Source organism: Camelus bactrianus, chromosome 32 (assembly GCF_048773025.1).
Source record: "Camelus bactrianus isolate YW-2024 breed Bactrian camel chromosome 32, ASM4877302v1, whole genome shotgun sequence".
Lineage (NCBI taxonomy): Eukaryota > Metazoa > Chordata > Mammalia > Artiodactyla > Camelidae > Camelus > Camelus bactrianus.
This window is the reverse complement of record NC_133570.1, coordinates 6,046,837-6,165,903: the sequence shown is the minus strand read 5'-3', so window position 1 is coordinate 6,165,903 and position 119,067 is coordinate 6,046,837. Positions and strand designations below refer to the sequence as shown.

Here is a 119,067-nt window from a genome sequence, read left to right as displayed (position 1 = left end):
TGGAAATCTTAAATTATAGCAACCAGAAAGTCCTGCGTTCTGCTCTTCTGGTTTGTCAGCTAAAATCTACAAAAGTGGCTAGGGGCTGAGGGACGGACCCTTGAGTGACTTGTCTGTTTAGCGCTTCTAGGAGACTGAGGCGACATGGTATTTCACACAAGTTCTTTCCGACGTGGGATACAAGTAAAATGTTACCTCTTGAGTTGCGAGGATAAAAGATGTCATTTACATCGTGTGACTTATGTAAAAGGCTTAATATTTAATAATTTGCTCAATAAATAACATTAGCAAGGTATGTGGGTTTCAGTACTTTGAGGTGGAAATGGATATTTGGGACCAGGTGAAAGAGGCTTTAAAATGTTTGGTCTTCGAGTGCCTGGCTCCCTTCAATCCTTGTCCTTTGTGAAGAAGGGACTTGCTAAGCAATTACCATGGAGTGTGTGTAAGCAAAGAGCGGGATTTGGAGATGAAGCAGTGACCAATCACATATACATACTTGCATTCTTAATTTCATGGCTCTATTAGACATTTAGATTTGAAAATAACTCCTTTCCACACATGCTGACTGTTCCATGCCCTAGTTCTCAACTCGATTTTCACTGTGGTTCTCAGCGTGTATCACAAACTCTTCTCACATGTGCAGTTTCTTTGCTCAACTGAGAATATTTTAGCACCATCTGCGAGAATAAATGTTGAGCTCAGCAAGCCTCGTCATGGACTGTTAAGCGAGGGCACGACTATGTAAGAAGTAAAATTGCCCACAGTCACTAAAATCTCAAGCGTGCATGGGTGCAAATAAGCAAGGCTAGGATAATAAAGGATCCTCCTCAAACAGGATCAGGATGCTAGATGATCAACAGAGGTGTTTTGTGTAGAGATTCAATGTTTGGAGACATTGCTATACTACTGAGTTGCCCTATAAATATCACAGACTTGTTTATAGTTTGAGGCTTTTTTTTTCTTTTCAAAATGTACTTTTTATTGAGATATAACTGACATATATTAGTTTGAGGTGTACAATGATGACTTGATATATGTATATATCATGAAATGATTACCATAGTAAGTGTACTTACTAGTTCAAGGCTTTTCCAGTCTCTTCAGCAAATGGTGTTGGAAAAACTGGACAGCTGCATGTAAGTAAGTTAGAATACCCCATCACACCATACAGAAAAATAAACTCAAAATGGCTTAAAGACTTAAACATAAGGCAAGACACTATAAACCTCTCAGAAGAAAACATAGGCAAAACATTCTCTGACATAAATCTTAGCAATGTTCTCCTAGGGCAGTCTACCCAGGCAATATAGAAATAAAAGCAAAAATTAACAAATGGGACCTAATTAAACTTATAACCTATTGCACAGCAAAGGAAACCATAAGCAAAACAAAATGACAACCTACGGAATGGGAGAAAATATTTGCAAAACATGAGACTGATGAGGGCTTAATTTCCAGAAAATATAAACAGCTCATACAATAACAAAAACAAACAACCCAATCCAAAAATGGGCAGAAGACCTAACAAGCAATTCTCCAAAGACATACAAATGGCCAAAAGGCACATGAAAAAAATGCTCAATATCACTAATTATCAGAGAAATGCAAATCAAAACTACAGTGAGGTATCACCTCACACCAGTCAGAATGGCCATCATTCAAAAGTCCACAAATGATAAATGCTGGAGAGGATGTGGAGAAAGGGGACCCCTCCTACAGGAATGATAGGAATGTAGTTTGGTGCAGCCATCATGGAAAACAGTATGGAGATTCCTCAAAAGACTAAAAATAGACTTACCATATGATCCAGCAATCCCATTCCTGGGCATATATCCAGAGGGAACCTTAATTCAAAGATACATGCACCCCAATGTTCATAGCAGCACTATTTACAATAGCCAAGACATGAAAGCAACCAAAATGTCCATCAGCAGATGACTGGATAAAGAAGCTGTGGTATATTTATACAATGGAATACTATTCAGCTATAAAAAAGAATAAAATAATGCCATTTGCAGGAGCATGAATGGACCTGGAGATTGTCATTCTAACTGAAGTAAGCCAGAAAGAGAAAAAAAAATACCATATGATATCACTTATATGTGAAATCTAAAAAAAAAAAAAAAGACAAACTTATTTACAAAACAGAAACAGACTCACATAGAAAACAAACTTATGGTTACTGGAGGGGGAGTGGGAAGGGAAAAATTGGGAGTTCAAGATTTGCAGATACTAATATATATAAAATAGATAAACAAATTCATACTGTATAGCACGGGGAACTATATTCAATATCTTGTAGTAACTTATGGTGAAAAAGAGTATGAAAATGAATATGTGTATGTTCATGTATGACTGAAGCATTATGCTATGCACCAGAAACTGACACATTGTAAACTGACTATACCTCAATTAAAAAAAAATATATATATATATACACACACACACACACAAAATAAATGAGTCTTTTCATCAATTCAGTTGATTCTGAAGTCAAGGACTACTGTAAGTGTATTTTTTAGGTAAAAGTAATGTTCAGCTAGTAAATGTGCTTTGGAAATATCTCCCTGTAGGGTAGTCAGAGCTCATGAAACAGATGCTCGGTTGTCATCATTTTGGTAAACATGATAGCTTTCAGTTTCTTTCCCAAACTTCTTCATGCATTAATAGTTGGTACTACATGGTGCCATTTACATTTGTCAGGTAATATAGTAATGGGGTATTTATTTTATGCTAAGTGGGTCATAGAATGCTTTGAGATAATTTCTTAAAAGCTGTTTATCAACAAGACTGCAGTAGAAATTGCTATTTGGATCTGTACTGCTTGCTCATTTGCAGAAAAACCATTATGACAAATAAACCTGAGAATAATTCCAGTTTACTACCACTGGCAAAAAAGAATAACCGTTTATTAAAGTAGATACAGAACACTTGTTTGCTCAAATTTTAATACTGCTTTACATACTGTGTTTGTGAAACAGTTCCTATTATGTTTATAACCAAAAATTTCAACTGATTACAGATTTGTCACTTGTCAAACACATAGCTGATAATCTTGAGGGGAAAATACATCAAAGGCATATATACAATTATAGAAGTTTCTTATTATACATGTCACATGGAAGATACATTTATTTATTCCTTTTTACATATTCTAGAAGACATTCAAATGAAGATAAATAGATTCAAAGTGGTTGATAAACTTCTGATGGTTGAGGTCCTTCATTTTTTTTTTTGTGATAAGAAAATCCAAAATTATTAATGTTGAATTTCTCATCGTACATTCATCTAAACACAGTAAAAAAAAAAAAAAAAACTTGTAGAGTTTGTAGATTGGCTAATTTAGGTGTTTCATAGTGGCTTATTATCCAATTAATTGACTGCTGGGGATATCCATTGGAGAACGAAAAAAAAATCTGGAGAAAATGCTCCCAGTGACTTATATCTGATAAACAAAATGAAAACAAAAAAGAAGGAGCTGCAAAGCCACATGGTGCCATTTCTGGCCTAGTCTGTTATGTCCTGATGAACATTTTAAGTGTTTTCTTTTTCATAAAGGTAAATACCTGAAAAGACAGACACACTGTGTATGTTTCTTCCCAAAATATAGATTTTTAAAAAATATATACATATCGTATTATAGAAGCTGAAATTATGCAAAACCAATAAACAAAACACCACAGTAGAGTAAGTGGGTGCAGCATAGAGATTATAAAATGTCCCCACAGCAGCTTGGGGGCTCCCCCCGCTTTACCTGTTTCATGATTTTATAATCACACCTAAGTATTATCAAGCCTGAAATAAAGGCACTACTGACTTCAGGTAGTGCAAAGAGCTCAGCTATTTCTTTGATTAAGAATAAAATACTTTAAATGAATAGATGAAAATGCAAAATGGCACATTTTTTTCAACTCATTCCAGTGTCAAAGCTTAACCAAAACATCTAAATATACAAATGCAGCCTGCAAATATTTTAGTGCAAATGTGAAAAGTAATGGCATAATTTAAAATTACTTAAATAAGGTATTGTAAGGGTAGGAATTGTTCTAAGAGGTCTCCCTAGGGACAACAAACGTAATGGCCTCTGGTGCAATGTCTTGTTAAAACTTTCAAAAATCAAGAAGACAAAATTAGAGGTGAAAACTCACCCAAGTATTTATTATTCTAACTTATAAACTTAGAAGGGGAGGCTAAAAGGGCGATTTGTTGAAGATCAAAATACTTCCTTAGATTTGTCGATGGGGTTCAAAAATAACGTGAGTTCTCCTGAAGTCTGCTCACACGATGCTGGTGGTCAGTTGCCGACATGCTAGCGCGTCTGAGGAAGCCTGGGCCTCGCGGGAGGCTTCATCAGAAGGTCTCGTCGTCATTGCAGTTGGTGGCCCAGTGCCCGAACATCTCGCAGATTTCACAGTAGGGGCGCTCCTCGCTCCGACTGCCGTGGTGTGTGGAGTGGGGGGGGTCCTCGGACATCTGTGTCTGGGTAGGACAATCCTCTGTGTCATGGAGATCAAAGCAGTCACATATGTCACAGAAGAGGCGAGGTTTCTTCTTGGACTGTTTCTCCTGGTCATCACTACAAATGTTAATGTGTATAGTCAGAAACTCATTTCATCAGAAGAAATTTAAGTGACAGTATCACTTGTAATGAATAAAAAATAAGGAAGAAGTGGTAGAGCACGTGCTTAGCATGCACAAGGTCCTGGGTTCAATCCTCAGTACCTCCGTTAAAAAATAAAGTAAAAAACAAACAAGAACTATGGCCAAGTCTAGGAGCCTCAAGTGTAAAGACTATGTCCACATTTCAGATTTTCACCCCATTGGTAGTGTACCGCTCTCCCGCCAGATTTATGGAAATCGACTGATGGCCAAGTAATCACAAATCAATGGCTTCTCCCACCCATTGGAGAACCTAACTTTACAAACACAACATTAGACAGACCTCAGGGCGCAATCAGCGCTGCTTAGCATGGAGTACCTGTCATAATTGTTCAGGTCGTCCCCATTCCCGTTAAGGGCTGCTTCTGACATCATCTCCACCTTCATCTTGAGGTCCTGATTCTTCCTTTGAAGGTCCACTATTACTGAATTTAGGAAATCAATCTGATTTGTTTGGGGGAAAAAAAAAAAGATGTGAAAGATGTGTGAAACGTGTCCGCTGGAGCGTCAAGCAGGCAGGAAGCACACTCGCACTACGGCTACAGAGTGTGCGGGGCGGCATCAAGGGGCCGACAGAGCCATTAGGGACCCCGGGTTTACACATGTTTATATGCAAACACACACACACACACACGCAAAATTTTACAAAACGCATAACCAGTTATTTGTTCCATTAAACTGCAGAACTAATCCAGGACTTTTATGTTCTATAGATTTGAAAAAGCTCATGGAAATTCTGCTCAGATCATCATTTAACATTTAGTTATTAGTCACTATGAGATGGTAAATGTGTCTTCAGAGTAAAATGAAGGAATTTTAAAGAGAAGGCTGAAGCTCCCTTTTAACTGAGGAGACACTGGTGCACACTGAGGGGCGGCATCCAGGGCCCCCAGGCAGTGAGGTGACCAAGTGACATCGGGAGCAAACACTCTTAATGTTTCCTTTCAAACTGGGGTACTTTTAATTAAAAACAGTGAGTTTCTTCCCTCTTCTACAGACAATAAAAAGGTCTCATTTCTCTAAAAGTCCATTGAAAAAAAAATCCCATTTTGCAATATTAAAAAAAAGTGTGTGTGTATATCCACATATATACATATTTCACTTTTTAAAAGAAATGTTTGGCCTTTTCCTCCCACTGTGGCAATTATGAAACAAAGCATCACTAGCTTTGTGATTCCTGGCAGAACAGCCCTTCTGACACTGACGGCAGCCCCTCTGAATCTAATCTCATTTCTCAAACTGCATTTTCTAAGACATTATCCTCTTAGAAGCTACATATCAGGAAGAAATAGCCACAAAATGGATGTAAGTACAGCGGGAAGCCACACGCTCACGCACAAACACACACGTGCTCACAAATTAGGAAACATAAAACAAACCATTTGCTGATTGGAAGATAAGTGTTGGCAGTGGCAGACGAAACAAACGGAAGCGGAAAGGAAAGGGGGAAGAGAAAACATTGTTAGTTAAGTCTATGCTCCTTAGACACACACGCTAAGCAGACAATGCTGTCAGGTAGGTCAGGACGTTTCCTGACTCCTTACAAGCTTTTCAAAGGAGATGTCAGATAACTAAAATCACAAACTCACTCAGTTTTTCTTTCATTTGAAAGAGAAAGATGGCTTTTACACCTTTGAATTTTGAATGGGATAAGTATGTTCAAAATATGTTATTAAAATTGAAGATAGTGGGGAGGGTATAGCTCAAGTGGTAGAGCACATGCTTAGCATGCAGGAGGTCCTGGGTTCTATCCCCAGTACCCCCTCAAAAAATAAACCTAATTATCTCCCCACCCAAAATAAAATAAACAAACAAAACAGTAATAAACAAAGTAAAAAAAAGTATTCTCATAAAATTGAAGATAGATGTTCATTGCTTATGGGCTATACATTTCCAAAAACAATAATTTGCCTCCGTATAATTCCATTTTTTAAACTAAAGCTATTCTGATAATTTCAGCTTTAGGAAATAGTTTTCAAGAACCCATCTTTTTAAGGTAAAGATGAGCAAGGAAACTTTTGACAGAGTAATTCTACTTCTAGAAATTTATCCTAAAGAAAAATTAGTATATCTGCAAAATGATAGACACCCAAGATAGTTCATTATAGCATTATGTATAATACACTTAAAAGATCAGAAACATGCAACTGTCATGTCAACCAATAGGGAACTGACTGAATTATGATATGTCCATACAGTGGAATACTATACAGCTATAAAAAAGATCAGTGCAGCTCCATTTACGTGACATGCTCCATTTGTGTAAAAAAGGAGAGAAAAGACTGTATTAATCTTGGCTTGTATATACTTTTTTTTCAATGCTGAAAAGATTTTTAAAAAAGACACTGATAATACTGATTATCTATTTGGTGGCTGGGAACTGAGCAGGAGAGAGATGGTGTTTGGAGGGAGACTTTTTTACTGTACGTATTTTTAATGTTGTTTAATGATCAGACCATATGAATATATTACCTATGCAAAAGAGTAAATGATTTTTCTTAAATAGCAGGTAAGCAAAGCAAAAGGAAAGATTGTTACCTGACTCTCCTGGGCTCTTTCATCATCTTCTGCCTGAGTATCAGTATTACCTTATATTAAAAACAAAAAACAACAGCAGAGGGGGGATTTTTTTTTTAATTGCCATTTTTTCGTTGTTATTGCAACGGAAGGGCCAGTGTTAGAAACTCATTCTCACGTGGAATTCCCAGAGGCGCCTCTTTGAGGAGACATCCGAAGCTCCTGTCCCGCCTCTGGACCGCTAAGGGGCCCGCACGGACGCGGCCCAGCCCCTCAGGTGTCCTGTCTCAGGCTGGCCCACTGCGGGGTAGGGACGCCTGCCACACCCATCTGAGTGTAGAGACGTGAGCCCTCACTTTCTCCCAAAGAGACTGTCCCTCTCTCCTCCCCTGCAGTGCACCTGCCGGACCCACAGCTGCTCCCGGGCGGCTGCCTATCAAAGCTGTCTCATGCAGACTTCTGCCAACACTCAAGACCACGCGCAGGTCCAGAGGTGGGGGGTGCGGGGAGCCCGGGCGGGGTCCCCGGTGAAGGGCATGGCCTCGCGCAGCAGCCCGGCTGCCGGAGCGCCGGCGTCGCGGAGAAGCGCAAAGTGGTCATCCTTTTACCTGAGGAGCTGCTGAGCTGCCTCTTGTTCTCTTTGAGTTGAAGCTCCAAGTTCTTTACCTTGAGCTCAAGCTTCACCTTATCAGACTCTAGAGACTGAACGACTGAATGCAGGGACTTGGCGGAGGCGTTCTCTCCCCTGAGCACCGTGACCTGGAACACACGGGCTGGCTCAGGCTGGGGATCGGGACACAGAGAGGCAGCATGAACGGTCCCCGAGATGGCACCCTACCTCATTTCTCAGTTTTTCCAGCTCTGCATCCTTTTCTGTGAGTAAGGCACTAGTGATACTGATGGATTTCTGCAAGGAAGCTTTTTCTTCATCTGCGTCTTTTATTAACTTGGATTCTCTAAAAGACCAAAGAGTTAAAAATTCCAGAAATCAACCGAGAGAGTGATCAGTGTACAACTGTCCTAGAACAAACATGTAATTAACTTTAGCTAATGTAAAGGCACAAAGTATCACAGGGAAGTGTTAGAGGGGGTGGAGACTATTACGCTTGCAAAATTTTACTTGAAATTTTACTTACTGTGAGGGGAGAAAAAGTTTACCTATGCACAGACATGCCAGAATCTGCATATCATTGTATCCATTTGAATTTAAAGAAACAAGTTAATAACTTTGGAAGACGTGGAATTAAAAAACAAAACAAGACTGTTGCACCCCACCCCAAAGAGTTATTTTTAAAAAATCTAACCTCCCCCCCGAGATGAATTCCGTTACTTCTTGAATAAATTGTTACCAAGCAATAACAACATTTAAAATACACACATGCAAAGCGGTTATACAGATGTCATGCAGAGCAGTTTTATGCTGGAAGTATCGATTGGTTCTCACTAATTTCGGTAACTTTTAGCAAGTTCCAAGAATGTGTTTTGGAGAGCTCGTGGGCCAAAACGGTAGCGGAGATTATTACTACTATTCCAACTGAAAGATTATGACTTTTCGTCCATAGTCTCTGAAGAGGGGATTAAGTTGCTCGTAGAAATGAAAGGTAATTACATAAAGGCTAGAACAGAAACGTGAAAACAGACTTCCAGGGTAGGATGGAAGCAGAGTGGCATCTGGAAGGAGGTGAGCGCACCTGAGTTTAGGCTGCCCCAGCGTTTGGTTCTCACCAGAGCAGCAGGGACCAGGCTTTTCCTGAGAGGGACACAGTGACCTTGGAGTCAAGGAGTGGGGAGAAAAGGGGGAAAGATGAAAGGATGACAGGGAAGGAGGGCAAGACACACTAGAGACGACCCCAAAGGGCAGGCTACTACATGTTTATCAATGTGTGTGTGTGTTTACATCTTTGTGGTCAAAATTCAAAAGTGCCAAGGTCATCTAAGCCAAGGAGAGGCTGAGGAACTGCCGCAGACTGGAGGGGACTGAGGGGATGTGACAACAAAAGGCAATGGGGTCTCCTAGACGGGATCCTGGAAGAGAAAAAAGACGTGAGGGGCAAACGGGGCAGAGCTGCCCCGCGTCTGGGGCCTAGCTGGGAGTGCCGCACCACGCTGCTCTCTCAGTTTCATGAAAGGACCAGGGAAGGCAGGATATGCGCACGCGGGGAAGCGGGTGAAGGGCAGGCGGGGAATCCCTGGACTGCCTCTGCAACTCTTCTGGAAACCTCAAATTTTAAAATAAGAAGTTTTTAAAAATTACAAGCGGTGTGAAACAAGAGGAAAAAAAGCTCGTGGCACAAAATTATGTGGGGAAAACAAAACTGGAGAAAAAATTCCTAGCTAGCCCTCAGGTCACACAACCATCGGCCCTGCGTGAACGTAATCATCACTGGGAGCTCACGGCTTAAACCACAACAAACCAAGTCCCTCCTGGTTCTGTTAGAAGTCACCGGGTGAATGCAGAGCATGACATGGTTCAGCCTGGCTTTAGAACCCCTTGAAGGGTCGGAAACTGAGGCCCAAGTTAGAAATGGCAGAATGTATGTCTGGTTAGTGAGACCCAAGATATCCGGCACACGAATTACAGAATTCTCATGATTTATGGTAAATCGAAATTCTATACAAAGATGAAAATATAAGTGTTGTATTTTTCTCATTGTGTGGCTTACGCTTACACTCCAGCATAAGTAGTAAGAAAAGAATCTGAGACTAACAGAAATTTCTTGAATTCAACACCTAAGCGTTACATGTACACTTGGTGCTGTGAAATAACTGAGTGACACCTCGCCCGGAAACAGGATCTTGTTTAAGTGGAAACAAAACAAAGATTTTTGTGAAAGGAATGTACAGGCACTTTTTCCACCTGGAAAGTAAATATCTGATTTTATACCAAGAGTCAATAAATTTTGGGCTCCATATATTTCTACTAAACTTATTTGGTAGTTGATCCTACTGTAAAAACGATTTCAAGAGATTTACTTGTAAATCCAACTCAAATTTGAGAAATGTGATTTTAAGTGTTTTTACTGAAAAATACCAGGATTTGGAGGCTAACAGATTTAGATTCTTCTATAGTCAGGACTCTACTTAGTCAAGATTTGACGGGTGTTTTGTGGGGGAGGGAGGGATAAAGACAGCATCAAGCTGGCAGAAGGAAAAAGGAGCAGGTATCTTTGCTTATCAGCACATACGTATAACCTCTGAGGCTGCTTTCTAAGAAGATGGCAAGGAGATGTTTCTTGTACAAGTTATCAAGATGCCTGGTTAGGAAAGGGATCTGACTTGTGATTTATACGCCAGATGACGGGACAGACAGACCTCGTCAGCTCATCTTTGCGACAGATCTTCATTGCCAGCATCTTAGTCGATTTCTAAGCCCAAATCCCACCGTGCAAACCAAGAGGGGCTAAATTAAACCACTTACACCAATATTACTGACACCTGAGTCACAACTCACATTGACAGGAAGGCCTGGGTGACTTTTAAGCCAGGGTGGCTAGGATGAGTTGGCATTACTACAAATATCAAGAAGGGAAGACAAATATAACATGAAAGAAGGGCTACAGGGGCCGGAAATCTTCCCCCGAGGGAACATCTTACCCAGATTCTTTTCTTACTACTTACATGAGAAATAAACTCCAGTAATGAAGCAAATACCTTAAAGTGTTACTGGGCAAGCTTTAAAAATGCAAGATAACAAGAACCAAATATTAGAAACATGAAGAGGAATGCAAATACAGTAAGGAGAACTCAATTTGCACGGCAGTTCTGTGCTGTATACAGATATAAAAAAAGACGTGTGTGTGTGTGCGCGCGTGTGTGTGTGTACTGCTGAGGATATTTTACAAAACAAAAGCAAGACACAGAGGGACAAAGGCAGCCAAAAAATATATACAACAATTTGGTTTACTGAAAATATATGAAATTTATTTATTAGAACGTGGATAGACTTTCTTTAGTCTTACCATTAAAGACACACAGATAGAGCAAGGGAAGCGAGAGTGGAAAGGGAAAAGAGAGGGGTGAGATGAGCATCGGTCAGCAGCGCAAGCTCGGAGACAGTCAGACAGTCAGCACCCGCAGTGAGCCGAACGAGCCGAGCGGCGCGTGGCCTCGTCAGCCGCTGCTCCTCCCTGAGTACAGAAATCTTGCATTGCCGCTAACACCATCAGTTCTGACTCTGCAAACCCACGTCTAAGATTCTGGCTCTGGAGAACCTTCTTTGACATCAAAAAGCCTAGAGAAGGGAGGGAAGCCAAACAGGTTCCCAGATCTGCTGTAGGCTTTCTCAGCCAGAGGAACGCACTTCTCCGCATCTGCCCGTGACAGCAATTCAGCGTGGCTCTGCTTTACCTACTAGACATCTCGGAACCTGGTTTGCCTGACTTGAAGGCCAGTTTTGCAAAGAAATGATTACACTTTTAAGCTTAGAGGAAAATTTTTACTACATATTGTTTGCAACTCAATGTTTAGGTAGCAAAGAAAAAAACCACAGCAAATACAAGGTGATACTAATTTCTTAATGATCAGTAGTTTACTCCGACATCAGGAGTAAGTACTGCACTTCACTATAATGAACAATATAGTTTGAAGGAAGCAATTACATACTATTTTGGCTACATATGTTCAGTTATCACTAAACTGCTGCCTAAGATCTCAGTTCTTGCACAAACACTTCAAATATCTATGACTTAAGTACTTTTGAGACTTTCAATTAAGAACGTACCAAATTCTGTCTAGTAATCTATGCTAAAATTTACTTAACGATTACACACACGGACCTACATTGGAATCCATCACCAAACGGACTTTTCGAATGCATTTAAGGGCCCACAATATTAGCTAAAATATACTTGCATTCATATTTCTGAAATAGACATAACTTTCTATGAGGGTTAATTAACAATTTGAAAAAAAAAAGTCCTAAATATAAGAAACTAGGTTTAAAACTTTTTTCACTCCCAGAAAAAAATATCATCTTTATCTCATTTAGTGATTAAAAGAGTAATTTTCTGGAGACACTCTTCTACGCATACCCAGGACCTAAAACGGGAGCAGGGTGAAACCAGCACAGAGGAATGGACAAGCCTCCAAATTTGCTCCAACTTTTTAAGCCATGAAAAAAGTCACACACCAATCACATCTTGAAAGGCATGTGATTCAGTCCAAGTCATGTGGTAATAAGGACTAACAAAGCAGAGCACTGTTCTTTTTTAAAAAAAAAAAAAAGATTAAAGAGTAAAAATAAATACATAAATAATAAACGAATGTACGGTGAGAAAAAAAACCAGCATAGAAATCTGAAGACCTGGGTCTTATGCCTGCACCTGACTTCTTGGCCAGGTTGTCTAACTTTGGGGGCTTCAGTTTCACCGTTTTCAGATGCAAGCCCCACCACATATTTCACAGGGTTGTTTTGAGATTCAATACGTGTGTGAATTAAGAAGTGCTACTTAAATGCAAAGGGGTTACATCAGTACTCACACCAGCCCAATGCCTCAGGAAAAAGCACTATTAATTTTTTCACATGCCCCTGCTAGCGGCATACATGGGTTCTTTTTTTTTTTTTTTTTTTTTTAAGAAATCAAGTCTTCTCTATGTAAAACAACTATCCCAAGGCTCACATGAGCGGAGCTGTGCTTGGACACGGGGACCAGGCTGAGGCATGGCAGCCACCACAGCTCGTGGTCACATGGAGAACAGCTGGCCGGACAACGGGCGAGGCAGGGATGAGACACACATGCATTCTGATGTGAAACTTTAAAGCAGAATGAGTCTAAGGATTTCCTAAAAAAGAAAGGAGGAAGGTACCTCTGGGCTGAGGCCTAATTCCCTTCAGAATGTGGCTTAGGGAACGCAGATATCTTTGTGGGCCAAATAAAGCCCCTAATTCTGAAGCAATCGCCATGCTGGCAGGAGGGGACACCGACAGTGTGAAACACATGCGTCAGTGGTCAGTGAGGGAAACTTCCTGCCCTGACAAGGAAGAATAAAGTGTTCTGCAAGATTATGAATGAATTCTTTTCTTCTATTACTATTTTTTAATTGAGGTATGGAAGAATTCTTGACTGTACTATTCCTAAAGTTTATTTTTATTTTTGTATTTAGTAAGACAAAAAAGTGTGGCACTGTTGTGAGGCACTGTACAGCAAACCACTGCACGGGCTGCGGGTCTCGGCAGCAGTACTCACTAATCTGCTCAGCATGCGGGGTAAGCACAGAATTTCTCAAGACACAAACCGCACATCTTAAAAGAGCGGACAGAGACCATCAGAATGCATAAGCATTAGGCTTCTGAATGATTATTCCTGGGGGTCCTTTATCCTCACCCATTTGATTATCATGAAAGAATAATGAAGTTCTTTTTTAGAAAATAAATAGGAACATTGAAAGTGGTGTCTCCCAAGGTTGGGGGAGTGTGGTACAGCTCAGTGGTAGAGGGCATGCTTAGCATGCACAAGGTCCTGGGTTCAATCCCCAGTATGTCCACTTAAAAAAAAAGTTTCCCATTATTACTAATTAACATTTTCATAAAACTGAAACCAGTATTTATAGGCAGATCAATTACTCTAGGAAAACTATTGTTTCTTTAGTTACTGAAACTAGGAAGGAACAGCGGCATAATATGAGACAATCTGATTTTAGAACACTTCCGAAAAAACACAGCTGAACATGGCTTAAAAATCAAACTGTTCTGTGTTTTAGTAATACTGACACTCTTGCAAATGGATTTCCATAATTTGTCAATTATGAACACCAAACTATCACAATGCAATTTTCTGAACAGGTCGTATGTTTTCCACAAGTCACTGTGTGCATCATGTTCTAACATTTTCCTTATTAAACACTCACATACACACACAAACACACACAAGACAATAAACACAAAAAGAAAGCCTACCTCTTTTTCATTTCTAACAACTGATTATTGAGCACAGATCTCTCTTCTTCCAGCTGGAAAAAAAAACACACATACAAAAGAAGTTTAGTTCGTAACAAGTCCACAGAGGGGCCCCATTTCTCACCTTCAGGTCCCATTCCCACGCTCCAGTTAAAGCAACTGGCTTTCCTCAGAGGTGATGAAAAAAGAGCAAGCGTATCTCAGATATTAATTCACAAATTGTTTATGACCCGAATGATGCCCCCTCCTCAGGGACCTGAGAGTTAACATATTAAATAATACCACCTTGAACAGTACACATTGCATCTCAGACATTCAGTAAATGTCTCCTGCATCTGATAAATGCATGAGTGAAGACTTTGCTATTAACATTCTGGTTCCTTTACTGAAACAAGAGGTCAGGTGTCACCAACGTGTAGGGCGAGGAACAGGTAAGTTCCTCTACACGGGCCTCATCTTACGCCTACTATATTCCAGGCACTTGCTCCTGACATACAAAAAAAGAAATTCTACAAAAGAACTTTAAGAGGTCCTTTAGTTCTAAAATTGTTATTCTATTAAGGATTAAAACAAAAAAAGAATCAGCTAGTCCATCTTGTGAGAGGAGACCCACCACGACCTTCCGTCTGCACCACGCAGTTTATTTAGCCAAATACAGCACCGATGTTAACTCATACTTTTAAACAAAAAGACAAAAAAGCTCTTCCGTGTGTGTGTTTTTTTAATCAAAGGACAACACCAAAGACTATGTAATGGTTTCCAACCATGGGAGTGGCCCAGAATTTAAGCCACTGGCTCACTGTAAGTAGTTATTGTCTTGTTTCCGATTATGTATCAGTTATGCACACGCTTCGCTATAAAGGTCCTCATACTTTAAAAGTTCTTAAACATAAACATGTATGGTTTAAACATAAATTTATCAAGAAATCTACACAGGTTAACATACAGGTTTTTTTTTTCACTACAGACTCCCCTTTCCTGGTGCATTAAGATATATGCATTTGCTGCATAAGTAATTTTAAAGAGTCAAAGGAAGGAAAAAGTGGGGGAGGCAAACTTTAAAAACTAAAATGAGAGCGAACATCTGGAGAGTGGGATGTGGAGATGAGAGGGGCTCTCATTTTTTCCTTTGTGCCCTTTTATATGGTTTATATTTATTTTTTAAACAAGGAAGCCGTTTCACTTTTATAGTTAAAAAAAAATTAAAACAGGGGGAAGAAAATCAATAAACAAACTTAAGACTGAGAAATGACTACAATGAAGATATAAATGGATACAGGACATGGCAGATAATTCACAACAGAGAAAATACGAATGATTAATAAACACCTGAAAAATCATTCAACACTGCAAACAACAAGTATGTAGAGATTCTCCCCGTTTCTCGAGGGACGCACTGTGCCCGAATTTCCAAAGAACAGAAATTCAGGCTGCTCATTGTACTGATTCTTTACAGGGAAACAATGTTTTTCCCTTCTTCTGGTCCAGGACCCAATCCAGGATAACAAGTTTCATTTAGCAGTCATATTTTTTTAGTCTAACTGGCTCCTCATTTTTCCTTGTCTTTTGTGACCTTGACAGTTTCGAAGAGCACAGGCCAGTAGAATGTCCATCAATTTGGATTCATCTGATGTTTCCACGTGGGTGGAGTCAGATCAGATTTTTTTGGCAGGAACACCACAGAAGTGATCCCATGTCCTTCTCAGTACGTGACAGTAAGAGGCACACAATGTTGATTGTTGCTGAGGGTAACACTGATCACTTGGTTAAGGAGGCATCTTCCACGTTTCTCCACTGTAAATGCACTATTAATTTGTGGAGAGATATTTTGGAACTCTGTAAACATCCTGTTCCTCAACAAAATCTCACTCACTGGTTTTAGCAACAATTGATGACTCTTGCCTAAATAAATTATTACCATGATGGCTACAAAATGGTGATTTTTCTATCATTTTACCTATCTTCCGGCTGGCATTTTACTGTAAGGAAAGGCTTTCATTTTTCTTTCATTCATTTATTTATACCTATCTGTTTCCATGACATATTTATATCATGGTTTCTTATTTTTTCAGTAGGCTATAAACCATTACAAACATTATTTCTTTTGATGCTCAGATTATCTCAGACTTGGCCAGTGGAAGCCCCTTCAACGTGGTTCTGATCTGGTTTTGACTAATCCCCAATATTCTTTAAGTACCTCCTTGCTTTTTGGTGCACAAGATATTCCAGGTTCATCCTGTATTCTTTCTGACTCAGCCCTGGAATCAGTCATTTCTCAAAGGACCTTTTAGTGGAGAAGAGCATTTAGAACCCAAAATCTAGGTAGCTAGGTATTCTTATTGATATTGGAGTGTTATTACTTCTAAGTTCTGTTAGTGGACTTGATCAACACTTGAAACTTCTGCTCTTCAAAAGACTGTTAAGAAAGTGTAAAGACAAGACACAGACTGAGAAAAAACACTTGCAAAACATAACCTGATGAAGAACGTGAATCCAGAATGTATTAAGAACTCTCAGAACTCAATAATAATCCAGACAACTAAGCAAATTTTAAAACATGCAAAAGATCTGAACAGACACTTGACTAAAGAAGAGATGAAGGCGGCCAATAAGCAGATGAAAAGAAATTCCCTCATTAGTCACCAGGGAAATGCAAATTAAAACTACACTTGAGACACTTGTTATCATTTCTAGTTTCACTCCGTTGTGACTAGATAACATACTTCGCGTGATTTGAATCCTTTTAAGTTCAGAGACTCGTTTTATGGACCAGCACACGGTCTACCCTGGAGAACGCTCCGTGTGCACTTGAGAAGAATGTGTCTCCAGCTACTGCTGAGTGGAGTGCGCCACAGATGACTGTCATGTCTCGCCGACATACAGTGTTGTCCAAGTCTTCTATTTCCTTGTTGATCTTCCCCCACTATCAACATCCCACAGCAGAGCGGCACATTCATGACCACCCACGAACCTACACTGGCACAGCATTATCACCACAAGCCCATAGCTTACATGAGATTCACTCCTGGTGTTGCACATTCCATGACTTTTGACAAATGTATAAAGACGTGGATCCACTGTTGCAGTACTGTACCGAACGGAGTCACTGCCCTAAAGACCCTTGGTGCCCTCCCTGTTCATCACTCCCACCCTCCTCTACCCTTCACAGCCACCATATTTTTGTCTGTATAGTTCTGCCTTTTCCAGAATGTCTTATCTTTGAAATCATACAGTATGCAGCCTTCCCTAAATTGGCTTCTTTTACTTTGCAATATGCATTTAAGGTTCCTCCATGTATTTTCACGAGCTGATAGGTCATTTCATGTTGCTGCTCAATAATATTCCATCATCTGGATGTACTTTAATTTATTTATCCACTCACCTACTGAAGGACATCTTGGCTGCTTCCAAGTTTTGGCAATCGTGAATCAATCTGCTATAAACATCCACGCGCAGCATTCTGTGTGGACGTAAGTTCCCAGTTCATTTGAATAGATACCAAGGAGCACGACCGCTGGATCACACAGGAAGAGTATCTTTAGTTTTGTAAGAAACTGCTGAGCTGTCTCCCAAGGTAACAAGAGTTCCTGTTGCTCCGTACCTTTGTCAGCGTTTGGTGTCATCAGCGTTCTGGGTTCCGTCCATTCTGACAGGTGTGAAGTCGTACCTCACTGCTAGTTCCCAAATGACACATGATATTGCGCACCTTTTCGTATGCTTACTTGCCATCGACGCATCTTCTTTGGCGAGGTGTCTGTTCAGGACTTTTGTCCACTTTTCAACTGGGATGTTCATCTTCTTATCAAATTTTACAACTTCTTTGTGTATTTCAGTAACAGTCCTTCATTCGATGTGTGTTTTGTAAAAACTGTCTCCCAGTCAGTGGTTGTCTCAATTCTCTTTTCACGTTATCTTTCACAGAGAAAAAGTTTTTAATTTGAGTATCGTCCAGCTTATCAATTCTTTCTTTCATGGATCATGCCTTTGAGGTTGTATCTAAAAAGTCATCTCCATACCCAAAGTCAGCTAGGTTTCCCCCTATTTTATTTTCTAGAAGTTTTATAGTTGTACATTTAACATTTAGGACTATGACCCATTTCAGCTTAGTTTTCATGAACAGGGTTAATATGCGTCTAGATTCACTTTTTTACATGTGGATGTCCACTTGCTCCCACACCATTTGTTGAAAAAAAGATCTTTGCTCCATTGTATTGCCTTTCCACCTTTGTCAAAGATCAGTTGTCTATATTTATGTGGGTCTATTACTGAGCTCTCTATTCTGTCCCATTGATCCACTTGTCTATCCTTTCACCAATAACATGCTGTGTCTGATTACTGTAGCTTTATACTAAGTCTGAAGTTGGATAGTTGTCAGTCCTTCAACTTTGTTCTTCAATACTGAGTTGGTTATTTGGGGACTATCTGCCTCTATGTATAAATGGAGACTGTGTTAAATCTATAAATCATGTTAGGAAGAACCAGTAACTTAACAATACTGAGTCTCTCTATCCATGAACATAGACTATCTCTCCATTTATTTAGATCTTCGATTTTGAATCAGTCTTTCTTTCTTCCTTCCTTTTTTTCCTTTCTTTTCTTTCTCTCTCTCTCTCTCTCTTTCTTTCTGTGGGAGGAGGTAACTAGGTTTACTTATTTATTCTTAGAGGAGGTGCTGGGGACTGAACCCAGAACCTCAGGCATGCTAAGCATGTGCTCTACCGCTTGAGCTACACCCTCCCCCAGCTCTTCTTTGATTTTGTTCATCAAAATTTTGTAGTTTTCCTCAGATGGATCTGGTACATATTTTGTTATATTTATACCTAAGTATTTCATTTTGGGGGGTGCTTATGTAAAATGGTATTATGTTTTCAATTTCAAATTCCACTTGTTCATTGCTTGTATATAAGAAACCAACTGACTCTTGCATATTAAACCTAGTATCCTGCAACTTTGCTATAATCACTTATTAGTTCCAGGAGTTTGCCGTTCTTTTGGATTTTCCGTACTGTGTGATCTGTAACAAAGTTTTATTTCTTCCTCCCCAATATGTATACCTTTCAAATCCTTTTCTTATCTTATTGCATTAGCAAGGAATAGCAGTATGAGGTTGAAAAGCTGTGGTGAGAGGGGACATCCTTGCCCCGTTTCTCAGAGGGAAAGCCGTGAGTTTCTCACCACTAAGTATGTTAGCTATAGAGTTTCTGTAGCTACTCTTTATCAAGTTGAGGAAGTTCCCTTCTATTCCCAGTTTGCTGAGAGTTTTATCATAATGGATGCCGGATTTTTCAAGTGTCTTTTTTGCATCTATAGATATGATCATGTGGTTTTCTTCTTTAGTCTGTTGATATGACAGGTTACACTCTTATTTTCAAGTGTTGAACCGGCCTTGCATCTCTGAGATAAATCCCACTTCGTTGTGGCATCTAATTCCTTTTAAACATTGTTGGGTTCAATTTGCTAACATTTTGTTGTTTTATACTATTTTGATTCCATTTATGTTACTTACTAGAAAAGGCAAAACTATAGCATCATAAAAGAAATGAATGGTTTTTAGGGATTGGGAAATGATTGACTATAAAAGGAGTATGAGAACAGTTTGGGGTGAAGAAAACCTTGATTGTGGAGTAAATTGTATGACTGTATATATATGTTAAAACTCACCAAGCTATATACCTATGAAGGATGAATTTTATGTAAATTATACCTTAATAAATACAAATTTCACGGGGAAGCAAGTTTGAGCTATTTATACAATACAGCTTTTGTAAGAAACAAAACCCTATGTACATGCTGTTACACATGTGAAGAACGGCATGAAAAGATACACCCAACCATTTATAATGGTGCCTCAATGAAATGAGAGGAGTAATGACTTTGAGATATGTGTTTGTATGGTTTCATGTTACAAACATGTATGATTATTTCTAAACTTGAAATAACATTATAATTTAAAAGGAATAAATAATTCCTATTTTTTAGAGGCACAAAAATATTTGCAGAAAAAATGATAGTATATCTAGGATTTGCTTCAAATTAATCCACAACAGGGTGGAGGGTAAGTGGCAGTAACCAAGAGTTGACTGCCTTTTGGATTGAACACACGGGGATTCACTATATCGCTCACTCTGCTTCTATGTGTGCTTGAAATTTTTCACAATAAAAGGCTGAATGAAAGAGAGGGTTACTTTACCCCAAAATATTAAGAAAATAATATTACAGTGAAAATGGTACAAGAATGATCATGGTTTGGGGAATACTAAACCAAAAAATCTCAAATAGCTCATCCATCCACAAATAGCTCATCTGTCCACAAAACTGCTTAATATGTAAACATGGTGGGTAACTTGCTTTAAATCTATCACTTAAGAAAAATGCTAGCTTGCGTCCAGTGAAGGATGTGCTGAAGTTCAAAATCATTACATACACTACTCCTGCTTTTGTAGGCTCAGTAAAAACACTTGAATACAAATCTTCAGAAAGGAGTGGCAATTTTCTGTTTTGCTCACCACTCTCCTCCATTTCTGGAACACTGGTAGGCATGCAGCAGGCGCCCAATAACTACGTGCTGAGTGAACAACGGTGGCAGATCATCAGTAAGCTGGTGCTCTGCATGGGTATGAGTTGGCAGTGGCCATTGGAAGCCAGGGTTCTCAAGAATGACCTCTCTCTGCTCAACTAGTCTAAGCAAGCCAGTGCTAAGCCGATTCTTTTCTCGCCGACTTCCCCAGTGAAGTGGTTCACATTTGGGCTATTTCAGTCTCTTCTCTAACCAAGTGTTCTGAGGTCCAAAATAGCAGCTCTACCTTGACAGCACAAAACACATTCACATTCCCTGTGTCTGAGGATTTCTAGTCTCGCCTCCCACACACACACAGACAGACTCCTGCTCTTAGAAGTGGAGAAGCTAATGGGGGAAAAAAGGAAGAGGAGGATTTAGTCATTTCCGTGGACAAACCCTTCCAGAGAAGAAAGGAGGGTGGGATGGACACGGGGAAGTGCTGCCCACACCCCGCTTTCCAGCCTGGCCTTGTCGCCAGCCTCTGGGAGAGCTGTCAGCAGAGAGCCCCCGGTTGTCGACCCTCAGGGATCACTGCAGCAGAGCCACCTCTGCTGGGGTCACAGCCCCTTCCTGGGATGGACCACCTCCAACGACTGATCCATAGGAGATTATAAAAAGACTGGACATCTGGTCCCAACTGGGGACAAAGTACGAGGGCCACTCCAGCTCCAGAGCTTCCTGTGGGGGTGGTCAAGGCTGTCGCTGGGCCTGCATCATGGCTCAGCTCGCTCTGCCCTGTCCTGCCTCCTTCCTTTCTTTTCTACAGGTGCTGCCCCAAGAACACACCTTAATAAGCATCATGCCCACTGAACACTCTCCCAGCCTGCTTTCCGGGGAACCCGACCTCCAACAGTAAGCATTCAGGTACCACCCTAAGATTTTAGAAGAGGCACAGGATGATGGCAGGCCTGGGAGACTGGTCTGACTTTATATAACGTATGTAAGTAAATATACATATGAATATATTTATATCTTCAAATACACGCACACACAGGTATCACTGGCCTTTAACAAGAAAGCTACTGATGGTGCGGTTGCACAGTGGGGGGACTGTGACTGAGTGAGGCCAGTCCACAGGACGTAGTTCTTCACACAGAGCACACCCATCAACCTAGTCTTTAGTTTTTGCTCCTGGTTGCTGGAAAGACGGCTGCTAACATCTTCGGTGTAGTTCAGGTGCGTCCTCTGCAGGGCTGCAAGCATCCTTAACTAAACAGAAGCAAACTGGAGGAGACCCATGCTCTTCGGTCTAGACATTCCGGCAGTCATTTACAGACAGGGTGGAATCTCAGGGCTAGGAAATGCTTTCCTACAAATCCCCTCAAGAGCTAGGGTGCTTATGAGAGCCGTGCAGAATCTAGAGAGCTGCCTCGAACAAGAAACTTAGAATATGCAGAAACGGAGTATGCGTAATAAAAAAACACTTCTGCAACTGAACACACCCCCGGCCCATTTCTTCAGTGTAATGTTTGAATACGCTTAACTGGGTGAAGGGGAGATGCCCTCAGAACCCAAACAAACCACAGGTTTCAGCTTTAGCCAATTTCTAAGTTGTAGATAAACTTGGTATTTTTTTTTTAAAGAATACTTTATTACTTTGGTTAAAACCATATATGATCTTTTTAAGATAATTCAGCAATACAGAAAAAGAAAAAAAGAAAGGACAAAATTTCTCCCGTTTTACCACTGGGAAATAATTCTAAGTGAATGGGATACTTCATGTGGAACTTCATGGTGAAATAATTCTACCAGAATTAACATTAGCTGGATGGCATGCCAGCTGTCCCCAACTATACAGAGCAATAAGGACAGTTAAGGGGGAAAAAAGCAAATTTAATTTTACTTGAATTTAATAGAAGGAAAAACTGAAGCAAACAAAATATAGTTGAGGGTAGAAAAATATTCTTCACCAAATTCTTTACCACCATACTCCATTCTAAGAGCTCCCACTAGGTTTATACTACACATTTATTTTATAAAATAAATTTTAAGTAGAATTTTTTTTAAATGAGGTTAATATTTTCTTGAGTGTAAATTAATTATAATTTTAAACAACATCAAACATCATCCTGATATAAAAGACAAGGAAGTTTTCACGCTTCCACTTTGTTTCAGTCCTATAACCTCAAATTCTGTTAATCATAGTCTCTCTGTATATTTTTCTCTTTTTTTCTCCTGTTTCTGTCTGTCTTTTTTTTTTTCTTTCATTTTTTTCGCTTTTATCTTGCAAATGCTTTAAGCTTAAATTCACTAAGTGATCAAAACCAACATCAATAATGAGATAAAGAAACACAACCTGCCTCCTGGCGGGTACAGTGTCACTCACAGAGCCTTTCGGCTAAAAATGTGTAACCAACCTAAACACTGCCACGATGAGACACCGACAAACCCAAAATGAAGGGTTTTATACAGAATAACTGGCCTGTTCTTTGCAAAAAAAAAAAAAAAAAAGTCAAGTTGTAAGAGGCAAGGAAGGCAGAAGAACTGTTCCAGATAAAGACTATAAAGAGACTTGACTCAAAGAGTGGAACACATGATCCTGGATTGGATCCTGAATCAGACCAAAAAAAAAAAAAAATCACACAAAAACTGTATCGAACATTTCTGGGACAGAAGCCTAAATATGGAACTTGGCCTGTACACTAGACAGTAGTGCTCAACTTCCTGAGTTTGACACCTGCACTGTAGTTTGGTAACAATGAGTCCTTAGCTTCCACGAACACTCTTTTATTTTCACAACTTTTCACCAGACTTCGTCTGCACCTGTGACCTTTCTGAACTGTTAGCTGAGTTGTCTGTTCACCTGGAGTCAGCGCTCCTCTCCAGTCCTTCTGCCCCAGCTTCTCTCGAGCTGAGCCCTGTATTTTGATTCATGTCTTGCTTGGCCAGATTTTATCAGTAAGTAGCTACTTTCCAGAAGGGCTCGTAGATGCTACAGCTTCTACGATCTTTCATGTCTGAAAACATCTGTCTTCTTCCCTGGATAATAACTGCCTGGACACGATGCTCTTCTTCCTATTTCCTGTCCCTTTTCTTCTGTTGTCCCACAACTTTGGAAACCGTGAACTATGGTTTCCTGGCATTGAATGCGGCTGCATTGGGCTGCTTTTTCTCCTTTTTGTAAGAAATCTGCTCTTACTGCCTGGGGACCACAAGAATTCTCTCTGTATTTTTAGAAACGCTCATTAGGCTCCTTTCTGTTTCTGACGCGTGTAGTGGTTCTGATACGCTGTGGGTTTGGTCTTCGATTTGTCCCCTTAACTCTTTGCTGTCTGTTCAGCTTGTATCACCGCATCACCTTCTCTTTGAACAGCTGTTTTATTTACATCACCGAAGTTTCTATATAACACAGAGCAGTATTTCACTCTGGGCAGTATCTTCTCATGGCCTGAATTTCTCCTCTCTCTGTGGACCCCTAGGTTCCCTTCTCTTTTTCCCTCCATGGGTACAGTAGGTATTCAGTTGTTCATCTTACCCTGGGCAGCTCCACCTACATCTTGCTGGATTGGCTCACATGTAATGTAAATGACTTTTCCTTTATATCCCTCCCACTTTATCTGAGACCTTCAATCCTCATCTCCAAGCCACAACTGAAAAACTGGGCACTGCAGTCTACACACCTCTGCAGCCAGAGGACCCGGGGCAAGGATGGGTGTTGCAGTGCAGTGCAGAGGTACAACAGCCACTGAGATGAGAGGATGAAAACTATGGTAAGAACAGCAGCCACGCAGAGAGGAAGAGCAGGGTTCCCTGAGGACGCTCCTGAGCGGCTGGGCCCACCTGGACAACCGGTCTGTGCACTTATCAACATTTGAGAAAGAAAAACCCACCTGCTCCCACCCACCCATTTACTTAAACCACTCCGTTGGCCAGACTAGCCATGGAAAATGACAACTCGCAGTTTTTCCTGCTCTGGTACATCCTGAGTGGTAGAAGAGGGCTTCTAGCTTCAAAGGCTTTTCCTCGACTGTCCCCCAGGCTGCCTGCTCACTTCTTCAGTCTAATTTTCTCCAAACTAGGCTGGGCATGGGAATGGGAAGATGATTTTAGAGTAAAAATTTTCAGGATTTTGTTATTTGCTTTCCTTTCTCTTACCACCATGAACACAGCGTCAAATGGAGTCAAACCACAATTTTGTTTCTTTCCTTGGTTGTCAATTTCAACATGTACAACATGAAGTTGATGGGCTTTTCCTGGAGACATTTTTCATAGTCAAAAATGTGTTCATTCCACTAGGTATTGAGGGAGGTTCTGTGATCCTGCTCCCCTCAGACCTACTTGCCCAGAAGTCTTCCCAGCCCAGACTGAAATTTGACGACTGACGATCACTGTTCCAAAATAAAACATGACATACTAAAAACAGCGTCCCCCTTCTAAACATTCACACCTGGGAATTCAAGCTTATTTAAAAGGCGGGCGATTATTCATGGATCAATTGAGATAAGCCCAGGGGTTTTTTTGTAAACTGCACCTGTTACAACCTCTGTCAGGAAGAAATGTTGATGACATACAGTTATTGACTCATCCGCTATCTGTCCAGTTTCCACGAGCCAACTGTAACCTCATTTTGCAAATAACCAGGGCGAAAATCAGCCCTGTTCCCATAGTGACAGTTCAGTGTAAGTGTAGCCCTCACAGGGGGGAATGATAAAGCAGACATTTCTAAAGAGTCTCCCCTAAGGTGACTGTTTCTACAGAAGGCTCATATTATTCTGATTATTTTTAGTATTCTCTATGAAAAGAAATAATGCTCTGTATGGCTTCCATTAATCTCAAAACCACGAGACCCTGCCCGAATTCACACTGTACACACTACCACCCACGCAGAGCAAATGCCCCGCTCGTGTGGCAACAGGCTTTTGGCAACCACAACTCTCTGCAACAAAGCCACGAAACTGGAAGTAAGTAGACTTGTGCAACAGAGTAGAAAGAGTGGTCAAAAGGCTCTGCATCCCATTCCGTAAAACAGGACCTGAGGCCTGGCCAAAGAGACACTCACTTCACCCCCCGTTCCTTTTTACTCACTAAACCTGTACACCACGTTCCAGGAGGCCCCTCTCCCACCACCTGTGCGGGGAGGGCCTCGGACGACCACGGACAGTGTTCCCTGAACCAAGGAAGAAAGCATCTCCCCGGGAGACCAGCGGTGATGGCACTTAGGGTGGGCCCCCAACAGTGAGGACAAGTTCACCAGCGGAGGAAGGGAGAAGAAGACATGTAAAAGCTGACACGCGAATGGCAAGCGGCTGGGGAGTGGCGGCAGATGCAGGAGAAACACAAGCAAGTGGTGCAGAGAAGCCAAAGGAGGAGAGCCGGGGATGCGGGTGGCGGTGCCAATGTCCACGGACGGTAGAAGGAAGCCCTGCGCGTGCGCAGTCATAGGGCAAGTGACAACTCGAGCAAGAGTCATTTCTGGAGTGTACCAGTGGTGGCAAAAAGCGGACTGCAGGGGACTGGGAAGAAAATGGGAGGTGAAACAAACTTTGGAAGTAAAAAGTTTGGAAGTGAAGATACGGAGAAGATAGGGTTGTGATTGTGGACAGTGTGGCAAGATTGCCAGAACTGCTTTTAAGGAACTGAGGAGGATTTCCCAACCCACAGAAGACCCAGAGGCACAATCAGAGGTGGTGGCTACAGGCAGGGATGCAGACTTCAGGAGGAATAGGGGGCGGTCTGAATGCAGAGAGAAGACGTGAAGCCCCTGAAGCAAATGGATAAACAAAACGCAGTAGGTCCCTTCAACAAAATACTGTTCAGCCAGGAAAAGAAAGAAGTGCTGATACGCTACGAAATGGATGGACCTCGAAAACATGCTGAGTGAAAGAAGCCAGACACAAACAGACACGTATTTTGTGGTGCCACTTATATAAAAAAATCCAGAATAAGCAAATTTATAGAGATAAACATAGGTTAATCCTTGGCAGGGGCTGGGGTGGGGGAGACTGGGGAGCTCACGTGGGCATGGGGTCTCTAGGGTGATGAAGATGTTCTGGAGCTAGACAGAGGTGACGGCTGCACAGCATTATGAATGTACCAAATGCCACTGAACTGTAAAATGGTTAAAACGGTATACTTTATGTTATGTGTATTAGAACACACACATACACAAACCTGACCCAAAGCAGCATGAAACCAGTCAGGCTATCAAGCCGGAAACATGTGAGTGTGAACAGTCAATGGCAATTATGATGACAATCTCCAAAATCGTCAGTCATCAAGAAAAGAAAAATTAGGGACACTGGCTATTAGGACAAACCACAGGGAACCATGGGACAACAGTAGTTTCATATGGTTCAATCTAAGACAGTCTCTTTTAAAAGACAAGGCGCTCTATGTGACATTTCACAAGGATTTCTGTCACTGTTGATGCTGGAGAGATCCAACACTTCTGTCTTGACTTTGGAAAGGGGACCTACAGAAATCACTGTCGCTGGAAAGGAGACGTCTGACAGAGCGGACAACTGAGCGCACACTCGTGGGCTGCTCCCCTCTGGCTCGGCCGGCTCCGTTCTAGAGGGCGATGGGCCTTTCAGTGGTTAACATGCTTCTTCACAGGGGTGCACGGGGCCCAGCTGTCAATCACGTCCAACGAGGGCTTCTCATGAAGCACAGAACCTAGTATCACTATCTTTGGCCAACCAGCCCTGCTCACTATTAGCCCTCTTACTTCAGAATCTCCCACAATCCCCTTTTAAGGTGATAAAGAGAGAGGATGCTCTACAAAACCACTGTCACGGGGAGGCACGGATTGTTTTATTTCAACCAGTAACCTCACTTCCAAATGACAAACAGGAAGTGAAGCAGCCCTCTCCTAACGGGGGCTTCTCAAGGAAATCAAAGGCCTCAGCCAGTATTCCTAGCGGAGCCTCCAGATGAGGAACAGATTCTGGGATCCCCTGGGCTTTCTAAGCAAAATAAATACTGGAGGCAGAAAACACAAATACCAGTAGTAGTGTTTGACCCCCATCTACCCCATTCCCAGCTCAGAGGGTTGTTTTTTTTTTAAATCTTAACAACAACAATTATGAAGTACACAGATGTTAAGCTTTATCCTCAGTAAAGTCCGGCAGAGAGCAAACAGGCTCACAAGGTAGCCGGACACGCGCTCAGACCCCGGCTCCCCCCGCAGCCTCGCTCTGTGCCTTTGGAAAGCTGCTTCAGTTTTGAGCCTCACCTTCCTTGTCTACAAAATAACCTCACTGTCTCAGATATGCGGCCCTGAGCCTGTGCAACCCCGGCAAAGCCGTCTGCTCGGTCAACGGTCAACAAATTCTGGTGCTGCTCAACAAAGGGGTCAGGGTGGAACCAGGTCCCAGGTCAGTGTTTATCTGTCCCGCATCAATCCAGTCTCCACTGCCTTCATTTCAGGATGAAACCCTGAATATTTCTATAGTCCTATAATAAAGACTCTTTTTTAAAAAAATAGGGTTTCTGCCAGACTCTGTAGTATATTTCTGAACAAAGCTGATCAACAGTTTGGCTCAACTATAGAAAGTAACGAAGTGGAAATCCGTGATTTTACGTAAGCAAGCGGCACTCCAGAGTCTTGGAGATTATTACACAGTAAGAGTAACGGAGCCAATGAATGAATCCCCCTTCTTTAGACAAGGCTGCTTCTAAGTTGTTTTAAATGGCTGATTCTCGCCACTCTTTTGAAACGTATACATATGTATCAAGGGAAGAGATACCTGCAGCCTTTCTCGGTGATCAGTACCTCCCTAAAGTCTTTATCACTAAGTGTTAGCTCACGGCCGCCTGCTTCTCCCTCCCGCATAAAACACACACAACAGCCCTTCTTCAGAGGTCGCTGTCCTAGCTGCTCCTCTGCAGGAGCAGTTTTCTAACACTCCTCAAAGTCACTGATTTTCAAAATACTGGTCACAAAACCTTTTCAAAAGGAAGGTAATTCAAGTCCCAAGGCAAAAGAGAAACAGCCGGAGGATGGAGAGGAACCCTGAAAACCTCTGCCCAAGAAATCGAGACGCTTCCCTCTTGGTCATCCCGGTTCTGAAGGACTGAAACAGGAAATGCAATCAACAGCCCAGTTAAGGTCACGGCGCAAGAGGAGAGGCTGGCTTCTGCGTGGTCCCCACGTGTGTGGAATCCACTCTCTCCACCAAAGACGTTCCATGGGATGAGAGAAAAGGCAGCGAACAGACTCAGCACGCAGCTGAGATCCTTCCCGTGCAAGTCTTCATGGATCAAGGACGGCAGAGGTCCCCAGGGCTTCAGACGCTCTGGTTTGTGCCAGGAAAAAAGGAACCTCATCCGGTCAAAGGGCATCTGTCTTTCATGACCTTCACTTTCTCACACACTGACCAAAGCAGAGTGCGGCGACCCATTTAAGTCACCCTGCTCAGATTCTCTGCCCGACCCAAATCAGATGACACACATCTCCTGACGCTATTGGCTGAACGAGGCTGAGCGCGATACTATCTTCTTGGTGCTTCCGTTTCCTCTTTCACACGCGGGGATAATGACTGTGCCATCTCCTAGGATTACTGTGAAGACTGACAGGACAGCTGTCATTTACTTGTGCCTGTCACACAGTTCGAGCCTCTAAACCACCACGACCATCATCCTGGAGTCTGCAGAGAGGGGCCGTCTCTCTTGTGAAGGAAGAAAATTGTGGAAAGCCATAATGAGGACTTCAAAGTCTGAAACCAACTTTCCAAAAAGCGCTTTGACCACCAACTGTACGGCATCAACGGATACATAGTACAACTAACCCAAACTACCCCGTCCAAGTGAGAAAATAACGTTTACAAAGTACACCTGGGGAAAAAATTTCTTTCCCTCGATGTGTAAAAGCAAGAATTAATGACTATATAGGAAAATTCTCTTTAAAATGACATTTTTCGAGCCTCTGCTCTGAAGTCAGATGTGACTAACAGTTTAGCAGTTTAATTCCACCTCTCAAGAATAAAAAGGAGAAGACAGCATTCTTTACAATTGGTCTTGTTTCAGTGTTCTATAAACTTGTCAGAAACCTTTGTAATTTAAATACAGAAGCAAGTGGGTTGCGGTTAGGTCATTACAGGTGTAACACACATTCCAAACATCAACGCACACAAATGCACATATATACACAGTTCCATTAGATGTTTAAAAAAATTTTTTTTAGTTTAAAGAAAAGCAGAGTTCTATTTAAAAACAGCTGCCAACCCTCACACCAAATCCATTTTCTTGGAATCTGTTTCCTGAAAACCAATTCTCATGAAAGAAAGAAAAAAAACATCTTAGAGGAAAAAAAAAATTGAAACCCAAGCAGTAGGGAGAAGATACTGTTCCTTTCCGTTTAAACGCTTTGCTATAAGATCATCGGAGAGAGATCTTATTTTCTACTTGCTTGCAAGTTCCTAGTGGTTTGTTTTTTTTTTAAAGACCTGTCACTCCTGCCCAAATCCCACCGCAGCACACTTGAAAACAAGAAGACACACAACACAGGTGACTCGAAATCCCATCTGAATGACCCCACCACATCCAGCACATCTCTGAGGAGCCCGCCAAGTGCCCTGACCACAGCAGCAGGCACCAGCAGGGCAGAGCCGGGAACACCGCCCCCGCCCCCTCCGAGGCCCACCGACCTTTTGATGACCTGTGACTTCGTCCCTGCTTCTCCCCAGCTCCTCGGCAAGTTTCACGTTCTCTTCTTGCAACGCTGAAAGCTGCTGGGACTTCTGAGCCGCTGCCTGCTTTAGGGTTTCTCTGCAAGGACAGTGAGCGCAGGGTTACCATAGAAACAAGACAGGCAAGGAAACTGTGGGAGACGACCAGCTTCACAGCACTGAGGAAAATATATCTGGGTCACGTGCCTGAGAAGATGTATAACAAGAGGCAGACTCATCTACAGGCAAGGGGGGGCCACACGGCTTTAACCTCAGGAGGACTGCCACCCACAATTATTACATTTTTTTCAATCTAATAAACACTACATCCACCCTCTCGCCACCCACACTTACCCCACTTCTAAGCACTCCCCATACAAAAAACAGTCATTAGCAAATAAACGACAAATGAAATGGCCGGCATTCCCTTTGTTTTATTAGAAAATGATATTGAAACCAACTACGTTGAAAAAGTGCCACAGCACTCTGTTCTAATTGTACGAGCCTGTAATCTGTTTTTTCCCGGCAGAAGTGAAAATCTAATAGTCCCCCTTGCCAGTATGTGTCAGAATCAAGTGCTGGTGTGAATCTGGGGATACTTCCAGTTCAACCAGAGGTGCAATGCCCAAAGGAAATGCAGTTTTCTAATTACATAACAAGTGATGTATTTTGAGTGTATTCTTTCCATAATGCTAACTTGCTATTAAAAGAAGCAAATAAAAATGTAGCTTGCTAACCTATATCATGAATATCAGCATTTAAAATGTGAACAGGATAAATGTATTTATTAAAAACTCTTCACGTTATTAAGATTAATCCAAAATATATACCCCAAATTATTATCCTTTACATGCAGATATTCAAAATAGTTTGTTTGATCGTTGGATTTTAGTTTTATGCCATAGAAGGTTTTGATGTAATTATGAATTTTAAGTCTGTGCTGGCCATACTCCATTGAGTGAGCTGTCACACATGGCTGGGTTTTGCATCAAGTCATCTGGGTTTGAACCATCTGCTGATGCATGAACACATCTATTTTTAATTTCAATTGTCTAATGGGTGGCAGTGCTTGGCGTCTTCAGTTTTCTCGATTTTGAATTCTCCGTGCACCTATTACATACCTACAGAGCTGACCTCATGAAGATACGGGGAAATGTGTCTACACAAAAGTTCTCTTAGCACATTAAATTTGGCGTTTTGCAGAGATGTTTATTTAGCAAGTGAAGAAAACCGGAGAAGGAATTTTAGCCTCAGGTAATTAGTCATTCCAAAGCTGAGAGGTTTGGTTTTAATTATGGTTCAAAACATATACACACACACTGTACAGGTTAAGGTTCATCTTCTGGCCAAAGTCCATCAGTTCTTGACAAATCAGAAGACTTTACTTATGATAGAATCATCGTAAGCCAAAACTTTTAGTCCCAGGTGGTCACTGGCTTATCAGGGGCTATTTGGGCTCAGCATTAATGGTTAGTCAGTGAGAGTTTTGTGATACTGTTCTTTCTCTCTCAAAGATTTTCATCCTTTAAAGTTTTTTTTAAATCCTTGGTTTAAAGAACCCATAGTCAGGAAAATTAAAACAGGGAGTCAAGGAAACAGCAAGATGCCCGAAGATTTAAAAAAATGGTATTTGTTCAGTGTTTTAAAACCTACAGAACGCTTTCAGGTACATGTTCTCATTTAATCTTCAAAGCCCAAGGAGGCTAATGTTGTCGTCTGTATTTTAAAGATGACAAAACTGAAGCTCAGGGAAGTGAAAAGATATGCCCCAACACAAAGAAGCTGCAGACCCAAGAGAACCAGAGTTAACACTGGCACACAGAGCTCAGCGGCGACTCTGATGTGAGACACCTTTCCACCTTCCTTCAGACCAGACTGGATACATACACGTCACAAAGGGAGCGGGCTCTGACAGCTTAACTGCTGGACATACTCAAAGGAGTCATCCTGAAAACACCTACAAATACATTTCTCACAATTTTTTAAGCTGCGTTTCTTTCTACATAATAAGGTGTCTTGCAACAGAAGACTGTCACAGTTTTAAAACTGAGAGGCAAAATAAACATTGCTAATACCAACTTGCAAACATTCTACTTAGGAATCCATCGTAAACCCATTAATTACCTTGCTAAATATATTCCAGATTTATTACTGTGCCAGGTGAGTAATTAAAGGCAAAAATTAAATGGCTTGTATCATTTTCCCTGAGATTCAAAATTACACACCAGAGAAAAAACATCTTATTCTCTCTCTCCAACTAAAAATAGGAGCTGGCTAACCAAAATCAAGAGTTTTCCTAAAACCAGTTCAGTAAATAGCATAGAGGAAAAGGAACAGTTAGTTACAAGTGCTGGGTGTCCAGGGCCCAGGATAAGATTCTATAGGAGGTGGGTCTCTTTTCCTTCAGGAACTGCAGTTTGCCTGCCGGGTGAAGAGGAACACCCCAAAAGCTCTAGAGGACGTGAAGATCCCGGATATGCGCTGAGCCGCAGAGAAACCAACAGCTGTGCACTCTCCAGCTTCGAGCACCGGGGAACAAGACTAAGGAACAGTAGGAATGACTGCTTTTCTTCATTTTTATTTTGAGAAGCACTGTTCTCATTATGTAGCACATTTCTATCAGATGGTCCCTGAAATGTGGCCAAGTCTAGGGCAGGGGACAGTGAGTCACTGGGGGCAGCCTACACCTCACACCTCCCTCCAGCAGTTTCCCACGACGTCACCGCTGTGTCTCCCACTGCCCCTCCCTCCTGCTAAGAATGGCGGCCACGTTGTGCTGAGTTACCGGCACAGGACGGGATGCTCTTGGGTCTGGCGGGCCAGAGAAAAGGCTGACAGTCAAAAGCAGCCCAGGCTCTGTCTGCCCTGTGGTCTGGGTCCTCCTTGCCTGGACCACTGCCCACAGGGGTTGGAGCTCTGGGAGGCAGCACGAGGGAGGAGGCAGGCCCGGGTCAGAGGGCCAGCACCGTGGCCTGCGCTTTTGCTCCCGATCCCTTGTGCCCATAGGCATGAGGCTAAGCGTTTATTATTCAGTGGGATCGTCAAAGAAGGGTGCACAAGAACAGCTTCTCTCTTGGTAGAGATGAAACCACCCCATGCCATCTGGGGGTAGGCGACACGACAGAAAGATTGGGTGAGAATTACACAGCAGACCAAGGTCATGCCCATTACAAGAGACTCCTAGGAAGTGGTGCAGGAAAGAGGAGTGTTCTCTGACTCCCACGAGCCCTCGGCTTGGTCCCTCTGGCCCTGCCCCTCCATCACCTAGCACGGCCCAGAGAGCCCAGAGGCGGGACTCTGGCAGAGGGAGGCTGGTGAGGGACTCTTCTCCTGCCGCTCAGATCCTCCCTCACCAGCTGCCTGTGTGACACAAACGAACCCAAGTCAACGTGCTGCTCCGAACACTCCAGGTTAGCACAACTACTGTGTCAAAGGGCGGGCGGACCCTACACTACAGCTGAACCCACCCTCTCCGAATTGATCTGACTTCTCTTTGTGTGATTTGGCTTTGACAGACTAGGAGATTTCAGCCTCTCTTGGTGGCCACCACCACAACTGTAAACGTGTACGTCTGTGTAAGTGCAGCTGCTGGGAGCTGTCTGAATGTCACCCAGGGAAGTATCACTAAGACCGAATAAAGGATCCATCGTCCACCTTGTGAGCTGTCCATCTCCTCAGATGAGCAGCTCAGATGTTTACTTCTAGGAGGATTTTAAGAACTGTCAGAAGAACTAGACATAATATACACTAATTTAATCCAAGCCTGATCAACAAACAGAACTAGGGATAGAGACTTGGGAATAGCAGCTTGGAACTGATGCTTTTGTATTTGAAGCTCATCTGTTTGATCAAACCTGGAAATAAATAATACAAATCCCTGAAGGGTAGGGCCTCCATGTAATCCACCTTTGTACCTTTCCCAGTTTAACTATACCTAAGGCAAAGGACATACTCAAATGTTCACCAGATCAACTGGCTTTACATTTTTAGGTTCACACATAGATGATACAGTGGAGTTCTCAGAACAGAGAAGCAAAATGAAATCTACTCTGTGACTCATTGAAAATGCCAGATAAATGACCATCTGCAATAATTGTAAGAACCAAATTTGAAAGGCCGTCTTGACAAAGGAAATGTGGGCAGCCTATCTGCCTGAAATCTGGGTAGCAGACTGACGGGTAAACCTTGATGAGGAAGAAGGGTCTTCCAAAATTCTGCTCATTTAATTTTATGTCGGAAGACTTGATCACTCTTAAAATCAAGATTATTGATAATCTTGAAAGTACGTGCTTTTTCCCTAGAGGGTTTTGAGGGATTTATGAACAGAGGGTCTAATGTTTCTTAACGTTGAGATTAGCTACCACGGGAACACACGACTTTAAAAAACTGATTCCACTTGTATTTTCTTAAGGCTTTAAGAAGTCACGTTTGGATTCCAAAATGTCCTAACTCATGAGCCAGCGCACATTTCATTTTGATCCTGTAATTGAGCTACAGTTCCAACTTCTCAGGTTTGCAACAGCCTTTGCGGGGCAGGAGGGTGACTATTAAGCTTGACTTCACGTATCTGCCAAGCACCTTTAAAATAATTAGCACTGTTCTCACTTTTGCAATTTTAAATATGTTCCCACAATTTCTCTCAAAGGAGGTAAACTTACATTTCTTTCCTGAATTCTTCCATTTTTTGATTCTCTACAGTCAGAAGTTCTTTTGATTTGTTCAGCTCTTCCACATTTTTCAAGTTGTTTTCTTTAAGTGTATCCAACTTAAAGACCAAGAGAAAAAAACTTGATGAAATTATTTCATTTTCCAATGACATGACTGGATAGACAAATCATTCATGAAAACGTACATTAGAAAGGTAGGTGAAATTAGTCACTTGAAAAAAAAATAAGAGGGTCACCTGGGTGAAGAGATTACAAATGATCAGGTCTATTATAAGCTGCAACCTCCCCCTTACATTTAGTCAGACATTTCCTGTACAGCAGGCCAAAATGTCAAACTAAACTGCCATGTAAATTAAAGCAAACTTTTTTTCTTCACCTTGGGTACAGTTCTCAATATTTATCACTGAATTTGAGATGTATGTATGATCCATCTTTAAAAAAAGAAAGAAACTGCAAAGGCATGATATCCACAAGGATTAACTCTGTAATGAAAACAAACCCCTCTCGTTCCCCACAGATTTGTGATTTAGGAAATGATATTTTTCAGTGCCGTACCACTCTTACATAGCCCTCATTACAAAAATTATTGGAATATTTGTGTATGGGAAAAGATTTAGTTATTCATCTGAATTTCAGCCTGAAAAGGAAAAAGTCATGTGGTGAGACTGAAAAGCACTCGCTCACAGTCAGTCCCATCACCTGCCTGTGGGGGACGCAGCCAGCACAGGGCCAGACACGCTGCTGGAAGGAGTGGGGACACGACCAACCACAGGCTCTGGCAGGCGGCTGGAGCTCTAGGTGCTCCCAGGTGGGGAGCTCGTTATGGGGGATCCACCACCCAGGGTGGGCTCCTCGGGCGGCGCTGGCTTCCGAGGACTTGTGCAGTTATCCCCTATGGCCAAAGATACTTCTGCCACGTCACACGCTCCCAAGTCAGGAGTCCTAGAGAGTGTCCTGTTAGTTTTAACACCACCATCTTCCTTTAATGCCCTCTAGCATTCCAGATTCATGGAACAAAAAAATCCCAAAATATCACAGTGGGTCCAAAAAATGATTCACCCAGTCTTGTTTTCTGGACCCACTGTGATAGATGGGACACCAAGGGGCATGTCATGGAAGCCCACCTTTCTCCCTTCAAAGGCCAAATCTATCGTCAAAGGTTAGAGACATTATCCAAAATTTTCTCGTTTACTTTAGTTTCTAATTTTGATTATCATCTATGGTTTTTTTAATGCTTTTATGGTTTCAGCTTGTCTTCTTCTCTTAGGACAATCAATTCCATAAATGCACTCCCTTCTGTGTCAAGTTTTATTTACCCTATAATTATCTCAAAACATTCACATCTTTATGGATTTCAATCTTTGACCTCCCACAATGAGAAGGCTTGATGTTTACAGTAGCCACTCAGTGTGGCTGCCTTCCCTTGCTTTAATTCCTTAATGTCTTACCTATCACTTTAAAAAGCATCTGAAGTTCTGCAGAACTTCACGTAACTATTTTGGCGAAGCAATCTGCTCGGGGTTTACATAACAGCTTTCCAAAGAAAGAAAGGGTTGGTATGAGTTGGGAGGGGGAGGGGGACGTCAAAGAAGGGTGCAAGAATGAGAAATGCTACTTTTGGACAGAATCAAAATTATCTTGATGCCACAAATTTGTCTGAAACCCAGAAGTGACTGATACAAAATGACTCTAAAGGGAAACAGTACTGAATTAGGCCAAGAGAAGGCCTATGTCAAACTCAGGGTTGAGGAATGGAGTTCAGTAGCTCAAAGTTGGGAGATAGTTGAGGAAAAAATTACGTTAATTTAGGATAAAAAAATATAAAAGCTAGAGAATGTGATCAGTACCTCTTCTCATTAATTCTATCACTGAAAAATTATCATAGAAAAGCCACGCTATTAGGGATTCCTCCTCATTCTTTAAAGGTTGACCCTACTAAGTAAGCAGTGGAGTAGTACACTTTATTTAACATTATCACGGTCCTGGTGTACATTCCACTCCACTAACATCGATCAAACCTGTGGAAGGCCACACTTCAAAAACCAAACAATCCTGAGTTAGTGACCAAACATTCCATGAAGTCGATAAGCTGTCCTTTGTACAAAAAGCCACTTAAATCTGATTACTTCATTCTGCAGTTTTTCATTTGTTTGCTTGGAATCCTCCAAGGAGGCCAGAGTTTCGGTCTTCTCTTTGGTCATCTGTTCCATTATCTGCATGGCATCCTCTGCTGTTTGAGCAGCCTAAATACAAGAAAGCACTGTGAGAAACAAAGGCACCCCTCACCGAGCCGGTGAGGTGACTGACGCTCAGGCCGAGCTGCCCAGCAGGGCTCAGGGTCTGTGTGGTTAAAGGAAGCACACAGAGAGGGTGGGCCAGTCACCAACCTGCGGCCAGACAGACAGACCAGCACATCAAAGGTCTTGACTCCAAACCAGAACAAAGTCACAGACCCCCAGTGCCATTCTTCAACAAGCCAATTGTAATACGCAATCTGTGTATTTTCAGACCCCTCTAAGCCTACATCTCCCAAGTTTCAACTTACAGTGACTAGTGTTCACCATTCTCACTTATGTTTGAGTGACAAGAAAGAGTAAAATTTTTGTGTGGTCGAATTTTTCCCTTACTCATATTTACTGTTGTATGTTTAAAAACTATTCTTCCTCATTTCAAATTCGGGGCTTCTGAGATCACTCGGAATTTAGGTTGAGAATTTTTCAAATAAAAATAAAATTTGGGCAAATACAGTGCAAGTCTCAAGTGTTTAATGCGAAGCAACGAATGGCAAAGTCTATGAAAAGCTGCAGGTTATGAACAAAAGCATGGCTGTGAATAAAAAAGATAATACGCATATGAAAAAAAATCCTTAGCTGATAAAGTTTTGGAAAAAACCGTAAAAGTGAATTAACGTCTTTTTAGGCACTTGCTTACAATTTCACGCGGCCTCTAAGCTGACGGGAACTCGGCCTGCGCCCCCGGTTGCCAACGGCGGAGACCTCCCTGGACTCTTTCAGCGGCAAATGAACAGACACAATGAAGCAGCTGAAGGCCGCAAAGAGAATACTATGTTTCAAAATGTGCCCATTTTACCACTTTTCTTAAACCTTTGAGAACCACAGTTGCCCTCTGTCACAAAAATTTCTCCCTCAATTAAAAAAAAAAAAAACATCGTTTTTATTCACAGTTTGCAATTTTTTCCTAATGGAGAGAGAGACTACAATTAGACATTTAGTAAAGAGCTGCCTTTTTCAGGTGGTAACCAAACAGCCTGCAACATCTACGCAAGTGACTACACGGGGTGGGGTTCCTTCTGTGGGAATGAAGACACATCCCTCGGCCACTACAGGGTTAGTGCACAGTGTTAGTCGAGGTGCTCCGGACTCGAACCTCCCCCTTTACCGTAAATGACTGCAGCGTCTCGAGCTCCCTAATTTTAAGAGTGAGCTTGCTCTTGTCTTTCCTCAAAATACGGTTTTCATTCTGAGACTCTAGGAGATTGGCTGAGATATGGCTGTTGGTTTTGGCCAGCTGGCTAATCTCTTTCTGAAGGATGAAGTAGCTCTCGGCCAGCTTCTCCTTCTCCTTCAGGAGCTCGTCCTTTCTCAGCATCATCTCTCTTTTCTCGGCCAGGAGGTTCTTGTTGTCCTGCACCACCTTGGCTCGCTCGGCCAGGGTCACCTCGTGGTTCAGCCGCAGGTCATCCAGGATCTTGGTGAGGTAGCTGTGCAGCTCCTGCAGCTCCAACTTGGACTTGGACAAGGTGGCAAAGTCGCTCTTCAGAGCCTCTATGTTGGCAGCAAGCTGAGCCGTCTCTGCACTCAAGAGTTCCTTTTCCTTAATGATCTCCGCCACTTTTTCCTCTGATTTGGTCTTGTCTTGGATGAGCACAAAGTTTTCAGACTGGAGCTCCTTCATGCACACTCTGAGCTGTTCCACCTCCTGCTCCAGGAGCACCATTTGCCCGTGGAGTTTGTTGCTTTCATACAAGGACGACTCTCTGTCCTGTGCTCTGGCTTCTTTCTCCAGGATGAGGGACTGCTGCACTGTGTGCACCTCCTCGTTCAGCTTCTGACACTCTTCCTGCAGGTTCAACCCATCCCTCAGCAAGATGTTCTTTTCAGAACAGCAAGCCTTCAGTTCAGCATTCAAACTCTCCTTGGCCTGCAATACGTTAGTGTGTTGTTTTTCTAGGATCTTTTTGGCATTCTGAGCCTCTTTCAGCATCAAAGAGAGATCACACTTGGTGGCTGTGAGCTCTTGGTTTTCCTTCTTTCTCTCCTGAAGCTCTTTCTTCAGAGCATCAAGATTACTGAGCAGTTTCATCTTCTCGTGCACGATGATTCTTCTGTTTGCAGACTCCTGATCATATTTCTTTTTAAGGTCTCCTATGGCTTTGATGGAATTCTCCCTTTCTGCAAGTAAATCCCCATTTTGCATTTCCAGTACAGATTTTTCCCTCAAGAGACTATCGTGCTGCTTTTTGAGCTTAACGATTTTCTGACAAGCCACCTCCTTCTCAGAAGTTAGGAAAGTGATCTTCTCACTCAGGCTCGTCTCCACGTGGGCAGCCTCTTCCGTGCACTTGTTGAGCTTTTCAGTGATGAGCCTATTCTCACTCAGAAGTTCTTCACTTTCCGCCAAGAGCCTTCTCTCAGACGAGGCCAAAGTTTCTTTTTCGTGCAAAAGCTGGATGCACTCGGAGTCTGTGATCTCCCGACTGGTCTTAATTTCTTCCAGCAGCTTTGTGAGGCTTGTGTTTGTGGCCTGAAGCTGCATCGTCTCCAGCTCGGCCTTCCTCAGAGCTTTGCTGGCCTCATCCAGCTGTGCACGGAGCTCGTGGGCTTCCGTGCTGAGCAGATGTTTGACCTGGAGGGCGGCCTCCAGGCTGGCATTCAGTTTGTCCTGATCTTGAAGCAGCATGTCCTTCTCAAACTGCAGATCTTTGCTGTTTTGAAGAAGCCGGTCTCTTTCCACCCGTAAGGCTACACAAGTGTTATCAAGAGCTGACTGTTTCTCTAAAGCTGACTTTTTCTCAGTTGTGAGGTCCTCAATCTCCTGCATCAAGGTTTTCTGATCTTTGACTAGCTCCTCATAAGAGCTCTGAAGCTTCTGAATAATTTCATCTTTATCTTTAGCCAAGGCAAGGTTTTCGGTAACAAGCTTCTTGATATGGTCCTCCAGGTGATCTTTTTCTTCCTGACTCTTCTTAGACTCAGCAGTCAGAATATCCTTGCTGAACTGGAGTTCCTCTATGAGTGCCTGCAAGCTTGCTTTGGAAGCTTGCAGAGAGTCATTTTCCATGTTTATCTTCAAGAGTTCTTCCTGTGCAATGTTGACCTCGCTAAGTAATTTTTCTCTCTCAACAGCCAAAGCTGCTTTATCGAGCTGTTCCTGCTGATAAAGCTTTTTGGCATCTTGCTTTTCTTCTAAGACTTTCTCCTTTTCTAAATTAAGAGTTTCATTTACTGACCACAGTTTCTGTTGGTCTTCCTGAAGTAAAGTTATTTTGGCCTCCACCTCTACAAGCTTTGACAAAAGTGAACCTTTTTCTAACTTTAAAGCATTTCCCTCCTGTGCAAGAAGCTGCTTCTCTGATTTCAGACCCCTCAGCTCTTCTGACATTAGTTCAATTTCCTTTTTGGCTGAGGTTAATAAATAAGTTAGCGACTACAGAAACAAAAAGAGGAAAGAATGGAAACAAAATGAAATCAAGCAGACAAATGCAAGCCCAGATAACTTAATGTAACCTAAATCATTAAAGTTTAAAACATTTTTACAATAAATGTCACAGAAACTATCTGGATAACAAGGGAAAGAAACCAGATGAACAGAGCCCATAAAAGGGAAATGCAAAGCAAGTCTAGCTTCGCAGAGTGCTGACATATCTATTAGTTTATTTTCTCTTTGAAACAACTTTTGAAATATTACTGATAACTACCTAGAAGATAAAAACAGTAGCTTGATCTTGACATCGGGGCCTAAGATTCTTTTTTGCCATTCCAATTATCCAATTATTTTTATCACTGAAAGGATTTAATAGAGGGATTTTTTAAAACACAATCCAGGAATGGGGTAGGGTCTAGCTCAGTGGTAGAGTGCATGCTTAGCATGCACAAGGTCCTGGGTTCAATCCCCAGTAACTCCATTTTAAAAAATGAAATTAAAAAAAAAAATCAAATTGAAAAAAATCCAAAGGACTACAAAAAGTGAGTATATTTTAACCAAAAAAGGGGAGGAAGGGTGAGGGAAAACAAACCGTTGCTTTTCAAATTAACCGCAGAAGCTTATTTACTAAATGACCTGGCCTGAAACTGATTTAGTCCCAATATTACATGTAACTTATTAAAAATAGACTAATTTGCTAGGCTTTGGTGACTAAAATAAATAGGTTTTTAAAAAATGTACTGGTTTATAAAACAATTTGACCACAGTGTCTCTACTAGCACTGCCCAGAACTTTCTGCAGTGATGAAAATACACTTTATCAGCACCATCCATTATGGTACCACCAACCACGTGTGGCTAGTGAGCACTTGCAGTGTGGTGAGTGCGACTGAGAAGATGAATTTATAATTGTACTAATGTTTAACCGATTTAAATTTAAATGGCCACATGTGGCTGGTGGCTACTGTACTGGACTCACTGGATCTTAAACTAGGGAACACAGAAGCACTGTAGGCTCCATGAACCTCCTGAAATTTCATATAAAACTGTTGAGTGCAGCTACAAACACTCCTGGAAAAACATCTTAATGTTTCATCAGATTCTCAAAAGAGTTTGTGAGCCACTGTTGTTGACAAACATTGAAATCCACAGAAATCATATAACCAGACAAATTTAGAGGGAGAACAATCCTGGCATTTTAACCAAATGACCCCTGTAAACAAACAAACAAACAAACAAAAAAACCCAACAAACAAAATTAATGAGACCTTACACAAACTACTAGAACGCTGTGGTTTGGTCAGGCTGTAACATTTTAAGGGAAACACTAAAAAACTGGGGTCTGTCCAGATAAAGGGAACCACAAAGACAAAAAGTCTGGAAATTATATCCAGGGTAAAATGTAAAAACTGGAGATATTTCATAGGGAAAAGAGAAAGCCTTGTCAGCCAGAAGAGTCAAAAATTTAGGAGGCATCTTACACGACATACACTATGTCGTGCCCCACTTAATTAACGAGCTTTAAATGGTATCTATTTCAAGGGCTACGTATGCACTTTCATACTTTCTTTCTACTAAGCTCCTATATACAGAAACATTTCTCTGACACATTAAAAATAAAGACAGGAGGCGGGGAGGGTATAGATCAAGCGGTAGAGTGCGTGCTTAGCATGCACGAGGTCCTGGGTTCAATCCCCAGTACCTCCTCTAAAAATAGATAAGCCTAATTACCTACCCCCACCGCCAATAAATAAATAAATAAATATAAAGACAAGTATTTGTTTTTCTTTGAGCAAGTTAAATAGTAATTGGAGGGTTGAACTTCATTAAGCAAACGGAGTCAAAAAACATATTAGGACACTGATAAGATCCTGACACCATAAAATGAAATTCAGTATATCAAGTTCTACTCTATTTAACAGTAGGATGTTTTCTCACAGTTTCCTGTTAATAAGCCTCCCAGTGCCCTCCTGGGGACATTAAAAGCCCTCTATAGCATTCTCCCTTCTCATCTTTCCTCAAAGCGCTCTGGTCCTACCACCAGGCTCCATTCCCTGCCCGCTTGCTTCACTTGGCCTCTGCCTCTTGCTTGTCTGCAAGACACCTCTCCAATCCCTGGTGCAAGGTGGCAGTAAGATGGCCAAGATTAGAGGAACATGCTTTCCCACAACAAAGAGTCTCTTGCAAGCAGGCAGGCAGAGCTCCAGCAACAGGAGACTCTCCGGGACAGCTGGGGAGCGAGCAGCGCAGGGGGTGGTGGCTACACAGTGCGTCCAGAGGAAGGACCTGCAGCCATCACCGCCTGAGAAGGAACAGCGGCTGGGACAAAGTGCTGGAAGCCACGGGAAAGCGTTCACCATCCCGCCATGCACGCTGGAGGTCAGTGTTTGCCAAGGCCAACTTAACCCATCCCGTTTGCTGCTGCCCCCCAAGCATCCTCGCAGCCGCGATGCCAGCGGCGACACAACGCGCTTCTCCCGGGACAGGACGTACTCTGGCTTTGTCGGCTTGCTTTCTCAGCTCCTCCACCTCCTGCAGCAAGGCGCTGTTTTCCTCCTGCGCGGCCTTCAGCCGCTCCTCCGTGTCCAACAGCACCTTCTTGAGGTTCTGCAGGACTTCGTCATGCTTGGCCTTTGTCTCAGAACTGGCTTCTTCATACCTGGCTTTCAGATCTTGACACTGGTTGTGGCTCACTTCCACCTTCTTTTCCTGCAGGAACCGCAAGCAAGGAGTCGGTCACCAAGCCACAACCATCCTGCCCCTCACCTCCCCGCCAGCAAACGGTCCCCCTGATCCTCTCCTTACCAGGTCCGACAATTTTTTCAGGAGTTCTTTCTTCTCTTCTTCATGCTTTTTAGCTGCTTCTTGCTGGCTCTGTTCGGCCTTGAGAGTTACCTCCCCAATACTTTTCTGCAGAAAACTTGCATTTTCATTAGCCTTTGTAAGTTTTAGCTGTAATTCCTCTACATTCCTAGAACAAGTTTCAAGACAACATGTCAGATGTTTCAAGAGTGCTTTAAATTCTAGAATTATACTTTAAAAGATACTATTTAAAATGTTATGAGTAATTAATAACATCTGAAATAAGCCAAAAAAAAAAAAAAAGACTTCTCCTGAAGAATAATTTTAACAATAGTGGTGGTTATAAATACATTACCTAGAGTAACAACAACTACTGTAATTGCCAAGGTTTATTATTTTATGTCAAGAGAGAAATAAGGAAAAGTTAGTGAAAAGTAAACCTACCAGAGGAAATAAATCTTTAGAAAGGTTTCAAAATTTTAGCAGACTAGATTATCAAAGACACGGTTTGGTGTGGCTTGAGATCAGAAGATACAAAAATGACATTAAATAATTCCAAGTTCCAGCTTAAAGATAACCATGGGGTCAGATAAAGATGTACAGAAAATGATGCCATGACCTGGAGAACAGGCCACCTAGTGGACCGGAGAACAGGAGGGAAACTTCGAGGGGACCTCTGGATTTTACACCTACAGAGGTAGAGCGTCTCAAAGGCTCTGTGCCCCAGCCACCTGTGCAGCTCACCTGCCTCACAGCAAGTCTGACCTGAGTTCCCCACCCCAGGCTCAGGCGCCCACCACCCACCGGCGCCGGACTGCACATGGGCGCACGGCTGGGTGCAAACACCACTTGGCCGAGCAGTAACGCTTTCAGAATCAGAATAACTGGGCTAATGTGTCCTCTAGAAGTTTCTGTCTTATAAAACATTCAATTTTTTTATATGGCAGCTGTGAAAAGGAAAAAAAAAATGAAAGCAACGAGAGCCTGAGAATAAAAACAAAAACGGAGATTGAGATAAAAGAAGCTTTCGCACGGAGGAAGTACCCTGCAGTGACCACGAGCAGCTAGGCTCCGGGACCAGGCTGCCGAGATCCAAGACCTCCGGCAAGCTGCTTAGCTTCATTCAGCCTCAACTTCTTGTCCTTTAAAATGGGAACAATGATACACTAACCTCACAGGATTATTATGAGAATGAGAAAATATTCTCTAGAAAATACAGAAAGCTGCTAGCACAGCACATGGCGCACAGTCAGCCCTTAATAACAAATGTTACCTATTATTATACTGAAATAGGTTAAAAACATTTTTAACTGCCTGTAAAAGGTGTTATTGCCATCGGTAAACCACTACCTTTTCTTAACAAGTCACCAAAAAGTCTACAATACTGTTCTCTTTAGAAGGTTAAATAGTTCATTCAAGGATATAGTGAGATAATAAGAGAAAGGAAGGGAGACAGGCAACTTTAAAACACAACAATCCTGACTACATGGAGAATACAGCCAATATTTTGCAGTAACTGTAACTAGAAAGTCACCTTTAAAAATTGTAGAAAATTTAAAATTAAAAAAAAAAAACCACATAACAATCCTGAAGAGTTCAGATCCCCTCCATCCAGACGTTGCTTCAGAGCCTAACCCAAAGCACACACTCTTATTAACGTTCACGCCTACCTTTCTTTCAGACGTAATTCATCATTCATTTTTGTCAGCTGAGAAGAATTATCTCCCGACATTTTCATTATTTCTGCAATATCGTTTTCCAACTTTTCCTTTGCTTTTATCAACTGCTCTTCTCTTTCATCTCTCTCTCTAAATTTTGCCTCCATATCTGAATACATGTAGAAAAAAAATTGCACTGTTGTGTTATAATTAACAAAAATGCATTGATTACATCCTGTGTGCCAAGCCTTGCTCTGGGAATACTTGCATACAGCAGCCCCTCCCCTCATGCAAATTATATTCTAGCAAAGCAGACAGACAATAAACAAGATAAACATGGAAAATAAATCATGTAATAGACAGTGGTAAGTGCTAAGAGGAAAAAAAAATACAAGCAGAGAAAGGAGCTAGGAAGGAGTTGGGGAGGTTAAAATCTTGATAAGAGTCTCTTGGAGATGGTGATGTTTAAGTATAATCCTGAGGGAAGTGAGGGAAGAGGAATGCAGGCAAGTGTAAAGGCCCTGAGGCAGGAACATGCTTGACAATCAAGTGTAAACAAGGAAGCCGATATGGCTTTACTGGAAAGAACAAGGGGATAAGAGTACAGGATGAAATCAGAGTGATAACAGGCCCCGATGATGGTAGGGACCACAGCTTTTAGTCTGAGGGAGATGGGGGCCACTGGGCCATCTTGAGTAACATGGTCAGACCTAATGTTGGAAGTATTACTCCAGCTGCTGTGCTGAGAATGGACTGAAGGGCAAGAGCAGAAGTGGCTGTTACCAGCTGTTACAGTAGCTCAGATTAAAGAAGATGGTTTGGAGAAAGGAGGGTAAAGTGTGTGCCTAGCATGCATGAGGTCCTGGGTTCAATTCCTGGTACCGCTATTAAATAAATAAAACCTAATAATCCCCCATTTAAAAAAAAGAAACATCAAAGATGACGGTTGGCTTGGATCAAGGGTAGCAGTGGGAGTGGTGAGAGGTGATGGATGCTGACTTGCAGGGAAACAAGGCAGAGAGAATTTGCTGACGCGTACAGACCTCCAACAAGTCTTTTACCACAACGTAACACAACAGCGAGTGAAGAATTTATGCCTGAATAGTAGAGATGTTACTGTGAAGTACTACAGGGATAGCAAATCCCAGGAAGCCTCCTATATTTAATGTTTATAGTAACCAGACGTCTTCTTACCTGTTAAATTTTCTCTCAACTTCTCCAATTCAGAAGACAACTCATTAAACTGTTCCTCTTTTTGGTGTAATTTATTTACAGTCTCTATTCGGGATAAAGTTAAAAGTTTAGTATATTTCACAGTTAACAAACCACCTACAGCTTGGCTGTCTTACAACCAAATCAAGTCATATGCTTGAGACTGGGGATCACAGGAACACTAAAGAGTCTCGTTACAGATCAAACAGATCACTGTACAGGGAACCTAAGGAAGGAAGTGAGCTGCTCTCTCTTGCCTCCCCAAATCTGCAGATGAGGCACTAGGCAACCCTTTTCCTGGAATCTCTTTCCTACTTTCACTTAAAACTCAATAAAGCTACCAAAGACGTAAGCTTAAGTAAGATAATGCTTTTCCCAAGTATACTTACATTTTAATATGGAAAAAGCTTTAAGTCAAAAGAATGAAGAATTAATGGGAGTCTGAGGCTTCAGGAAGCCAGTGGAATCCAGCACTACTGGGCAGTGTGGAAACTTTCAGGAGAGTGAAATTAGACCACAGGCAGCATCTGTCTTACATAACGCCAGAGGCCAGCTCCGGTCTGAGAACACGACATTCTCTAAAGTGAGCTGCTCACTTCAGTAAGACGTACCTTGCACACTTCTCTGAACAGAGACTGCCTCTTCTGAAGCATCAGCAAACTTTTCTTTCTAAAGAAAGAGAATTGGAATAGAAACATCTCAAATTATAAAAAGTTTCAATAAGTACAACATTATCTACTTTCTGTTGCTGGTTTCATTTCATTAAAACGACCTTATGCTTAAAGTATGCAAGCATCAATTACTTCCATACATATACTGTCCACGTATACACACGAGTGAAGGAGGTCCACACATGTGTGTGCATGTCTGGCTCTGCACATGTATCTGCACACACGTGTGATGAGCATGCATACTTATATAAATATATGCGTGTGTATACACGTGTGGTGCCACGTGCATGTTTTTTCTTCATGTTGCTACCCTCAAGTAGCAGAACTTCCCTTCAGAAATCTGCCTGAGGCAGTGAGCAGTTCTGAAATGTTTTACATCTAAGAATAACTGGAACTTAGTATCTTGAAACTGGATTTGGTCCACTACTTAAAACCGAAAAGTCTCTTGCTCAGCTACTATACTATCTAAGCATGACAGGGGGCCAGGATAAAATCACTCTCCTGATTTTCCTGAGACGAACTTTGAGCTAGATACACCAAGAGAATTTTTAAACGAGTATTTCTAACTAATTCAGGTTTTATTTTAAAAATGGGCACACGAGGCACAAATCCATCAAAGTCCACAGGTTATCCACCTGTGGTGTTCCCAAAGCAGGACTGCAGGCGGCATGCTTTCTCTTCAGAGGACACAGAAGAATACTCTAACTTACAAAAAAAGTAAGGCATTCAGTAAGTTTGGGGAGGAGGGCAGAGAAATTATGTGAGACTCAAAATACATTTTCTTAAAGGCTACCATATTGAAAAACGGTAATTTCCAGGCCAACTTTTTCTCAAAATGTAGCTGAAATACTATATATCAAAACTGTCCAATAGAACTCTCTACAAAGATACGGTGCTGTTCAATATGGCAGCTGCCAGCCACACGTGGCTATTAAGCACTTAAAATGTGGCTAGTGCAACTGAAGAACTGAATTTTATATTCTATTTCATTTTAATTGATTTAAATTTACATATAGTGGACAGTAACTCAGACAATGAACAGTGAGCTACATAATTAACATTTTAAGAAGTAGAAATTTGTAATATTGGCACTTAAATAAGAAAAAAATGCTTTTAGTCATCACTGCTGTGAGCACAGAAATGCGGTGAGTGGAGACCAGGAAGGAATGTGGAGGATCTAAGACATGTCTCTGTTATCTGGTTTTCTCCATAAGCCTATGATTTTCCCTTCTCATGACGTGTGGGTATCACTGGCTCCCGCACATGGTTATCGGCCACGACTAAGCTTGTATTTTTGACGGAGGAAGCAAGGCAGAAGGAACAACAGTTGAGAAAAAAAAAAAAAAGTCCTACTACTTGAGGTTAAGGAAAGAGGATATATATGGAAGGAGAAGTAATTTCCTGAGGTGGGATAAACTGAGCTGTGAGAGAGAACTCTGTGAATTCGCTAGACAGCACCCTGCCCTGCTAAGTAAGAGGGGGTACGGACGGGCCAGGCTGCAGGCTTGCTGTCAGGCACAGGGCAAGACCTCACTATAAATGGACCCTGATGTGCTGGGTGTATAACTTGGAAGGTCCCTGTGTTTAGTGGAACTAAGCAGTCAATAACATGCCAAAGCAATGCATTACCAGAGGCAAAGGACAGGAAAAAGAAAGAAAGAAAGAAAAAGTAATACTTACCTTTACTGCTAGTCTGGATTTGATCCAATTCCCCTCAAGTTATTTATCAGCCAATAACAATAATACATGGAATTTAAATCAATACTTTGCAAGAGAAAAGAAATAGGGGCCTCACTTCTTTATAGAGACTTTCGTTTTTAAACAGGAACAATACAAATGGCCACAAAGCCTGGGATTCAGATTCCCAGCAGGTACTCACCAAGATCTGAAGCTCTTTTTCCAAAGCCTCTTTCACTTGACTGACTTCACTCAAGTTTTCCTGAAGGTTATTAAGCATTAGCTCTTTTCCCTGCAGCTCTTTGGTGATGCTACTAGCCTACCATACAGTTACATGGTTCACAAGTCAATGAAAAGGAAACAAAAAAGAATGAGAAAGAAAAAAATAAAACAAACATAAAAAAAAATGTATGAGAAACAAATATAACCAAACAAAACTTAAAGAAATAAAGGCATGGATAAAAAGTCATTTTGGTATTTTTTTTTTTAAACTCTAAGAAGCCAGTGACTTCACACAATCAGTTACAGGTAAAACTGTCCAATAGCCATTTTAAAATAGGGAAAACAGAGTATATTTCTATACCTAAGTTCAGACTATCAGCATGATTTAAAGCAGAAAGTGCAGATGCTTACTTTCTAAATGAGACAGTTGAGTAATTTCATTTTCTGGACTTTAAAAACTTGAAGATAGGACTAGTGATTCCTGTGGACTGTGTATCATTTTCTGTAGTTCTGTATACCCTTTAGATATTTCAACATTCAAAATAAAAATTAAAATTTTTAAATGCACTAGACAACAGCCATCAGAAATTGGCTTTCAAGCTGTGATGTAAAAAAGTGGACCAATCACGAGCTGCATTTTCTCTACTCATTAATTTTGGGGGAGGAAGGTCATTAGGTCTATTTACTTATTTATTATCAGTTTTTTTTTTTTAAATGGAGGTACTGGGGATGGAACCCAGGCCCTCGTGCATGCTAAGCACACACTCTACCATTTGAGCTATGCCCTCCCCCTCAATTTTTGTGTTTCAATCAGTATTTCGGATCCAAGTGAGATTTGAGAAAAATGTCCTGTTATTAGTTTGTTATCTTCAACTAATGTTACGTTACAACTTTAGCTGTTTGTCTGTCCTCACCTCTCCCCATTTAACCATCACAACCCTTCCTTCTTTGCCAATAGAGCAGCTTCTCCCGCAAAAAGCTCAGAATATTCAGCATCAGTACCAGCGCCTCAACTAGTGGCAGGAGGACTGGGAACGAGTATTCATTCCTCGAACAATCCTTAAAAATGAAGGTGACATTTAACAAGGCTAGTTAGTAAGAAATGTAGCTGGCAACTGTTTCTTATAATTTCCTATGCCTTGTTCAAAAGCACACTTGTCCAGTCTTTCCTCAAAAGCGCAGGAAATAGATCACGTTCTCATTGTGGCAGAGGAAAAACTCCAATGAGAAGGGGATGGCACTGCAAAGGGCTCCAGGCTCCTAACCTTCATTTTGCTGTGAACGTTATATTTATCACAGCAGGTTCACTCACGATAGGCAAGTGCACTCAGAGTTCACGTTCTGTTTTACAGACGAGGCAACTCCGTAGGTGGGAAAGGAGGAGATGATCTGACAAGTTTCTAGCTCAATTCATTTACCTTAACAACATCATTTGAGGAGTTCTCGATTTAAAAAAAAAAAAAGAGTTTGTAGACCAGAACCAAGCTTAAAGAGGAGACCACAGAAAGCCCAGAGATAAAGTAATAAAGTATTCAGATACTAGGAAACCAGAATGAACTTACATAGGTGGGCCATTATTTTCTCTAATCTCCTCAGATGAAACCATACTCAAGTTGCTCTCAAGATACTGTACTCAATTGGGAAATTTGTTAGCACCAGTTTCAACTAAGTCAGGGAATTTGGAGGATGAATTACCTCAACTTGAGAAATAACACACAATACAAACTAAGAATAAGAAATGGAAAAGAAAAGATGGAGGATGTGGATACAAACCTTGCCACTTTCAGCATTCCTTTCAATCTCTAAATTTTTAATCTGTTTGTCAGCCGCCTCAAGCTGCTGTTTAAATTTCTCGATTTCCGATTTACCTTCGGAACTGGCTTTCCGAAGCACATCAAGATCCAAGAGCTTTTCTTCGGCAGCCTTGAGCTGGGATGTAAAATTATCAATAACCTTGGTTTGTTCATTGCATTTGGCTTGTAGTACCTCTAGCTCCTTTACCTTTATCTCAGCTTCCTGCAGTTTGTTTAAGGTGTCTTCCATTTCTACCAGATGCTGGTCTTCTGCTTTGTCCAGCTTCGATTTGATGGCTTCCAGACTGTTCTCTTTCTCTTTAATGACTTTCATCAATTTAGCCCTTAGGGCTTCGAGCTCTTTAGTGTGAGCAGACCGCTCCGAGTCTTGTTTATTCTGCAAACTTTCAATTTCGTGCTGGTAATCTAGTCTCATTTTCTCTATTTGGGTTTTTAACTCGGCAAATTCTGCCGTCTCCGTCCCGACGCCCTTGCTGAAGGACACCTTCAGCTCCTCCATCGCCTGCTGGTGGGAGGCGATGGCGGTCTCCAGCTTGGACTTCCACAGAGCGATCACATCCGAGTTCTCCTTGTTGGCGTGATCAAGCTTGTTTCTCAGGGACTCGTTCTCTTTGGAAAGCTTCTCTGTGACAGCCTGAAGAGCCTTTATCTCCTTCTGATGTGTTTCTTCCCGGGCTCCGAAGCACTCTTTCAGAGAAGTGATTTCCTTCTGGTGGTCAGTATTGGTGGCTTCTAACTTTTCTTGCAAAGAGCTTATCTCTTGTAAGAGGGACAGTGACATATCAACGTCCCCAGCAGGCTTACTGGACTCCAGCCTTCTCCGCAGCTCTGCCACTTCCTGTACTCTGAATGCGAGGTCTTTTTCTAGTTCCATTATGCGTGACTTTTCTGATACCGTGGCCACCTAGTATCAGCAGTCCAAAGAAAAAGAGATCATTTAAACAACAAATCACTGATGGTTTTCTTTAACCTTGAAGATCTTCAGTAACTACCCCATCTCAGGCAGCAGTCAAGCCACCGGGAACGTCTGTGTGTTAATCTAACTCTGAGATAATGTCTTAAGACCAGTTCTGGGAGCTCCAATTCAAAACTACTGTCTTTGGCAAACTTTCAACCATTTTGAGATGCTAGAGGAAGATAAAACTGATATTAAGGTTAACTCACTCCAAAAAAAATCTCTTTTCCCTCTAAAGAACCTTAAATCAGGGAGGTGCCCAGTGACTGGTCATAATTTAATAGAAACAGGAACTTTCAAAGTTCTCATCTGTCTGCCTTCTGGAAGAAAGAATCCTTATTTTTAAAATTTAAAAAAAAACTTTTTTTTATTTTGGGGGGAGGTAATTAGGTTTTTATTTATTTACTTATTTTAATGGAGGTACTGGGAATCGAACCTTGTTCATGCTAGGCATGTGCTCTACCCCTGAGCTATACCCTGCCCCCAAGAATCTTTATTTTTGCTAGTTTTTTCTATCCCACTTCACCCAACATGTATAAACGCTTGTCTATCAGATGGAGGTGATCTTACAGAAAAGCGTGCTGTCCAGTACAGTAGCCATGAGCCACACACAGCTATGAGCACTTGAAACGTGGCTCATCTGAAGTGACATGTGGTGTAAGCATCAACTATATAATACATAATGAAGACTTGGGGAAAAGAGAACATAAAATACCTTGTTAATAATTTCTTATATTGATTATATAATGAAATGGTAACAGTTTGGATATATTGGCTTAAATAAAATAAATTATTAAATTAATTTCACCTGCTTCTTTTTACCTATTAGAAAAGAATGTTAATATGGGTACCAGAAAAAATTTTTCACTATATACATGTGGCTCATGTTATATGTGTGTTGGATAGCACTGATATAAAATGTGTAAAAAATACCTGTTGTGTCTCAGTGAATATCACCACAACCGTAGAATAAAAGCCTCAAGTGGGTAATGAAGAACTAACTTACTAATCTTTTTCAAAAAGGACAAAGTAAGAATGCTTACTTACCTGCAACAACACATAAGAATTCTATACAGAGCTCCTTCCCCTTTAAGATTTTATAATTCTTTTAGCATCTTGACGTACACGTCTGGCTCCCCTAACCCAGTGGCTCACCAATCACCCGGGATGTTATGTCTACACTGCAGGCCCCAGCTACCTGCCCCACCCCCACATGTTGATTCTATCTGAGTTCTGAAGTCGTACCGAGGAATTGCTTTTTTTTCTTTTTTAAACAAACACCCCAGGATGAGGAAAAACACTCTCCTAACCTGCGTCCTTTTATCCCTAGGAAGTTACTTCCCTCTATCTGTTAGGCAGTTGGTTTGCTAGACAAAATATGTGAGAAATGGTAGCTTCAGGCATAAATATTAATTATCTGATGAACCTGGGAAATAGAAGGGAACATGAATGATGTAAAAACACCAGGGAGTCCCAAACTCCATGGATCAAAAGTCCTCTAGATTGAAGGCTCCTCTCCCTCACAGCCTTTACTGGGACAGAAGGTACTGGGTGTGTGTCCTTCCTCCCCTCTGCCCACTGACAGGCTGTGAGACGGACACAGAATAAAGTGTCCACAAAGAACAGGAAAGTAAGGCACTCAGGGCCCCCATACTGCATGACCAAGTCATTAAGTATTTCAGAGCTGCCTCCCTGTTGTGCTTCAGGGTTATAGACCCTTCAGGTCAAAGATGCCACTTCATTTACACAGTTTTTCCTGGGGGTGGGGGGGTGGGAGGGCGGGGAGTCCAAGAGTTGCTACCACAAAGTAAAGTACAAACCATTAATAAATCCCATTGCTACAAGGTCTAGAACATAAGTAAATTAAATCCAATAGGGTACTAGTTCTTAACTAGTCACAATAAAACATCCAAACTGAGGAAATGCCAAGTTAAAATAAGGGAAAATAATAAACAGTGTGATTATACTTTGTGTAGCATTTTCACAGCACTTCTGTTTTTTATTTCCCAAAGTCTGCCCTCAGGCGGAACTATCAATGGGCCTGCCTTTCTTGTTAGTTTGAGGACATAGAAGTCAGGTATCATTTCTTATTCTTGCTAACGTCTCTACAGCACCAAGCACGCTGTTTATAAACCAGGCTTCCTGGCTGGGAGGAATTCTGAAGCGCTTCCTAAGAAGGAGTGCAGGTGACAGGAAACTCAAGGGTCGGTGGTTAGTTTCCCACTTGGCAAACCAACGGTGAGGGTCAAAGGGGGACTCGGCAAAGGTAACAGCTTGAATGTGAAGTGTGTGAATACACCGTGCTGTGAATGGGTGCCTTCTTATCCACAGAAAGCAAAACAAAACAAACAGCAAAACTGTTTGCTGATAAAGCTGTATGGGAGAGGAGTTCAGAAGTTAAAAACAAACAAAAAAACCCCACATCCTGACTTCAACAGCCAGCCGCTCTACAGCAGCTCAGTCTTTTCATCAGTCCCTTGTATTTCCCAGATCAAGTCTTTGGCTCTCCGGTAACAAAGAAACGGCAGCAAACTACCAGGATTTTTTTCTTGTCAAATACACAGGAGACATCTTTAGTTTTGAGGTTGACCGAGAACATTTTCTTTCTTCTGAAAAAAATGAAAACTTACGACTTAGAGAAGAAAAATCACTTGATTTTCTATTTTTTTAGATCAGTCAATGATTTCTCAACAAGAGAGATTTCTACAAATGCTAATAAGTCAAAAGAAAAAAATCAGGATATCAAATTTGATCAGAGACAGTAATTTTTGAAATTTTGAAGTTAAGGATTTGGGCACTTCGCCATTGACAGTCAAATTCATGATTTAAAAGGGACATATCAAAATACATTTTCACTTAAATCTTTCAGCACAAAACTACTTCCATAATAGACAGAATCCATCCTGTTAAGAGCACAGACTCTGGGGTCAAATGACCCAGAAATAAATCTTGGCCCCACTATTTCTACTAGCTGGGTGACCTTGGGCTTATTATTTGACCTCTATGTGCCTCAGTGTCCCCATCTGTAAAATGGGAACAGTATTACTACCTCCCTCCTGGGGCTGTGGTGAGACTGAGTAAGTTAATACTTGTAAAGTGCTTGGAATAGTTCCTGGCATGAAGTAAGCATTGTGTGGGCGCTTTAACATGTAAGTAAGTGAAATGTGACTAACGCACTGGCTCTGAGGGCCAAACACAGTAAGTTGGGGGTTGTAAGAAGCCACTCTGTTCCCAGCACACATCTCCCTCCTGACCACTGAGATTTTAACCTTCTGGGTAACAGAAATGCAAAGGGAAATCAGGTGCCAAGAAAAAAAGATAACTGGGGTGAAAGTCCTTAACTCTCATTCATTAGGAAGAGCCAATGTTTCAGTTCCCTTCCCCCAACAGGCCAGGGAAGAAGGCAGAAAACGAGAGCTAAAGAAAAACAATAACAAAAAATTATTCAGAAAACCCAGTAACTAGAAATAGGAGAACAAGAGGACAACTGACTGCTGGTGGCAAACCAGGGAAAGGTATTCACGATATTAACTCAAGAACCTCAAACGGAGCTGTGGACGCCCGGGCCGTCTATACGTTCGCAGAGCTTCTGACCTTGACCGTGGCTGAGTTAACCAAAGGAACAAGTCTTCGCCTTTGACAAAAGGTTCCATGTAACACCTGTGCCTGCCCATCAGCCTCCGCTCGCGAGCACCTGAGTAGCACCAGGGCCAAACCTGGGTCGAACCACTGGGTCAAGGCTGAGGCCAACTGCAAGGCCCGTTACCCGTGGCGTCCGCCATTCACAAACATGGGTCTGCTTCATTAAATAGTGAAAACCATTACCCTAGTGTCTTCTAACTCCCTCTGGAGTTTGTCAGCTTTGGTCTTTTCAAAGAGCAGGCTCTGTTCAAGCTCCTTAATGCGGGCATGCTCCAGTTTGGTCTGCGTCTGTTAGTAAAAAGGAAGAGGAAGAAACACAACAGTGCCACCATGACATGCCAGCACAGGAGGAGAGAGCGCAGCATGCAGGCTGAGCCACCAGTCCCTTCCGCCAGAGGGTGAACAAAAAAGGTGATGGAGGGGGACGAGACGGGACTGAGATGAGGGGGTTGGGAGTGAGGATGATCCTATGGACAAGAGGATGAGGTGGGTGGGAGACATGAGCTAATCTACTGAGAAAGAAAAAATGGAACACACATGAGGCAAGATGAAAAGTGTCAGATGCATGCAGCCAAATATGAGTTATATTGATAAGTGAAGTTTATCAGCACAAATTAGAATCGTTAATAATCCTCTAAACTATCATTTCCCTCCTCCCCACAATGGCTACTTGACATTAATGTGTATGTAACTGACTCAGTGACTTAAAAAGTAGATTGACCTTAAAATGATCATCATTTTTATCTAAATATGGAAAAGATAACATCGTAAGTCTTGTTAAGTGTTCAGTAAGTCCCTAAAGCAGATCCTTGCACTCTGGCTTACAACGTGACCTGAGCAAGGGTCAAGTAGGAAACCTAATGCAGGGAACCTAGAAATGGGAGCTGAGGAAGTCACACCAGTGGCCTCTGCTGAGGTGAGTGAGGAGGGTCTGAGATTCTTAGCAACACTGTCACATATGACAGGTGAGGAGCCACTAAAGCTGTAATTTCCTTCCAGTGGTAGATTTCCCAAAGATTGTCTGTCACCAGAAAATAAAGGAGGGAGATCAGATTTAAAAGACAAAATTCAGTAATAACTATGCTTGACAGCCTCCATCCCTGAGGCTCAAAGCAGGAGAAAAGTTTAGCTGGAACCTAACAGGGACTCATAATCTTGATCCTAAGATGAAGTCATTCTTCTCAGCTCAGAGGCAAGAAATGGTGACTCAACAGAAAGACATGAATTTCAACTCCATGCAAAAAGAGCCACTAAGATCCTAGCGTGTTTCAAAACCTCAGACTCTCCAATGTTACTTCCTTAGGTGTAATCTGATGGAAAACCTAGCAGGTGACCTCTTTCTAACAGGCACAAATGCAGTACGATCTTAATCAATTTGAAATAATCTAGTCTCAATGTACCTCTTTCCTCACTCACCTCTTCTACCTGAGAGGCTATCAACATAATCAACTGATAAAAATCTGTTGTTACTTGTATTAAAATGTAAATATTTTGTGGCTCTAACTGGTGAGATCTATCAGTCTGAACAATTACGGGCAATGAGGAAATGACTACAAACTCTAAAGTAACAGAAACTAGTGCAGGGCTTAAGTAGAAGGTGGACTGTTTTACATTATGAACATCTTTACTCAATGCAGTGGTACCCTGAGGATTTCAGCGCATTCAAGGGGTCATTTTACTTGTGAACCAGGTATAAACCATGATGGAATATGTTTAAAGTAAATAAAAATTTTTAAAAAATCCTTCACCTGCTTCAGCTCTTTAAACTCAACAAAAATAATGAAGTAAAATTCAAAACCTAATTGTCTGGATAGTCCCCTTGGTCCATATGTGCCTTAGACAGAAGTTGTTCAATTTGCCTACTTTTGTAAGAAAAGAATCTCATCCAGATCTACATGACTGAGGTCACAGCCTCAAGAACAGAAATCCAAAATTAGCAGGAAGAAGCAAGAGGCAACAGAACCTTTCTTCTCTCGACACTGAGTTCAGTGTCCTCTGGGTGAAAAGGGCACCACTCCCAGATAAAAAGCAAATATCCATTGAACACGATCTTCTCCCCATTCCGACATCACCCAGATGCCTCCTTACTGGTGGGAGTGCACACCGAGGATCTGGGACTCGGTCACCTGTCCACAAGGGCACTAGCGATCCACTTCCATGCCGTGGGATGCAGTAAAGACATTACACTCAACAGTTACAAACAACCCTCCTTTTAAAATTACTCCTTTCTTAGAAAAGGACAGCGCATCCCGAGAGGAGGGTCCCGGGGCAGGGGACTGAGAGGGAAAGCGAAGGCTCTGCAGGAAGCGCAGGAGAGAGGCAGGAGGGAGTCCCATGCAGACTGACACCGATGCAGTGGGGGCCTGTTCTGGAAGGAGAGAGGAGACCCAGATCACTGAAGTAGCTTCACAAAAAGGAAACCTTCAGAACGGAGGCCTTTTTAAAAGTTCAGTCTTGAGTTGTCTATTTCAGCTGCCAGGAGGTGGCAGGAAGATAAACTATCTGTTTTAATTTCGCTCTCTTGCGGTGGTAAATCAAAGGAAGAAGTTTTTAGGTTCTTTCCATTGGCATCATGGCTGGCGGGGCGCACCAAGAAGCCGTGCTTCTGGGGCCACTCTGGTAGGATGTGAATTGGGTGTTTGGATGTTTGATCTTAATCAGAGGGAGGAAAGGGGGAAAAAAAAACACCTACATGCCTAGCAGCACTGCTACTAGGGAAATCTCGCTTCAAGAGTAATAAATTTAAAACACACAGTATCTTCACTGAAGAATGCTTGCCTCTAGTTTCACAAACTAGGGAAAATTCTGCTCCAACGAACTGAAGTTTGAATTTCTTGTCAGCTGCACTGGCGGTCACTGGCCAGCAGTGGGAGTTTACACAAAAGGCAAGCAGTCCTGGACTCACAATGCCTTTATTCTCGTGGGAATAAATTTAGACAGCTTGGGGAAACTTTCCCCCACAATGTCTGTAACAACTTCACCGAATATGTTTTATGTTTCAGTCAGCTATCACCTCTTTTGGAATAATTCTATTAAAACTAGAAGACACTAGGAATTAAGTGAAGGGCCATGCTCATTCTCCTGACAAAATTCTTTTTTTTTTTTTTTTTGCCGAAATTATAGAACATTTGCCTAAGCATTAAACAAATGGGTTTACAGAGCTTTAGTCATTACATACAATTTCTTCAGAATTCAAATGTAACTGCTTTGAAAGCCCCATGCACAGAAATATTAAGGACAATGTCTCAAGGTCAGATTATGCAGTTAGTATTTGAGTATATCAATAAGCATTTTAATCTGCAATCAATCTGTTAACAAGAGAAATATCCACACAGTTAAGTGCCCTCTTACATTCTCAGGATCTTCAGAAATCTGGCTCTTTTGCTATCAGTAAAAAAATAAAAAAATTAAACAACAACAAAAGAGAGATTCAACTAAAGTTTCAATACGGGTTAGGGTTTCAAAATAACTTGGATTAATTACAAGTCAGTTTACCAGACAGACTATACTAGCCTAGAGCTGATGTAAATATTTTAACCTGCCCCTCCTCAAAACACCACAAGCTGTACTTCACGTGAATTAGATGATGATATGAAACTTCTAATGAGACTTTGGGGTGTTTTTAAATGGATGAGAACAACACAGGAGTCAACTAAAGGAACGGGACTGCATGTGAAATGAGTGAGGACGGCATCTACTAAGTTATTAACGATCCAATAAATTCTGGGCCTCATAAAACTGGAACTCAGAAAATGCTTCCCTTGCTCTTTGTTGACCACAAAGACACATTTATTTCCAAAGAAATCAGAGTTCCTATTTGGAAGGGCTCTTGAAATTTAAGTATGATGTGGGCAGTTAGTAGACTCTAAAATTATAATGGTAGCAAAAATATATATTCTGAGAATTGCACAGACAGGTGAAACTTCCACTAAAATATTACAGATTTTTAAAGTACCAAAAATCTGCAAAATTTGAAAAATTTAATAACTTATACTTGTCATACATCTAGCAGTGGTTTGGAAAGCATCAAAATTGTTCAATTCTGGTTATTAAATAATAATAATTAATAATAAACTTATTAAAAAACTAGTATGAATTACCATTAAGAGATGAGAAACTTGATGCTAAAGGAAAATCTCTGAGAATTTAAAATATGCCATGGAATAAAAGAAGTTGAAATATGAATTGTACTTTTCTTCTGGTAATTACTTTAAAAAAAATCAATCACTAGAATGTATATTTATTCCTTCTGTAGGGTTATAAAGTATTTATCCGGCTCAACTGAAAAGCAAAGCCGAGATTCTTTTGGACTGTCCCACTGAAATGAGAAATGCTCTTTAAAATGCCACTTCTGATCATCAGAGGAACGTGTAGCGTCTTACTTAGGACACACTGCCAGATTTATGACTTGATTAACTCCAATTCAAGATTTTGAATTTTGAAGTACGAGTAAAAGAGGAGTGAAAACTGCCCTCGGCCACCGGAGTAGGGACGGCTGGGCCAAGGCTCGAGAACAGGCGTCACCTTGGCCCGCAGCCCGGGGGCCTGCCTTTCCCTCCGCTGCCTGTTCTGGCCACACGCGCCCGCGGGCGGATGACTTCAGCCGCGTTTCTGAACGCTGCACCCACAAAAGCTTTAGGGAGCTGCTGGGCTTTTACCTCAAGATCGCCCTTCGTGATTGATTCTTCCTCAACCCGGAACTGAAGGTCCTCAACCTTCCTGTGGAATAAAATGGAAACAAAACACTTACAGTAACTAAGGAACACCTCTGCCTTACCAAAAAAATGTATACACACACACACACACACATATATAATCAATACTCTGATGAATTTCGCAGATGGTGGTGGTAAGAAATGCCATAGAGACACAGAAAACAAAGAAACGTATCTTTAAGCCTCTGGTTTATAAATCTAAGAGCTCTACTCTACTGTGCACACTGCAAAGTGTTATCCAGGCGCAGGCTCCAGAAGGCATGAGGTATGAGCTGAGAAAAATCAACTGGTTCCCTAGGTCACAACCACCAGAGATGGCTCTAACCAAGACAAGATCAGCCTAAAGGGAAAAGGTCCAATTACCACAGAAACAGGTTTGAGAATGGAAGTCTATGACTTCTACTTTCCAATAACAGAACATAGGGGAAAATGGCACAGAACACGAATCTCCCTCCATACCACCCCACGCCAGGCATTTCAGGGTGAGGTCAGCAGGCTACCCAGGCAGAGACCTCGATGACAACATGGGAACCTGACCCAAAATGGGAGAACAAAGCTGGGAGCAATTCTTTGCTTCTAAGATGCATATATATATTTTTCAAATTTTAAAATCTCTGATTTTGGATGTGGGTTTCAATCAATGCCATCACTAAGTCAACGACATATGGTATTAGGAAGAGTTACAAAATCTGGGTAACATCCACACTCTGAATCTTCGCAAAACTGGGTGTAAGAGAAGGAAGAAAAGGAGGACAAAGCCCATAACCTACATGCAAAAACAAACAAACAAACAAACAAAAAAAAACTTTCCAATTCACTAGTATTTCTAGCAAAATGAAGAATTAAAAAAATTCTACTCAGTAAATCAGAAATATAATCATAGGTTAAAGCCCTCAAGCGTCTTGCAGAGCTGGGGGGGACACTTCTACTGCCCGTAAGTCAGCAGAACAAGAGCCAGATAAAGAACAGAAGCAAACGGTACTGGTGCCTTGGCTTTCAGAAGGGCCTAGAAGGGTCTGTCGCTGTCTCTCATTGACTTGCAGCCACTTTTAGGATGCAAGGAGAATTTCCTATGTATAGTGTTTCTCTCTCCAGTGGAAAAGGTGCTTCCTCAGTAAGACACTGTACTGTACCCCTCTGTACCCCCTACCACAGCAGTGCTTCTGACAGCCCTAAGCACACAGCTGTCCTACATAACCACTGCATTAAGTCACCACCATCAGAAATAACACAAGATGGCATTAAATGCAGCAGAGGACAAACGTCCCATGACTCAGATGGTTTCCATGAACACACTCTTTTCAGAGATCTTGTTTGTTCACAGCCTTAAAAAAATGTTTTATTTAAAAAAAAAACAAACCTTTTATGAGAACCAAACTTGCTCTCTCTGTCTCACACAATTTAGCATTGATTGCATCCTGACCTGGGTAACTCTCTCACTGCAAGTCTTTTCCTGTTAAGGTGGTGTTTCTCAAGGACAGGACCCTCTGTCATCCGCCAGACACAATACAGCTTCACTAGATGTGTAGAAGGTGTTTCATAAATACCAGGTAACTGGGCCTAAAACATCCTCTCACCAGGAGTGGCTCCAGGTGAAGCTGGAGGATGCTTGGCACACAGCAGGTGCTCAATAAACAGTTAAATTAATCAGGGCATGTCTAGCTGATTCGAAACTTCAAAAAAAGGAGTCAAATTAAAGGAAACCCTCCTCACACAGTATGAAGAGTTCACGCTCCTCCACACACAGTCATTCCTTTGGTTCTAAGGGTCTGACACCCACAGGGCTGTTAATGGGGAAGTTCTCTCTAAGGTCATTTAAGAGGAGAAGAGTTTGGGATCACCTTTTCTCCTCTTCAAGCTGGTTGAGAAGCTCCACCTTCTCTCTGTCGGCAGCTTCCACCATGGCTCGCAGCTGGTCCATCTTGGCCTCCAATTCCAGGACGTGCTGGGGAAGGCAAGGGCGTCGGTGAGTGGCCTCCCTGTGACCCAGATGCGGGCTCAGGGATGCCTCCAAAGAGCTACAGCTAAGTGGTACCACCATGGGTCGGCATTACTCAAAAACCCTTTCACATCAAGATGCTTTCTATGATTCTAACAGGCTATTCTCGGCAGCATTCCTGGAAGCCAGATGATGAAAAACCACACCATTAAAGCCATAGGGGACGATGTTAAAATAACTCTCATCTTTTTTGAAGCTGGAACTCATACAAGGAAAAATCCACAGAAGAGCAGTTGTAGTCACTGGTCAGGTCCTAGCACACAAGCTCAGCTGACACACACAGGCCAAGAGACCCGTATGTAGAGACCCAGAGTGTGGGAGACTGGAGAAGAACAGAGCTTCATCTTAATGATGACGCCCACCAGTACCCCAGGGCACAGCTTTCAAACTAGCCTAGCAGAGACGTTCACGCTCATCTCCAGTGCTCTCAAGACCAGCTCCTGGCTCCAAGCACCGGGTACACTGTTCAGCCTCCTCCCTCAACTTAGAAACCATCACCGTCTCCGCAGTGAGATCAGCTCAGAACCCGTCACCGTCTCCGCAACACAGTCAGTGCCAGACTTCACCTGGTCGTGTCCGTCCCGGGCCAGAGCTAGCTCCTGCTCTATCTCCCCCACGTGGCTCGTGGCCTTGGCCACCTCCGCCCTCTCTAGATCCCGTTCGGCCAGCAGCTGCTCAATGTGCTGCTGCTTCTCCTTCAGGGCCTCCTGCAGGGCCGTGGTGCCGGAGATCTTCCTGGCGTAACGGGAGGAGGTTTCGGTCAACTGCAAAGGAAAGGTAGAGAAATGAAGGGCCATGATGCTACGGGGAGGTGCAGAGGGAGCAGAGCATGCATGGCGTGCGTCTCCTCGGCAAAGCAGAAGCGCTGCCCCGATCATTAGGAAAGGCTTCTTGGCAACGGAACAAGACAGCACGTGCCTCCTGTCTGGAAATTTCACAAAGAACACATCAATGTACAGAGGCCACGGAACAACCGGGGAGATCTTTAGGAGGAGAAGTGGCTCAAGACCAAAGGTGCCCTGAGCTCGGATGACAGGGCCTGGCGGGAATCTAGAAGAATTCCTCGGGACCCACGTAAGCTTCTCTAGACCCCATCTCGGCCTGAGCTTCATTAATAGTCATTTTCTTGTTGTGACAGTTTGGCCAATTTTTTCATCCTTAGGCTTGAGGAGGAGACTCTTTCCAACTTCTTAAGCTTCTAAATACCATTGAGTGACCAAGAGGCCACACTCGGAGTCACAGACTTCCTTCAATTGATTACACAGTTGGATCTTTGTCACGATTTTCCTCATCTTTCTTTCAAAATGAGAGGCAGTGGTGATTTCACCCGGGAATCCAGCCTTCAGGACCTGATTCCCAGTCACCAGGGAGATATGTGAGGATAAGAGGCAAAGGAAATCTGTAGCTGCCTTCAAAAGCATGTGTGAGTGGAGAGTGAGGTGCACACAGAGAAAAGGGGTGCAGGACAGAGAAAAGTGGGGAGAGAGAAACTTGTGGAGAAAGAGATGCAGGGGAGGGGCAGAGAGAGAAAAAGCGGGGAACGGAGGGGAAGGGGGGGAAACGAGGGGAGGGAGAGAGACTGGTGGGTGAGGCGGGGGCAAAGCTCACTTCACCTCAGTCGTCTGTTAATCTCTGCTGTTGCACAGACCCGATTGCTCCACCTTGAGGCTAACAGTCTTGTAAAAAACCAGAGGAAATAACCTGTTAAGTGTTAGTAGGTAATTTGGGAAAGCTGAATGAGATTCCTCCAAGCTGGGCTCCTGGGGCTCGACAAGTCCAGGAAAGGCCTTGTGCCTCAGCAAGCGTTTCTCCGTAGCCGTTTACTTGGCAATTGCTGGCTCCAGACCCAGGCCGCTCGACTTCATCCTCTGTAATCGAAGCCTCCTTTGCCACCTGAACACTCTTCTCGCCCCCGTCTACCCGAGCCCCCAACCAGGATGCAGACTCACAGTGAGGATCTGCCATCAGATAGGCAACCTGACAGCTATGAGAGCAAAGTAAACCCAAATGGTCCTTCACTATTTCTATTTAGTGAAATTTCTTGAATTACTTAAATATAAGGGGGGGGGGAATTTCTGTTCTTTCAACCATCTTACCATAACTTTCCAATTTCTTCCTGAATACAGAGTATGAGGTCCCCACGCCCTGTGCAGAATTTCAAGGGGAACACAGCGACACCTGTTGGACATCAGGCAAACTACCTGCTGGAGGGAATTCAGTTTCAACCTTAGATTGCACTACATTCCTTTCGATAATGTCTTTTCGAAGCTGGGTTTTGGCTACTGCCAGGACGAAAAGCAAGTACTGCGCAAAAATCAACGTGGCACAGGATATGAGGGTGACCGTGTTCAGTAAGAATCCAAGGTTTGCAGGGCCCAACAGGAGAGGGCAACCTAGGATTAAGTAATTGTGGCTTTTTAAGAATGAATTTAAAATATTACTTTTTCTTTCAATGAATGCTATCTTTTTTTTCTGAGCAGCTACTAAACTGTTAGGACATAAATATTAAGTTGTTTGGACCTAATTACTTACTAAATAGAACTGTCAGCTATTTCTTTTGGCCTACGGGCACTGTGAAAAAATAACTGAGACTTAAATGTTCTGTGAAACCAGAAAGTTTGAATACCTCTGTGCTCAATAATTTCAGAAGATCATTTTGCATTAAAGAATCTTTGGGAGATACAGATATATAGGATCACATTGCTGAGATGTGTTATTAGGAAGTCACACCTTCAATTACCCAATGTTTTTCATATTTTCTTTTATGGTGATTTTTGGTTTAGAAACTACAGCCACTCTGCAAAGACATACAGAAACAAGCTGTTTTACAAGGCAAGGGGACTCTTTTCTCTTTTGGTGGTTTTCTTCACTGAATGAGGTGAGCTAAGAGGAATAAGAACTGGTCTAAAAAGTAAGAAGAGAGGTTGGGGGAGCAGGGAGGGCTTGGTTATTCTCCAAAGAAATGGACACCTAATTACAACATAATAAAAATTACTAAAGAAAGAATTCTTCATCCAGAGTAGACACTCGCACGGAACTGCTTCTGGGTTAGCGACGTTAACCAGTTAAGCGCATCAGAGTCCGCTGACCCACTGTGGACTCTGAACCAGGCTTTGGCCAAACGGGGGCTTTTCTTCACCTCCATTTCATTCAAACATTCAAGAAGTTCTGGGCAGGCTTTTCTCATGAAGTCCAGTTGTAGTTTTTCTGTGGAAGATGCAGGCGTCCTTCTATGTGCAACATGACAGAGTCCGAGCAGGTATGTTACCTGAGCATACGAGGAAGAGTCCGGCTGGCTGCAGAGGAACATGACCCCTACTTTAAAGAAAGGCTCCTCCGCCTTGCCCTCCCCTGCCCAAGGTCAATGGAAAGAAGGCCAAAGGGGATCTAGGGCCAGCAGCCTTGCTCCCCAGTCACGTCACGTCACATTCTAATTCCTGTCTTAGTCCAGAGTCGCAAGGCAGAGGTCCAGAATTCAGGCTGGAGTACACTCTTACGTGGCCATTTCAAATTTAAACAGTATTTGCCTTGCTTCAAGTGAATAAACTCAGGGGCGGGGGTAGGGCAGGGAGATGAAGCCAAAAAGTCATTGCTTTGACCCTAAAAAATTGGAAGTTGACACACAGAATGAGATGTTGCCTATTTTCTTTTGATTCTGATGAGTTTATCTCACTGAGCTAAACGGGAAAGAGAGGAAAAGAGGAAGAGGGAGTGGGAGGAGTAGGTGGTGAGAGGAGACAAAGCAAAACACGGCTCTTCCCAGCATCCTTTCCAGTTCCCTAAGGTCCCCTCTGCATCCTCCGGCCTGAGTCAGGAGGGCTCCACACACTAACTGCTTTCAGAGGGTGAGACCGTATTAACGTCACATTAAAATTCTAAGAACGTGCCTTTTCTCAAAATACTTTAGTTCCTAAGATTGTTTGAAGTCAAAGAGACCCACGTCCTTGAGGAAAAGGATCCCTCCAGTCTTCCTATCATCCTTGTGCCAGAACGATTTCAGGATGAAGGACCATCGCGTATGTTAGACTAGGGAGCAGCTTCCACAGATTCACCAAGAACTGTTACATCTTAAAGCCCTGAGAACCTGAAAAGAGCTGTTAAAACTACTTCAAAACTTGTATTTTTGTTAGTTTCTTTGTGAAATTTGTTAGGATTTTCACAAGCTACAACTAACACTTAGTACAAGGGCAAGGGGAGATTTGATATTTCCTGGAGCAAAGCAGGCGTGCCAACAGGGGGCATAGAGAGCGCGCAGCAGGAGGAGGGAGGGAGGCTCACCAATCCTGTCCGACTGGGCTTGCTGCTCACGGAGGAGGCCACGGAGCTCAGGGAGCTGAGCGAGGAGGCTGAAGGGCTGCGCTTCAGGCTGGCGGGTGTGGTGGCCATCACCCGCCTCACTGCAGCGGCCTTGGCTTTGGCTGGCGTAGTGGAAGGGAAGCCAATCTTGGTCACTTTGTGGACAGGAGCAAACAGGCCATATTTGGGTTGACACTGAAAATATCTTTAGAAAACAACACAGTAACAAAAAATGCAACTTAATGACAAGAGATAACAACTATAACCAAAAAGCTCTCCTAACTCCTAACTTATGACCAGTCTGCTGTGAATTCTGCCAACAAGCCGGGGTGACGCATTCACTCGTATGTAGGTTAATAAATAACAGTGTAAATAACAGGTAAATAATAAACAGTGTGTTTCAGGAAACACACTAGGAAATAAAAATACAAAACAGAGAGACGGAATCACACATCTGTTACTAAGATTCTACGCAAAGGGAAGACATTTCTACTGTCTGATAAACATGCAACAGAGGAGTCCAACAATCCAGTGACCCCACTTAATAAAACTTTGCCAAACAAAGGGAAAAAGAAGTCAAACAAGCACCTAACTAGTGATTCACTAAAGTAAAGGGGGGGAATTGTCAACCAGTAAGTCAGTCATCGGACTGACACTGGAGATCCTATGACTCTAGAGAATGATAACATCTTAACACCTAGGACGGCGTCCCTGCAGTACCTTGCAGTAACCTACAATGAAGAAGAATATGAAAACAGACATATGTACGTACGTGAATGACTGAAACGTTACGTTGTACACCAGAAAGTGACACCTTGTAAAGTGACTATACATCAATTAAAAGAATAAAAGAAATTACAATGCAAAGCAAAAAAAAAAAAAAAGGGATGACTTCATAATTGATGTAGCACCAATAAAATGTATCTCCTCCAGGCACTGTGATTGTATTTGGGGCATAGGGTCTATACGCTCATGATCAGTCCGCATACATTTTGTGAGTAAAATGTTACCTACGACACTTCATACTACTAAAAATCATATACCACACCAGTGCCCAAGGCCGTCAAAGCATTCTGAAAGAAGTGTGGGAAATGCCTCTTGCATTCATTTGCATTACTTAACTCCCGTCCTACCCCTGGGAGGCGAGAGTGGGGTTACCCTCACAGTGGAAGAGGTGTGCCTGCTGTCAGTTCTCTCGCACAGGACAGAATTCTCGTCGTCAGATATGAAGGCACATTTTGCCTTCTTGTCCTAACAAAGCCAGCTTCCTTCTCTTCACTCCCCCACCCCCGATGCCCAGAAACTCACTCAGACGTTGACTGCGATCAAGGGGAGAGAAGCCAAAAGAACGACAGAGTATTTCCTTTCTATTTAGAAAAATAAAATGAAAATACTGTATATGATCCTCTAGTGGTGGGATCATGTCATTACTGTAACACAGACTACAGACTTCAGGTGATACTGATGTGTCAGTGGAGGGCCATCAGTTGTAATAAAGGCACGGCTCGGGTGCAGGAAGCTGGAGACAGGGAGGCTGTGCATGTGGCGGGGTAGAGGGGAGGTAGGTGGGAAATCTCTGTACCTTCCTCTCAGCTCTGCTGTGAACCTAAAACTGCTCTGAGGAAATAGAGCCTTAAAAATAAATAAATAAGCCGAATGCTTGTTCAGATGCATTACAAATATGACTAAGAAAGACAGTCGAAAGAACTCCAGTACTAGCGGGGGAGAAAATCAGTGATGAGCCTTAGGAAATAAAAGCCCGGCTCCTCAAAACATTCGCGTCCGTTTCATTGCACACAGCGGGTGGGACCCGCTTGAACACCTTTGCATGCAAGAGGGAGACGAGATTCCAACCGTGAACAAACCTTGTTCCAGCAACAGCCCCGTCGTTCTTCCCAAGAGGCTCGTCTAACTCCACGCCACACCACTCCCCCTTCGCGAAGTCTGTCTCCCCGAGAAACCGGACCACGCCGGCCTTCGTGCCACCAACCTGGAGGAAGAGAGTTAAAATGGAGAGATGAACACAGGCACCATCCTACAGTGTGGTCCTTTGCAGCTGCAGCCAATAACTGAGGGCTGTGTTCCATCGTTTCTTTTTGTTTGGGGGGGATTAGGTTTATTTATTGGGGGGGGTGATTAGGTCTACTTATGTATTTATTTTAGAGGAGGTACTGGGGATTGAACCCAGGACCTCGTGCATGGTAAGCATGTGCTCTGCCACTGAGCTCTACCCTCCCCGCTGCCATTCTTTTTTTATTTCAAATACTCATTTCATCATATTCTCCCTTGTGCACATGAGAACACACAGATGAGGCTGAGTCTTATTAAGATTTCAAAAGTTCAGTATTTGTGCTACTGACACAGCATCTTAATTACCGCTACTTCACAGTCTGCATCTGACTTGCTAGTGCTGGTTTCCCCGACTGCTCTTCTTCTCTGAACATTCTTTGATTTTCTTTTTTCTAAGTTTCTTTTTTTTTTCAATTAAAAAAAAATTCTCCAATTATAAGAGAGATGGGTCACCGTGGGCGACTAAGAACATTAGAAGCAAAGAAACGTGCCACCTGTATTCTCTGCACCAGAGCAGAGGCCAGAGCAGGCACTGCTGACATCCTGGCTCGTGTTCCCGCTATGCCGTGGCGGTTGTTCAGCACCCACCGTACAGATGTACCACGCACTTCACCCAGCCTTTGTTTGGGATGTTCACACTTTTCTTATTCATTTAAAAAAAACCTCTTGGGGGTTGGGTCTAGCTCAGTGGTAGAGCTCACACTCAATGTGCACGAGCTCCTGGGTTCAATCCCCAGCACCTCCTCTGAAAATAAATAAATCTAACTATCCTCCAAACCACAAAAACAAAAAACAAAACAAAACAAAAAATACCTCTTCATAATGAACAGAATTTATTCTTAAACAGCCAGTACATTCTCATGGTTCAAAAAAAATTGTTAAATATAAGTACAGATGAAGGGCAGAGTGTCTCTGACTGAACTCTTGTCCGGACCTGCCCCCTCTCACCATCACAGGGGACCACCGCTCCTGATTCATAGTGCGTCATTCCTCCCAGCATTTCTCCATGCATATAAAAGCACATGTTAGATTTATATTTTCCTTCCTCCCTTTCATTTTCACACAAAAGCCAGCATACTGCACGCACTGCCTGCACCTTGCTTTATTCCCCATCAAGACAGGACGTCCGCCCTTGTGTTAAAAGCACACATCCTTCCACCCTATGGCTTCACTGAAATTTATTAAATCAGCCCCTACTGGGAGACACTGAGGTTACACACGTTTAATATTTAAAAATCATTTTGGCTAATTTTTTTAAAAGTCCAATGGGACTGTGTTAAATGAAGCTTACCTTGGGAAGGTAACTTACTGATCTTTACAAGAAACCAGCTTTTAGGGTTTTCATTTTTCTTTTTGATGTTCTGTGTTTAATTCACTTTTTATCTATTTCCTTTTTCCTACTTCTCTGTGGTTTATTACTCTTTTCTCCCTAATGTCTTAAGACCAATACTAATTTACTTTTTAATACCAAGGGCATTTGTTTCTAATTTTTCTCTGAATATAGCTTTCTGTGAGTTTGAGATGATAAACGTTTTTTTCCAACTGCATTTAACCTTTGTTGAAGATGGAAAGTGTTAAAGCCTCAAAGCTATATACTTTTTCTCTGCAAGAGAAACTCTGTGAAACTGATCGGAGGAACCAAAGCAGTTATGGTTTAAAGTACCCCGGACAGGACGGACAGAGGGCAGGAGCGCCCGGACACTCCAGAAACGTCCTGGGGCCATGGTCGGTGTCACTGAGGAAGGAGGGAGCTGGAGGCTGGAGAAACGCCACGCAGGAACCCCACTGTGCCGAGCCCAGGAAGCACTCAACACACCTCTGCTGAAGAAATGAAAGGTGACCTTCTCCGCGGGGCACTACCCAGAAGAGGCCACTTTTCCATGTAAACCCACAAAAAGGAAAAAAGATACTCCACGGCTGAAAAAGATGGCTCAGAAGTAAGCAAAGGATGAAATATGCTAAACATAGACTAAGCCTGGGCTCTAGTCTGTTAATTAGTCAAGTCGCTCAATTTCTAAATCTTAGTTTCCTCATAAGCAAACTGGGAATAATTATAGGACAGCTGAGAGGATTAAACAAAAAGATCCACATAAAACTGCTCAGTGCCGGGTCAGATAGACAGCCAGGGTGCCCGTGCTGAGGACAGGACCAGCTCCAGATCCAGCAGACGGGACCTTTAACACCCCTCCGGTAACCACGGACTGTACCAACAGCCCCCCACACACAGCTGGCCCCTGCTTGCCCCGTCCTCTCAGAGCAGCAGGCTAGCCAGCGTCACATGAGCAGAACCCAGCACATTAGTTAAAGATGATGCAATCTCCTCGGATGATCTGTTGAATTCTTTGCGGGTGAGTCTAAGTCACTGTCCTGACAATTGTTTTACTGGGAGGCGTCTAACAGGCTGTGGGCAGTAAATTCTCTAAACAATCCACAGGCTTCATCCAGGTCAGAAGCTTTGTAACAAATTACCACAAATAACAGATCAGCAACTTTTCTCTAAATGTAGGTAATAGAATATTACCTACAAAATTAAAAATGCCTGAAAATAAAAAAAAAAAAGATGCCATTCAGTTTGTTTCAAATGGATGCTTACTACTTCCTAGAATGAGCAGTCTTCTTATGCTTTTTCCTCCCACCTAACTTGGAATTCTTGACTCATCCAACAGATAATATGCTTTCCTTTTTCCCTATAATAGATCTTTAGTAATTATTCAACAGAGGAAGTCCCATGAAGTCCAAAAATCACTCAAACTCTTTTCTGTTTAATCATTGTTAAGTCAAATTTTTTTCTAAACATTTAAACATGATTTTATCAAGTTACATTTCACTTCTCATGTGTCCAGAGAACCCAGAGTATTCTAGTACGTGCATTTACATTAAGTATAAGCCACAGTTTTCAAATCTATGTTTTAGGGGCAGATATCAAGATTATTAAAGAAAAAAATTTTACAACATTGAAACAAAAACAAAATCAAAATGGCCAGCACAAATAACTACCACTCATTCTCTTTACTTTCAGAATACGTAACTCCTAACACTGTGGTCAACATTAAGTCAACATTAGAAATCACTACTGGAGACCAAATTAATTTAAACTAGAAACTCAGCTAAAGGAAAACCTAGCTGTGTCCATGGTTTAGCAAATCTCAGATTTTTAAGTTCTCACTCATTTATTCAATATGTATTTCTTGCATGCCTGGGCCCTTAGGATACAAACAGACAGAATACAGCGTTGGCCACTGACAGAGAAATTCAAACAAATAATTCCAGTAAAAAGTGACAAGCACTTTAAGAGGTTTCTATGAAATGCTGTGGGAACAGAGACTAACACCCTCCTTGTAAACTTACCTTGTGGAACAAAACCCTGACAAATTCTGCTGGGCTAATGAATGGGTCCACAAACAGGAAACAGGAAACATTTAACCCTCTCTGAACTCTCCCATCTACTTATCAAGTCCCAAACAAGCAGTTTAACCTCACTGTGCCTCAGCTCATGAAGCTATAAAACATCCAATGAGTGGTCACAAGGGACTGTTTCACAGGGACTCTGTGAGCAACAGAATTTTGCGAGATGGCATCTTATTTGCCATATTATAAATTAAGCAGCTCATTTAAAAAGATAAATAAGGCCAATTGGAGTTTACCAAATATAAATTTAGCCCTGACGTAAAACTTAATCACCTGGGAGATGACCGTGCCAGTGCAGGTACTGAACGTTACCTCAACTAGAGAGCCATCCAACTTCGGGCAGCCCTACTGGGCGCCTCTCCCACAAGAAAGGTAAGATCCACACGGCCCGGTTTTCATCCCCTGGGCCGAACAGCACCTCTTGTCACACTTCACAGTGCTACTCCTCCCCTTGAAGGGTATAATGCGACAACAGTATTTAAAACCCTCTGATTCCTTCAGTACTATTTTGTGAGTACCTACTATGTGCCGGGCGGGCATGGTTCTACGTGCTGGGGATAAGACAGTGAATGAGATCAAAGTTTCCAGTCTTTCATGGAGCCTACATCCTGGTCAGGGGAAGATAAGACAACGAACACATAACTAAATGAGAAGATCACTTTAAATACGTAGATGGCTATGAAAAACACAACATGGGAATGTGATGATGCTGGGAAGGGCCTTTAGTTGGGGGGACAGGGAAAGGATCTTTGAGATGACCTCTGAGCCAAGACTCAAGGACTATAAGACATCAGTCCTGCCAAGACCTGGGAGCCGAACATTCCAAGCAGAAGAAAGAGCAAATCCTAAGGTGGGAACGAGTCCGGGCACTGAAGAAACAGCAAGGAGGCCAGTGTAGCTGCAGTGGAGTGAGAAGGGAGGTGAGCGGAGGGCTGAGGTGGGAAGGGTGGGCAGGCTCAGATCATCAGGCCCTACAGGTCTTCAGAAGGGATTTAGATTTAGATTTTAAACGCAGTGGGACATCCATTAGATAACACTGCGCTGGTCTGGGTCACTGCCAAATCTATAGCACCTAGAAAAATGCGTGGCACACAGCAGACACTCACGTACTTACTGGGAGTTAAATACAGCTGTTACAGCCGGCAAGTTTTCTCTAGGCCAAATAAACAGTCCATTTCTTTCACTATTCCCTTTATGTCATCATTTCGATTCTCTCAATCTATAAAATATGATGGTAAGTAAATCCCTTTAAAAAACTAAAAGAGCAGATGATGTACAATGGATATTCTACTTCCAACTCCCCTGGAGCAGGGAAACAAAAGATAACACAGTGAGGAAGACACCAGTTAGAAGTTATGCTTGACTTGTGCTTCTCACTCTTGAAATGACGCTTCCTCTCTGAAAAGCATAGTAACTCCTTCAGGATCCAGGACCCCGAGAATACCAAGAAACGGGGGGGGGGGTTAACTTGTTACCATAGAGAGTAGGCATAGAACTGCCCTTTAATATAAGATTATAAGCACCAAAAATGTGACATGTTAAACTATAAGCATGAATTCCTTTAAAATTTTTTAAATTAAAACTAAATAAATAGGTGAGTAGATAAATGTGGTATATCCCTAAAACGGAATATATCCAGTCATAAAGAGCAGTGAACCTTTAAAACACTATGCTAAGCAAAAGAAGCAGACATTACAAAACTACATATTATAAAGAGGCACTTATAGGAAATAATCTTGAAAGGCAAATCTACAGAGACAGAAGGCAGATCAGTGATCGCCTGGGGCTGGAGGTGAGAGGCGGAAAATGACTTGCAAACTGGCATGAGGGAACTTCTGGGGTGGATTACAGTGACTGCATAACCCTATACATGCATGCATTAAAAATCACTGAATTGTACACTTACAATGGATGCATAAATTATACCTTCATAAAACTATTTTTAAAAGGAGATAAATATAAGATATGTTTAGCTTAAAATAAAAGACAGGGGTAATGGATGTACATTAGAGCAGTAGGAATGTGTGGGATCCCCTGAGGGGCTAGCAATACAGAAAACCAAAATGCCACCTGGGTGTCACACAGCATTTCTTTATCTACTTTTTAAAAGACGTACCAAGATGTACAGAGACACCAGTATGCCCAACCACCAGATTAATTTCGTCATACTACTCGCAGTGCTTCTAGAGGACTACCACGAGAAATGAGCCAACGTGTAACAGCTAAGCATACTGTGTACGCACAAATGTCTCTTGCAAAAGGTTATCTGGGAACTAGGAAGAAGTCAAACAAATCCATTCTCCATCCCTGGGAACCTGCAAAGAAAATTTCTACATTTTTCTATCCCTGTACACTCCTATTCAAAACACTTTGCATAAACTCCTGAAAACACCAATGAAACAAAAAAGCAACAAAACTCAGTGTATTCCATGGTTATGATTTTCAAAATAGGCAGTTTAGGCAAATGTACTTCTACAAATAGTTCACTTTTTTTCTTCAAAAAAAATTTTTTTAATGAAAGTACTGGGGATTGAACCCAGGGCCTCATGCATGCTAAGCATGTGCTCTACCACTGAGCTATACCACCCCCAAATATTTCACTTTAAAAAAATCTACTTGTAACTGTTTAAACATTTAACCGACACCTCCCCCAAAATGAACCCCTACTAGCCCTGAGGTTGATGGAAGTGTAGACTATTGAACTGCCAATCACATTATGATACAGCACTAAGATTAAAAAGTATCCCACTTGACCAAAATGATATTAGCAAAGTCTACTTTTCTAATCTACATGTTTCATAAGTTACAAAGAGTCTCAGGCTCAAGATATTTTTGTAATTATGCTTCAAGAATTCACAAAAGCAGTATTAGATGTTGGAAGATGTGGTCTAGCAACAGGCATTTAAACACTAGACGCAGGCCTGGGCAGTGGTCAGACTCTCCTCTAAGTCCCAGAGCTTGTCAGGGTAAACTGCCTCCTCAACCCAGAAACCCCCAAGCCCCAGGGCCTAGTCAAAGTTCTCAAGGCACAGATACCAGCTTTGATGTCTTTGGTGTTAAGACACTGGCTTAGGTTTGCAAAAAGAACCTAATTTCACGGTGATCAGCCAAGCCCAGGTACTGAGCCCTGTAGAAAACTTTCAAGACTGTGAAAAGAGCACTGGTGTAGGCAGACAGGACACCACCATGCAGGGGAACAGCTTTCAGCGCATCACTCTGACTGTGTGAAGAGCAGAACTGAGGAGAGACCAGGCTAGCACATGGCAGCAGTCTGCAGGTCCAGGTGCAGAGGATGACGGCCTACCTACATCAAGGCCGCTCAGGACGAGGGGGCTGGAGCGAGGAGGATGGGGAGTAAAACCAAAGACGGGCACTCCCACGGGCGGATGAGCTTATGCACTCCCAAGCCTCAGAAGTGAGGTGGGTAATAAGCACTCGTATCCTACCCGCTCACAGCTGAAAGCAAGGGCAGGAGGAGGAGCGCTGGGAACTGCTAAGATGTGACTCCACTAAACCCTGCTGGGCACGGATAAGAGGAAGCTGCCGCAGCCAGCGGCTCATCTGCAGTGTGTCTCTGCATTTCCCTCTGAGACAATCCCACAGGGCTATCCTCGGTAAGATTTAAGGCTTCTGGAAATTGAAAATGAAAAAAAGCAAAACTAAAATCAGAAAAAAATAATTCCTCAAGACTGGGATATTGTGCTGTACACCAGAGATAGACACACTGTAATTAACTGTCCTTCAATAAAAAAAATTTTTTTTATTTTTTTAAATTAAGAAAAAAGAAAAAAGAATTCAAATCTGCAGTAATCCTCATTGCAAAGGAATTAGGCTAAGTAAAGACTATGGTGCTGAAAAAGATCTCAACATTTCAGCCAAGCTGTCCAGAAAAGAGTTGTTAACATAATGTGAACATGTGGAGCCTTCTCAACTTTGGATCATACAAAATAAGATCCTCCTATGAACAACAACTCTATCAGCAATCAAGGGACAGAGAGGCCACCGTGCAAAGAACAGCTTCAGCAAAGCACAAACCTCCACCCCAAAGGAGCCCCAGAACCCCCTAGGTAGATGACAAACAAACGCCCAATGGAGGTCACGGCCAGACTCATAGATTTGGGGGTTATAAGTCACTGGTAAGAAGACTCAGAAAAATAGAAGGAAGCAAATTATTACAAAGGGTATACTTGTACACTCTTTGTGGGAACATAAAACAATAGAGGCTTTTTGGACTACACTTTGGCAATATTACAATTTTAAATATTTATATATTCTTTGACTCTCAAATTTCATTTTTTGGGGGAAAAGGGGGAGCAACCCAAGGACCTAAGATTAAACCAGGTACCCCAAACAGTGTGATAGTAAAAGCATGCTTATTATTTTAAATGAAGAGTTATATTTACTAGCATAGAAATGCCCCAAATCTACCAAAATATACTGTAAAATGATGTATAATATGACCTCACTGTGTGTTTTAAGTCTACTCATTATAGATAAATCTCACAAACGATGTTGAACAAATGAAGAAAGACATAAAAAAGTACATACTGAATGAACTGTAGTTATTTAAGACTCAAACACAAGCAAAATAACTTATATTTTTTTTTAAATCTCAGAAAGATATTTTTCCCTTTCACAGTATTCAAAAGACCTACAGATTTATGCCATAAGATTCTTAGTTTAAGAGTCCTGGGAGCAGCTCAGAGAAAGAGAAAGCTTGTTACTTTAAAAACAAAAGGCTAGTAAGTAGCTTCCTTCCCACATGTGGTCATAAGCTAAGAATTAGAGGCACCGAACACAGAGTCCCAGACGCGGACACAACCATGCTGAAACAGAACAGCTGGAAGTCGGTCAAGTTCCTTAAGAGTCTGACATCACATCCTCGAAATAGCGAATACTCCCAAAAATGCAGCAAGATCATCTCAGAAACACTCGGTGTAATTAGTTCCCCCAGGGATGTCCAGGCTGGAAAGAGGTAAGTCTCTGCGAGCCAGGTGAACCACGGCATCAACCCAAAGCAGCCCGTCCCAGAGGACCGACAAAAGCAATCTTCATCCATCAGGATCCATGGAATATTCATGAGGACAAATGGGAACAGAGAAGCCAGAGAGAGATGGGAAGGAGGCAGGTGGGTCTGTTATCAGCAACTCTGCCTGGCCCTCAGGGACAGAGCTCACTTACCGCACTGGGGCCCAGGAGCAGGGAGGCTTGTGCCTCCTTCGTGCCTCGCCCGCCCACCCTCCCCTCTCCCCTGGCAACCACCAGTTTGTTCTCTGTATCTGTGAATGAGTCTTGTTTGTTTCATCATGTTTGTTCATTTGTTTTTATTTTTTAGATTCCACATAATACAAGTGAAATCATACAGTATTTCTCTGTTAGACTTACTTCACTTAACATAATGCCCTCTAGGTCCATCGATGTTGTCACTCACGGCAAGATTTCATTCTTTTTATGGCTGAGTAATATTCCATTGTGTATATGTATATATATACACACACACACACACCTTCATCGTCTTGATAAATTCATCCATCCATGTACATTTAAGTTGCCAGCAGAATTTCATTTAATTAGGAAAATTCGAGGTCAGTTTCAATTTCTAAATCTAATTTCCTTAAGACACTAATTTGGAAGTCAAAATGTTTTACATTTCTAAATCAAAGATCTCTATTAAACAAGGCAGCATGATAAAGTAGAAGAAACACAGGAACTGGGAGTAAGAGGCCGTGGGGTATGTGTGCACATACATCACATGCCACCTGAAGCAAGTCACACTTCTTCTCTGGGCTTCAGCACTCTAAGCAAAAAGAGGCACTTGGTGATCTCAAAAGAGCCTTTCCAGCTCTAAAATACTATAACTCTAAGGTACTCCTTTAATTTCTCCTAGAAATACTAACCAAAGGCAGTAAATCATTTACTGCCTCCAATAACACACTCATGACTTAAGACTTACAGCTACAAATTCTTTCCCAAGTACACTAGTTTTGAACATGTCATTAAAATTTTCCTACAAATATGCCATTCAAACCTCAAAAACCCAATCTGCATCTGCAGAATCTTCTGCTTCCTTCCTATGAAAAGGGAGGAAGTCTCGCCCTATGTCTCAATCAAAGTCAAAGCCATCCCTGTGTGTACTCAGGGTGCATTTCACCACTGATCCCCCCTCTCTACTGTGTCTGCCACCTGTTCCTCTGGTCTGGATCACATTAGTCAGAATATAAACACTGTGGACTCCACCGTCTTTGTAAATACACCTTCTCTGGATCCAGCACTCCTCCGGCATCAGCCTGACATCTCTACTCTCCTTCGACATTCAACTTCTTCCAAGAGTGACCAGCCCAAATCCACTCTCCACCACCTCAGTCCATCCTTTACAAAGCAGCCGGAGTCATCTTGTCCAAACTACAAATCTAACCACACCACTTACCACTCTTGCTGCTCTTAAGGTCAAAATCCTTCACATACCCTACCCTTACAGGCCCTCTGACACCAGTCCCTGCGGACGCCACCTGGCAACGAGTCTCATTTCCCACCCCCATAATACAGACATAGTAGAGAGGGGGGATCAGTGACGAAATGCACCCTGCATGGGGAAGCTCCTGCATGGGGGTCCCGGGGAAGGACATGGGCCTCTTCCACAAACGTGCCAACTCCCTCCCATCTGAGGAGCCTGCCAATCCCTCTGCTAGAATGTTCCCTCCTGCCACGGCCATCCCTTCTGCCTGGCCAATTCCTAGTCTCCTTCAGGTCTACTTCAATCATTACGTCCTCATGGAAGCATTTTGTTGTGAGCTAAACCATCCTGATCTTGTCTGTTTTATCAGCCAAGCAGCATAAGACTTGACTGACGTGACCAGTATTTTAATCACCTTTGGCTGGTGGGAAGGCAAACTTGCTTTGAAAGCTCGCCACGCGCTTTCCCATTTCATTTACAGCTAAGCACTCAGAATGGCGTTGCACATACCCTGCAGCGTAGTCTGCAAAGCAGTCCTGCGCCGAGGTAACGGGCTTCTGATTTAACCAAAGCTTACTAGATAAGTATGTACCAGGAGCCTAAAAGTGCCTATGCCCTTTGACCTAGTAATTCCATCTCTATAAACTGATCCTAGGGCAGTAAGAGATACACACACACAAATGTTAAAGGGCATTCATGGCAGCACCATCTATAAAGTACAAAGGGGGAAAATAGCATCAAAAAACCTTCACTGCAGCCGTGCCAAATTCAGAACTGGTGCAGCGAGTGAGGTCTAGAGAGTCGAGTTACAGGCTGAGCTGCTTAGCCCTGAAATGCTGTTTTAAGAACGTTCGACGTTCGGAAGCATTGACCTCTGAAACTCATGATTACCATAACTGGAAGAAGGAACCTGCTGACCTTGAAACCAAGAGATCCAGAAGGAACCCCCTGAAGGTATTAAAGGCCTCCCACAGGCGTGCAGGGGCTCCTGGATTCGCGACGCTACAGGACGGGGAGGCAGAAGTCCTGGATTCTAAACCTAATACCTGCCTTGGACACACATGTGACTCAAGGTCGTCACTTCCTTTCTCTGGGCTTAAGTTTCCTTGTCTATAAGACTAACACAATCACATATACTTCCAATTTTTAAATTATACTATCAATCATCAACTCTACATAACAGGTTCTGGAGTAAAAATCCCCAAACTTCAACGGCAGGTTTACCACCCTTCAGGCTGGGCAAGACCCTGGGCAAGTGACTGTACTTCTTAGAGCCTGTTTCCTCATCAGTTCCGGGGGGGGCCACCCCATCACACCTTTGAAACATGACAGGAGGGGCACAGCGCACTCTTGAGGATGGCGGCCATTCTTCTCTCCCTACGGCATTAATGGGAGCCTCCGGGCCCGATGGAATTTGACGGCTGTTGAACTCAGAAAGGTAACCGAAAGGGCACAGGGTCAGAGACCTCAGACAAGCCACGTGCCTTGAACTGGAGTGACTAAAGTGTTGAAAAAGTGGAATAGTGAAGCTTTAAATTTTCATCAGCGAGGAACATCACTACCATTTCTTGCGTGTTGACTGGGTACCAGGCACTGCTCAGACTTTTATATGTATCCCCTCGTTTAATCCTCATGACAGTGCTGTGAGGTTAGCGCTATGATTCAGCCTCATTTTCACATGAGAAAACAAAGAAGTTAAATAACTTGCTGAGGTCACAAAGGCAAGGCTGGACTCAGCCTGTGTTTTTAGCGCTGCTACACTGCCTCTCATTTAAAACAAACAAACAAACAAAGAATAACAATTGCTGGGTCGTAAAGTCAGGGGTTCTAGAATGCACAGCCTGTGACCTTATACACTGCGTTTCCTGCTTATTAGTGAAACAGAACCTACTGTACATTTCCTTCCTTTTCCGAGACCTAAACCTATCATTTAAAAGGCACAGAAATTCTGAAGTAACATTCCGTGATGTCTGAGTTCTCCAAGACACTTAAGGAAACAGGATCTCATATCTACACACTCACTACCCTTAGAGCAAAAATTAAAAACCAGAAAGAAAAAAAAAAAATCTTAAAAAAAAAAAAAAGAATCCAAGTCCACCTCTGAGCTTGTTTCGTCAAGTAAAGCTACCTTAATCTTTACAAGCTAAAATCTCAATATTCTTTTGGCTAAACTGGAAGCTAAAACTAGAGTTGATCATTGCAAACCTACACTTTTACTACGCGCAAACTACAAAGCCAGTTTCTAATCTGTTGCGTGTTTATACATAAACAGAAACAGAAAAGCTGATTACTTTGTAGGTGAGCAGTCATCCCCACAGAACAGATCCTCAGCCAGCGTGTGTGTGTGTGTGTGTGTGTGTGTGTGTGTTTCCACCCACTCCAGTGGTCATCTCTCAGCTCAACACAACGACCTCGGAAGGTCTGTGAACTCACCAACACTCGGTCTCCAATTTTGAGCTCTCTTTCCCCTTTCTTGATTGAGCCGGCCTCGGAGAGGTTGGAGATGGATTCACTGGCAGTTTTTGTAAGGTTGCTGATCTGAGATGCAGCTGAAGGTTCCTTGGCCGGGGGCTGGGACGATTTATGGGGAACGTTTGAGGCAGGGACTGGGGAGGAGGACACCATGCTGGCCGCGGACGTGGACAGAGGCGAAGCCGCCCTGGACGCGTGGGTCGTCTGAAGGCCGTTAGCTTCATCTTCTGCCTGCACCTTCCTTGTCAGCTTCGACGGTCGGGTGAAGATGCCCTTTAAAGGCTCACACTGGAAATACCGAACTCCTGCCACCGAACCATCATTCTTGCCTATGGGTTCATCGAGAACAATCCCGGCCCACTGGCCTGGTGCAAACTGGGTTTCTCCTAGAAACTGGATAAATCCAGGCTTATTCCCATTCACCCAAACTCGCTCCCCAACTCGGAAGTCATCCACAAACTCCTCCTGTGTCTCAGAGGATGGAGTGCTCGATGCTTTTTCACCAGATATTGTCTTTTCTACTGGAGCTGCAACTGAAAACGGAAGAAAGGATCAGGAAAGATTCAGTTTCATATTTAAGCAGACAACCCCTAAGTTAAAGTCAGATAAACTAGATAAAAAGGCCGAAAGCAACAGAAGTGGCCGCAACATTTCAAGAGGTGCTGTTTATCTCTTTCTTTTCTCTGTTTTTTTTTTGTTAGCAAGGAGGCAAGTACTGATCCATCACTACCATTTTCAGTGCTGCCAAAATTCAGTGAGTTGATAAGACTTAATCCCTATTTGTAGTTAAGACTAGAAAGTCAAAACAAGAAAAAAAAAAAGTAGTCCTCTTCCCAGAATTCATAACATAGGTCTGATTTCATTCTTAACCCCGACCCTGCACACCCATTCAGACCCCCTGAGACAGGCTCAATTCCCCCATTTGAGTGAGTGGTCAGTTACAGCTGACAAGACCAGGCCCATCTGGCCACAGACCTTCATAGGAGGGGATCTCTCGATGCAGAAGGGGAGTCAGTGCCACAGCCCCTACCATCATTATTCCAAGCCTATTCCTTTGCTAGCAGAGATGGAAATCACAGCAAAGGAAGGAAAGAGTGCACCTGGCCTGACTCCCTGTACATCAAGGCAAGACGATCTCTACCCTACAGTAAAGACAGAGTTAAATTTTGCCAAAAATGTTATATTTACGCTGGAAATGCACTCATGCAGTCACATGGCAAGCGTTTATTAAATAGTGTGAACTGGCAAAGAGAGGCCACATTCTTAGTCAGTCTGCCATTTACCGGGCATGTCGTGATCTCAGGATGTTACATGACCTGAGTTCAGTTTTTTCATCTGTAAAAGGGGAAGTGGTAGTATCTGTCTTGAGGGTTTTTTTTTTAAATGAGGATTAAATGAAATAATGTTCTTATTCATGCTACACATCTTTTTTTGAGTTCCTACCACTCCAGGACTAGTCCCAAGCATTGTTCTTCACTGGCAACAGAGCAAGACAATGCTCTGTGCCTTCACAGAGCTCAGAGTCTAGAAGTGGAGAGGCAGACAGTCAAGAGACACCCAGTAACTTCAGGTGGTCTAAGTGCTGTGGAGGAGACAGTGCCTTTGAGCAGTGCAGTCAGGGAAGGCCTCCTGGAGGAGGTGACATCTGATCTGAGGCCTGATCGACAGGAGTGAACCCTGCAAACACTGGGGAGCAGAGTGGCCTGGCTGGCCTACAGTGGGTGCTAATCATCTCTTTACCCTATACAAAAAGGGAGGTTGTGGAGTTTCCATTTGTGGACGGTTTCTTTCTCTTCCCTTTTTTTTTTTTTTTTTAAGAGGAGAGTAGATGCCATCAGATAGAACAAATAATAATCTGCCAAAGACAGGGGCCAGTGTTTTAGTCAGTTCTAGCTTTGTACATCAACAATTGCTCTACGGAGTGCTCCAAGTGTGAATTTCTGAAAAACAATCTTCATAAAAGTGTCTTGAATTCCTTGCCAATTACTTCCCTTTCAGCATACAAATTTAAGCATTAATAAAATGGTTTAATCTTAATTAAAAAAAACCCTAACATGTGTCAAGTAACATTGGGGAGACCAAGTTGAATTCCTCATGATCCTTATACTCAAGGACTTTCTGTGCCCAAAAGTGTGCATGAAAAATGCTAAAAGAGAAAAAGACAATTCTAAAATAGGGGTACAACAGCAGAAGGCTTTAAAGAAGGGTTGGCATTTGAAGGAGTCTTAAAATGAGGAAGGATTTTGAGGAGAAGCAGAAGAGGGGATGCCAATTTTGACTGATCTCCCCAAAGCTAAATAGCCCCAAAACAAATCCATTTCCTCACAATCTTCTGCTTTATCAGTAAAGCTTTCCTCTCATTTAAGATGTTTTATGGCCTCTGTGATAAAAACCAGGTTTTATACTGATACATAAAATGTAAATAACTTGGCCTCTCCAATCAGTCAACAAATATTTACTGAGCTCTCGTTACACGCCAAGCAACTTTCCAGGTGTGTGGATGGAATCCAGCAGTGGAAGAAAACCAAATAGAAGGATCCTTTCCCCCAGGGAAGACCGATGAATGTCCTCCTTCACTGGAACTTGAAGAAACAATGTTGGACTTAACAGATTATGGGGGGCACCCATCTGCAATGGCTGATAACAGAAGACAATCTAATAGTATATAAATCACTTTAAAAAGATGATAAAAGCAAGCATCAGATGCCCTCTCTGCTGCCTCTGTTACTGAAGACTTTGATCATTATGGGATGTAAACTGAAATGGTCGAGGAGGAGATGGAGAACAGGTGAGGAACAGGTTGTGAGAGACAATGCAAAGCATGGGTTCACCTGTAAAATGGGGAAGGTGCCCTCGTGAGCTGGACCTGAGCTTCTGCACTGCCTGCTCCCTTGATGACAATGGCCAATTTCAGGTCATTGACTGTCATCGTATCTTTTAAGCCAGACTCATCTTTGTTTCCTCTACATATCCCTAAACCCCAAGGAGAAAGGTCCCGGTGAGTTCAGGAAGACACATGGGGAGAAAAACTGAAGAAACACTTTAACACTGTTTAAGGATCAACTACTGAAGTTAACTTTACTTGACAACTAGTTCAGCACCTTACACTGTATCAGTGAAGTTAAATTAAGAGAAACTACAAAAAAAGTGAACTCTTCATTGATGAAGACTTCTAGAAATAAAATTCTGCCTTTTACATTGACACTTTCTCAACTATTTTCAACAATATGAAGTTTTAGAAGACTGTCTTTTTAGTATTTTCAAATAGAAGTCCTCACATAGGATTGTAATTTACTTGCTATTAAGGAAAAACGTAAAAGCGTTACCAGCAGCAGGTGTCTTCAAGGCTGTGCTCCCAGGCTTAAGGATCTTGGTAGGGGCCTTAAGCCCGCTTGGCTTCAGCATACTCATGGTCCTGACTTGTTTCTCCTGAGAGCTTTCTCCTCTGCCTATTGCCACTATCTTTCCCCAAGCATTGATACCACTGTAGGTGCTTCTACAGTGAAATCAGTCTCTGGGTAGAATCTGCAAAGAGAAGAACATAAAAAGAGTTTAGAATCTATAGGAGAAAGAAAGTAGAAACAGTTATTATGAAAGTGGCCTTCACAGCCTAAACCTCTCCTGATGTGTGCTAACAAAACCATCTCCACAATGAACCCAGAAAACTCCAGATATTCAAAGCATGAGGACGCAACTGAAATGAATTTAAAAGCAATTTACTATCCTAAAGACAAGTAGCTGGGGCTAGCGATATATTCACTTTTCTTTATAGCATCTAATAATACCAGCTCGGTACACTGCCTAAAAACCACACACGCCACAGAAGAGGATTGAGGAAAATGTGCACCAAACTTAATGGGGGGAGAAGAAGGGAGCTTTCCGTTTTCACTTCATTCGTTTCTATGTCGTTTAAGTTTCATGACCATAAGTCTATATTAACTGTATATACTTTTTAATCCACAGAATTATACATCAATACAAAACCACAAAAATGCTAAAGAAAGGTTCAAACCAAACTCTGTGAGAAAAAGCCGTATCTGCAAAGCACTAAAGAAAAATTATCTTTGTTCTGTCTACAGAAACGTAACACATTTCTGACTTACTCAAGATCAAGTATGAATCTACAGCTTTTGGGCTCAGGCAAAACAGCATCTTGTCATATGCTCTGTAAGAGAGGAGGGACTTTGGAATACGGGAAAATATTTCCAGACGTAATACTCAAAAGAAAAAAATTCAAAGAGAAAAATGATGCTATTTATTGACTCTCAAATGACTGCATTTTGCTTTTTTTCCTGCGAGTCAAGCTTGTAGGAGAAAGCGCAGACCTCGCCCTCTCACTGCCTCTCTCATGAGCAACGCCAAGCATCAGTAAACAATTCGGCCAGGGTTGACAGAGGAGCTTGCTGCGGCCCCTGCAGCAGGCTGAACGGTGGCTGCCCCAAAAGATACGTCCATCTGGAACCTGTGAATGTGACCTTATTTGGAAAGCGTCTTTACAGGTGTAATTCAATTAAGGATCTTGAGATGAGCTCATCCTGGATTACTTGTGTGGGCCCTAAATCTGAGGACAAGTGTCCTCATTAGAAGAGGAGAGCACAGAGGAGAAGGCCTGTGAAGATGGAGGCAGAGAGGGCTGTGGTGTGGCTACGAGCCCAGGACGGCCAGCAGCCACCAGAAGCTAAGGGAGAAGCACGAGACGGACTCTCCCTCAGAGATCCAGAAGGAGCCAGCCCTGCTGACACCAAGATTTTGGACTTCTGGCCTCCAGATCTGTGAGAGAACACATTTCTGTTGTTTTCAGCCACCCGGTTTGTGGTAATTTGTTACGGCAGCCCCAGCAAACTAACACAGCCGTGTAAGTTTTTCTATTCAAAGATAATCAGACCGAACGGAAATCAGATCAAGACAGTACAGGCTCACTCTGCAGACTCCCCATCGTTCTCAAGAGGGTCCAAGATGGCACAAAGTATTTTTTTTTAAAGTCAAAAGTAAATTCTGTGGTTTGGGGGAAGACTGGGATTAACAGACAGAGAACTGCTGTGTACCTGAAGACAGTGGCTGCCCGTCGGACGACTAACACAGAATTCCCGGGCTCTTTACCATCACCACCACTGCCATCACATGTCAACTCCAAAACACATGCAAAAGGAGAAAAACACAGACTCCCAGGATGCCGCCGTGGGCGTGGGAGTCTGTGTGCCAGGTCAGGTGGTTCTGACTCAGAGGCGGACCTGAAACCACTTGCTCTACTGCCCGACCCTCCCCATCCACGGTCCGTAAGGCACACGCAGCCTTAGAAAGATGGACGTCTCCTCTAGACTATTTACATGTCCAAAAATATTTGAGGAGCGTGGGGATAATCTAAGTGCAGAGATTACCGAGGGGCCCAGATATGTCTTGCCTACTCTTCACCCTGGCCCAGCATCACAAAGTGACACGGGTCAGGAAGGTAAGGACGGAACAGACGGAGGAGGCACAGCGGTCCTGGAGAAACCATGGTGGTGGCGGGAAGAAAGGATGAAGTACTCCTTAAAATACTTCACTCAGGCAAAACAGTGAATTCTCAGACTCAGGTCAAGCATCCTCCTTAAGGAGAAATTCTGAACGCTGCCATTGTAAGTGACTAGGGCAGCCTCAACCAGTTTCAAACTTTGCAGCTCAGTAATCCTAAACTCACAAAAAGCTGGCCACCTGAAAGCCTCGGCCTAAGAAACAGAGGCATGTGGCTGTCAGGAACCTACGAACAGACATAAACTCAAAGTCTTAAGTCTTCGGCTGTCTAATCCTCATGCCTCTGGCTCTCAGTCCATCCGAATTACTTGAATCCCAAAGCAGGGAACTGTGACCAAGATTCACTGAAGGAGAAAAATTCTGCCTGTCTCAATAAGAGAATTAGGAGCAACATCACCAATGCTGGTTTTTCAATTTGACTTTCGTCTTCATGCATTACTAATGAATGCCACGTCAGGCTTGCTTTAAAAAAAAAAATCAATTCACTGAGAAACAAAAGATCAAAGTCTTGGTCACGGTACCCACAAGATGTAATGACCCAGAAGCAACGGCTCTGCATAATGTTTCAAGGTCAGTGAATGTCATGTTGAAACTAATCAATTCCAAAACACATGCGAAAGGAAAAAAAAGATGTTCTTGCCTCACTAACACACTGAAAATATTTGTAATTTTGATGCTTATGCTCACTGAATCAAGAGTTTGGGACCTAAAAGGAGACACCCTCACCCTCCCAACATGTGAGGACCATAATATCAGAATATTGTAATTTAGAAATAATTGTTATCCTTATTATCTCAGTTGAGCCTCACAGTAATACTACGGATTAGCCTCTATAACTATTTGTTCTTTAATGAAGGAACACCTCAGAAATTAACACGTTTTCTCCTCATTTGTTAATGACCTGACTGATGCCCAGAGTCATTTGCCAAAGAAGCAGAGTTGTAAGCACAAGTGTGCTTCCAGAGCCCAAGTTCTTTCCCTATTCGAACTTTCAAACTGAGGAGACTGAAAGATTAAACACATCAGGACTCGTATTACTAAAATAACAGACATATGTACAGCACGAAGAGTGCACAAAGCAAATATAAAATTGCCTTATTTGTGTCTCAAAACAATTGTGAAGGCAGGTGAACAATTACCTTATGCTCATTCATGGACAAAGAGAATGAAGGTCTGAGAGGTTGTGACCTTCCCAATGTCACTCAAATAAGGAACTGGTGGCACTTTGGGGACCTAGTACTTTGCCTAATAGAGTCACTCTCTGAAGGAAATCTTCCCACAAGATGGTCATCTATTCATTCAACAAATATTTCCTGAGAAACGACTATATAAACGGTACTCTTCCATTTTCTCATCGGCCAGTGGGGTAAGCAGGAAAGGAGAGACCTCTGGGAGGCTCAGGGAGTGTTCAACACAAAAATGTTTGCCTTTGAGCAGAGAAAGAGGACTTACTAGGGAAATGGAGCAGGAATGTCAAGCAGCACAAAGAATACATGAGAGTGGTGGTCATGAATTTTTAAAGCGAAACCAGTCTCCCGTTAGTTTTCCTCTAATAACAAGCTTCTGCTCAGGCACAGATACAAGGAAGGTAGATAGCTAAGTTCAACTACAATCAAACTCTTGCCAGTGAAATTAAAATAGAAGGGAAAAGCAAGGGAGGTGATGGCGATTTCAAAGGAGTGTTTTACAGTAGTGATTAAAATGGCATAGGGAATCCGAGAAAGGTAAAAAGGGAAGTGGAGACTGGGTGGGGGGGGCTGGGGAGGCCTCTCAGAATGAAAAACTGGGTGAGAGTTCTCAAATAGGACGAAGGATTGTTAAAATGAAGACACTGGATACTCAAATGTGCTCACAAATCCCCCTGAGATCTTGTTACGCTGCGGTTCTGGTCTGGGCTGGGGCCTCAGTTCCAGCTTTCTAACACCCCCAGGGGACATCAGTGCCGCCGTTTTGAGGACACCCCCGCCCCTTTGAGAAGCAAGAGGTTGATGGATAGGAGGTGGAGGTTAGAACGAGACACTTGCAGGCTTTGACCAGGGGGATGGGGATGGAACAGAGGCCTGAGCACTGAAGGGGTTACTGATAGGAGTGCGGGGTCTAAAACACAGGGAGTGGGGGAGACGTTGATGGCAAGAAGGAAGCAGAATTTAAAAGGAATGAAGGCAAGAGGCTGAGGTCGGTGGATGTCAGCCGCAGGAGAGGTACCAGGTGGCAGAGCTTCAAAGGAGCTGGGGTTTCTGAAGGCGCAGAAGTAGCCGTTTACAGCATCAAACAACTCGGTCAGCTCTGAGGAAGGCCCTTGAGAGGGCTGCAGGGGAAACTGCCTTCAGGGGCCAGTCAAGCTCTAGACAAGGCAAGGAGGGAAAGAGAATGTTCAGAGAAGAGGCTGCTGATAGAGACAGAAGATTGATCATCACAAACTTGACTCATAGAAGGCCGAGTTAAAGAGCCTGGGAGGAGTAAAGAATTAGGCTCAATGAGCAGATGAACCCAGCAGCACAGGCACGAATGGTCAAGTATAAAATGACCTGTCCTACATCGCAGTTAAGAGGTAGTATACGTTAAAAAAAAAAAAAGAAAAGAAAAGAAAAGAAAAAGTGGACTTGTGAAGAAAGCAATCTAAACATGACAAACTTAAAACTTAACAAACAAAACATAATGCTACGGTCTGTAACCATCAGCGATAACGACGTTGACAGTCACCATCATGGTAATGTCAATTCCTTAACCTGGGTGGGGTGTGCATGGGTATCCGCTCCACCATTCATTATGTGCACACAAGTCCCCTGGGGATCACGTAAAACTGCAGATTCTTATGTAAATATACACACACCCACACATTTCATATGTATAATTTATTTTATAACATGAAAATAAACCAAAATGAAGAAAGGTGATTATGTATTGCCAAACTAAAAAGAAGTTTCTCTCATTATAAATACACAAAGTTATAGTTTATAAACTACAATTTCTGGATTTGTCTGTATGATTCAAGGGTCTGATCTCTGAGTAAATGGATGAGAGATGAGTTTCTGAGCTTACAAAGGAGCGGATGAGACAGCAGTTCTCTAAGTGTGGTCCGTGCACTGCTTAGGGGCACCCAGAGACCCTTCCAGAGAGCCAAAACTATTTTCACGAAATTGCTGAGACGCTGTTTGCCTTTCCCCGCCACGCAGACACGTGCACTGACCGAACAAGCAGCAGTGAGGAAACCAAACTGCAGGTGTTCCGTCGGGGCAGCAGACCCGTGCTGGACTACCCCTTCGGGATTCTCTGCCACCAGAGCTTGCAGGAAAACAACAACAAAAACCACCTGTGCATAAGAATGCGACAGAGCACATGATGAAACAGAAAAATGAATACTTTTATTAAATTTCAACCCTGAATACATGCGTTTTTAATACTCTGAGTGACAAGAGGGGAGGGGCAGGGGAAGCGCCCCCACCAGCACAGCACGGCGCCAGCACCGCTGGATGAGAAACACCCCTGCAACTGACGATGAGCCACTGGGCAGGGAATGCCACTTCCCCCGGGAAGAATCACTGACGACTACGGTCATTTAGACTTGGGATCCAGCAGACGTTTTCTTGAAAACGAACCATGTCGGCCTGCCACTTCAAGGAAAACAACTATTTGCTGACAATGACAAAATTTAAGCTTTCAAGAGAGAATTTTGGAAAACACACCCTTCCTGTGAGCTTGAGAGCTTCTCAATACTGCAGACTTTTCTGATGAGATTGATTAAACAATATAATTTTTTTTAATACTGTATAATGAAAGTGCCAGTATTTGGAAGATCTCTTAACTCAGTAAATCAGTATCTTCCAACCAACAATGCATACCATTACAAAATCGTTTATGGGTAAAGGATTCATTCAAATCACAAATTAGAATAAGGGATTTTTATGTAACAGTAAAAGTTCATTCTTATAATGAAGGGCCGCAAATGGCAAAATATCCTTCTTTATGGGTGAGTTGTATTCCATTACATATATATATGTATATGCTGCATCTTCATTATCTATTAAAATATCGATGTGCACTTAGGATTCTTCCATATCTTGGCAATTATAAATAATGTTGCTGTTAATAGGGTATATCTTTTTGAGTTAATTCTTATTTTGTGGTTGGCTTTAGTCCTTTGATAACTATGTAAGTTTAAAAAACTAAAGCTCTAAACATTCTTAGAAACAATGAACAGTGCATATATGTAAATTTAAAAATACATGTAGAGTAAAAAAAAAAAAAAGATTTATCAAGCCATGAAAGACATTGAAGAAACTTAAAAGACATATTACTAAATGAAAGAAGCTAATCTGAAAAGGCTACAAACTGTAAGATTTCATCCAAATGACATTCTGGAAAAGGCACAGCTACAGAAACGATAAAAAGATCGTGATTTCCAGGGGTTTGGGGGGAGGGAGAGAGGGAGGAATGAATAGAAGGAACACAAGGGATTTTTAGGGCAATGAAATTATTCTGTATGATACTATAGTAGTGGCTACGTGTCATTATGCATGTGTCAAAACCCATAGAATGTACATCAAGAGTGAACCCTAATGTAAACTATGGACTTTGGTCAATAATCGTGTGTCCATGCTGGTTCATCGATTGTACCAAATATGCCACACTGATGAGGGATCTTGAGCATAGGGAAGTATATGTGTGGGGGGCGGGGAGGGCTATGTGCAAACTCTGTGTTTTCTACTCAATTCTGCTATGAACCTGAAACTTCTAAAAGAATAAAGTCTATTTAAAAAAAAACTGTTCATTCTTACAGGCTGAGATTCCACCTTTAAGAAACTACAACCTATCAAGTTTTGGGGTATTAAAGAAGAAAATTCATAATTATCTGAAAATGAAACAGAGAAGGACCCTGGGGGGCCCTCCCGGGTAGGGTACTGTATCCTTTCTTGTTTGTAGGAAAAAGGCTTCATTCAGCCTCCTCGACCTTCCCTGAGTTCCAAAGGGATGATTCAAACTCATCTAATTGCTAGTTGCTAATCAGGGGAGGGAGCGAATGCAGAGACAGAGGAGGAGCAGTCAAGAAACAATAGTGAGGCAGGTCCCTGTTTCCCCGCAAGGAATTCACGTAACAAAATACCTCTGAGTTCTTCCGCAGGACCTAAGGCCCCACCCAGGGGGAGGATGGTACCTTCAGGCTGAGCACAAGATTCCCGGAATACCACCCTGTTACCTCACCACCGATCATTCGATCATTCGGAAGAAGTCTGTACACAGTGGAAGGTAACAAAGACACTGACTCCTTCCCCAAACACTTCTCCCTTTAAAACCTTTCATGGTCAAGCAGAATCTTCGGAGTTGGTTTCTGGACACAAGTCCACCATCTCCCCACGTTGCCAGCCTCCTGAATAAAGTAAATTTTCCTTTCCAACTAATACCTGTCTCTAGGGTATTGGCTTTCAAGGAGCGAGAAGCCAAATCTGAGTTTGGTAACAAAAATGTTCTTCCCTTCCTATAAATCTGTGTGAGGCCAATTTTCTTCATGGACTTCAACCAAAACAATGTATCACCACTACAGGTTAAAGGCAGGAGCTGTCTTCCATTAAGCCTGTCTTCTGCGAAAGCCAGACATTTAGAAAGATTTGCATAAATGTAAAACAGTGCCATCTTCTCATTAAATTTTTTACTTTAGAAAATAGTTACTCATCATTAAAGATTTATGTAATATGTAATGGGTTAGTATTTCCAGTGAATTAATAAATATTTTAAAATATTTTCAGTTTCAATTTCTAATATGGTAAAAACCAATAGCTAAAAACCTACATAAACAAAAGCTCTTTGGAGTCCTCAATAATTTTTTAAGAATATAAAGGGGTCCTGAGAAAAAGCGTGAGAACTGCTGCTATATGCATTTTTGCTTTACATTCTGAGTCACAAAAAGTCCCAGTTCACGAGGGCTTCCAGAAGCGTGCTTCTCAAGCAGCTATTTATAGGTCTGAATGACAAGCAGGCAAGCACAGGATCCACTAGTGCACTACCATTGTTACAGCACTGTGCTGGGGCTGGGTGTATAAGAAGCCCTGAACTTACAATCTAGGGAAGACCAGTTGCAGGAGAAGCAGCAAGAACACAATGATGCATTAACACTGGGGCATTTGCATACCCAAGGCAGACGTTTCTCTGAGGCAGATTATCAGACGGACTCAAAATCAGTGCTTTTCAGAAAGTGCAGCAGCAGCAGCAGCAGTACCTGGGAACTTACTAGAAATGCAAATTATGTGGGCCCCTCCCCAGACCTACTAAATCAAACGCTGGTGGCGGGGCCAGCTACCTGCATTTTAAGACCTGGTAATTCTGATGCTAAAGTTTGAGAAACACTGCAAAACGACTGATAAGAGGCTCATTTTCTCAATTACATGTACGTGAATCATCCATCCACCGGCCGCCCCTACAGGGCCTTGGTGCTTTCACTAGGCTTCTGTTTCAGGTTCTTCACTCAGCCTTGAATGCCCTTTCCCAGTCTAGTTATTTTCATCTACTGAAACCTTACTGGGGGTAAATTCAGGCATGCAGACTTCTCCAAACCTCACCGAGGAAAATCTGTTCATCCTTCAATTTCCCACAGAGCTGGGTCTGTATCTCTCTCCTATCACTGAGCACACTGAGCTGGGTGTGTGCAGTCTACAGATTCTACCAGGCTGTAAGTGTCCTGGGGGTAGAAACTGCATGTTAGCCATTGTTACATTCCCCCATGGTACTTTATAAACGATGCTTACGAAATAAAAATGAGAAAAATAGTCTCAATTGTTTAAATGAGCTTACAAACCAGTTGGGATGTATCCACTATTTTTAAGTTATATGTGGTGCTTGCTACAGGTGACAGAGAAATATATGACACAGAGGTAAGCTCAAGAATTCATAATGTAATTGGAGAGAGAAGACACACATATGTGAAAAATAACTAAGAATCAAAGCAACTTATGAGAAATACCAAACCACGCGGTGGTCTTGGAAGTGTGTATGAGATGGGAGGGCGGAGTGGACTGAGGCACAAGAAAAGGCTTCAGGCACAAGGCAGGACTGAGCAGGGGACAAGGGACAGTAACAGTGTGGTACAAGTGTTGCAGTCAGGATTTTTTTAAACGTAGAGAGAAAAAATTTCAGAACGGACAAAGGAAGAATATGGAAAGCTATAAAGCACGTGAATCAGACAGTGAGAAGCTCAGTTTGGCTAACATTAGAAGAGTCTTGTAAGAAATCAATTTAGAAAGGTAAACTGAAAGAAGACTTTGAAGAGCCTTAGAGATCATGCCAGGAGATTTACTATGGTCAATTTTTACTTGCCTTACACTTCAAATGAAAAGCTTCCATTCAGATTCTACTGGTTCAAAATGAAAGCTGTCTAGAGTTTCCCTTTAGGCCTTATATTTACTTCATTTGTTCATTTCAGTCATCTTAACCATTACCAAGCAAAGATTCAGCCCCAGGGTTGGTAGCCCCTTTTCCAGTGGTATGCCAAGTCTTCACTCACTCCAACCAACAGCCGTGGGGCTGCCAGGACAGGTCATATGCTTTAGAGAAGAACCATGAGCATCAAAAAACGATGATTGCAATGCAAATACAATGAAAAGTTCTCATCTAAAACCCTTCGGGTAACACCTCAGCAAGGATCAGCCTGGAGAGTCTATACAGATTAGGTACTACTGAACACAAATGACAAATTCCAGGCTTTTCCACTACTCTGCGTGCTGCAGAGGGGGAGGAGGGTCACATATTCCACAACCTGCTTTGCCTTGATGACTTCTGGTATCCTACTGTAAACCGCTCTGTCCAGTTTTTAAGTCAGGCTGAAAGCTACATATTCTAGGCCTGCACTCTCCAATATGGTAGCCACTGGCCACATGCACTGTTTAAACTTAACTTTAAACTTTTAAAAACTGAAATAAAATAAAAAAATCAGTTCCTCAGTCATACAAGCCACATTTCAAATGCTCAGCAGCCACAATGCAACATATAGAACAATTTTTACCATCACAGAAAGTTCTATGGGATAACACTGTTCTAGAACTTTCTTCATCCACAGACCATCTACTTGCCAAAGTGTCCTTCAAAGTGACCACCCGAGGACATGGTAAGTTAATCTGAATAATACTGTATTGGTCAAAATATTCTTAACTCTTTTAAGAAATAACGTCAGAGACAGGTTAGCACTTTATTAGTGACCCAAGGTGACAGTGACCATCTCAGTCTCTCAGTACTCTTCACTGGACTTGGCTCTTGGCACTACTAGCTGTTTCCAAGATTTGAATCCAAAAACCTCAAAAAAATAATGATGTGCAACCACTGAACACAGCAAAAATGTATCCAAGGCACACAGGCCAATTCTAAGAGTTCCAGAAGGTATTTACTAATGCTTTATCACTGTTAATTAATGAGCAACACCTCCCTAGATGAAAGAACTTAAGCTCTGGCTCTTTTTTTTTTTTTCCATTTATTTTTAAAAGTCAGTCACATTACTTTATGATCTCACCTTCCAAACTATCATATTGCAACACACACCATCCACTGACCACCAGAACCCTTTACTTACACCACTGACTGATGCCATAGTTCTAATATTTTTTCAAGCCAAAAACAGTTTGTAAAATGTTTATCTCTAGAAGTTAAGAACTCACTTCTGGACAGTCAAAAATAGCTTCTGTTTTGCTGGTACATTCTCAAGTGGGAGACGCAGGAGAGATCCACGTCCCAGCGGCATCTATGTACCGGGGAGAAGACCGCCGGGGCACAGGGCTCAGCCACACCATCCCTGCTCTCCCCCTTCTCATCCAAAGCTTTATGCTTCCACCTAAAAGCAGAAAGCTTTGCTGCTAAACATCAACACCACCAGAGAAACAGTTTTTTCTGTTTTGTTCTGTTTTTTTTTTTTTTTCCTGTGTAATCTGCAGGTTTATTTTAAGAGACTAAAACACCAGGCCTGAAATGAGCAAAAATTTTTTAACTAGATTAATAGCCTATGTTTGTGATTAAATGCCAAGATCTGATCTAAATTACAAATTTAAAAGGGCAAGATACGTATTTCAGGAAAGCAAATTAACCTTAAGAGACCTATTGTCTTCGGTGTTTCTGAAGAAGTGTGCTTTCTATTTCTTGAGAATGTCAGCTTTACTCAAAGTCAGGATTTCAGAAAATAGGATATTCTCCATCCACCCAACAAAAAAGTGTTTGGTACACATTAGTCTAGTGTGTTAGAGACTGGAAAATACCAGCATCTGGACAGGTTTCACGAGATTAAAATAATGCCAGTACAAGGAAAACACCACAAATATTACTTATGATTGTTTCCAAGAACCCAAGCACCCCACTTTCCTCTCAGATACAACCTCTCTCACCACACATTACTGACCAGGAAATTACATACAAATCAGTCTCCCACTCTAAACAAGCAAATTTTCAGAGGTTGAGGATACACAATTCAAGACTATAGCCTTCTCAAAACATAGAACATATGCTTATGGCAGTTCCCCTTTTAATAAGCAATTTAGCAAGCAATCATCCATCACCTGCCTCATAAAGGTAAGAAAATTGAAAACATCCAGATAAAGAACATTTTTTATTTATGGTAACAGTGGCTTAGTTACCAGGACCGTGAAGGGAAAAAGAAAAAAAAAAAAGACCCTAGGAACGAAGCCCAAATCTAGAGGTGACGCTACTGCCATCAAACACTTCATGCAAGACACAGAGAGCCGTAGCTGCTCCAGCCGCACCAGGAAACTACCAGTGTCACTTCAAGCACCTGGGATCGCTCCCCATCCGCCAACACCCACTACCATTCAGACTGCATCTCGATAACCCTTCCATGAGAGAGGTCTCACAAAGGGAATGGGAAGTCAAAAGTTAAAGAGTCAGCTCAATTCTCCCTGAGTAAGAATATATGCCGAAAGCACAGAAATGTTTTCAACAGTGAGAACTGATCTAAAGCAGTATGTTCCTGGAGCTAAAACTGACTTTAAATTGGCAGTTTCAAGTGTCTACAACCTAGGTGACCAGGACAACTCATTTCTAAACAGCTGTCTTAAGACATCTCCGTTAAAGAGATACATTTGAGAGGGAACATACCTAGCAAATCTAAAAAGGGCTCCTAGTCTCAAAGAAAGTAAATGTTTTAAGACATAAGGTCATACGTGTTTAGGAAAATAGGGACATGTGACTGTCACAGAGGGGTAAAAATAGGGAACACATGCTTTAAATAAGGAACAATGCTTTAAAAAGAAGTCTACTACAAAAACTGGAATCTTGGATACTGACATGCTTTGCGGGGTAAAAAGCAGTAACAAAACAAAAAATTTTGGCCCCGTGATCTCTCAGCCTAAACTCATGGGATCAAACTTAGGAAAGGGTCCAATATCTACTTAAAAAAGAGACAGGAGGGGGTACTTTATCAAGTGCTCGCACCCAGCACACAGGAACACAGGTTCCTGAAGTTTTTGTTTAAAGGACGAGAATCCTTAAGAAAATTACATCATGTATTAACCCTCAGAGACTAGATTTCTGGATATTTGTATGAACCAACACCTTTTCTTCTAACTCCAACTAACACAAATACAGAGAGCAAAGCAGTATGTTCAAAACTAAACGGTGACAACGTCTCAATCGTGATGCGTCAGAGTTTAGGCCTCTGGATCATAAATAATTTATACACTGATAACCAAGTCCAATCGTTCCAAACTCCTACTTGTCTGGTGCTGTAGACACATTTTCACAGAACAAAAGTGCTACGTTTATTTGCAGGGAACAGGAAAATTGATAGCAAATTTCACAGCAGACAGAGCCACTGGTTAACCACACAGCCATTCACACAGTAAAATACTTCCGCTCTGCTACTGAGTTTTCTGTTTTTAAATGTCCTGCCAGAAGATATCTTAAAACAGCCACTTTTCCTATTATACACTCCTTCTCAATAAACTATAGCGGGCCCAATGTTATTGTCTTTACTTTTTATCTACAGAAGTTGCGGAAAAGGCAAAATAAATCTAGCAAAACTAGACAACCCAGTACCTCATGGTGTTTGCAGATCTGGGCCAGGCCTAAGCTCATATCCTGGCAGAAGCTGGGCAAACATTTCGAGCAGTCCTGGCTGTGATGTCATGATGATGACCTCACAAACAGGAATTCTTATGTTGGTCTGCCTCTAGGATGCAACCCCACCACTTTAAAGGAAAACCAGGTTCTGTATCCCTGAATCTGGAGCCCATGACTCAAGAAATTCACCTTCTCCCAGGAAATTATCCTCCCATGTTAAGATTAGCAGCACCTTTCTCCACTACTGAGCAGCACAAGTCACGCAGGTAAGCAGAGAACAGCACACGTACCTGAGTTAAGTATTCAGCTCACCACCAGGAATGCATTTTTATATATTTCAAGTTTGCAAGTTTTTGTTTCAGTTCAGTTTCAAACACCTTTTCTTAGTATTCTCTCCTGGCAAATGGAGCTATGTTTAAGAATTCTGAAAACCAAGTAGGAAGTAAATCATAAACTTAAAATGTCACCTCTGCCCTGCCACTCTAACACAAACTCCACCAATCCCAGTTTGTGCTCTCTTTACTGAGAGGAGTGAGGATTACTGATGTCTAAGCCAGGAAAACGCCAGAAGTACAAAGCCTCACCACAGCTCCGCAATCAATGTATCTTTGCTAAGAGAATCCAAAATTGACAGATTGTTGTTTCTGCTATGGTTTTTGCCCCTCTCATGAATTCTGGAATTTGCAAGCCAGCACAGAATAAGAATTAGTGGCATTTTATCGTTATTTCTCAGTAGTTGAACATTCTTAAATTGGAAGGAAATGTGACAGAGGATTAATCGTAATTAATTATATCAATAATCCCAAGTGATGGGATTATTGATAGTTTTTATACCTTCTTGTGTTTTCTTGAATTTCTCAAATTTTATTTAATGAACAGGTATAATTTCTCCAGCAGGAAAAGAAACTTTAATGATTCTGAGCCACAATAAAGTGGGTTTCAACCAGGGAGTAAGGAACTGGCTCTACTGCTCTATCTGCACAGGAACAGACACACAGCACAAGGCCGTACGAGGGAGAAGGGGACGCCCATGCAGAGTGGCTAGGGGTTCACCAAGCAGGCGTCCTTCTCTTCCTGGAGTCACAGACCACATTTCCAAGCTCCCTCTGCAGCTCAGCATGACTGCGTGACTGAGTTCTAGACAACTGAATGAGAGCAGTGCCAGGGATGGGTGCCCCCGTAAAATCTTCCCACACAAAGCCCCCCAGCCCTTGGCCCTTCCAGTGGCTTCATGGAGATGAGCAGGGCAACCTCAAAAGCATGGATGGAGCCTGAATCCCTGAAGAAGCCTGAATCCGGGCATCACTTCTCTCCATTCGCCCATCAGCAAATATCTACCCCACACTTTTCCACAACTTAAACTTTCAACTGTTTAAGTCACTAAAATTAGTGCAGTTTGTTATAGCAGCTGGCTTTTCTTACCTAATACGGTGGCAAAGAGATAAAAACTTTGCTTAGAGCTTTGGAATCATCTCAGCTAAATAAACTCGAAGAAAATTTTAGGATAAGCACCTGAGATAGAAATGCTTCATTCATACCACAAAAAGCACAGTTATATGAAAAATAGATAGAAGTATCATATTTTCTTAAAAGCAAAAGGACATTTTACTGGCAGGAGCAGAATATGTTTAAAAAACATATGCGTTTGAGTCCAATATACTAAAATACAGATGACTGATGATGAGGTAAGTGCTCAGGAGTTATGTGATATGGTACTATCCTCTCCACTTCTGTAAACGTTTGAAATTTTCCATAATAAAAAGTGTTTACTACAGAAGACAAATTTTAGTAAAATCCAAACCCCATCTTCTTCCTCACCACTCATAACCTAAAAAAAGCTTAAGCAATTTACAGAAACAAGAGGTTCCTCAACACAAGCATGGTGTAAATTATGTTCAAGTGAAAAGGAATAATATTCTTCATAATTCTTCTCTGATTTCCTAAGATTTTGTGTATTCCTTTTTGTTGTTGTTTACTCTAATGAAAAAAATGTGGTTTTTAAAAAAAAAAGTATGAAAAGAGGGTTAGATTGGGAAATGAGACACCTGGATTCTGTCCCAGTTGGATAACCTTAAACTTGCAGTTAAGCCCTTCCTGGACCTTGGTATCCTCACCTGTAACCTAAGGATACTAATTAAATATGATCAGTTTCACTGCTGAGGATTTCAAATCCAAACTCCCTCAGTGAAAGGGCAAGGATTCAAAAGTGAAAGGGAAGCGACTGTGACTCACACTTTGCCAAAGTAAGAGGACCCTGCTGTCAGTGAAGACAGCACCACATCTGATAGGATCAGCAGCACATCCCAGCACTCTCCAGCACGGCATTGGGTCGTCCGACACAAACCACATCTCCCCGCTTCCCCTCGGTCCCTGCACGGTCCATGTCGCCCCACCAGCAAAACGAACACACTCCTTTATTTACTAACTCTGGACATTCTGCCGGGAGGCAAAGGAGAGGTGAAGAATTTGCAATGAATTCAATCTGCCAGGAGAGGGAGTTTAACACGGAGCCTCCGGAAGCAAGCTGCCTGCAACGGCAGAGGGGACATCTGGACACGGGTCTCCACTGGACCCTGCTGGGGGACCGTGAGGAAATCCAGCATCAGACAGGGTAGGTGACTTACCTGTAGACAGCTGCACCCTGAGACTTCTGAGCTCCCTTCTAGTTCTCAAATGTTAAAAGTCCGCAAACTTAATGGCAGAGGAAAGAGGAAAGAAGTTCTGAGAGTAATGGAAAGTCTAGTTTGAGAGAAAGATACTCCTGAAGCTGATATTCAAGTCAAGTAAGAGAGAAGAACTCAAAGGCTGTCTTCCTGTACCACGCTCCTGAATTTGGGAGGTTCATTCACAGCTTCCTCCCATCCCCTGAAGTCATGGTTATGTAAGTGGCTGGTGTGTGCTGTGTCACTTGGTGTCCCCCACCCCCACCACACGAGACGCCTGTAACCTGAGCCCTGCTTCAGCCCCTGAAAACACTTACACAACATGCTGGTCGCTTTCCAGAGTGACGTGTATTTCTACTAAAGGCAAGTTATTCCATTTTTCCCCCAATCTTTCAGTTTCATTCACATTGGTATTTCTATACATACATAAATCATAAATAAAACTGAAGATCATTTACATATTTTCTTCAATTCCCGAGTAAAACAAGAAAGGTCAAGTATTTTATCTTCACAGAAGGATATCAAAACCCAACCAACAAGCTGATCGGCTTGCTTGGGGCCTATTTAAACACATCTTACGGCCGAACTGAGCTTCAGGTCCTCTCATGGGAGATGCAGAGTCATGCCTGTTTACACACCCAAGGACCACACTCCACTGCTCCACGCGGCACGTCCCACGAGTAAGGGCTTCCGGGGACAAGAAAATGACTGAAAGAATAAGAGTGGCCGCATCTCCTCTTTGCAGGATATTTTCTGACCACGCTTCCTGCCCTATCCCCTCCATCTCTGGACAACTCAGGCCGCCCTGCAGTCTTCTATTACTGAACCATGAATCACACTCATTTCTGCCTGGTTTGCACATCACACAATGACTAAGTTTCTCATGGTCAGGGATGAAATTTGTCTTCGCTTCTGACAGACCTAAAATAGTATCTGGTACCCAGTAAGAGTTCAGAAAAGTCCTGAACTGACTCAACAGAACAAGAACCCCTAAAATGAAGCAACACTGCAATTTTCAAACTAAAGCATCAAGTGACTGTATCTCACCCTCTATGCGTTTGATGAAGAGAACAACATCAGAGGGTTTCCCAACCCTGGACCCTCTTATAGAAAGCAGGCCAATGAGGCTATGGGCAAACTGCTCAATTACTACCTCCAGTGAACATTATGTCAGAGCCGTAAGTCTCAAATTAGACTACTTTTGTTGACACTACTATCCTTGCTCTGCCCAACAGAAATATAATGTGAGACAAATGTGTAATTTTGAATTTTCTAGTAACCAGGTTTTTAAAAAAAATTTTAAACCAGGTGAAGTTAGTAACATATTTTATTTCACCAAATATATACAAAATATTATATCAAATGTAATCAATATAAAATTGTTCATAAGTTATTTTACAATTCTTTTTTTTTCTACGAGGTCTTTGAAATTCAATTGTGTATTTTATACTTATAAGCACATCTCAACTTGGACTTGCCATATTTCAGGTGCTCAACAGTCGTATGTGGCTTGTGGCAACTGTACTGGACAACGCAGCTCTAGGAGACATTTAAGGCAGAATATAAAGTAGCCCTGCTCTAGACATCAATAGTAAACCTCCAGTCAGACACCCCAGATCTCCCTGGGTACGCAACATTCACCTTTCTATGTCATTACAACAACATGTGAGGGGAAGGAAAAATGTAAACTCTTGCACACAAAACTGAATAACTTGTTAGGATAAAAAAGAAAAAATAGCATTTACAGTAAGAAGACCTTTAAAATATCTATTCGACAGGGATACATAATGTATAAAGAAGACCGGCTTGTAGCACAAGGCGCTGCCCAGTAAAGCTCAGACAGCTCAACGCAGTGAGTTGGAAAACACACCCACACAAAACTCAAAGCAAAGTACGGAGATTGAGTTACAGATGAAAATTTAATAAGTGTGTCTCAAGATACAAGAAAGGAACCTGAGAGGTAGCGACTGGCAGATTTAAGGGCAATGTAGCAGGAGGTAGCGTTTCAAGTATGAAGAGGGGGATGAAAGCATTTTTCTACTGAAGCAGCATCACACGTAGCTGCTTCGGTCTTCCTGACTGCAGGAAACTGACACACAGTCTAGGAACGGTGGCATAAGAACATGTGTAAAGACAGGCTTGGAGCCTGGAGGGAAAAACTAGAGAAGAGAAAGAGAGGTTAAGGATAAGACTGTCAGTTACTCATTTCTCACTAATCTGTTATTTTTCCCCCTAAACTTTAGTAAATTGGCCTTGATTTAGAAATGGTTTAGTGGTTATAATTTAAAATGTAAGTGGTTATAATTTAAAATGTAAAATGGAAGAGAAACCACTGTCCCAAGTTCTAACATCTGGGAAACATGTCAGTCTAGCAAACGAAGACGCAGAATGCTCGCTGTGGGTAGAGAGGGGAGCACCCACCTCCTCCAGGGCAGAGTACCTGGCGAGCACGGGAGTGGTCGACGCGAACTGATGAGGATGAAATGAAGCCACTGAGGTAACCCTAAGGTTCTGGCCTCCCAGACACTTGGCCCCTGGAACTCAGGGAAAATGTGGGTGATGTCACTAACACAGTGCTGGCCATGGGTCACAGAACAGCCACTGCTCCACAATAACCAGTCAGTGCAATAACAAGTCAGATACACTGGAGAGGAGGGCAAGCAGGGGACGGGAGCCATCAGGTTTTAGCAGCAACTCAGTGGTTAGTTTAAAGGGTAAAATGATAAAATCTTAAATGAGGGAAGTGTGTCTACAAAGGCTGGTGTCTGTGATGAGAGAGAAGGAAAACCCTAATGGCCCGTTTCCCTACTCCTCCGTCTCCAGCAGAGCATTCCAGTACTCAGGGATAACGGAAAGATTAGGCAGGGGAAAAGGCCATGCAGCCCTCTCAGAAACAAACACACACAAGATGTGAAAGAGAGACACTTTCCCAGGTGGAAAGAGAGAAAGGGAGAGACTCCACCTACCAGGGAGCTGACACTGTCCTCCCAGGGAGGAGGCCTGAAAGGGCGGGGCAGCGTCTCAAACCTGCGCAGGAGGCAGAGCATGTGGAAGTACTGGTGTTCTTAAGAGAATACCTTGAAATACTGAGCGACAGTACAAAGTCTAAAACGTCTAAATACACAATAGCAGGAGACTAAGACTTGAAGTAAACTAAGAACTCCTTTACAAGGTAAAAGATGAAATTAAGGAAACCACTGTTCATCATTTAACTTCTCATAAATTGGGAAAAGCAGCATCTTAGCCTAGCTCGAAGATTACCAGCATTCTCCAAAATTCACCTGGCTGAAGAAGCAGAACCTTCTAGGTTCTGAAAGTTACCTGATGCCTCCCTCTGTTCATTCAAGTCATTTTGGTTCTGCTTTTGATAAATGTGCAATTAATTCACAAGCTGAAGACAGAGCTTGTAATAACTTGCATTCGAGGAGCGCTAAACTGTAAATAATCATAAAGCATCATGCAAAACAGTACCGTAACTCAGAGGGAGGGAAAGGGAGACATGGGAGATACATGCTAACATGTAAACAACACCAGCTTAACTGTGGTGCCACTTGTCAGTACTCCTGGCCAGCCCTACATCTATCAAGTTTACTACCTTGTTTTTACAGGATTTACTATCCGAAGTGATGACAGCAGCGGGGCCATCCCCATGTGACGGAACACTCGATGTGGTACCAGGGGTTGAAGATCTTTGAGGAAATATCAGTGTTCATGTGATACCCCAGTCAAAAAAATTAGAGTCCAGGAGGCATAATTCTGGGTCTCTCTTTGCCTTTTGGACTTTCTGTCACCTTACTGACTAGGGGACCACTAAGACCTGTTTTCACTGATATGTATCTACATGTGTAAGTATATATATTTCATACACAATATATCACTTTTTAAACAGACCAAACAGCTTTAAAATTAACACAAAGATTAAAAACACAAACTGTGCATCTCTGGCACGGATAAATTACATAAGATGAAAGTAAACAGCGTGGTCACTGTTTGTTTAAAAAGATCTATATGAAAAGTCCATTTAGACCCTAACAGGCTGACACAAGCCAGTAGGGTCAGAAAATTAAGTGGCTCCTTAATTCAAATAGTGCTACAAGCGAGCTGTATTTCCACTTTCTAACTGGTAGAGCCCTCACAGAGCAATTTATAAAATGAGTGTACCAACCTTAAGTGCTGGTTTAAGACTATCACACAATAAGATGCTGAAAGTAGAAAGTTTTACAGCTTCCCATCAAAATCAGAAGTAGAATTTTAAATGATTAAAGACTCAGTTTAGGATATTTGCCAAATAAAGTCAGAACAGGATATTAACAGAGAGACATAACCTCTTAAAAATCATTCTGTGCTTGAAAATTGTATATTTTTAAAACCTGAAGTGTGTATGACATAGTACCAAATACTGTTGTACCCAGAGCTTCAAAATCTACCATAGTTTTGAAAAGGAAGGGGAAGGTCCCAAAATCCAACCAAGGCAAAGAAAGCTAGAGCATTAGATAATTTTTCTCAAGATGGAACTCTGTGCTATGATGCAATGGCCTGAATTATCAACATCTTTGTACAGATCAGTTTGAAGATTTTTTTTCCACAATTTTAAAAAATATTTGTCCTGCCATTACATTTTCTCCTTGGAGATTGTTGTTTTATGGTATTTTTTTTTTTTTAATGGAGGTACTGGGGATTGAACCCAGGACCTCGGTATGCTAAGCATGCGCTCTATCACTGAGCTATTACCCTCCCCTCCCCCGAAGATTTACTTTCTGTTCCTGATTCTTAGATAAGCAGAAAATAAGCAGATTCCCAAACTTCCTCCATCTGCAAAGGAATTTTCTTTAAAAGGAGGGGAACACTCCATAGCCATAATTTGGGCTATTATGCTCATTTACCCAAGTTTCTACAAAATCCTTATGACTTTGTAACTCTAATACCACCAGCATTCAGATGGATCCTAAAAGGAACTGAAATTACTAGACCTGGTTAGTATCTCCCAGAAGAACTTACTTAATAGGTCGGCAGCAGTCAATTATACTAATGTGTGAAAAGGAACAAATAGGCTTAATATAGCATCATAAAATTTTAGAATCAGAAGAGACCTGCTATCTAGTTCAACTTTCTCATTTTACTGCTAAGGAAACTGATTCTAAAAAGTGAAATCACTTGTTAAGGTCACAGTTACTTAACAGACTAGGTCTTAAACCCCAACCTCCAGTTTAAAGTCTCCTGAGCCTAAGCCATGCTGACAAATAAAAGGTTCTCAGCTGTTATAAACAGCAGTGGGATGAATGAGTCGATCTCAAGGCAAGTTAATACTCGTTTCTCTTTCACAAAGGAGCAAGAGTAGGAATATTTTCGCTTGCCCTTAAACAGTCACACGCCGCCCAGACCAAGAGCAGACGTAAAGCAACTACTTGTTCTGAACAGGAAAAAGGGCAGCTCGACAACTTACAGAAGAATCAATTACTTCCTTTCTGGGTTTTTTCCTCTTTACAAAAACTTCACTTTTGCTTTGCAAATGAGCCATTTTAATAGTTGCAGGTCTTTAGATCAAATGGAAAAAATAACCGCATTTCTATTTTCACAGTACTGAAAGGTTATCAGCTATTTCAAATTTATTCACAAGCCCCGAAGACAGTTTTCCATACAACCACCCTACATGCTGTACATGGAACTGGTTTCATTTGGATTTTAACACCCAGCTTCGTTGCTGGTTATTTTCTACCTGTGTCAGATTCGTGGCAAGTTCTATCAGACCTGAGAAAGAAACGCCTTTTAATTAACCTGTGGGAAATAAAACTGACGAACCTGTAAAAGGGCCTGAAGTTTGGCAAGGCACAAGTTCTGATGTGAGGAGCGAGAGTTACTTTTCCATGAGGAATATTCAGCTCCCCATAAATTACAAGTTCTTCTGAGAAAGCTGTTCACTAAAAATGTGCCCTTCAATTAACTGCAAGGCACTCCCGCTCAAATTAACTTTCTAAAACATGGCAGGAAGGGAAGTTTTCATCTCCCATACTCGTAGAAGTAGGTTTTTCCCCCTATTCTGGCTTAAACGAAAGAAGAAAATTGAGGTGCTGAACTGTGACTTCCTCCAGCAACAGAAGTCAGGAAGACACAGGGATTAAAGGGGAGGGGAGAGAAGGGTTCTGACACTGAGTTTTACATACATTAATTCATTTTATCTCCATGATGACTATACAAAATATTATCTCCGATTTATAGATGAGGAAACTGAGCTCCAGAAAGTTAAGCGGTTTGTACAAGATCTTCCATAAAGTAACAGAACTGGGATTTGCTGGCAGGCAAAGGACTGAATTCTTGCTCTTAACCTTTACTTCCATTAACAGCCCTGGGCTCCCCAAGAAGTTGTGCCTGTTTAACTCAACTTTGTATCTCCAACATCTAGGCTAGTGCCTCACTGCAGTAGGTGCTCAATAAATGCCTGATGAATCTATGCATTAAAAGATAACCCATAAACTCAACAACACAAAATCCCAGTTCAAAACTGGGCAAAGGATTTCAATGGACATTTCTTCAAAGGTACACAAATGCCCAATAAGCACATGAAAAGATGCTCAACTTCAATAATCATTAGGGAAATGCAAATCAAAACTACAGTGAGATAAGATCTCACGCCCATTATGACGACTATTAAAAGAAAAAGAACAAGGGTTGGCGATGCTGTGGAGAAACTGGAATCCTTGTGTGCTGTTGGTAGGAGTATAAATTGGTACAGCCTCTGTGGCAAACAGTATGGTAGTTCCTCAAAAATTATGAAGCACCGTATGATCCAGCAACTCCAATTCTGGGTATATACCCAAAAGAACTGAAAGCAGGGTCTTGAAGCAACAGTAGTTCATCCATGTTCATTATTCACGACAGCTAACATGTGGAAGCAATCCAAGTGTCCACTGACAGATAAATGGATAAGCAAAACACGATGTTTACACACAATGGAGTATTATTCAGCCTTAAAAAGGAAGGAAGTTATGACTCATGCACAGCAAGGATGAATCTTGAGGACACTATGCTAAGTGAAATAATCCAGCCACAAAAAGACAAACACTATGTGAGTCCACTTGTATGAGACACTTCAGAGTAGTCAAAATCATAGAGCCAGAAAGTAGAGGGTGGTTGAGGGAGAGAGGAATGGTGAGTAGCTGTTTAACAGGTAAAGAGTTTCAGTTTCACAAGATGAAGAGAGTTCTGGAGCCGGACGGTGGGGATAGTTGCACAACAATGTGAATGTGCTTACTGCCACTGAACTGTACACTTTAAAAAGGTTAAGACAGTAAGTTTTATATATGTTTTACCACAATAAAAACAATTTAAAAAGAAAGATAATTGGTATTCTTTCCTATACCCTTTTTATCTTCAATCATACCATACTCTTGTCGTGCACTTTGCTTTTATACTTAATATTTTGAAAACAAACAAACAAAAAAAGATTAACTGGTACATTCTCCAAAGACATACAAATGAGCAATAAGCACATGAGAAAGTGCCCAACATGACTAGCCATCAGGTAAATGCAAATCAAAATCACAGTGAGATACCACACTTCACCTTCACTGGGATACCTGTAACCAAAAAGTTAATAACAAGTGTTGACAAGGATGTGGAAAAATTGGAACGTCATTCATTGCTGGTGGCACAACCACTTTGGAAAAGAGTTTTTCATTTCCTCAAAAGGTGGGGTTCCCACATGATCCAGCAATTCTGTTCCTAGGTATATATTCAAGAAAATGAAAGCACACATCCACACAAAAACTAATACACAAATGTTCCCAGCTGCATTATTCATAGCAGGGAAGAAGTAAAAACAACCCAAATGTCTATCAGCTGATGAACAAAATGTGGTCTATCCATACAACAGAATAATTCAGCCACAAAAAGGAACAAAGTAGTGTCGACATATGCCATGATATGGATGAACCTTGAAAATATTCTGCTAAGTGAAAGACATCAGTCAGACTGTATGATTTCATTTACATGAAATGTCCAAAATAGGTAAATCTAGAGAGACAGACATAGGGCTGGGAGGCTAGAAGGGAGATGAAGAGTGACTATTAACGGGTACAGGGTTCCTTTTCCATATGAAGAACATATTCTAAAACTGTTTGTGGTGATGGTTGCACAACTCTGCACAAAAAAGATAACTGGGGAAACAAAAGATAACTGGTACACCCAGAAGTTTTCCTATTTATAATTTACCACCAGATATTTCTGACCAAACATCATAAAAAAGACTTGCAAAAAACTTAATGATTATAAGATGCTAAAGACCAGTAAGAAGGGCAGGGAAGACTCTCCTTGATATAAACCCAAACGTCTTAGTTTGATTTCCTGTTACCTGCTCTCAAACTACAGAGCGGTAGACTATCTGCGATTATCTCAACATGCTACTGCCATGCCTCCAATCTCTGCTCAAGCTGCCCATCCCTGCATCTCCACCAGTGCCAACCACAAGTGCTAATTCTTACCTCCGAAGCTTCCTTAATCCCCCCTCACTCACACTACATGCCTAAGCCAAGCGAACTGACCGTCTGCCACCCTCCGTTAGGTCCCATCACAACTCCTTTTCAGCCTATACCTGGCCTGTCTCACAGCTCTTGGTACCCAGCACAGTCTTCACAGCGCTCAACGAATGTTTGATAAATTGGTATTTCTGGGGTTTCCCCCACCCGACGGGACACTTTCTATTGGTCACGTTCACCTGAAGAGCTTTACTATAAATGTAACCATGGGCAAAATAAGCCAGGTGACTCACAGGCAACCAGTGATACAAGACCCTTCTTTCCTCAGTTTTCCTGGGCCTCTTCGGTATTTGAAAGCACTGATGACTCCCTCTGCACTATTACTACCACCACATCCCTTTCATTAATAGAGTAACCCCACCAGGTGGACAGGGCGGGTGTCACCCCCATTTTGCAGAGCGAGCAGCAGACTCAGAGAGGACAAGTGACTTGCCCAACTTCACGTGACTCACAGAGCTGGGGCTGAAGCAAATCCAGGACCTAAAATGTCCTTTTTTATTTTTTTATTTTTAGGTTTCTTGGCTGCAAAGGTCCTTTATCTACTTATTTTTTGTTTTTTTATTGAACTATAGTTGATTTACAACATTGTGTTAGTTTCTGGTGTACAGCATAGTGATTCAGTTACACATATATTCTTTTTCATTATAGGTTATTATAAGCTATTGGATTTGGTTCCCTGTGCTCTACAGTAGGATTTTATTGTTTCAGGACCTCAAACTTCTTAATAGTAGTTCTAACTTCCTATGTTGGTTTGCTGAGAGTATTTCCAGTGGAAATATTATACTTTTAATCACTTCAAAAATAGAAATATAGATCTAGCCATAAACATTTTTTTAATGAAAAAGAGAAAAAGACTAGAAGGACATACTCTACAACACAAATAATTTTCTCTGGGCAATAGGATTATCGATAAATTGCTTTTTTCTGTGTTTTTTCATGCGTGTGTTTTATACCTTATGCACTGAACCCACATATTATAGGATAACTAATATTTATTATTAAAATGTAAGGGCCCTTGTAAAACTGGTATGTAAGGGGAAAATAAACCTGAGAAACTCAAAAAGTAAAAACATCACTGAAAGACATTTCCTAAACTCTAAACTCGACTCTGATGCTGGATTCTCAAAGTCACAACCCAAGCAAGCCACAAATGCCTTACAACAGAAATTAGCAATACATATTTTCCCAGTCACTAGCGGTGAAAGAAACTTAGTGATAAAGCTTTTTTTCACTTAGGCCGGAAAAAAAAAAAACTACCCTGCCTAGAGGTGAGGGTATAGCTCAAGTGGTAGAGTGCATGCTTAGCATTCACAAAGTCCTGGGTTCAATTCTCAGTACCTCCTCTAAAAATAAATAAATCTAATTCCACCCACCCCCGCCAAAATTACCCTACCTATAAAGTTTATTTATTCTGCAGTCTGGAAAAGCAAAGCCTAAATAGGTTCCTTCCTGCCTTAAGATACTAGAACATGTCTCCAGGAAGAAATCATTCTACAGAGGAAATCAGATAAAGACAGAAGGTAGGTGATCAAAAGATTTGATTGAAAGATTTTTAGGGAAATATCCTATTATCTTTTATCTTTCATGAAAAGATAGGGGAAGAAATATGCCAACTATTTCACTGAACTTCTTGACTAGGGATTTTTATTTTCAATTTTAATTTTTATTTTTTAAACACTGACTAGGGATTTTTAAAATCAAGAAAAAAAAATCTTATTATAGTTGCCTTTTCTTTTACATCAAGCTCAAATTTTGGATGATTTGCACTCCCTGAACATCTGGATCATCAGGCCCTTAGTTTCAGAGGAGATACAGTAAATCAAGGACTTGGCAATTTTAGGCGTGAAAATGGGCAGAGTTAAAACTGCGATCTAATCCAAGCTATACTTAGACATAAGCAAAGGAGAATACAAATATCAAACTACTTAATTCAAGTCGGAAGTATATTATGCTTATACAAAACATTAAGGCAGCAAAATGTCTGTCTGTAGTCTCATTAGGATTCCTAAGAAGAAACAGACGAGAATACATTTCCCCAGGGAAAGAGATACCAGAAAGGGTTCCCAATAGGGATTCTGTAATAGGACTAATTCTTTTCTAAGACTTTACAAGGAACACTTCTAAGATTTTTGTTGCTGAACCACCGTAAGACAGACAATTAAACAACAGACCCACCCACTGAGTTAGTGCTAGCAGACTCTGTCCTTCTGGAAGTGCCAGATGGAGATTTAAAAAAAAAAAAAAAAAAAAAAAAGCTCTCTACTAACTGTGGCCAAGATTCCTTGGTACTTGGTGCCAGGGCCAGGATATTAACCCAGATGTCCTAGCCAAATTCAAGGTTGGTTAATTACAGTCTGCCAACCTACACCCCCTACCCAACACACACACACACACACACACACACACACACACGCGCGCGCGCGCGCGCGCGCGCCTACACACAAAAAGGCCCTCTCTGTTCCCTTGATGTAAAATGGGAAGAGGTCACTCTTGAAATTCTTGTATAGTACCATCAGTCAATATGTTTTCCCTTAAAAGTGCATTGTAACTCAAATGCTGACTTAAAGCATATGGATTCCTTGAGTTCTATCTACATGAGAAACATACACTATGTATATTGAAAATATGTAAGATGCTATATTAGTTTCAGGCCTCCCTAAACAGTTATCTAAAAACTTCATATTCAGAATAATACTGACACTGCCTTCCAATTAAGATTGAAGAGACTTAAATAAAGGTTTAAATTAAACACAGGTTTTGAACCATGAAGCTTTTAAGGCTAAAAAGGAAGGCTCTGCTGCCAGGAGCACAATTCCAGGAAAAAGCTATATATGCAAATATCAGTTACAAGACCCCCCAGGATCGAGCAAATATCCTGTATCCAAACAGAAAAGTATACATTCAACAGCAAGTCTGAACACCAAGTACTGGTCTGGCCTTCCCGCCAGCCACTTAAGGTTCCGCTGCCAACATATTCTGTGCACTGCTTAATATAAACTAGGGTTCAATCTCTAATTCTGTATTCACTGGCTGTGTGGCCTTTTAGGCAAGTTAGTGAAATTCTTTCAAGCCTGACTTTCCCATCTTTAACTTTTTCTTCATCAAAATCACTAATAACACGGCACAAAATTATCCTGTATCTTTCACTATTTTAAAATATTTTAATACATATTTTAAGGACTATAACCTACATGGCCTTAAATTATCTGTCTCTTCCCCCAACCCCCAGCTCCTCCCTCAGGACCTTTGCACTTGCTGTTCCCTCTGGGATCTCATTCCCTCACTTCCTCTAAATCTCTATTTAAAAGATGTTTAATCAGCGAAGTCTCCTCTTACCACTCTAAAATTTCCATGACCCTAACTCTTGTTCCCAAAACTTCAGATTCACCCTTCCCTGATTTTTTTTTTTTACCATGTGTCACTTTGCAACATACAATACATTTTATTAATGTGATTATTGTCTGCCTCCCCTACTTGCAGGGGAGTTCCAAGAGAGCAGGGATTTCGGCCTGATTTATTTACTGCTGCATCACAGCACCCAGCACAGCACCTGGTACAGTAGATGCTCAACAAACATTGAATGACTACCAAAGGAGACATAAGGACTGCCCACGGATAGGTACACCACAGCCCTGCAAGCTCCCTTTTGGGGAGGCTATCATACTCTACAAATATACTGAAAAAGAGAACTACCGTCGGCTTGCAGTGATTAATGAACAACACTGTCTATTCTTTGTATCAGAGAAAAACAAATTCAACCTCCCACCTCATTTGCACAAGGAAGACAGGAAAGAAGCTGATAATTCGGATAAAGTGGAAAATTATATGAGGTGAAAAGTTTCACTTTAGTTAACACTGCACTAAGTTTTCCTTTTATTTATTTATTTATTTATTTATTTATTTATTTATTTATTTATTTTGGCGTGGGGGTGGTAATTAGGTTTATTTATTTTTAGAGGAGGTCCTGGGGATTCCACAAAGTTTTCTTTTAATGTTAACAAATACTAAGCCATCTTCCTGTGAGTTTAGCACACTACCTTCAGTTTTTTTCCTTTATCTTTAACTTCTATAAAGCAAGTCCTGAAACTTACAGACCTCATATTTTCAGTTAACTAAATAATAAATATTTACTGAGCACAAGGGACTCTCCAGAATTCTGTAGAGGGTGCTATAATGTGAAATACAAGGTCCTTGATATACACATTTATGTATGCACATATACATATCACTGAGATATATATACACACAGATACACACAACTTGAGGTAGATATATACAAACCACACACACACGGAAGACCAGAAATATATCTTAAAAATAATATGGAACACCAGGTAGCTAATATGTGACAAATTCAACAATGCCTACCTTTGTATGGACTTATAAAAGGACCAATTCATCTCTTACACACCGTGTATTGAGCTTAGAATCCCAACAGAGGCAGCACTTAAAAAGCAAGACTCATTTGACACAACACTGTAAAATGACTATAACTCAATAAAAAATGTTTAAAAAAAGACTGACTTAAGTTCACGTGTATTTATGGGTCACGTGGTATGCGACAGACTCAATGTTAGACACGAAGTTAAAAAATAATAATTAAGGTAAATAAGTAGAGCACCAAATTCTAAACACCTAAAGAACAGAAACCATATCTGCTTACGTCATTTTCAAGCACAAGTAGGAGCTTAAGTAATTGCTGAAAAAAAGAGGGAATGGCATGATCTTTATCTTCAGACAAAATACCTTCGCAGGGTCCACCCAGTTTGTTTTTTACCCTTTTGAACTAGGCCTAGTGGGAAGCCAAAGCTGTACTTTACCATTTCCTCTGAATCTCAAAATCCTATGACAAGCCCTTGGCCAAGCAATCACCCACTTTCTTTGCTTTAATAAAAGCCAGCCTTGCTCCTTGCCAGAGATTCACTATACTAATTTAATTACTAAGCACCTGGAGTCAAATACCTGCGCTCAAATCCTGACACCACCACTTACTAGCTGTGTGACGCTGGGTAAGGTTCTTGACCTTTCCATGCCTCCTCTGTAAAAATGTGGTTAGTAATGGCACCCTCATGGGGTTAAGTTGATTAATGATATAAAACACATAAAAGACCTGCCCAGAGCCTGACCACAGGAAGCCCTCAATAAAGGTTAATATTCCCAAAGAGTAACGCCCCAAGGCTGAGGAACAACATACCTGAGGACTCCCGCAAAAGGTTACCATTAAACTCAAAAGGCAATCACGTCTGCTCCGGACTTGTGCATACTAGGAGTAATAGTAATAAAGAAATAGCAAGACCAACCAAAACCACAACCGTAAGAGCACACTAACACTTAAACTAATACTAATCTGGAACTCTTACTGGCCAGGCACTGTCCTAACCTAAAAACAGGAAGAAGGCAAGGCTGCTGAATTAAAAAAAAAAAAAAATGCAGAATTTTCTCCACTTTCCTTTTTAAATACGGTAACTGGCGCCCAAGTTTTGCTAAAAAACAGGTATCTAAAACGATCACAGACTTAATGTGTAATTTCTTCGTACCAAAGAGGTGGGGCTGTGAAGGGAGGAGGGGCTGGTGCTCGGCTCCTGCCAGATGGAAAAGCCACATGAAGTGGAGAAACAGCGGAGTTCACGGTTTCTCCCCAGATCAAAATCGGATCTTGGAAGCACAGGACCTCCAAATGAGGGGAATCAGAAGGCTTTGCTTTTAAAATAACCTCTGAACAAGTGTCATCTGTCTTCCGAGCCAATCCCTTGCCGAGGCAGAAGGTTCGGGTTACCGGGCACTGGCGTTATTGCAGAAATCCCTGTCACCTCTTGTCATCCACCTTCGCCAAGAATCACAGTCCCACTCGGGGGTGGGGGGATGAGCAGTGGGGGACAAAAGCCACGGCCGGCCAGGCCCCAGGCCAGCAGGGCCAGCCCGCCGGCCGGCGCACGCCTCGGAGGCCACAACCAGGGTGCCCTCCATTCCGGCTCGCAGGCACCGCCGCCAAGGGCCTGAAAAATGCTCAGGTGGCCGCCAGGGCAACAGGTCCCGCCGGGCCTCGGCCTCCCCGGGGTCCGGCCCACCCCAGGCCCCCCCACCCAGGGTCGAGGGGAGCGGAGAGGGGCGCCGGGGAGGGAGCGGCGCCTGGGGCGGCGCAGGGGCAAGGAGTCCAAGCTCCATCTTGAGGCGGGCGGAGGAAGGGAAGGCCGGGCTCGGCGCTGACAGGGCCGGGCACTTTTTCGGCTCCGGGAGGCGCACCCCAGGGACCCTGGGCCTCCAGGGCCGTCCCCCCGGGGCTCCCCGCGTCCCCTCGGGGCGACCGGGTGCGCGGGACTCGGCCCCCGTCTCGGACGCCGGGCCCGGCCCCCGGCCCCGAGCCGGGCGGGCTGTAGCGGGCCCGGCGGGGCGGACGGGGAAAGGTGAGGAGGGGACGGGGAAGGGGAAGGTGAGAGGGCCCGCGCCGCGCGCCGCGCCCCGCTCACCGCTCGCCGCCGCGTCAGTCGCCGCCAGTCGCCGCCACCTGCCCCACTGCAGCAGCAGCAGCAGCAGCAGTAGCAGCAGCAGCCGCGCGGCCGCCGCCTCCCGCCTCCCGGCTCGTCGGCTCGGGGCGGGGGAGAGCGTGACGCGCCGCCGCCGCTGCCGCCGCGGGGCCGGGCGGGCGCGCGCCGCCTGGAGAAGACGCCGAGGCGGCTCCTCCCCGCGCGCTCCGCCGCCGCGCCCACCCCGGGCCCGCCCCGAGCCCTGAACCCCGCGCCGGGTCGGAGCCCCCCACCGCCGCCTCTTTGTCTGCACCCGCAGCGGCCCCGGGGAGGCGAACCCCAGACCCCCGGCGCCCCCGCCGTCCCGCCTTCGGGCCCTAATGAGGACCGGGACCGGGAGGAAGATGCGAGGGAAACCCGAGAGGCCTGGACTGAGGGGCTTCTCATCCTCTCGGTTAGCTCCCCGTTTTCTCAAAGTGTTCCCAGAATTTGCAAGTCACGGTATAGCTCCATTCAGTTTCGACCACAGCCTGTTAGTTTGGGGCTAATTTTTTTCCCCCAGACCCAGAAATCCTTTGAAAAAGCTAGGAGGAGCCGCCCACGGCAGGTTAAGTTAAGGGAGCATCCTCTCTGTCCTCCTGGGAAGACTCAGGGTGAACAATCCTTGGGGGAAACGCTCAGAAGAGCTGTCTACAGCAAGTGAAGCTTGGGAAAGACCATCTCTGCCCATCCCTTCCCTCCAGGGAAAGACGAGGATTAAAAATCCCGTGAAACAACCTCAGCACTTGCTCCTTTAGTTTGAGAAAAGCCTCTTTTATTCGCGCCAGCCGCTTGGACAGAAGCCCTGGTTAGTATCCCGTCCTCCCACCTCCCCCCAGGGAGCTCCTTTAAAAGCTTCTGAAACGGGCGGGAGGGGAGGCAGCAACAGCCTGCTCCGGGCTGGTGCAGCGGAGGGCGGCCAGCATTTCACTCCCATGGACCATGGCAACCCCAGAAGCTTGGCAGCTCCTGGGAAGAATTTGCAGCTGTCAGGGAAGCCCAGGATTTTGCTGCGACTCAGTGTTGGATAGGGGGCTTGGGGTTTCCTCCTCCTCCCTGGTAGAAGAGAATAATCAGGAAGGTGACCCCTTTGCTGACCTTTATTCAAAGCACCGTGCTGCCTGGACCAACAGGCGTGCACAGAGCAGGGGGAGGAAACTACGTTGGAAATGCATGGAGTTCTGAACAAATAAGTAAATTTATCTGCCGGCCCCTCCCTTCCATTCACATTTTAAGTCACAAAAATTTTGTTTCCTTATTCATCAATTTGGTTTGCAAGTTGGGAGGGGGAGGTCAAAGTGTGGTGGCACCATTGATACCCAGTTTCGATATTTCTAATCTGAGAGGCACACCTCACCCTCGCATCTGGACACTTTTCAGCTCTAATACACAACCTATGTAATCACACATGCCATAGAAAGAGGCAAAGACCACTGTTAATCGTGGGGTGTAAATATCTAACACTTCTGCCTTTTTCTTCTCTCCTCTACTCATTCTGCTTGGCCTGTCTTTATTTCCAAATTGCTGATATTTTGTTCATTAATGATTTTTTTGGCATTACTTTTGATTTTTAAAATATCGCATTAAAATAGTATTTTTCTTGACTACTGAGTTTTTAGCGCCCCCTTAAATGTTATGACCAAGGCCTAGTCCCAGCCCTACTCCCAGGCCACTGACTGTGTTCAGTCCGGCATTGAGGCTGGAGTTAGGACTAAAGAAGTTGCTCAGTCCTCATTCAAAATAAGCATTCACATTCTGTTTTCAGATCAAGCCACTGAGGTGTTTTTAAATGCATGCCTTCCATAAAAGCATTAGAATAGCTCAAGTGCTAAGACTTTGGAAGATGGAGGATTGAAATGGCTGAAGTTGAAAGCCAGGTAGTAGCTCCCAAATCTTTATTTTACCAAATGTGGAAGTCATTAAATACTTTAAAAAAATAATAAAGGCTTAATTTATCATTAGTGTAACCTAAGAATAGCTACAAATAGTTGTAGACTTGTGTGGAGGGGAAGAGGAAGTGTTGCTTTAATCATAACACAAAGTCAATAGATAATGTCTACAGATGATAAATCAATAACAATGTAAGTATATTTTTAGAGATATGGAAGTTACCACCAGAAGAACTGAAAGCAAAAAATTAGTGATCTCTGAGGAATAGGGTTGGGGAGGAGGGTGAGCAGAACAATGTTGCTTTTCATGACAAACCCTGATGTACTTTATTTTTTTAAAAGTGCATACAGTACTTTGATTTCTTTAATAAAAAAACCCAAAAAGGTATTTAAGAATTTAAGACCCTCAAAAAAATGAGTAGAGCATATTCTCTGCAAAGTGATGTGAGTTCATGGTTTAGTTTCTATCACAGCTCTTCAACATTTATTCTTTTTCTGACAGTTTTACAGCAGGTTTATTATTTTGTTTATTACCTGTCTTGCTCCACCCCTAGAATGTAAGTTTCAAGAGTGCAAGGATTGTTGGTTCATTCATTGCTCTAGCTGCATCCCCAGAATATGTCTGGTTCATAGTAGATTAGTTTTTAAAAGGATGTAGTATAAGACTTCGGGTTCTAAGTAACTAGGAACTTCTTCCCAGTGTTTTGTCTTTTTTTTTTTTAAAGAACAATAGAGTGTTCATTACATAAAATTAAAACAAGCAAAATGAAGAAAATAAAACAGTTATAACCCCACACATCCAGAGAAAATTACTGTAAATACTGGTTTTTAATTAATTTAATACTGTTGAAAATATTTTAAATCTTTCACTAAGGCACTGATAGTTCTTATTTCCATTCAGGAACAATACTCAGTATAAAATAGCGGTTAGAGAGTGCTTTGTAAATGTCTAAAAAGGTAAAAGGATTTATAGAACTTTTAAAATAGAAAGTGAAACAAAAGCTGTCAAAACAAGAAAACTCTTTAAAAGTAAATTTTTTTTCTTTCTTTCTCTTCTTTTTCTCTAAGTTCCTGAACCATGATAGATAACAATTAAAAATGTGAATCCTCTAGTTATAAAATGTCATGGCAATGTAACATACAACCTGGTGACTTCAGTTAATAATACTGTATTGCATATTTGAAAGTTGCTAAGAGAGCAAATCTTAAAAGTCCTCATCACGAAAAAAAGAAAATTATAACTATGTGTGGTGAGAGATGTTAACTAGCCTTATTGTGGTGATCGCTTCACAGTATATACAAATACTGAATCATGTTGTACAGTTGAAACTAATATAAGGTTACATGTCAATTATACCTCAATAAAATTTTTATTGTAATGCCTAAGAGACAGTCCATAATTAAAATAATCTTTATAAAGAAGATGTAAGAATTCATTTTTACTATGCTGTTTTTAGAATTACATCTACTTTTTATTAGCATTGTTTCAAAAAACAGAGTCAAATTAATTTCATTCACTCAACCATCAACTATTTACTGGACCCTTACTGTGTCCCAGGCACAGTTCCAGATACTGAGGGAACACAGCAGTGGAGATCAAGTCTGGCCCTGGAACCTTGACTTTTACTGCTATGTGGTTTACTAAATCAAGGGGGAATAATCAACATTCCATGAATTCCACTGGTTTTATGCCCACGGTGGGTATAATGCACCAGATCATATTCCTTATCAATTTCATTCAACTCTGCCAAAAATTGAGAGATTTACAAAGTCAGATACAAGAAATATATTTAAGTTAACCTTGGTGTTTTAGGAAATATTAACATTTCCATGCAAAGGTAGGAGCAAGGGCTGGTTCTTCTAATCAAATAGTGACTAATCCAGAGCAAGACAGTGTCTTAAACTGCAAAGAAAGGAAACCAAAAAATAAATCCCACAACACACGACCAAGCATTCAGACTATTTTGAACCACAAATTAATTTTAATCACTGAATCCAATTAAGACACTCTGCCCTATCTACGTTATACAAACAGTGCTGATGGTGATGGCTTCGTGGAATTTTTAAAGAAGCAAAACAATCAGAGAAGGACAAGCTACTAAATTTAAATGCACAGGTCACTTCTGAAGGAGAACCATCTTGTACAACAAAAGCCGTATTGTACATATTCAGTTAACAAAGAACAGTATCAGTAGGGCACCACGCATCATGATGTAAACTGTACCCAGGGCCTTCTAAATAGACTACTGCTTTGAGTGCGTGTGTTTTCACAATGAGCGGGTTGAACAA

General features: G+C 42.2%; 1 protein-coding gene across 5 annotated transcripts; it reads right to left on the bottom strand.

Annotated features, from left to right (window-relative positions):
* Nucleotides 1-2,888: 2,888 nt before the first annotated feature.
* Nucleotides 2,889-115,032, bottom strand: CLIP1 (CAP-Gly domain containing linker protein 1). 5 transcript variants are annotated; one of them, XM_074356054.1, is made up of 26 exons: nucleotides 114,854-115,025; nucleotides 83,962-84,160; nucleotides 80,597-81,168; nucleotides 68,097-68,221; nucleotides 66,214-66,436; nucleotides 62,502-62,699; nucleotides 61,778-61,881; nucleotides 59,880-59,940; nucleotides 58,573-58,605; nucleotides 55,405-55,509; nucleotides 50,584-51,528; nucleotides 48,791-48,907; nucleotides 46,852-46,909; nucleotides 46,223-46,306; nucleotides 45,041-45,197; nucleotides 43,374-43,539; nucleotides 43,062-43,277; nucleotides 37,032-37,148; nucleotides 34,897-35,003; nucleotides 30,218-30,338; nucleotides 14,072-14,124; nucleotides 8,015-8,132; nucleotides 7,785-7,935; nucleotides 7,198-7,247; nucleotides 4,979-5,103; nucleotides 2,889-4,576 (listed from the first exon to the last, which is right to left on the bottom strand). In XM_074356054.1, exons 2-26 carry the CDS (start codon nucleotides 84,044-84,046, stop codon nucleotides 4,351-4,353), a joined length of 4,317 nt encoding a protein of 1,438 aa, XP_074212155.1. In that variant the 5' UTR covers nucleotides 84,047-84,160; nucleotides 114,854-115,025; the 3' UTR covers nucleotides 2,889-4,350. The 5 variants fall into 5 exon arrangements, with proteins under 5 accessions (XP_074212155.1, XP_074212156.1, XP_074212159.1 ...); XM_074356055.1 differs by lacking the exon at nucleotides 114,854-115,025 and adding an exon at nucleotides 99,817-100,066; XM_074356058.1 differs by lacking the exons at nucleotides 55,405-55,509; nucleotides 58,573-58,605 and adding an exon at nucleotides 38,305-40,572 and having other exon boundaries at nucleotides 114,854-115,032.
* Nucleotides 115,033-119,067: the final 4,035 nt, after the last annotated feature.

Coding starts and splice junctions, on each gene's coding strand:
- CLIP1 (XM_074356058.1), bottom strand. CDS start 84,046: ATGAGTATGCTGAAGCCAAGCGGGCTTAAGGCCCCTACCAAGATCCTT. Junction 68,222..80,596: donor AAATTGGAGACCGAGTGTTG/GTGAGTTCACAG, acceptor CTCTTCCTCCAG/GTTGGTGGCACGAAGGCCGG. Junction 46,910..48,790: donor AAAAAGAGCTTCAGATCTTG/GTGAGTACCTGC, acceptor CTCTTTCTTTAG/AAAGAAAAGTTTGCTGATGC.